The sequence below is a fragment of the Sus scrofa genome, chromosome X (genome assembly GCF_054392235.1).
Source record: "Sus scrofa isolate SSC_HxYL_T2T_F1_AM1 chromosome X, Sscrofa_HxYL_maternal_Yorkshire_Landrace_v2.0, whole genome shotgun sequence".
In the NCBI taxonomy this organism is placed as follows: Eukaryota; Metazoa; Chordata; class Mammalia; order Artiodactyla; family Suidae; genus Sus; species Sus scrofa.
The window spans coordinates 62,271,296-62,415,474 of NC_139401.1; the positions used below are offsets into that span (position 1 = coordinate 62,271,296).

The 144,179-nt window shown below is 36.9% G+C and overlaps 1 protein-coding gene and 1 pseudogene across 8 annotated transcripts; one reads left to right on the forward strand and one right to left on the reverse strand.

Annotated features, from left to right (window-relative positions):
* Positions 1-5,901: 5,901 nt before the first annotated feature.
* Positions 5,902-5,998, reverse strand: LOC146394631 (U6 spliceosomal RNA; annotated as a pseudogene).
* Positions 5,999-11,387: 5,389 nt separating this feature from the next.
* Positions 11,388-90,099, forward strand: HEPH (hephaestin). Of its 8 annotated transcripts, none has more exons than XM_005673694.4 (21): positions 11,388-11,593; positions 18,191-18,396; positions 20,089-20,333; positions 21,298-21,510; positions 22,566-22,748; positions 23,835-24,089; positions 26,672-26,840; positions 28,025-28,161; positions 29,444-29,575; positions 31,982-32,193; positions 33,138-33,288; positions 35,612-35,824; positions 57,914-58,127; positions 59,682-59,821; positions 61,141-61,272; positions 79,169-79,275; positions 80,376-80,601; positions 83,288-83,427; positions 84,257-84,419; positions 87,398-87,442; positions 89,178-90,099. In XM_005673694.4, exons 1-21 carry the CDS (start codon positions 11,570-11,572, stop codon positions 89,405-89,407), a joined length of 3,537 nt encoding a protein of 1,178 aa, XP_005673751.1. In that variant the 5' UTR covers positions 11,388-11,569; the 3' UTR covers positions 89,408-90,099. The 8 variants fall into 8 exon arrangements, with proteins under 8 accessions (XP_005673751.1, XP_013841678.1, XP_084862881.1 ...); XM_013986224.3 differs by having other exon boundaries at positions 89,181-90,099; XM_085006755.1 differs by having other exon boundaries at positions 23,835-23,912.
* Positions 90,100-144,179: the final 54,080 nt, after the last annotated feature.

The following is a 144,179-nucleotide window of genomic DNA, read 5'->3' on the forward strand; positions in this document are numbered from 1 at the left end:
AACATGATATTTCTGCTTTTTATGTCAAAGTGTGTTCTGTCAAAATAACCATTTTAGTCTATGTGTTCATTATCTCATTAGATTTTGATGGATTTATACTTTGTATAGTATAGCAACATTGTATAGTATACTATACATTTGTATATTATATGTGTATACTATATATATATGGTTATTACAGTACTGCCTATAATATTGATAAATGTGTTTATCCAATGAGCATACTATACATTTGTATACTATATGTATACTGTACATTATGTATAGTATACTATACAATGTATAGTATACCATACATTTATACTTTGCATAGTATAGTAACATTACTGTTCTTTTATTTATCCATCCCACTGATATTTATTATGTGCAGACCATTATGCCTGAATTAGGAGATCCCAGTAATGATCCCAGTAAACCTGATTTTAAATAATACTCACATTTTCCTTCACATTGGATTTGGCAATTAGACCACAATATGTCTGTAATGTCCATTGCATTTCCTTCCATCCCCAGGAGTAGGAAAGAAGAAAATGTAACCTGCCATGTGAGTCATGTGACTCAGTCCTGGTGAGTAAGGAGATGATAGATATCTTGCACTTATTCTAAGACAAAACTCCAACACTGAGTTACTAGAAAGTGATATGCGATGACAAAAAATGCTACTTGGTACCAACTAACTCTGCTCTAGAAATTTGGAGGAAGAAGCAACTCATGAAAACTAGAGTCAGAGAAGAATTTCTGGAACAGATAGGATTTCAACTTGCCTTTGAAGGATGGAAGGGATTCAGATTAGTGAAAGTTAGAGGAAGAATGTTTCAAGAGAGGTAGAAAGGGTGCGATCAAACATATTTATACTCCCACATTAGGCTCTGAGTATAAACTGACATTTTCTTTTAGAATCTATAGTTGATTTCACCTTATGCTCTTTTTATATCTAAGCATTGCCTCAGAAAGAAAAATTTCCTTATATATTTTTAAAATAAAACTTAAAAGAATCATAGAAGCAGAAATGATGGATTATTTTGGCTGAAACATAGCAGTAAAAGCTCTTAGTAAACTTTATGTAGATTTCATAAATAATACTAGCTAACATTTATTAAGAATCTTCCATGAGCTAGGAGTTATTCTATATACTTACTATGTATTTATTCACATAATACACAAAACAACCTTGTGAGTTATTACTATCTGCATCTTATAGATGAAAGAAATGAAGCAAAATAAGGTTTAATAAACTTGCTTAAATGTCACACTAAGGAAGTGGCACAGAGTTAAAGTGGAATTAAAAGATTCAGTTTCAGGTGGGTTATCTCCAGAGCCTTTACACTTAATCATGTCATAGGTTTGATGAGGAGTTAAAGGGAGAGATGGCTTTCTTTAGTCTTCTGAAAGGTAGAGACAAAATATTAGTCTCCAGGAGGACAGGAGGGCTTTGGGGAAGACTCTGTGGTAATAAGCAATTATTCATAATTCATGCCTGACACAGATAGTTTGGATTGTTAATGGGGAGAAATATATCCATATATCTATATCTATCTATCCATATTTTATATATATATATGTATATATATATATTAGTTTTTATGTTTAAAGTGATTTCTGACAACATTATTTTTATTAAATACAAAAGCAGTACAGATTAAGCTAATATCCCCTTGACTATCAACTTCAATCCTGGCACACACACATTGTCCTCTATATCCTAGATTATTGATATGATTTTATTAGTTTGTCTATTTGTGTGTTTTATGTAAATGATATATCTTCTACAAAGACATATGTAATTTATACAGTTGTACATATTGTTTTGTAACTTTGTAATTGTTTTGTTTTAATATTGTTTTATGTATAAATGCATACATGTTTTACCTAAATAAAATGCATAATATTTTATATTAGTATATTTTGAAAAAAGTGGTATCATTTTATACTGCACTTGTTCTAATCTGTCATAAATACAATCTATATTTGTAACATAGATATGATTGTTACTTTTTGTTGTCAATATTTTTGTAATAAGTCTGTTCTTCCCCTCATTATTTTATTACAAAAATATGGCAAACAAATAAACTTTGTAGAGAATACTCATGTACCTACAAACTAGATTCTACCTTTAACATTTTACTATGCTTGCTTGTTTTATTACATATACATGCATTCTTTTATCCATCCATCAATCCATCTTCATTGTTTGGCCTCATTTTAAACTTTTCCATAGAAACCCATATTCTTGTAATAACATAGTTTATTTATCCAAGTTTATCAGTATTATAGGCAGTGCTGCAATGAGCATCCTTGTCCATTTGTGTCCACTTTGGTGAACATCTAAGAGTGTATACATTATAAATATTAGTAGATACTAACAAATTACTCTTCATGGTGGATCCAACAGTGTATAGTTCTCATTAAAGTATGAAGGGGCTTGTTCCCTAACACATTTCACTTATTTTCATCAACTTTTGAAATGTTTTAAGATTGTTAACTAACCAATATATTTGGTTGGTGAAAAATGCTATCATTTGTTGCTTTGATTTTCAACTTGCATTTTCATGATTACTAGAGAGTTTGAACATTTTTCATGTGTTTATTTTCCATTGGGGTTTCATTTTTATTCATGTACTTTGCCTAATATACACATTCATACATATGTAAACACACGCATATATATATTTCTACATTCATTATCTGTTTTATATGTGGAGGATATTTTTACTGGTCTGTTGTTCATCTTTCTACTTGTCTTATGATGTTTTCATTGTACAGAACTATTCCACTTTACATTTCTATAGCACTTTGAACTTATTTGGTCTTCAGTGTTATTTTTGATGTTAATAAGCAAGGTGGTCATTCTCATTTTATAGATGAAGACTCTAAAATCTTAGGTAAATAAATCTTTTCAATATCACACAGCTAATATGTGGTAATAGCAAGACTCAGAATTAAATCTATTGACCTCTGTTTTAGTTTTTTATTGCTGCTGTAACAAATTAGCAGAAACCTGGATGATTGAAACAACAAACATTTATTATGTTAAAATTCTAATAGTTTTGAGGTCTAAAGTCTCACTGGGTTAAAATCAGGGTGTCGACAAGGGTCTCTTCCTTGAAAAGACTCTACAAGACAATGCATTTACTTGCCTTTTTCAAATTCTAGAGACATAAATTCCCTAGATCATTGTTCCCTTCCTCCATCTTCAAAGCCAGAAATAAAGGGTTTGAGTCCTTCTCATACTTAATTCACTTGATGTCTTCCTCTGCCTTTCTTTTGCACATTAAAAGACTTGTCATAGCCTTGGGCCTACCGGGATAATCACATTTAAAAGTCAGATGATCAGCAACCTTAATCCATCTGCAACCTAATGCCTCTTTGTAATGTAACATATTCATAGTTTCTGGGGTTTAGGATATGAATGTCTTTGAGGCAGGCATTATTTTTCTTTCCCCATCCCTTAATATGCTGCAACAGAGTAACAGCCAAAGGAGTAGAACAAATGGTTTGGAAAGTAGGGGTGAGAAGGGACAAATTTACCATAGACTTAGTCATATATTGAGCTTTGATTGTGTTCCCAATTCCTGGAAAAGCAGTTGGATCATGAGAATGTCTGCATTTTATGCCTGTGAATAGAGATTTAGGGTTTGAAACTACATGTAATTCACTTCCACAAATGGTGTAATTAATTTCCACAAAAGAGCCGCAAACTCACTCATAAAAACACAGAGGGCATATAAATAGTATTCATACAGCTACATATGCTTTCTGGGTGCTGGTGAACTCTAATCCAAAAGATCGAATCATGGAAATATAGGATGTGAGAATATAAGCGACCTTAAAGACCAGTTAAGACAAGGCTTTCCTTTTACAAGTGAGGTGACCAAAGACCAAAGAAGGAAAATAGCACACCCAAGGTAATACATAAGACTGTGGCATAGTGAGTATGGAATATAATTCTCACTACTAGGTCCAGTTTCACCAAACTAAGCTGTCATTTTTAGAGGCTGTGTAGGTGTTTTTGTGTCCCTTAAATCATATCAGGGAGATGACCATATCCTCCAGCCAGTGGTTTAACCAGCCACTAATTTTCTACCACAATTCTCTGGGAATAAAGAAAACATTGAAATGAGAACAAAGAAAATATAGGACTTGGGAGCCAGCACTGAATTGTAAGTGCCCAGGAAGAGAAATATTCTCCAAAAGACAGCTCTTTTTTCTGCTGTTAAAAAGAGGTGAGGTGGAATTGACCAGAATTTTTGTGTGAGAGTCCTGAATTCAATAGAAAAAGGAGCCAAAAAACATATAAGTTAGAAGAAGGCAGATGTTTGGCTATTTAATATAAAGAAAAGTAACCCAAAAGTTGAATGAGTTGTCTTGGGAGATCATGATCTCTCAGTTATTAGAGGCATCCAAACAAAGTTTGTATAGCTAATAAGGAGAGAATATTGTATTGGGACTTTCCAGATTTATATTGCTAAGAACTCTCTTTTAATCAAGGTCTACGTGACTGCTTAACACAGAATATAAAATAGGTAAATGCAGCTCTTTTAATAGCTCTGTGAAGCAACCTAATCTGGAAGTAAACACTCTTCATGCCTTCTCAGGCCTCCTCTTGCTCACTCTTCTAACCTGCAGTAACTCAAGAGGATTTTGGGATTAGGTGCTTATAGGAACAGAGCCCCAGCTGGTTACAATGAGTCAATAAGAATAGCACAGGGACTTGCAGTAACAGACACACAGGCCTTTTGGCAACAGATTTGTTGGGGCAAACAGTGAAACTATCAGGTACAACTAAACCAAACTTAAAACAAGAAAATTCCCACCCAATTCATTGTCCCAAGCACAACGTTTACAAATGCAGCTCTTTTCTATTAGGATTTTGCTGACCTTGCTCAAAGGCTGTCTTTTTGATTATTTGGTTCATGATTCATGCATTCATTCATCTAGCCAATGTTTATTGAGCACCAAGCCTATATCAAGTGTTATGCTAGACTTTGAGGCTACAATGGGAGCAAAAAAAAAAAAAAAAAAAAAAAAAAAAAAAAAAAAAAAAAAAAAAACACGTGATCCTGGAGTTCATAGTGCTTCAATTATGAGCTGTAAAGACAGGTAGTTAAAGAAATTTCAATAAACTTTAAATATACATTGTGCATTGGAAGCACATGGCAGGACCACCCAGCAGAGAAACATGAGAAGTCAGGGAAGACCACTTGGAGAAAAGGGATTCTAAACTGAGACACAAAAGATAAGTGGGGAAAAGAAAGGGGAAAAAATGCTTGAGCCAGATAGAAAAACACCTAAAGTTTGGAGCTAAGAGAAAGCATGGAGTACCTTGGAAAACTGACAAACTGGCAGAACTCTGGTGTAGGTAGAGTATAGAGGAGCATGAAGAAGGGCAAACAGTGGCTAGAAAGGTTAGGAGAAGCCAGATCACAAAGGGCCATATTAAAGAGTTTGACCTTTATCCCAGAGAAAGAAAATGAGAAGCCATGAATTTTCTCAAAAAAAGTTATAATTTTCTTTCTCATGCAAAGGAATACAAAGAAAGAAAAAAAATCAGTTTATATTCACTTTCTAGATAAACTTTAAAAATCAAATTCATGTATGAAATTTGAAAATTCAAATAGTCCCAAATAAAAAGTGAAAGTCACTCTCTAGGTCACTAACTAGGTCACTTTCCCTAATGGAAGTGTCAGTTAAAAATATTTTTGTGATGATTTCCAGAAGAAAAATTCTTCAACCTCCCTTATAAGTAAATACATAGAAGTATGTGTTTATGTGTGCGTGTGTGTGTGTGTGTGTGTGTGTGTGTGTATGGAGCAAACACAAAATGCTAATTCTTCTGTACCTTACATTTTACTTAGTGATATATCTTGGAAATGTTTCCCTATGTGCTTACACAGACACGACACATACAAGGAACATTTCACCAGTTTCAATATCATTCTGACCCAGGATCCATGCTAATCTCTGTATTACTCCAATTTCAATAAATAAGGCAAGCACTGCTGGAGGATTTTAAGTAAGGGTGAAATGCAGTCACATTTGTGTTTTGGAGAAAATAACTGGCTGTTATTTGAAGGGCAGATTGTGGGGAGAAAGAATGAAGACAAAAAGAACAATGAGGAAGCTATTGCTGTGATCCAATTAAGAGATGATCTTGTCTCAGATCAAAGCTATGGTAGGGGGGATGGAGAAAAGTAGTGGATTCAAAACACATTTAAAATATAAACATGACAAGATTTGTCAATGAAATGGATATAGACGGAAGGCAGGATTCTTAGATGACATTCATATTTCTAAGCTTGAGAAATAGGATGGGAGGGAAAAATTCAGTCACAGTCATAGGAAATGACTTCTTCCTTTTCTCAAATATTATAGCACTTTGTATAGGCTCCTCTTCTCTCACCATGTTTTTATACTAATTAAAGACTTTATTCCTGCATTGTCGTAGCATTCTTATTTGCTGCCAGCTCCTTGGTAGTGGGGTGGGGATAGACTAGAGTGAGGAAAGTGGAGGAAGTAAAGGAAAAGATACTAAAATTTACTGATAACTTACTATGAGACAGGTGCTGCACTAGGCCCTTTTACAGACATTCTTACATTTTATTTCCACAGACTGATTTCGCAGATGAAAAATTTAGGCCCAAAGAACTCGAAAGTCTTTCCCACAGTAATATACTTCAGGGAGAGGCATAACCAAGCTTCAAACTAGGGCTGTCTCTTCTCAGAACCTACAATCAGGAAGCCATATGATAAAACAGAGTAAAGTTGGAAGGAGAAGTTGATGACATTTATAGAGCTGTTCAAGGATGGCAGCCAGGAAACAAGACATGTTAAGTGAGCATAGAAGAGAAAGGCAGACAGGAAGACTCTGGGACAAAGAAAGTGTGAACATAGGTGTTGGGAGGACAGTCACGGAGACTCCAAATGAATGAAGTCCCAGGAGGCTGAAGGAAATATGCTTTTTTGCCTGAGGCCAAAGATTGGAAACCTGAAGAATAGGGCTGTCAAGAGCTGTCTAGATCAGTGTTCAAGTGCAAGTTAGCTAGCAGAAGGTAAGTTTCAGAGTTAGAGACCCATAGCCTTGAGCAGTAGTTCTTAAAGTGCATGTGGTTCTTAGATGAGCAACATAAGCATCACCTGGGAACTCATTAGAAATGAAAATTACTAGTGCTCACCCCAGATTTACTGAAACATGAACTCACTGTCTTAACAAACTCTCTGAGGTACTCTGTTACATACTCAAGTGTGAGATTCATTGCCTTGGAGGACTGAAGAAAGCGGCAAGTCAAATTCAAGAACCATAGCTCAATAACAAGACAGTGTCCCCTGAGAGACCACAGAAAATCCACAGATTACAGCATTGTAGATCAATCATTTTAAAGCATGATGGAGCCTGCTGGTCAGAGGTGGGAATGAAAAGGGGGCACTGTGTCTTCAGAGGTGTGGTCTCTATGGGATAACCTCTTCTTCTCTGCACCCTTACACATTTTTCCAGAGGGCTTCTTTTTAAGAACTGCTAAGGGCAAGCTCCTCAGAGTCCTGAGATAAAGCATGTAGACTGTCTATGACAGGTCACTGCCCATGACCTTTTATTTTCACTGGACACCATATTCTTCCCCCTAATTTTCACTGTGGGAATGATGGAAAGAAAAAGAACATTTATTGAAGGCCCTTAGATGTTGAGCACTGTGCCAAGGGTTCATGCAAATGTAGGCTTATTTAATGCTTACAGTGTTTCAGTCATGGAAGTGCTATTGTTCCACTTTTACAGATGAGGTCCCAGAGACTCAAAAATGTTAAGTGACTTACCCAAAGTCACACAGCTTAGAAGAAGCCAGCCAGGATAAAAACCCTGGTCTTTTTGACTCAAAACTCCACCCTTCTCACATTGAAGAGTGTTTCCCTATCATGAGATTCCCTGTGATCTTTTCATTTTTGTAGACTTCCAGGGCCATGCCATTTTGATTGTCTGTACACAGATAATCTGGAAATATTAACTGAGTAAACGAATAAATAAAGGGATGAATGAGTAACAGAATTTAAGATTTTTAAGGACTCTGAAGCACATTCCAGTCCTGTGCTTCTCAAACATGCTTTTAGTGCCATTGAAGGTCCTTGCTGATGCACCAGGATTAACCACATTCTCTGCATGGGCAGGCATACACATGAGTAGATCCCTGGGTATCCTCAGCTCTGCATTCATCTTCCATACATAGTTGGTGTTTGCTATTATATTCTGTTTGGGGAAATATTCTGTCACCAAAAATAATTTTGAAAAATGACAAATCAAGACCATGTTCTCTATTTTAGAGAACAGGGGATGGAACCAAGTGTCATAAAGGCAAAATGACTTGTCCAAGATCACTGTGTTTTCTGTAGTGGCACAACTAAAACTTAAAACTAGGATTCCTGAGACATTAAGTTTTACCATGAATTAATATAACATTTTATAAAAATGGGGAAAGAAGAATTTAGATTTATTTATTTTTATTAAAGTACATCGGATTTACAATGTTGTGCCTATTTCTGCTGTGCAGCACAGTGACCAAGTCATACATATATATATATACATTCTTTTTCTCATACTATCTTCCATCATGTTCTACCCCAAGAGACTGCATATAGTTCACTGTGCTGTACAGTAGGACATGATTGCTTATCCATTCTAAATGTAATAGTTTGCTAGATTTATCTTGGAATTTGGAGTTCCCATTGTGGCTCAGCCATTAACGAACCGAACAGCATCCATGAGGATGTGGGTTCAATCCCTGGCCTTGCTCAGTGGGTTAAGGATCCAGCATTGCCGTGAGCTGTGTTGTAGGTCGCAGACATGGCTTGGATCTTGCGTTTCTGTGGCTGTGGTGTAGGCTGGCAGCTACAGCTTTGATTGGACCCTTAGCCTGGTGCCATAGGTTCGGCCCTAAAAAGACAAAAAAAAAAGAGAAAAAATTGAAATGATTACTCATTTTTGTGCATTTACTATGTGTCAATCACTGTGTTAAATAGTAAACTTTTATTTCAGTCCTCATAACAGCCTTATGAAATAGGTACAATTATTATCTCCATTTTACAGAGGCAAAATCAAGTTTTAGAAGAATTAAATTACTTCTCCAAAGTCATAGTATCAAAAAGTGGTAGATCTGGGAAATCAGTCTAGGATGTTTGCTTCTAGTTTTCCACACCCTTAATAATGTTGTCACATTGTAAATATCTATATTGCAGGGGTTTTCAAACTACACTAGGTACTACAATGGCCTATTTTAATAGTTATGACAGAAAGAGGCTTATGTTCTGCACATAAAATATTTACTGACTGCATTTTTACTGAGGTAGTTTAGCAATTTCTGGGCTATAGGTATTAACTTAAACCCTTTTAAGGTGATCCCTGAGGAAAGGCACCAGAAATATGCCCAGGATTTGCAGAAAAAGTAGGCATTGTGTGCCCTCTCAGTGAATTGCTGAATGAATAATACAGGGTCAAAAACCTAGCTTATCTGGCCTCTTGTTGCCTTCACTATGTTGACTCAACTGTGTCTATATGACTGTTTATTGTTGTCTTTTGTGAGTCAGAACAGAGCCCTTATCCCTACTCCTCCCTGTCATAAATGCCTTTAAGCCTGGACTTGGATCCCAGCTTAATGGGTTTGGTCCCCACCTTCCTCTTCTAGTTTCAAGGTCCACATCTGTGCTAAGTAGGGGAAGAGGCAGATAGTTCCAGGGGCTTTTGTGGACTGATCTAACTCCCCTTGATCACTGATCATTCCTGAAGGAGCTGAAGAAATAGTGGCTCCACCCCTCTCCCTATTGGCACTTCTTAGTTTAGACTGGGATGTAGTCTGTGGAGGTAGTTCCTAAGTGGCTAGGTACCTTTAAGCACCTCCAGTAGTTTATGGTCCAGACTTTGCCCCACCAGCTTAATCTTTGAAAGTCCCCCTCCCTGGACACTGCTCCAGACACTTTAAGTCACAGAGAGAAAAAAGTATCAAGACTGCCTGGGGAACAGCATCTGGTCCTAGCCAAGATCGCCTCATCACAAAGTAAGGCTACTGGGTGTTGGAACTGCCATCATACCTGCCTCCTTCCTATAGCTGGTTCTGCTGGCCAGATGTAGTCCTTTCCAAAGAGGCATGGAGTTCTCCAGCTTTTCTCCATGAATTACTCTGCATCCATTCCTTTTTTATACTTTGCTTCTTTAAAAACTCTCTTCTACTCTTAATATCAAGAATGTGCCTTCTTCATGGAATCTTAGGTATATAAATTTATATAACTGAGATGGTCCACATCGAGTTTAAGTTGCTAATTGTGTAAATGGAATGACTAAGGCCCAAAAAAGGGAAGGGTCTGAACAAAGGCCTGCAACTGGAACCTAGGTCACTTCACTTAGACCAGTGATTTTTCACTACCTTCTCTTTGCAGGAACAAGGATAGCCTCTGGTTTTAAAGAAATCCAGACTTCAATTTCACCCAGAAGTGCTTTTTTTTTAGTTTACTTTTTTTAAAAAAATAATATTTCTGATTCTTTTAAGGCTTCTTAGTTTTTAGGTTTGTTGACCTATATTAATCCAGGCTATTTTCTGGCTATATCCGCTCTCCTCTATGGAAAATATGAGTATTGCAGCCCTGCGGCTTCACTCCAAGAACTGTTAAAAATGGCAGAAGCAGAGTCAATTTACTTTATGAAAGATCTAGTAGTGATCTGTGTACAGCAGGCTCACAGTAATTGTGAAGTTGCTTCCCTGATCACAAAAAAGCTCTGTTTCTCCTTTAAGTAGCACAGTGCGCTAGTGTGGTGGCTAAGAGTTTTGACAGATACAGTAAAATTCCTCCCTCTTTTACTTCCTAATTATGTGATCTTGAACAGTCACCTTTGCCCTCAGAGTCTGTTTTTCATTAGTTGTAAAATAAGAATTAGAGTATCCATTTCACAGGATAATTGTGAAAGTTAAATGAGAGAATGCATGTAAAGTGGTTAACATAGAGGCTGACATGTAGAAAGCTCTTGGTTTTATTACTAGTTTTATTTTCCTCTATTATCAAGCAACCATGGCCTCAGAATAATAGGAGGGATGATAACTGTGCTTCACAGCAGTAAGGGAAAAAGTTGGTGGGGATGGGGGCTCTTCTCACACTTTGTAACCCTTGCAAAGGGTCCTAGTTCTTAAATGGGGCTATTAAAATCCTCCTGTGAGTTTTGACTGGCCACACTGACAGTGCATTTCCTCCTCCTCTAAGCAAATACAACTGGCAAGCTGAGATAACAGAAATGCAGCCCACCCTCTTGTAATTCCTTCTGAGATCCTAACCAGGATTTGGAAAACACCCGGATATGGTTAAAGAACCGTCCCGGGTTTTGTACCAAACCAGGCAGGAACAAAACATTCCGGTAGCTTAGTTTCTAGAAAAGAGGGCTCTAAGAACTTCCCCCGCCTCCATTCACTCCTCCCCAGTAACACTAATCAAATTAGAGCCCCGGACATGAGAAAGGCCCTGTAACCCAGGATACTGACTAAGCAGGGCTTGCAGACTCACGCTGGGGTCTGCAGTTCAGCATCACTAGGCCGCTAATGTGGATATGGAAGAGTTTTCTCCAACAAAGGTAAGTTTTTTTTTCCCTCTCTTTCCAAACTGTACCTTGCCTACCTTTCTTTGGGAAAAAACCCAAAAAACAAAACCTTTCTTCACCTGGGTTTAGGGGAATCCTGGGCCACTGAGAGAGAAACTTAGTGACTGAGAAGTTGGAAAAAGCATGGCTGGGTGTGCAGGGAAATTGAAATGGACAATAGGCTCTCTTTGTTACTCTCACCAAAATGGCCAGGGCCACGTAGGTTTGGCTGTTTCAGAGACGATCCTGGAATTATAGAGAGTAGTTAATTTCCTTGTTGCAATAATATGCTCATTTTCTTTCTCACAGGTTGTGGGGTTTATTGAGGTGATGGATCCGAGGGCTACATAAATGGGAAACTCAAGCACTTAAAAACAACCACTTAGTTCCATACTTTGAGATTCAGATTGACAGAGTGTAAGGCAATGAATGATAGCTGAACTAAGCTATCAGCTTAAAATCTGAATTATTTCTCATACTTAGTGCTTAAATAGAAGAAATATTTTAGAAAATGTGGGTTCAAATTCTGGCTTTGCCATTAATTATCTGCTTGGCTTTGAGCAAAAACTTTCACCACTGTGGACTCAGTTTTCTACATGTCACATCAAGGGGTTGAAAAAATGTAGTTTCTAAAGGTTTTTATGGATGTGTGAATCTATAACACATTTAGTTTTCTACTGAACATCCATTGTACTTTAAACCCTTTGATAGGGGCTCATATATCCATTATTTTCTTGGAGCCTCAAAACGATCTTGCAAAATAAATATTATCTCTAATTTTGGCTGAGGAAACTGGGGATCAAATGGGTCAAAGTGACTTATTGAAAGTTCACACAGCTATTAGAGGCAAGAAATAGTATTTGAATCTAGGTATTCTAATTTCAAGTCAGTATACACTTTCTATGATACCACAAGTGGGGTGTAAGAAAATAAAGAAACCACCTTAATATGAATGTAAACATGTAGTGAAGTCATGTTGTCCAGGAACAGTATGGTGATGATATACTGGACACTATTGCCAGGCTAGAGGATCTTAGATTCTAGTACTAGCTTTCAGGACTTTAGGCGAGTTCCTTCTTCTTTGGGCTTAAGTTGCACCACTTCTGATATGCTAGGATACAGTGATAATTTAAAAATAATATAAATTTTACTTGTATTATCTGGAAACTTTTGAGGCTTTCAAAACTCTCTCCATTTTTTCCTCCCAGTAAAGAAAATCCCATACTCATACTCATTGAAGGTGAGAAAATTCCCATCCAGGACCTATTTTTAGTTATGAGGTGAAGAAAAAGCCACAAAATATTAAGAAAGTGGAAAACCAAAAGGTCAATATTGATGGAGAGTTCTATTAGGAAGGCTGCTAAGACTGGAGGCAAAACTCTTTAAGGATAGCTCAGCATTCCTATGCCCAGTTGAGTGATACTTTGTCTAGGATGAGCCTGTCCAGGCCAGTCTATCCCAACTCAGAGAGAAAGAGCATTGTTACATAAAGGAACAACTTGCAAATTCTAGGGAAAACACTGATGTAAGTTGTCATGGATTATACAGACCAGGCCCAGGTAATAGGGATGACAGGAAAGTAAGATTGAACAGTGTATGTTAACTAAACTATGTCTAATTCAAAGTATCCCAGAAATTCTCTTCCCTCTCTCTCTCTCTCTCTCTCTGTGTTTGTGTGTGCGTGTGTGTGTGCCTCTTTCTGTTTCTCTTTCTCTTCTCCTTTGAGCACCTCTTACTTCTGCTGTCTTTTTTTTTCTTTCCTCCAGGATTCTTGCTTACCTTAACTATTTTGCTTTTAAATTTTCCTTTTATTTTCCTCCTCAGTCTGGTCTTTATATAAGACCTCCTCCTGTGGGCTCAACTGAGAGAAAATATCCCTGCTCAAGTGAAAAGTTTACATAAGGCTTTCAAATCTTTCATCTCATGTGATCTTCATAGCAAACTAATAAGCAGCCCAAAGCAGAGATTATCTCCATTTAAGAGATGAGAAAACTGAGGCTCAAGATACTAGGTGACTTGCTCCATGTAATAAAAGTAATAAATGATAAATCCGTAACTAGAATCTATTTTTTCTAGAGTCTAAAATCTTTCACTTTTACCATGAAATATCCAAGTGATTCTGAAGGAATGTTATGGGTTTTCCTTTTCTTCTGCTTTTATAATGTGTGATAAAACCAAATTTAAAAACAACAATGATAGCAATGACAAGTGAAGCTTTGGGGATAAAAAAGGAAAATTAGTGATTAGAAAGAATGAAAATCTATTTATCAGATACTTACTAGGTTCATAATGCTATTTAACTTAAATGTAACTGAAAACAGTACTCAAGCCTGAGTTTATCAGACTTAAAAGTTCTGGTTGTTTTCATTATATCATTTTGCTTCCAAAGAAACTAATTTGTGCCATAGACATGCTCCTCTATGTGTTATTGTATACAGGAACTTATGAGTGTTATGGCTCCTCATAAAATGTTAAAGATTTGTAATTCCGGCGATTTTCATTTCTAAACCTATTTCATTCTCTGTAATAATCATAGCCATTAATTCTTTTTGACCTCTTACTTGTGCACTTGAGTACTTATTTGTGTTCTATGCACTTAAAGATCTTAATTCTCACAACTACTCTGAGATGTAGCAAATAGTATTATTTCCATTTCAAAGATGAAAACACTATGGCTGGAGAAGTGAAGCAATTAATCAATTCACTAAGCTAGGAAGAATAAAGCCAGGATTCATTTGAATAGTCTGATTCCAAAGCCTGTGTCCTTAATGCAAAATGGGAAAGAAAATCTTATCTCACAAGAGTTTGAGAAATAATATGGCATATATGAAAACCATACTGTAGAGAAGAAATTACCAGAAAAATGCTAAGTTGCATTTTTTCCCATGTTCTGTTGTTTAGTCTTTTTTTGTCATTAGTTACCACCTTTGAATGCTTGTTCATTTAATGCTGAAGTTCTGTACCAGTCTCTTCTGGGAATATTTCCAAGTACACCATGTGCTTCTTCAATTGTGAAACTCTTACCTGGAACAGTTTTCTCTCTAGGTGAGTTTATGGCACAACAGCCTTATTGGCACCTCTTTGAGAAGAAAGTTTTAAGGAGGTGCATGTTGCTGTCATAATTTCACTAAATCAAGGACACTTCCTCTCTGCTAAGGACATGGCTATTTGTGACCTTATGTGGTACTATATGTTGGTGATGTAAATGCATCTCTGTATCATCACTGAATGTGAAAACTAGAATGACTTTATGAAAACTCTTTAAAAATATTTTTTGTAGTTATTTGAGATATTCTCAAATATCCATGACCATCCAAAAGTAAGAACTATATATTTTAGCTCTATTATTTTATAGATGAGAAAACTGAGGATCACTAAGGTAAAGTAACTTGGCCTAAGGTCACTCTGAACCTGTGGCAAACTTGAACTAGAGTCATTTGATGGGAAAATGTATGTCTAATGTTGCTTTATGTCACATTAGCAGTAGCTGTTTATGTTACACTACGGGATTCCCATTACCATTATTGCCCATAGATGAACAAAATTTCAAGACATGAAATTTTATAGTCCTATCTGGGAAATAAAGAAAATTCAAGGGGTAGCTTATGAGAAAGGAAGATGACAACACAAAGTCCAATAACAATTGGATTATTGGCTGCTATAGAGAATAAAGAACAGTGATGAAGATTCTATAGGGGGCCTCCTGGAGCAGTTAGGATTTAAGTTAGCCCTGAGAGTCAAAACATAGAAAGTATGATATGTAGGAGAGTGTAGGATAAATCAACAAACTGCAACCAGGATGGAGAAAGAGGAAGGAAACCAGGAGTTACCATCTGTTTTGCTCTAAACACTAATTGTACTGGGGCCTTTTCATGTAGGTTTTCTAACTTATTTCTCCAAGGCTTATATTATTACACATAGTATATAGATAACAAAACAGGTTCAGAGTTGTTAATTATGACCCAAGGCTGCACAATTGGTCAGTGAGAATGTCAGATTTTAGACAGATGAATCCAAGAACAGGTCTTCCCTTATATCTAGGGCTTTATTCCAAAAGTCATATGAAGACTAGAGATTAACGCTTGGCCCACTACTCTGGGTCTGAGAATTTGTAGTGATACCTATAGTTCTATTTATCAATTAGGATAAATATTTGGGGATTTCCCATCCTCATGTGTATCTGTACATATCTTGGATTTTCTATTTTTGATTAATAATCCTTAATATCATGTGCTTAGTTTGAGGATTTAGAAAAAAACTGAGAATTATGTTTAGAATGTGGTAATCTGTCAATGAATCATAGCTACCATCATTATCATCATGAATGATATTGATTAGATGTATCTCTGTCTAGTTGAATACATGTGTCTGTTACTAGAAGTGATCATAACTACATGTGATTGCATGTTTCAGAATGTGTGGTGTTTTCTCAGATATGACTGTAGCTATAGGCATATATAAGCATAACTTGGGGATATTGTGGTTCCATACTATTAAAATAAAGTTAATATTGTAATAAGGAGAGTCACACATTTTTATGGGAGTGTCCCAGTGCATATAAACATTATGTTTACACCATACTAGAGTCTATTAAGTATGCAGTAACAACGTTCATACCTGAATTTTAAAACATTCTATTGCTAAAAAATGCTAAACATCATCTGACAATGCAGAATTGCCACAAACATTCAATTTGTAAAAAACAAAATGTCTGTGCAGTGCAACAAAGTGAAACACACAAAAAATATGTATATGTTCTCTGTGAGTGTGCGAGTATATTTTGTGGAAGGTAGTATAGCATGGTGATTAAGAACATGTATATCTGAAACTAATATAACATTTTAAGTCACTTATACTTTAATAAAAAAAAATAGAAGACCCATACTTCCTTGAGCTTATGACTTTACTGATTATTAACTGGGTGAAATTGGACAAATTACCTTATACTTCTGTTCTGCAGTTTCTCCTTCTACAATATGGAGATAATAATGGTATCTGCTTCATAGTCTCGTTATGTAGATTGAATGATTTAATCTATGGAAAACACTTAGAACAATGTCTGACATGTCATGTGCACATTATAAATATTGATTTTACTATAATTTTATTATTGTTTTTCTTTTTATGGCCTCACCTGCAACATATGGAAGTTCCCAGGCCAGGGATCAAATCAGAGCTGCACCTGGAGCCTATGCTACAGCCACAACCCGGGATCTGAGACACATCTGCAAACTATGCTGCAGCTTGCGCTGAGCTACGCTTGAAGCTACATGGATAAAGGCCAAGGATCAAACACACCTCCTCAGGGAGACAGCATTGGGTTTTAACTCACTGATCCACGACAGGAAATCCCTTTGTTATTACTTTCAAGTATAACAAAGTATATATGATTTACAATATTGTGATAGTTTCTGGTGTACAGTGATTCAGTTTTATATATATATATATATATATATATATATATATATTATTTTATATGTACTTTTTCAGATTTTTTCTGTTATTGGTTGTTATTATTGTTACTATTAGTATTATTATTATTTTGAAAGTGACTAAAGCTCTGTGTGACAGTGTGTTTTTATGTGTGGATGCTAGTGTGTGCATCTCTACTTTTAGATAACGAATCCATGTGTCTATGTATATGCAAGTGTGTGTATATTATGATGTCTGTGTATCTGGGATTGACTGTACCTGTATGGTATGACTGAATGCTCCATGTCAGTCCCAAGAAGTTCAGCTGCCTGGTTGAGGTACTGGAATGAGAGGCTAGAGGCTTAGTTCTAACTTTGATTCAATATTGGACACATTACATGGACTTTTGCATAATAGATAACAAGCAGAGAACATTTTTTTTTTCTGAGAAATGTGCTAATTTCATAGATCTGTGTATTTTCACAAAGTGAACACCCTCATGTAACCAGTAAGTAAATAAAGAAACAGGACATTATCTAGAAGCCTTCCTTTTCTTCCTTACCAGTCACTGATATTTACCTCAAGAGCAAACGTTATCCTGGCTTCTAACATCAAAGATTAGTTTTGTCTTATTTTGTACTTTAAATAAATAAAATCATATAATATGAACTCTCTTGTGTCTTGTTTCTTTCTGCAACATTGTATTTTTTTTTGAAAAATGTCTATGTTTTCATGTATAGTATTAGTTTCTTCCATACCATTGCTATATAGAATTCTATTGTATGCCTAAAATACAATATAATCACACATTATAGTGTTCATGGACATGTTGACTGCTTCCAGTTTGGGTCTATGAACATTCTAGTAAGTATTTTTTGATGAGTTATCATTGCTTTTAAACATAGTTCATAGAGGATGGAAATTGGCAATGATGAAAGCATAAACACAGGGAGAATTAGTGACTTGATCCAGGTACCAAGTTGAGTTAGTGGCTCAGTTAGGCTACTGATGCCTGTTTTCTAATTTGGGGGCCAAAATATATTTTTACACTGCTGAAGAAACTGGATCCAGATTTCTCTTCTGAAGGAATTGATCCATATTTGTCAGTACAAGTGAGTTTTTAACTTTTCCCTCCAAAGTCCAACATGCAAAGCTCTTTTGTTTTCTTTTCTATACCAGCAGCTATTCATTTGCCTGTTTCCAAGAATAATGTGGGCCATGGAGCCAGGGCATCTCCTCTGGGCTCTGCTGTTGGTGCAACCCTTATGGCCTGGACTGACTGATGGGGCCACTAGAGTCTACTACCTGGGCATCCAGGATGTGCAGTGGAACTATGCTCCTAAGGGAAGGAATGTCATCACGAACCAGCCTCTGGACAGTGACACGTAGGTTTAATATCCTGTCTAATTTCCTGGCATTAGAGCTAGAATTGGGGAGGGGCACCCTTGAGGACCTTTTCCCAGGTTGTGACTACAGCCAGCTCCTGATCTCTCTGAGCCATGAACACAGTAGTACATTTCCTGAGAATAAAACTAGTTGACTCAGGAGACAGCATCCCATATGGAGTCTGCTGTTCTACATTGAGGTGCCTCAGCATTTTTAGGGTCCTAAATGTCATTCCATACTACCTTGATTCTAAGGTGTTATCTACAATGCTTTTTAGTAATAGATGTTTAGCTTTTAAACAAGAAAGAAACATGATGTATATACAGTATTTGTAAGATGTGTGTAGTATATGTAGGCTGCCATAGTTCAATGGAACTATACTGATTTAAGATATGTGAAAAAATAAGGTCAGCCTTAGAATCAAGGAAAGAATAATAATAGCTATAATTTATGTAACACTTTGTGACAGGCACCATACTAGAAATCTATATACTTTGTCTTGTCTAATTCTTACAGAAATTCTAGGAGGTGAGTATGAATATTCTCATCTTATAGATGAGAAAACCGAGGCTCAGGGAGATCAAGTGACTTGCCCAAGTTCCACAGCTGTAAATGGAAGAGCTGAGATTTGAACCTGGATAATGCAAATGCAAAGCTCCTACTCTTCTCATCGTTCTGCCTTTCACAGATCCCACAGATTAACCTTTCTTGATCTAAGAGCTTTTCAGATGTTCCACAATTATCTTGAAAAAACCCAAATTGCGGTGGGGGGGTTGCTGAGTCTTGCTTGCTCAGAGCTCCCGACTGCTCTGTTGGTCAATAAACTCTGCTTGCAATCTCAAAACAAGCAAACAAACAAACAAACCAAAACAACCCAAATTAATATATTAAAAAATCTTTGGTAATCACGAATCACTTTGTCTCTCCAAAGCCTCAGAGTTTTTCAAGGTTGACTGTAACATGTCAGAACTCTCTGGGAAGAATTAGAGTAAGAAAAAATATATCTTTTTTTGACAAACCATATTTCTATTGATCTAGTGTTGGAATTACAGAATCTTTGTATTAAAATTATCTTTGAGGGATAAATTTGTTGTTCCCCATCCCCCAATATTTTGAAGTAATAATTAATATTTATTAAGCTTTTACTATTTTTAGGCACTCTTTAAACTCTATGCATTTTATATTAGCCACCAGTAAAACTGGTATCTTGATTATTTACATTTTACAGATGAGGTAATTATGCACAGAGAAGTTAAGTAATCTGCTCAAAGTCCCACAGATTTAGAAATGTCAATGTTGACATTTAATCAAAACTTCCTGGCTCCAGAATTTGTGGTCTTAACTACTATGCTGTAAGACTTCCCATATATAGCAGGACAACACTAAGTCAGGCCACACAGATAGGGACTTGATCACATAGAGTCAGTTGATGTTTGGTTGCCTCCCTATTACTATATATTAGAGTGTACTGAGTGAAATTGCCTTTTTTTTGTAGGTTAAAATGCTCAAATATCAACAAATTCATATGCTTTAACTTAATACTTCTCATCATCTAACAATTAGATTCTAACCTAAAGCTTTGATCAGTAAAATCCCATTTCCTCTTGTTCTTCCCCAAAGATGGACCCTTTTTTGTCAGCCTCCTCTGGAAAAAAGGCAAAATTATGACTCTCTCTTTCCTTCCTTCCCAGAGTAGCTTCCAGCTTCCTAAAGTCTGACAAGGACCGAATAGGGAGCAGCTACAAGAAGACCATCTACAAGGAATACAGGGATGGCTCATACATGGATGAAATAGCTCAGCCAGCGTGGTTGGGTTTCCTGGGGCCAGTGCTGAAGGCTGAGGTGGGAGACGTCATCCTTATCCACCTGAAAAATTTTGCCACTCGTCCCTACACTATCCATCCCCATGGCGTTTTCTATGAGAAGGACTCAGAAGGTAAATCCGCCCCCCCACATTTTTTCTCCTACCTGCACCAAATATTCCTTTTCTTTTCCTGCCCTCTGAGAGAGAGGATCTGGGAATGAAGACAGTTTTTTCTTCCTTATTTATCCGAAGTGGGAAGGACTCTTCAGAGAAATCATTATTATCGGTTCTGTTATCCACACTCTGTGTGACTGTGGGCAAGTCACTGCCCCTCTCTGGACCTCAGATTCTTCATTAAGAATGTAGAGATTTAATTTTTACTTTATTTCAAAGAATTACTTGAATGAAATTTCCATAAAGCATTTCACTGTGCTTTAGAAAGAGAGGAGTATGCTGTGAATGTAAGGGGACATCATTCTGGTGCCACATTTTTTTTCCTTAAGAGGGAGTTTGGTTTACTCATCTGTATCTCCCACTGTCTCAGGCCTGATGGCTTATAAATACTGACCCAACATTAAGTGAAGGGAATAGGGAGGCAAGTTAGAAGACCCTGACTTGGCCACTAATTCCCTGTGTGACCTTGGGCAAGTTATTTTTCCTCTTCTCTTGTCCATAAAATGGGAAGTAGACCAATTGATTATTAAGTTGCCTTTAGACTGAAATTCTGTGATTGTCTGCTTTTTGTTTTCCAAAGCGTGTGCTTAAAGGAAAGAAATTCTTCCTTCTTTCTTGCCTCCATATCATCAGTTTGCACTGCTGGGTTATACTATGCAACACTTTTCATGGCCATAGCTCCTTCCCCAAGGGTTGCTACCTCTCTACCCACTGTTGATGTGAGGTCTAGGATTCTTTAGAAAGATATTACCTGAATCTGTGCCCTCCTCAGGTTGTGAGGAATACTGTGCTGGACTTTAGAACTCTACCTTCCATAGACTGGAAATAGGTGTCCTATACATTAGCCCTCTCTTGGCTTCTATATCTGTCTGACTCCCTCTCACTCACCCTGGGATTGGGCATGTAATATTTAATTTTCTAGGTTCCTTATATCCAGATGGTTCCTCTGGTTGGCTAAAAGCTGATGATTCTGTTCCCCCGGGAGGCAGCCACATCTACAACTGGACCATTCCAGAAAGCCATGCACCCACTGATGCTGACCCAGCATGTCTCACTTGGATCTACCATTCTCATGTAGATGCTCCACGAGACATTGCTACTGGCCTCATTGGACCACTCATAACCTGTAAAAGAGGTATAGTCCCCAAGTGTGAGCTATGAAATGCAGTTTTGTATATCTAGAGGAAGCAGCGATATAGTTGAGTCACCTACATATTGAGCAGCAGCCTGGGGAGTGTTAATCTTGCAGCCTAGTTTATTATCAGTAATAAAACCTACCAAACTTCCTTTTCAATATGTTTTCTATTTCATTACTTTTTTTTTCTAAAATAACAAAAAATAAATTAAAGATTTTGCTACTTTCTTATTTTTTTATTTCACTTAAAAATATACTTAATAATGATGGAAGTCAATTTACATAAGAATAAGATATGTATTAAGAGTTTGATTGTGATGATCATTGTACAACTATAAATGTAATAAATTCATTGAGTAATAAAAAAGTACTACTTTAGCAACAACAACAACAACAATAAAAGAGTTTGGGTAGATAGGATTGAAAGTGTGAGGAGGAGTGTGGGCTTAGTTGTAAAGAGGGATGTTTAAGGTATAGTCAGGCCTGAAGATCTGGGTGTTACAGAAGTGTGTCAGATTAACGTCCTGGGTTAAAGACATAAGCAGGGATGATATAAGGGAATTATTCTAGAGCCTATATGCCTTATCTTCTCAACTGAACTGGTGCTTTTATCTGGGATATTTGGAAATAGGAATAAGCAGCAGAAGACTTTATCTACTTTTCTCTTGCTGACAAACTCTTAAGGCCCCTCTCTTTCATGCCTTTCTTATAAGTACCTCCTTGCAGGGAGGTCCTGCTGTGGCTCAGTGGGTTATGAACCCGACTAGTATCCATGAGGAAGTGGGTTCAATTCCTGGGCTAGTTCAGATGGTTAAAGGATCTGGTGTTGCCATAAGCTGTGGTGTAGGCCACAGATGTAGCTTGGATCCCACGTTGCTGTGGTTGCAGTGTAGGCTCACAGCTGCAACTCCGATTCGACCCCTAGCCTGGGAACTTCCATATGCTGCAGGTGTGGTCCTAAAAAGAAAAAAAAAAAAAAAAAAAAAAAAGTACCCTATAGCAGCTTACTGTCGTTAAATAAAGGTTCTTAAAGGCAACTTTCTTACTTGCCCTAGGAACCCTGAATGGGAATTCCCCTCCTCAGCGGCAGGACGTCGACAATGATTTCTTCCTGCTCTTTAACGTGGTAGATGAAAACCTTAGCTGGCATATTAATGAGAACATCGCCACTTACTGCTTGGACCCTGCCTCAGTGGACAAGGAAGATGAGGCCTTTCAGGAGAGCAATAGGATGCATGGTGAGCTGGGAGGAGGTGCCCACACCATGACAGTGAGCACTGATGGAGGGTCTCCACTGGGCCTAGCATTTGGTGGGTGCTTTCACATACCTGGTCCTTTTTAATCCTCCCAAGAACCAGGAGTAGTAGATAGTTTTCCTTGTTTCACTGATGAGGAAACTGAGGCTCCAGTATTACACAGATAATAAATAGCACAGCTAAAATTCCAACCTTGATCTGTCTGACTAGATAGGCTGTGCTCTTGCCATTAGATGCCCTATCTCCTAAAGTGGAAGAATCCAGGTTGTTGACTCCAAAGTCATATACTATGTGCTCAGTCACCTTGGTGAGGGTTGACCATTTATTTTAGTTAACATTTATTTGTACCAAAAGGATGCAAACTGGAAAACTTTGTTGGAATGAAAAAAAAATGATTTCCCATAAAGGAGTTGACCATGTTAATTAAAATTAAAACAAACTAAAAACACAAAAGCCTTGAAGCATGGATAGAAAACTAATTTCAGAAATGAAAACAAATTGATGTTACTTTTGCTTAATTATGGGAATGATTCACTTGATGACAGATATGGGCTCAAAACCAGAGAGTCCCAACAGGAAGTGAAAATTCCAAGGGAAGATGCAAAGGATGGCTTGGACAGCTCAAATTTCTCTTGGATTTAATACCAATTGCTTGTAATAAACATCATTATTCAGCTAACTTACAACTATCTGTGGAAATTATAGGAGGAAATTGGCTTAGGAGTAAAGAGTAGTGTGTAAAATAAAATCCAGTCCTTAGAAAGCTCCCTCATATTGCTGAGTTGGAATCCTGAGTCTACCACTTAATAGCTCTGAGACCTTGGGAAGAAAGTAATTTTCCTCTATGAGTCTTGATTTCCACTTTTTTTTTTTGCATATGATCAATGATATCTGCCTATTTCCCAGGGCTGTTTGTGAGATTTAAATGAGATAATGCATATGATCAACACAGTATGCTCTTTAAAAACTCATTTAAATGTTATCTATTATTATTGTCTCATGGTAAGGCTTCTCTCATTGGGCTATACTTTCCTAACTCTGATGTTTTCTTTGGGTTTTCTTTTGCAGCAATCAATGGCTTTGTCTTTGGAAACTTACCAGAGCTGAGCATGTGTGCACAGAAGCGTGTGGCCTGGCACTTGTTTGGTATGGGTAATGAGGTAGATGTCCACACAGCTTTCTTCCATGGACAGATGCTGACCATCCGAGGCCACCAAACTGATGTGGCTCGCATCTTTCCAGCCACCTTTGTGACTGCTGAGATGGTGCCTCAGGAACCTGGCTCCTGGTTAATTAGCTGTCAAGTGAATAGTCACTTGAAAGGTGTGTCAACATCTCTGATCCTTCAAGTATAGGAGACTGGTGGCAGTAATGGTTATTAGGAGGCTGAAATTCTGTCTTGGGGCCATAAGACTGGTCTTTTAGGTGAGACAGCTGAGTATTAAAATGAAATACTAGACTAGAATTCTTGAAATCCAGGTTCTTTCCTGGCCCAGCCATTAAATTGCAGGGTGATGGAATTCTCATTGTGGCTCAGCTGGTTAAGAACTGGGCATAGTGTCAAAGAGGATGTGATTTTGATCCCTGGCCTTGCTCAGTGGGTTAAGGATCCCATGTTGCCTTAAGCTGAGGTGTAGGTAGCAGATGCGACTCAGATCTGGTGTTACCATGGTTATGGCATAGGCCTGTGGCTGCAGCTGCAATTCAACCTATATATAGCCTGGAAACTTCCACATGGTGTGGGTGTGTCTGTAAAAAGAAAAAAAAATGCAGAGTGACCTGGGGCACAGTTTTCTGGGTTCCATCTTGTCCATTTCTAACATAAGATGGTATAGGAATGGATGAGAGGAATTTTAAGCTGCCTTCTTTTTCTTCTTCTTCTTCTTCGCTCACTATTCTAATGAATTAAGACCTAATAGTATTTGCTGCTGATTGAACAAGGAGTAAAGGAGAAATTAGCTAAAGAAGAGTAGGGCTTCTGCAGGAAATCACAGAGTATTGTGGGCCAGTAGTGACACTCTAGTTGGGAACCAACAGCAATAAGTGTAGAAAGTTTAGTTGTCAGGGGGAGAATTGTTGAAGTAATGGCCTTGTGTACTGAGGAGCATCAGAAGACAGGAAGAATATATGATACAATGGAAAGAACATTAGGTAGATGATGAGAAGGTTTGGGTTGTTGTCTCAGCTCTGTGAAAAACTAAAAAAATACTGTGTGACTTTGGAAAATCCTGTTCCCACTTCTAAGCTTCACTTGTCAGACATGGCAAATGGGGCATTTGTTTTAAATAGTTTCTAGTATACTCTTCAGCTCTCATTTCTAGAGTTATTTGATGTAAGATAAATTAGGTGTCAAGAAAGTAATATGTGAGTATGTGAAAGTCGATTTCAAAGGGTGACAAAATATAGACTGGTGGATAATAAGTCTGGAATGGTAGAACCCAGTAAGGGAAAGTTATTCATGTCCCATTGTCTAGGATTTGCCTTCTGTCCAAAAGTTGCCTATATAAAAGAGTATGAATGTTGATGGAGATTAGGGATGCAGTGTGATAGTGGAACAAGCATGCACCTTAGAGACAGACAAGCCTGGATTGAAAACCTGTTTCTTCCACTTTCTACCACTTGCCTTTGGTAAGTCATTTTTTGAGTCTATGTTTCCTCATCTGAAGATTTCAGTAATGATTCTTACCTTATAAATCTGTAATGAGATTTCAGAGATATACTAGGGTTTTGAATCTTAGAGACTAGGGGAATAATGGCGCAAGAGAAGAAAATGAGCACTCAAAGTTTCTGTTAAAAATAGGCTCTTAACTCTTAACTGTACCTCTGACTAGCTATGTAATCTTGGGAAAATTATTAACCTATCTATCTGATCCTTACTTTTCTTCATGTGCAAAAGAGTTCACTAAAATTCTGTATCACAGTTAGGAGGACTGAACGAGATGACATATGTAAATCACCTGTCACAATACACATTCAACAAAAATGGATATCCTTACTGCCTTCTTTTTCATACCTTGGATTTCTAATTTCCTTGGAATGTTGTGAGATTCAAATGAGATAATGTACCTAAATAACCAAATGAACATAATGCAGTATTATCCATTACCACTGTGCCTCAATGTAACATCTTCCAACATTTGGAAAGACTATTTAGACTCTGTATTTTTTTCTTCTTTTTTTATGACTGCACCTGCCACACATGGAAGTCCCCAGGCTATGGGATGGATTGGAGTTGCAGCTGCTGGCCTACACCACGGCCATAGCAATGCCAAATCCAAACCACATCTGCAACCTATGCTGCAGCTTGTGGCAACGCCAGATCCTTAACCCACTGGGCGAGGCCAGGGATTGAACCCACACCCTCATGAACACTATTTTGAGTGCTTAACCCACTAAGCCACAAAGGGAACTCCAAAATCTCTATTTCCTGACAGTCCCAAGTGTGAATATTCATCTCTTTGTAGAAGATGTTTCATTATTTTGGGAGCTTCCCACCTTAAAAATAACTAACTCTTCTTTTTAAAAAATTTGATGCTCCTATGGGCCTAGATTTGTATGTGGTAGATTTCTCTATTCTCCCCATTTAAAATCAGGGGTTAAAGCGCAGATCTAGGAAGTGACTTGGACTTGAACTGAGGTATTCTGACTTCAAGCTATGTGATGTTGCTACAATGTAAGTATTTTTCCACAACAATTAGGCCCTGTTAAATGAGTTAGTTGTGGTGAGCAGGTGGCCTTCTTTCTCCCAGCCAGATTCCTGAGGAGTGAGAGAACATAGCCCATTTGGAGGTAGAGGTAAAGGGCCTAATGGAAGTGACAGGGGAAACACTAAGATAAGGGTAAAGGTGAGTCATCTGGGAGTTGTATTGAGTGGAATGGAGCCAACTATGGTGTTCTTCCTCCAGGTGGCATGCAAGCACTCTACAAAGTCAAGTCTTGCTCCATGGCACCTCCCATGAACCTACTCACAGGCAAAGTCCGGCAGTATTTCATTGAAGCTCATGAAATTCAATGGGACTATGGTCCAATGGGGCATGATGGGAGTACAGGGAAGAATTTGAGGGAACCAGGCAGGTAAGAAGCAGTGGGCTCCCTCTCCCCATTTCTGGGCCCAACCACAGACACCTGTTACTCAGTCTCATAAATCTCTCCACTTTGGTGTCACAATCATTGTCTGTCTGGAATTACATGGCATGACTGTTAACCAATTATTGTGGCTCCCAGGAGAGCTTGCTCTAGCAGAGCTATACAGCTTTTTTATGGTTATGTCATAATCCCAGCAAAGGGTCCAAACAGAAAAGAAGGCCCAGGTGGGACCAGATCATTTAAAATGGCATTTCTCCCAACTATTTAATTTACTATTTATTTACCTCTTTGCTCCTTCCTTTCTCTACCACAGTCTGAAAGATAAATTTAAGCTGAAGTATAAAATGTACTCTGAGAAGTATAGGAAAAGGGGAAGCTACCTGCCTTGTAGCCATTCCATGCCTATTATTTTTGGGAAATTTCTGTTTTTCATGCCTCATCCATGACTCAGTTGTGGGCAAGAGAGCCAAAGGTTAGTGTCCTAATCAGTTGCTAGGCCTTAAGTTGTATTGACTCATCAGGCTATTAATTGTTCTAGGTCTTTCCAAAAAAGGCACTTGATAGATGACTAAGAGAGTTTATGGAGGAATATTCTAGGACACCTAATCATGTTCATTCTTTCAGTAGGAACTAAAGGAATGAATATGTAGAAAACTTAGGAAAACAGGCACTTGGATGTCAGCTTGGCTTCTAGAATCTGCAACCAGTCTTGCTAAGTTAGTGCTCTTTACTTTTTTAAAAAGATTTTTATTTTTTTCTATTATAGATTATTTAGAATGTTCTGTCAGGGCTTTAATTTTTGAATGAAGGATATTATTTATTAAAGGTAGGAAGGATCTTGAGTACCTGAGGATGATTAAGGACAAATCGGAACTTGCCCCAGTATCTGGAATTTATAAGCAAGAAGATTTTACCATACTATTGAGAACTACAATCATTAAAACTATCCACAGTAAAAGGAATTGTTTTCCCTGAAAATGAGTTCCTGATCTTGAAAAGGCTCAAGCAGAAGCTATATATCACTAATTATTGGTGTTGCCAGAGGAAATACCTGGATTATACCTGAAGTCCTCCCTAACCACAAAGATCAATAACTTTATGAGAAAAGGGGTGAGATGGGAATCTATTTGACACATGCTAAATAAGTTGAAATTTGCCTACTTATATTCCAGTGTTTCAGATAAATTCTTCCAGAAGAGCTCCAGCCGAATTGGGGGCACTTACTGGAAAGTTCGATACGAAGCCTTTCATGATGAGACATTCCAGGAAAAGGTGCAGCTGGAGGAAGATAAGCATCTTGGAATCCTGGGTGAGGAATCCTTAAAATATTAATTCAATTGACTAGAGCAGAGAACTAGGGAAGACTTAGAAACTGGAGCCTGGGGCAAGCTCAAAAGTACATTGTAGTCCAGCATTTTCCAAAGAGATGACTGTTTTGTGAAAAAGAGTTGTAAGTCTGAATACGTATACAAAATACTAAGTTAAACAGAGTCGAATAGTGTTATTTGATGCAGGGCCTCCCAGAGCCTTAGATTTATTTTTGATCATCAAGAAGATCTAATAAGGGAATAAAGTATATACATTTTTTACATTTACTTTACTCCTAAAAACTTTTTTCATTGAAAATTTTCTGATAGCAGTGTTGTACAGATTACACTTTAAAAATTATTCTTTAGGTATGTTTCTAAAGGACTATATGACAGTAAGATTGCTCTACTTGGCAATGTGGGTCTAGGAACAGACTGGTACAACATGTAGACATGCTTGCTATGGTGAGGGATGCAGAAAAAAGTTTAGGGCAGATAGAGTATTTTGCATATGTTAGACTTAATTTTTCTTTTGCATGGTTTTGCTTATCTTTTGTCTAGTGGTCTTGTACATTATTGTAAGTGGGGTATTAATTCCTAGTCTTTGAGCAGAGGTGGAACATTAGGTCTGTGGTTGAGGGAAAAACCAAGCCAGAAACTCTGAACTAGGGTTAGAGCCAGCATACATACTCAGGGTATTGTCTTGGTATTTCTAGTGATTCAAACTAGGTTACATGTGGTATATAATGCAGCAAAGAAAGTCTAGAAGTCATAGCTAGACTACTTAGTCCAGTGCCTGAACAGAGTTTATAATAATTTCATCTACTTAGATTTAGTTTAGGACTGAGGCATGCTCAGATATTTAGATGGCTACTACCAGGAAATGCTGCTGTGGGAACTCGGACAATAAAGGTGGGGGAAATAGGATTGTACTTGATTATGGAATGGGAGAAAACCCAGGCTTTAGGACCTCAGTCTATTCCTAATCAGTCATTTGAATTTAGGCAGATCAATTCTACCTATCTGAGCTGCAGTCTCCTTACCTATAAAATAAAGATATCCTCTGTCTTGCATACTTTAGAATGTTTGAGGATCAAAATAAGATAGTGGATTTAAAAATTTTTTTAATTGTAAATTGCTGTATGTTTTGAAAAGATGATTATTATCACAAAGAGAAAATTTATCTTTTTCATTTCACTTTTCTTTCCCTCTCTCTTCTTCTGTTTCCGACCTTCCTGGCCATGCCTGTTTTCATTTCTATTTTCTCTCCTTTCCACTTTCCAGGGCCTGTGATCCGTGCTGAGGTGGGTGACACAATCCAGGTGATTTTCTACAACCGTGCTTCACAGCCATTCAGCATACAGCCTCATGGGGTCTTTTATGAGAAAGACTCCGAGGGAACTGTGTACAATGATGGTGAGCATACAGGTTTCAAGTATTGTGGCTGCAGATAAGAGCAGGTAGCTCTAGAGAACAAATAAATAGGGGAGGGAAAGAGAGAGAAGAAGGTGGAATTAATTGCCATAGATGGATGGTGTTGAATGAATATATGATATTATAGAGAGACAAAGCTGGGATCAGTAAGAAACAGCTACTTTATAACATGTTTAAATATATTCTGATTATAAAATAACACACGTATTACAGAATTTTGATAAATGTGGAAAATTATAAAATAAACATTATTCATAGGTAAATTGCTATTACATTTTGATATAACTTCTAATATTTTTCTTTTTATGCAAATATATATATTTATAGATTTGTGCAAATCTATATATGTATACACTATATATATATTTTACAGTTTGGTATTGTGCTATTTTCACTTACCATTTTATTGTATCCTTTTTATATGTCATTATAATGTTACAAAAACATTTTAATGACAGTGTAATACTCTATCACATGAATTTGCCATAATTTATTTACTTTATACTCTATTGTTTGAATATGTAGGTTGCTTTCATTATTTTTTAATGTTGTAAATCACATTGCAATGAAGGAATATCTGGTTTGGATTACTAACTCTGGAGAGAATCTTATAAGTGGGATTACTGGGTAGTTAGTTTTTGTTTTCTCTGTGAATAATATTAACACATGCTAATCCCAAGCCAAAAAAAAAAATTCTGAAAGCATAAAGGGAAATTTGCAAACCATTCTAGAATAAAAGAACAGTCTACAATCCAACTGGTCTCTTCAAGAAATCAGTGCCATAGGGGAAAAAATTTAAAGAGACAACACCAAGGGCAATATGCAAACTTTGTTTGATTTTGGTTGTAAAAAAAGACATTTTGGAGATGATTGGAAAATTTTTGATATACACTGGATGTTAGATGATATTAGGGTATTTTCTTAGGTGTGGTAATGTTATCGTGGTATTATATGAGATGCTTACTAGTGTATTCAGAAGTAAAATGTCACGATGCTTACATTTTACTTCTAAATGATTTAGAAAAAAAGAGAAAAAAAACTGTGTGTGTAAATAGATATACATATACACAGATTTAGATAAATTAAAGATGGCAAAATGTTAATAGTCAACTCCAAGTGGTAGGGCAATTATTATATTATCCTTTAAAGTTTTCTGTATGTTTGAAAGTTTAAGGAGTTGGAACAATGAATAAATAAGAAAAAACTACCCTAAATTATACCACCATGTGATAAATTTACAACAAATATTCTTGTGTATGCTTCTTTGCACATTTTCATGATCATTTCATCAAAATATATGTTAAAAGATGTGGAATTGTGTCAGAAGGTACACACATGAAAAATTTTGGTACCTGTGTCCAAACTGCATTCTGGAAAAAATTGCAGTTACTTTAATTTGTAGTTCTACTAACAGTTACCAAGAGGGAGGCTATATTTTCTTGCAACCTTACCAGTGTAGGGTAGGCACTTTAATCTTTGTCAAAATGTCACTCTTGTAGATAAACAACAACAAAAACAAAACTCACTGTTGTTTTAATTTGTGTTAGGTTAAACATTCTTTTCAGTATTTATTTTGTATCTCACATTTTTGTGGACATAAACTTTTTAATGTTTTTGATCCATTCTGTCAACATTTTTTCCAAAGGGGCTATTTTCATATAGTCACCTTTTCATAGGTGAGTGACAGAAGCAGATGTCATTTGAACCACTTAACACCAGCACTGATCATTATAGTTTGTAAAATTTTATATTTTCATAGCCAAAAACTTATCTGTTTTTGTTTGTACTGATTTGATTACTAATAGGTTTGAAATTTTAAAATAAAATTTCTGTGCATTTCCTGACCGTAATCCATGTTCATTTAAAAAATTACAGTCTTAGTGTCACACACACACACACACACACACACACACACACACACACACACGCAACATATACATGTCTACCTACATACATATACAGAGGGAAAAGTCTTCAACAATTAAAACTGTTCAAAGGTGAAACAGGCTATGATGGCATGTAGCTAATCTTCCATTTCTGGATATTTTTAAACAGGGGTAGGAATACAAAAGGAGATGAATGTATATTTTTAACCGAGGAATATTCCAAATAAGTTTTAAAAGTCCTTTCAATCCTTAAGTCCTCTGAGTTTGGAAAACTGAAACCTAAAGCATTTTTAATTTCCCTAGTTCATATCACAAGTAGTGGCAGAGTCAGAAACCAAACTCTAGTCTCTTGATTACTACCTGAGATCCTTTTTCATATCTATATTCTATGTTGCTGCTGCTCCAAAATGCATTTGTAGATTATGGTCTTTACCACCCTGTTTGCAGATGATGATACTCAATCTAGCCAGTGTGAGCAATGAGATCCATGTTTTTCCTGCAGGTTCATCTCCCTCTGGCTTGGTGGCTAAGCCCTTTGAGAAAGTAACATATCGCTGGACAGTTCCTGCTCACGCCGGCCCCACTGCTCAGGATCCTGCCTGTCTTACCTGGATGTACTTCTCTGCTGCAGACCCCATAAGAGATACAAATTCTGGTCTGATGGGCCCCCTGCTGGTGTGCAAGGCTGGTGCCCTGGGTGCAGATGGCAAACAGGTATTGCCAAGGTTTCAGGCTAGAAAGTCTGCTGGGAGGAGAATAAGGCTGGGTTGATGAATAGGAGTTAAGCATTGGGTTCTAGAGGTGAGGGGATAAAAAAAATAACCAAGTTATTAAATCAGAAGTGAATGTTTGGTGACCTTATTCTATTTTGTATACTATTCTTTCATTCACACACATCTTCCTTAGTCTCTATTCCTTTCTATTTTATATTCTCCCAACATCTCATTTTTTTAAAATCAATGACCCCTAAACCTTGCTCCTAATTCCTAAATCTGCCTTACTATTTGTTTGTCTCTTTCATATCCAGCCCATCAATTTTAGCTGTTTAACTCTAGGCAATCTGAACCTCTCTTTGCCTCATTTTCCTTATCTAGAGTGAAGAGTTAAAAATGGAAGAAGGTATCTTGTGTTTCTGTGAAGATTAATTAAAACAATCCATATAAAATGCTTAGCACAGTGCTTGATACACAGTAAATGTTAGCAGTAATAATAACATTACTAATTACTAATAAAATAATGTTAATCACTAGCATAATTGTTTTTTCTTTTATTTTCTAATTCCTCCCCCAAGAGAGTCCATCCCTGATCTCCTAGCCACTTTTCTGCACTCCTGTCCCTAGCTGACTCCAGACTGTCTTCTATTACACTCTTCTCCATAATCTTCATCTTGTGCTTCTCCCCTGCCTCCTTTCATACATTCCTTCCCTCTAGTCTTATCACTTTATTCGAATGTACTTCCCCCACCTGCAATTTAAAGTTATCTGAAGAAAAACTCCCTAGAAACAACTGAAACTCTAGGCAGGAGATATGGCCTTGGCTCTGTGCTTGGAAAAGGAAATTAAAAATAATCAGGAATCACTAGGTTCTAGAGCTGCACAGTCCATAACTGCTGAAACTATTGTAATTCCTCCCTCTGTTCTCTTCCACTGGGACTACAGAAAGGAGTGGATAAAGAATTCTTTCTCCTTTTCACTGTGTTGGATGAGAACAAGAGCTGGTACAGCAATGCCAATCAAGCAGCTGCTATGTTGGATTCCCGACTGCTCTCAGAGGATTTCAAGGGTTTCCAAGACTCCAATCGGATGCATGGTATGGGGAGTGATTTTACCCTGAGCTACAACTGAGAGATTATGAACAATCTAACCTAAATTTAATCATGACCCACTCCTAAAAACACTGATCCCATTGCTGAGCTCTTCCCAAGAGACAAGCTGAATTGAGGGGTTAAACTTAAGGCAATAGATCTTACATTTAGCACTTTCTTATGCTGTATTCTGTGTTACCTGGTATAGGGGGGCACTGGAAAAAGATACTGTGAAATGAGGATTGCACATCAAGAATCTACTAGAGAATGAAGAGACTAAGCTCTGATGTTACCTTTCTAGTCTTATCTCCTTCTCCCTTATCACCTTCTACCCTTGCTTCTCAACCCCATACTCCAGCCAAACGTACTTTTCATGCTTTTGCAATGCTTTGTATTACTCTTTAAATTCTCCTTCTTACAACTTTTCTCTCTGCCTGTCGAAATTCTTCCCATTCTCTAAGGCCCTACTCCAAAACCACCTCCACTATGTAACAATTTCTTATCACTCAAGCCCAGGATGATGACACTCTCTTCTAAATGTCTATTTCTTTTTAAATCAGACTATTTCGATAGCTAGTTCCAAAGACTCCGCAATAGTGTTATCTGTTACATGGCTTTTGATTTCTGCTAAAGTATAGTCTCCTTAAAGGTGAGTATTGTTTGTTTTTTTATCAACGTATCCTTTATATGGTATAATACATAGCAAATATTTATTGAACTGGTAAATTACCAAACTAATGAGTAGGTGGATGGATGAGTATTCAGTGAGTGATTTAATGGGAAGACACAGTTTAAATTTGCAAGTAGCTCTCAGCATTTTCCAATGAGATCAGACTAACAATACCCATGAAACAATTATAGAACATCCAAGACAGACAATAATTAAGTGCTAAATTGTGTGGAACATCTTTTAAGTGGCATGGAGTTCAGAAGAAGAGGACATTGGTGAATAATCAATTAAAGGATTCCTGGAAGAAGAGACTACTTGAACTGAGCCTTGGAGGTTGAATAGGTTTGCAATCAAACATTATAAGCAGAGGAAGCAGAATCAGGAGGTTAGCTATGTTCCCATCATCCCAGGGAATTACCAAATCGAGTTACTCCTTAAATCTGGTTCCAGTCAGGACATTGAAAAGTAATCAGCTTCAAGCAGGCCTCCCTGTACTTTTGAGGGGAGTATGGAAAGTGGGAAGGGGTGAAGAATGAATGTGTTGTCTTTTGGCTCCATCTTTTGGTTCTCATTACCAGACAGTTACATAAACTGGAAAATGTATTACAGTCCTATGAACTAAGTTTATTCCAGTCTGAATTTATTGGGCACCTGGTAAGTATTTTTCACAACATGCCAGGTGCTTGGATAGTCACAGAGATACAGAAAAAAAATGGTGTGGTTCCTGTTAAGTCAATCTAATGTGGGAGATAAATTTGTAAGTAAATCATTGAACTCTGGTTGTATTTCAGAATTTGGGAGTGAGAAGAGTTTTAAGGAAGCCAGAAAGAGTGTAGTAACTCTGCTTCACAGTAGGTGATATTTGAGCTAGGACATGATAGATGTGTAGTAGTTTGCTTAAGGAGAGAGACCAAGGTTTTTTCCAGGCAGAGGGAACAGCATGTGAAAAGTCATGAATATTTTCTAAGTGGTTACCATGTTTAAAGCCTTAGGGAGGCAGGGGCTCAGAAGATAATGGTGTGTATTTGTGTGTGAGAGAGAACAGGGAGGTAGATTGCAGATAGGAGTGCCAGGGAGGAGGCTTTTGAAATAGTTCATGCCAGAGATGATGAGGGCCAGAACCAGGGCAGCGGGAGTGAAGATAAAGAGGAGGAGACAGATTGAAAGTTGAGGAGGGAACATTGGGGAACATCAACACTTTACAGAGTCATGGAGAATGAGAACAAATGGAGGAAAAACAATCAGAAAAGTTGTAAGAGAACCAGGGAAATACTATGCTACAGAAGCCAAGGGAGGAGAGTTTCGAGAAAGTGAGAATAGGAAAGATTGGTGTGTGTGTGTGTGTGTGTGTGTGTGTGTGTGTGTGTGTGTGAGTGAGTTGTGGTAGTGGAGAGTAGTTCAGTTTTGCCAGGATGTGGAGCATGGTGGAGGAGGGGAAGGAGATAAAGCAAGAAAGGCCAGTCAGGCCCTAATCCTAAAGAGGCAGATCTTCATAAGTAGACCTAAAGTGGCTTAGGGAAGAAGGAAGACGAGTTGAGAATGACTCAGAAATTTCAAGTTGTGGGAAACCTTAGTATAGAGCTAATGCCATGCTGCCAGCTAGTGCCTGAGTAGTCTGGTCTCATCTCCCCATCTTGTCTTGTGTTTTTGTTTTCCAGCCATTAACGGGTTTCTGTTCTCTAACCTGCCCAGGCTGGAAATGTGCAAGGGTGACACAGTGGCCTGGCACCTGGTTGGCCTGGGCACAGAGACTGATGTGCATGGGGTCACATTCCAGGGCAATACCGTGCAGCTTCAGGGCATGAGGAAGAGTGCAGTCATGCTCTTTCCTCACACCTTTGTCATGGCCATCATGCAGCCTGACAACCCTGGTAAGTGCTATAGAAGCTGGCCCTAGGCTGAGAAACATTGTTGGGTATGGGGCTTGGGGAAGTGGGGGAGTGGTGAAGAAATAAAAAGAATCAAGTTGAGGGTACTTGGGAATTTTTCAAAATACCTTTGTCGTCTTCTTCAATGTGTACTCATGTTTTGGTTATTTGGATGCTCTTCTCAGATGCAGCCAGAATAGACTGAAGAGCTGAGAAAGCTATTTTTCTGGAACAACAGGAGAGAGTAGGGATGCTGCTAAATATAAGGACATAAATAGGCAGAGGGTGGATTTGGCCACTTAGCCCATTGGCCACAGAGAGCGTCTATAAATTAAATCCTTGCATTGGAAATGAGGTCCATGAGATGTACCTTTAAGTGCTTCCAACTCTGATATTCTCCAAAGATTTTTGCAAACTTCTGCTGGAAGTGGGATAGTGTGTGATGTTATAGTTTCAGCCTAGGAATCAGAATACAGGAACTTCTAGTCCAGGCTCTTTCATTAGCTTGCTGTCTAAATTTTGTCTGATCACTTCTCCTCTCTGTAGCTAGATTTCTTCCTTCTTTTCTTTTCTATTAATTCTTCTCCCTCTCTTCCTTTCTTCTTTTTCTTCCTCCCTCTCTCCCTCCTTCCCACTCCCTCTTCCCTGTCTTTCTTTCATGACGAAATTTGACTGTGTTTCCTCAGGTTCCATTTATGTCTGAAATTTCATAATGTGGCAGCAGTTTTTCTTTGCTGTTCCTAGGGTGTATTCTTCTTCTAGGCAGTAGGTGGCAATAGTGTTATTATAAGTTCCATGCAGTTCCCACTAAATTTTTATTTTAGTTCTGTAAATTCCATCCATATTTGAGGCAAAAATTCCCTAAACAAAGCTAATTCTTTGATAACTTAAAAATTTTCAGCCTAGCACTGAGTCTGACAAATACTTGGCATAAAGTAGGCCTCTACAGACTTCTTGGGTCCTCATTTCTTCCAATCTACTTAGGATACTTCCTTGGTAAAGGAGAGTTGTATTAGCGAATTAGATACAATAACCATTAATGGGACTGAAAGAAACAACAGTAATCAGCGCTTGTTGTGAGTGCTGGGATGGGAAACTTCTGGGACAAAAAGACCCTTCTCTCTAGCCTTGGTCCCAAAGCCAAAACCTAGGTTTAATCTCCTTCATACAAAATTAGCTTGGCTCCCCAACCAGGCCTATATGCCATCTCCAAGGCTCACTCTTACTTGGATAAATGAATTTTTGTGCTATATTAAGGCCCAAGGAGAGTGACTGTAGATGGCTCAAAACATTCTGATTGGGAAGTGGCACTAAATGGCTTTATAAGAACACGGCTTAAAAGGTTACTTTTCATCAAGATTCCCAAGTTTTCTTACTAGTAAAAGCCCAAACTCTTCTTACTTTTGCATTTTCCAATCCTTTCTAACTCTCCTCTTTCTGAAGTGTTCTCAAGTCATAGAATGTTGGAACTGGAAGAGCCCCTTTGAGATAGTCTTAATTTATTTGTTTTACTAATGGGAGGAATAGGCAGAGACCTGGAGGTAGAAAATGATTTTCTCATGTTAGGAATATTGGATCTATTATTTTTTCCTTTTCTCACTTACCCCTTCTCCATCAACTCCTATTGATTCTTACTCCTGGGTAACCCCTTTATTTTTTTTTATAATTTATTTTTTTCCCCGTTGTACAGAATGGGGATCAAGTTACTCTTACATGCATACATTTTTTCCCACCCTTTGTTCTGTTGCAATATACGTATCTAGACATAGTTCTCAATGCTACTCAGCAGGATCTCCTTGTAAATCCATTCCAAGTTGTATCCAATAACCCCAAGCTCCCAATCCCTCCCACTCCCTTCCTCTCCAAGCCTATTCTCCAAATCTATGATTTTCTTTTCTGTGGAAATATTCTTTTGCGCTATATATTAGATTCTAGTTATAAGTGATATCATATGATATTTGTCTTTCTCTTTCTGACTAACTTCACTCAGAATGAGAGCCTCTAGTTCCATCCATGTTGCTCTAAATGGCATTATGTCATTCTTTTTTATGGCTGAGTAGTATTCCATTGTGTCTATATACCACATCTTCCTAATGCAATTGTCTGTTGATGGACATTTGGGTTGTTTCCATGTCCTGGCTATTGTGAATAGTTCTACAATGGACATGCGGGTGCATGTGTCTTTTTCAAGGAAACTTTTGACTGGATATATGCCCAAGAGTGGGATTGTGGGGTCATATGGAAGTTCTATGTGTAGATTTCTAAGGTATCTCCAAACTGTTCTCCATAGTGGCTGTACCAGTTTACATTCCCACCAGCAGTGCAGGAGGCTTCCCTTTTCTCCCCACCCCCTACAGCATTTGTTATTTGTGGACTTATTAAGGATGGCCATTCTGACTGGTGTGAGATGGTATCTCATGGTGGTAGTTTTGATTTGCATTTCTCTAATGATCAGTGATGTTGAGCATTTTTTCATGTGTTAGCTGGCCATCTGTATATCTTCCATGGAGAACAGTCTATTCAGGTCTTTTGCCCATTTTCCATTGATTGATTGGCTTTTTTGCTATTGAGTTGTATAAGTTGCTTGTATAATCTGGAGATTAAGCCCTTCTCCATTGCATCATTTAAAACTATTTTCTCCCATTCTGGAAGGTGCCTTTTTGTTTTCTTTTGGGTTTCCTTTGCTGTGCAAAAGCTTTTCAGTTTGATGAGTTCCCATGGGTTTATTTTTGCCCTTATTTCTGTTGCTTTAGGAGACTGACCTGAGAAAATATTTATGAGGTTGATGTCAGAGAGTGTTTTGCCTATATCCTCTGCCAGGAGTTTGATGTGTCTTGTCGTATATTTAAGTCTTTCAGCCATTTGGAGTTTATTTTCGTGCATGGTGTGAGGGTGGGTTCTAATTTCATTGCTTTGCATGCAGCTGTCCAGGTTTCCCAGCAATGCTTGCTGAATAGGCTTTCTTTTTGCCATTTTATGTTCTTGCCTCCCTTGTCAAAGATTAGTGGATCATAGGTGTCTGGGTTTATTTCTGGGTTCTCTATTCTGTTCCATTGGTCTGTCTGTCTGTTTTGATACCAGTACCACACTGTCTTGATGACCGTGGCTTTGTAGTATTTCTTCAAGTCTGGGAGTTATGCCCCCTGCTTGGTTTTTGTTTCTCAGGATTGCTTTGGCAATTCTGGGTCTTTTGTTGTTCCATATAAATGTTTGGATTGTTTGTTCTAGTTCTGTGAAAAATGTCATGGGTAATTTGATAGGGATTGCATTGAATCTGTAGATTGCTTTGGGTAGCATGGCCATTTTTACAATATTGATTTTCCCAATCCAGGAATATGGAATATCTTTCCATTTCTTTACATCTTCTTTAATTTCCTTGATTAAAGTTTTATAGTTTTCAGCATATAAGTCCTTTACCTCCTTAGTCAGATCTATTCCCAGGTATTTGATTTTTTGAGGAGCAATTTTAAAAGGTATTGTATTTCTGTATTCCTTTTCTAATTTCTCATTGCTGGTATACAGAAATGCCACTGACTTCTGAATGTTAATCTTATATCCTGCTGCTTTGCTGAATTTATTAATCAGTTCAAGTAGTTTTTGGGTTGAGTCCTTAGGGTTTTCTATGTATAGTATCATGTCGTCTGCATACAGTGACAGTTTTATCTCTTCTCTTCCCATATGGATGCCTTTTATTTCTTTTGTTTGTCTAATTGCTGTGACTAGGACTTCCAAAACTATTTTGAAGAGCAGTGGTGAGAGTGGGCATCCCTGTCTTGTTCCAGATTTGAGTGAGAAGGCTATTAGTTTTTCTCCATTGAGTATTATATTTGCTGTGGGTTTATCATAAATGGTTTTGATCATGTTCAGGAATGTTCCCTCTATACTCACTTTGGTGAGCATTTTGATCATGAATGGATGTTGGACTTTGTCAAATACTTTTTCTGCATCTATTGAGATGATCATATGATTTTTGACTTTTCTTTTGTTAATGTGCTGTATGATGCTGATTGATGTGCGTATGTTGAACCATCCTTGTGAACCTGGGATGAACCCTACCTGGTCATGGTGTATGATCTTTTTGATACGTTGTTGGATTCGGTTGGATAAATTTTGTTGCAATATTTTGTGTCTATATTCATCAAAGATATTGGCCGATAGTTTTATTTTTTGGTGGTATCTTTGTCTGGTTTTGGAATGAGGCTGATGGTGGCATCATAGAATATCTTTGGGAGTATTCCTTCTTTTCAACCTTTTGAAAATGTTTAAGGAGTATGGGCACTAGATTTTCTTTATATATTTGGTAGAATTTGCCTGTGAAGCTGTCTGGTCCTGGACTCTTATTTGTAGGGAGTGTTTTTACGACATTTTCAATTTCATTCCTAGTGATCAGTCTTTTCAGTTGGTCTCTTTCTTGATTCAGTTTTGGCAGGCTGTAAGATTCTAGAATGTTGTACATTTCTTCCAGATCATCAAATTTGTTGGCATATAGTTGTTCATAGTATTCTCTTATGTTTTTTTTTTTTATTTCTGCAGTATCCGTTGTGATTTCTCCTTTTTCATTTATAATTTTGTTTGAGTTCTTTCTCTCCTCTTTTTAGTGAGTCTGGCCAGGGGTTTGTCAATTTTGTTTACCCTTTCAAAGAACCAGCTTTAGTTTTATTAATTTTCTCTATTTTTTTTTGAATCTCTATTTTATTGATTTCTTCTTTGATCTTTATAATTTCCTTCCTTCTGCTGACTTTAGGGCTTTCTGTTTCTTCCTTTCCTTTTTTTTTTTTTTTTTTTGTCTTTTTGCCTTTTCTAAGGCCACTTCCACGGCATATGGAGCTTCCCAGGCTAGGGGTCATATTGGAGCTGGAGCCACCGGCCTAACAACAGAACCATATCAACGCGGGATCTGAGTCGCATCTGCGACCTACACCAAAGCTCATGGCAATGCCGGATCCTTATCCCACTGAGGGGGGATAAAACCGGCAACCTCATGGTTGCTAGTTGGATTCATTAACCACTGTGCCACAATGGGAACTCCTGTTCATCTTTTTCTAATTCATTTAGGTGGAGGGTTAAGTTGTCAATTTGAGATCTTTCTTCTTTTTTGAGGAAGGCCTGTATCACTCTGAATTTCCCTCTGAGTACAGCTTTTGAGGCATCCCATAGATTTTCAGATGTTGTATGTTCATTATCTTTTGTCTTGAGGTATTTTTTGATTTCCTCATTGACCCATTAGTTTTTTAATAGCATGTTGTTTAGTCTCCATGTAGTAGGTTTCTTCTCATTTATTTTCCTGTGGTTATTTCTAGTTCCATGCCATTGTGGTCAGAGAAGATACTGGAAATAATTTCTATGCTCCTAAATTTGTTGAGGTTAGCTTTGTACCCCAGTATGTGACCAATTCTTGAGAATATTCCATGCGCACTTGAGAAGAATGTGTATTCTGAGTTTTTTGGATGTAGTGTCCTGAAGAGATCAATTAAGTCTAACTTTTCTATTGTTTCCTTTAGGATCTCTGTTGCTTTATTGGTTTTCTGTCTAGAGGATCTGTCCATTGATGTGAGTGGGGTATTGAAGTCTTCTACTATGATTGTATTCTCATCAATATCTCCCTTTATGTCTGTTAATATTTGTTGTATGTACCTGGGTGCTCCTGTATTTGGGGCATATATGTTGACAATAGTAACATCCTCTATTTGGATGGATCCCGTAATCATTAAGTAGTGTCCTTCTTTGTCTTTCTTTATGTCTTTTGTTTTAAAGTCTATTTTGTCTGATATGAGCATTGCGACTCCTGCTTTTCTGTCATGTCTATTGGCATGAAATATTTTTCCCTACCCTTTCACTTTCAATCTATATGTATCTTTTGTTCTAAGATGAGTTTCTTGTAGGCAGCATACTGGAGGTTTTTGCCTTTTTATCCACTCAGCCACTCTGTGTGTTTTTTTTTTTAATAATGTTTTTATTTTCCCACTGTACAGCAAGGGGGTCAGGTTATCCTTACATGTATACATTACAATTACATTTCTTCCCCCAGCCTTTCTTCTGTTGCAACATGAGTATCTACACAAAGTTCCCAATGCTATTCAGCAGGATGTCCTTGTAAATCTATTCTAAGTTGTGTCTGATAAGCCCAAGCTCCCCATCCCTCCCACTCCCTCCCCCTCCCATCAGGCAACCACAAGTCTCTTCTCCAAGTCCATGATTTTCTCTTCTGAGGAGATGTTCATTTGTGCTGGATATTAGATTCCAGTTATAAGTGATATCATATGGTATTTGTCTTTGTCTTTCTGGCTCATTTCACTCAGTATGAGATTCTCTAGTTCCATCCATGTTGCTGCAAATGGCATTATGTCATTCCTTTTTATGGCTGAGTAGTATTCCATCGTGTATATATACCACTTCTTCCGAATCCAATCATCTGTTGATGGGCATTTGGGTTGTTTCCATGTCCTGGCTATTGTGAATAGTGCTGCAATGAACATGCGGGTGCATGTGTCTCTTTTAAGTAGAGTTTTGTCCAGATAGATGCCCAAGAGTGGGATTGTGGAGTCATATGGAAGTTCTATGTATGGGTTTCTAAGGTATCTCCAAACTGTTCTCCATAGTGGCTGTACCAGTTTACATTCCCACCAACAGTGCAGGAGGGTTCCCTTTTCTCCACAGCCCCTCCAGCACTTGTTATTTGTGGACTTATGAATGATGGCCATTCTGACTGGTGTGAGGTGGTATCTCATGGTAGTTTTGATTTGCATTTCTCTTATAGTCAGCGATGTTGAGCATTTTTTCATGTGTTTGCTGGCCATCTGTATATCTTCCTTGGAGAAATGTCTATTCAGGTCTTTTGCCCACTTTTCCATTGGTTGAGTGGCTTTTTTTGCTGTTGGGTTGTATAAGTTGCTTATATATTCTAGCGATTAAGCCCTTCTCCGTTGCATCATTTGAAACTGTTTTCTCCCATTCTGTAAGTTGTCTTTTTGTTTTCTTTTGGGTTTCCTTTGCTGTGCAAAAGCTTTTCAGTTTGATGAGTTCCCATGGGTTTATTTTTGCCCTTATTTCTGTTGCTTTGGGAGACTGACCTGAGAAAATATTCATGATGTTGATTTCAGAGAGTGTTTTGCCTATGTTTTCTTCTAGGAGTTTGATGGTGTCCTGTCGTATATTTAAGTCTTTCAGCCATTTGGAGTTTATTTTTGTGCATGGTGTGAGGGTGTGTTCTAGTTTCATTGCTTTGCATGCAGCTGTCCAGGTTTCCCAGCAATGCTTGCTGAATAGGCTTTCTTTTTGCCATTTTATGTTCTTGCCTCCCTTGTCAAAGATTAATTGATCATAGGTGTCAGGGTTAATTTCCGGATTCTCTATTCTGTTCCATTGGTCTGTCTGTCTGTTTTGATACCAGTACCACACTGTTGTGATGACTGTGGCTTTGTAGTATTTCTTGAAGTCTGGGAGTTATGCCCCCTGCTTGGTTTTTGTTTCTCAGAATTGCTTTGGCGATTCTGGGTCTTTTGTTGTTCCATATAAATGTTTGGATTGTTTGTTCTAGTTCTGTGAAAAATGTCCTGGGTCATTTGATAGGGATTGCATTGAATCTGTAGTTTGCTTTGGGTAGTATGGCCATTTTTACAATATTGATTTTCCCAATCCAGGAATATGGAATATCTTTCCATTTCTTCATATCTTCTTTGATTTCTTTGATTATAGTTTTATAGTTCTCGGCATATAGGTCCTTTACCTCCTTGGTCAGGTGTATTCCCAGTTATTTGATTTTGTGAGGTGCAATTTTAAAAGGTATCATATTTTTGTATTTCTTTTCTAATATTTCATTGTTAAGTATACAGAAATGTGACTTATTTCTGAATGTTAATCTTATATCCTGCTAGTTTGCTGAAATTGTCGATTAGTTCAAGTAGTTTTTGGGTTGAGTCCTTAGGGTTTTCTCTATATTGTATCATGTCGTCTGCATACAGTGACAGTTTTACCACTTTTCTTCCTATTTGGATGCCTTTTATTTCTTTTGTTTGTCTGATTTCTGTGGCTAGGACTTCCAGTACTCTACTGAATAACAGTGGTGAGAGTGGGCATCCCTGTCTTGTTCCAGATTTTAGTGGAAAGGCTTTCAACTTTTCTCCCTTGGGTATTATATTTGCTTTGTGTTTGTCGTAAATGACTTCTCTTATGTTAGGATATGTTCCCTCTATACCCACTTTGGTAAGAGTTTTGATCATGAATGGATGTTGGACTTTGCCAAATGTTTTGTCTGCATCTATTGAGATCATGCTGTTTTTGACTTTTCTTTTCTGAATGTGGTGTATGATGTTGATTGATTTGCACATGTTGGACCATCCTTGTGGACCTGGGTTGAATCCCACTTGGTCGTGGTGTACAATCTTTTTGATATGTTGTTGGATTCGTTTGTCTAAAATTTTGTTGTGAATTTTTGCTTCTACATTCATCAAAGATATTGGCCTATAATTTTCTATTTTCATGGTATCTTTGTCTGGTTTTGGAACTATGGTGAAGATGGCATCATAGAATATCTTTGGAAGTGTTCCTTCTTCTTCAAACTTTTGGAAAATTTTAATGAAGATGGTTATAAGTTCCTCTATGTATGTTTGGTAGAAATCACCTGTGAAGCCATCTGGTTCTGGACTCTTATTTGTAGGGAGTGTTTTTATGACATATTCAATTTCATTTCTAGTGATTGGTCTGTTCACTTGATCTATTTCTTCCTGATTCTTTTTTAGAAAGCTCTAAGACTCTATAAAGTTGTCCATTTATTCTAGGTTGTCAAATTTGTTGGCATATAATTGTTCATAGTATTCTCTCATTTTTTTTTTTTTTTTGTATTTCTGTAGTATCTGTTGTGACTTCTCCTGTTTCATTTCTTCTTTTGTTTATTTGGTTTTTTTCTCTCCTCTTCTTGGTGAGTCTAGCCTGAGGTTTTTCAATTTTGTTTACCTTTTCAAATTACCCATCTCTTGGTTTTATTGATTTTTTCTATTGTTTTTTAAATCTCTATTTTATTGATTTCCCCTATGATCCTTATGATTTCCTTCCTTCTGCTGACTTTAGGTTTTGTTTGTTCTTTTTTCTAATTCATTTAGTTGGTGGGTTAAGTTTTTAGTTTGATTTTTTTTTTATTCTTTTTGGAGGAAGGCCTGTATGGCTACGAATTTCCTACTGAGCACTGCTTTTGTGGAATCTGATAAATTTTGAATGGTTGTGTCTTCATTATCATTTATCTCAAGGTATTTTTTAATTTCCTTCTTGATTTCCTCATTTATCCATTGGTTTTTTTGTAGCATGTTGTTTAGTCTCCATGTAGTATGTTTATTCTCGTTTCTTTTCCTGTGGTTGATTTCTAGTTTCATGTCATTGTGGTCAGAGAAGATATTTGAAATCATTTCTATACTCTTAATTTTGTTGAGGTTAGCTTTGTACCCCAGTATGTGACCAATTCTTGAGAATGTTCCATGTGCACTTGAGAAAAATGTATATTTTGATTTTTTTGGTTGTAATGTCCTGAAAATGTGGATTAATTCTAAATTTTCTATTGTGCCATTTTGAATCTCTTTTGCCTTATTGATATTCTGTCTAGAGGATCTGTCCATTGATGTGAGTGGGGTATTAAAGTCTCTTACTATGATTGTATTCCCATCAATTTCTCCCTTTATGTCTGTTAATATTTGTTGGCAGTATCTGGGTGCTCCTGTGTTTGGGGCATATATATTGATGATGGTAATATCCTCTTCTTGAATGGATCCTTTAACCATTAAATAGGGTCCTTCTTCATCTTTCTCTATGGCCTTCATTTTAATGTCTATTTTGTCTGATATGAGTATTTCAACTTCTGCTTTCCTGTCTTGTCCATTGGCATGAAATATCTTTTCCCATCCCCTCACTTTCAATATTTGTCCTTTGCCCTAAGGTGAGTCTCTTGTAGACAGCAGATGGAAGGTTTTTTCCAATCTTCCCCTGTGTGCCATTTGATTGAAGCATTCAGTCTATTGACATTTAAGGTAATTATTGATAAATGTATATTTACTGCCATTTTAAACCTTGTTTTCCAGTTGATTCTATGATTCTCCTTTCTCCCTTTCCTTTTTTTGGTTGGATGCTTTCCAGTTATTTTATGCGTGTGCTTTTCTCTTTATTTTTTGTGAAAGTAATAATTTTTTTCAATTTGTGTTAGCCCTGTTTATTTAAGTATGTTATTCCCTTCCTGTATTGGCTTGCTTTAGCTCAAACACAATATTAAAAAAGAAAAGAGTCTAGATTTTCTTACTTTCCTTCCACACATTCTATGATTTTGAAGTCCTTTTTTAACATCTTAATGTTTGTCATTTTGCTATTCTTCTGTTTATCATTTTTACAGTAGTCCTCCCCCCCCCACACTTTTAGATCTGTATCCTGGCTTATTTAAGTGATTGCTTTCCAATTGTGATTTCCTCCATCTTATTTATTACTTCTTTTATTATTTATATAAGCCCTTTTGGCATTTCTTTTAGAATGGGTTTAGTATTGCTACACTCTTCTAGCTTTTCTTTTGTTGGAGAAATTCTTTCTTTCCCCTTATATTTTAAATTATATTCTTTTGTATTTCCCCAATACATTATTTTTTCTACTGTATAGCATGGTGACCCAGTTATACATATATATGTATACATTCTTTTTTTTCTCATTATCATTCTCCATCATAAGTGACAGATATAATTCCCAGTGCTACTCTGCAGGATCCCATTGCTAATCCATTCCAAAAGCAAGAGTCTGCATCTATTAACCCCAAGTTACCAATCCATCACAATACCTCCCCCTCCCCCTTGGCAACAAGTCTATTCTCCAAGTCCATTATTTCCTTTTCTGTGGAAAGGTTCATTTGTGCCATATATTAGATCCCAGATATAAGTGATATCATATAGTATTTGTCTTTCTCTTTCTGAATTACTTCACTCAGTGAGTCTCTAGTTCCATCCATGTTGTTGCAAATGGCAATATTTTGTTCTTTTTTATTGCTGAGTAGTATTCCATTGTGTATATATACCACGTCTTCCTAATCCAATTCTCTGTTAAGGGATATTTGTGTTGCTTCCATGTCTTGGATTTTGTGAATTGTGCTGCAAAAAATACAACTTACAGAATGGGAGAAACTTGTTTCAAATGGTGCAACTGACAAGGGCTTCATCTCTAAACTATACAATCAAGTTATGCAGCTCTACATCAAAAATGCCAACAACCCAATTGAAAGATGGGCAAAAGACCTGAATAGACATTTCTCCAAGGAAGATATACATATGGATAAGAAGCACATGAAGAACATCCCTAATTATTAGAGAAAAGCAAATCAAAACTACCATGAAATACCACCTCACACCAGTCAGAGTGGCCATCATTAATAAGTCCACAAATAACAAATGCTGGAGGGGCTGTGGAAAAAAGGGAACCCTCCTGCACTTTTGGTGGGAATGTAAGCTGGTACAACCATTATGGAGAACAGTATGGAGATACCTTAGAAATCTATACATAGAACTACCATATGACCCAGCAATCCCACTCTTGGGCATATATCCAGACAAAACTCCTTAAATTATATTCTTGCTGGGTGGAGTATTCCAGGCTGCCAATTTTTTCCCTTTCAGAACTTTACCTATATCTTGCCACTGTCTTGTGGCCTATAGTGTTTCTATAATCAGCTGAAAGCCTTATCGGGATTCCCTTACAATTAACACCTTGCTTTTCTCGTGCTGCCTTTAGAATCCTCTCTTTAACTTTTGTCACTTTTATAATAATATATCGGTGTGGGCCTGTTTGGATTCAATTTTTTTGGGTCCCTCTGTGCTTCCTGTGTCTTGATATCAGTCTCCTTTAGATTTGTAAAGTTTTCAGACATAATTTATTTAAATATATTTTAATTCCCCTTTTCTTCTCATTCTGGAATTCCTATTATGCAGATTGGCCTGCTTTATACTATCTCATAGATCTCTTATATTGCTTTTATATTTTTTATTTGGTTTTCTTTCTGCTGTACTGATTCTGTTATTTCATTTCATTATGGAATGATTTCATTATTCTGTCTTCCAAGTCATTAATTCATTCCTCTGCATTATTTATTATGCTTTTTTAGTGCCTTTAGCTCAGTTTTCATCGCTGTAAATGAATTTTCTAATTTTTCTGTGTTCCTCCTTATATTTTCTAGTTCCTTTCTAATGTGATCTGCATTACTGTTCATGTCCACTCTTAATTCCTTGATATTCAGCCATAATTCCTTCAGCGTTTTTTCATTATATCCTTTTTGAACTCAGTGTCTTTGAGACTGCTGAGGTCTGTTTCATTGTTTGTTGCTTCAGTTGAATTCTCCTTTAAAAAAAAAACCTGGAAATGGTTCCTGAGCTTTTTCATCTTGCTTATGATTTTCTTTTTCTGTGAGTTTAGGGAAGCCAAACTGTAGTCCTAGAGGGCTACTTCTATGCAAGAGCTCCCTTTTGTATTTTGTGGGTGGTTACTATTTTTATTTATTTTTTTGGCATGGGAGTTTGGATATTTGCTCTCTATTCCCTTGGTGTGAGCAGACTTTTCCCCAGAGTGCTGAGTGTGTTTCCAGTGAGAAGAAGGCAATGGGTAGGGCTAGTAGTCAGTGCCTGGTTGCTGGACTCTTAAGAGCAACAAGGACCTGCATGAAGGTGGCAAAGGCTACTCCTAGTTTCAGGGCCTTGCAAAGTGGTAATGAGCCTCAGGCATATTTTTTAATTGCTCAGAGAATTTGACAGTGGCAGCAGTGGGGTTTTTGTGTTCCCAGGGGAGTCAGAGCAACAACAGGAAATATTTGATTGCAATGCCTTCCTCTGAGGTGATTGGGTCCACAAATGTTCACTTTTCAGAGACCCCTTGTGGTGGCAGGCCATGCCTACCTCTAGAGTCAGAGATAACTGTGGTGGTTTGCCCCCGCCACCTGTTGACCATGCAATAAGCACCTCATCCCACTTATCCCACACGAGAGGTGCTGCAGAGGTTGCTCCTAGTTGTAGGTTCCTGGGAACGGACAGTGATCTAGCATCTGGACACTGCCCAGAGCGTTTGGCAGTGGCAGCAGGGCAGGTGTATTCCTAGGGGAGTGAGAGCAACAATGGGTGGTGTTTGGTTGCAGTGCCCTGTTTCATTTTTGCCAACCCCTGAGGTGACTGGGGCCACAGGTATAGCCCTCTCACAGGCCCCCATTGGAGGCAGGACACACCTCCCTTTGGCCTCTAAGATGACTGCAGAGGTCTGTCTGTGCTGCTTGTAGATCACACAAGAGGCAGCACATCCCACTTAGCCCCCTCACTGCCCTTAGCCCACACACGAGGTGCCTTGCTACCTGTGCCCTGCACAAGAAGGGCACAGTCTCTTTTAGCCTGAGCTAGTGGCTTCTTGCCACCCATAGCCTGGCCAGAGGCACTGTGCCCTCTAAGGGCCTGCATGTACACAGGGACATTCCTGTGGCTGTCCACCCCTCCTCCTCTTACCTTCCCCAGCCATGGCATCTAGCTTCTCCTTTAGGCCAGACTTCCTTCTGGGTTCTCTCTGCCATGGCATTCCATTCCCTAGCCCATAGCACACCCCCACCCATGACAAACCACTCCTTAGCCCCTCAGGCTACCCCAACACAGCCTAACATAATCCTTTCCAAGGAACCAACTCTCAGAGCCTTAGTCTGAGCACCAGGCCCCAGTCAGAGCATTTAAGGCTGTGGTGTCCAGGGAAGTGGTATAGATGATCTTTGCGGCCTTCACTCTACTTTGCCTTCCTCTGTCCAGCTGCTGTGCTTTCTCAGTGAATTTGAGGTCCCTCCATCTCAGCTAATCTCCCAGTTGCTTATGTGGCTTCCAAGGATTTGCGTTCCTTTTCTCTTTCATAGTTCCTATTCCTTTTCTCTCCCTCTTTTTTTTTTCTTTTGTCCTACTCAGTTGTGTCAAGACATTCTTCCCTTTTTGGAGTTTTAAGTTCTTCTGCCAGCATTCAGCAGATGTTCTGTGTGAATCATTTTACATGTAGATTTTTTGGATATGTTTGGGGGGAAAGTGAGCATGACATCTTACTCTTCTGCCATCTTGATCCTTCCCCAGTATTGTTATTTTGGCTATGTTGATTCTTCCAATCCAAGAGCATGGTATATCTTTCCATCTACTTGTGTCATCTTTGATTTGTTTCATCAGTCCTATAGTTTTGAGACTATAGGTCTTTTTGTCTCTTTAGGTAATTTTATTCCTATGTATGTTTTTTTTTTCTGATTTGGTGGTAAAAGGTATGATTTCCCTAATTTCTCTTTCTGACTTTTCATTATTAGTATATAGAAACGCAATCAACTTCTATGTATTGATTTTGTATCATGCAAATTTAACAAATTCACTGATGAGCTCTAACAGTTTTCTTGCTCTGTCTTTAGGATTTTCTAAATATTGTATCATGTCATACGTATAGAGTGATAGTTCTACTTCTTTTTGCAATTTGGATTCCTTTTATTTCTTTTTCTTCCCTAATTGCCATGGCTAGGAATTGAAAAACTATGTTGAATAAAATTGGTGAAAGTGGACATCCTCGATTTGTTTCTGATATTAGTAGAAATGCTTTCAGTTTTTCACCAATGAGAAAGATATTCCATGCTCCTGGGTTGGGAAAATTAATATTGTAAAAATAGTCATACCACCCAAAGCAATCTACAGATTCAATGCAATCCCTATCAAATTACCCATGACATTTTTCGCAGAACTAGAACAAACAATCCAAACATTTATATGGACCCACAAGAGACCCAGAATTGCCAAAGCAATCCTGAGAAACAAAAACCAAGCAGGAGGCATAACTCTCCCAGACTTTAGGTAATATTACAAAGTCATTAAGACAGTGCAGTACTGGTACCGAGACTGACATACAGACCAATGGAACAGAATTGAGATCCCAGAAATAAATCCAGACACTTATAGTCAGTTAATCTTTTATAAAGAAAGCAAGAACATGAAGTTTTTTCAGCATGTATTGCTGGGAAAGCTGGACAGCTGCATGTAACTCAAAGAAACTAGAAGACACCCTCACACCATGCATGAAAATAAACTCCAAATGGCTGAAAGACTTAAATGTAAGACAAGACACCATCAAACTCCAGGAAGACAACATAGACAAAACATTCTCTGACATCGACCTTACAAATGGCTTCTCAGGTCAGTCTCCCAAAGCAACAGAAATAAAAGCAAAATAAACCAATGGGACCTAATAAAAGTGCTCAGCTTTTGCATAGCAAAGGAAACCAAAAAGAAAACAAAAAGACACCTTCCAGAATGGGAGAAAATCATTTCAAATTATCAACTGACAAGGGCTTAATCTCTAAAATATGCAAACAATGTATACAATTCAATAGCAAAAAAGCCAACAACCCAATGGATAAATGGGCAAAAGACCTGAATAGACATTTCTCCAAGGAAGATATACAGATGGCCAAGAAGCACATGAAAAAATGCTCAACATCCCTGATTATTAGAGAAAATCAAATCAAAACTATATCTTGAAATACCACCTCACACCAGTCAGAATGGCCGTCATGAATAAGTCCACAAATAACAAATGCTGGAGGGGGTATGGAGAAAAGGGAACCCTCCTGCACTGTTGGTGGGAATGCAAGCTGGTACAACGACTATGGAGAACAGTACGGAAGTACCTTAGAAAACTATGCATAGAACTACCATATGACCCAGCAATCCCACTCTTTGGCATATATCCGGACAAAACTTTCCTTAAAAAAGAAAATGCTTGAAATAATTTCATTTAAAAAAAATTTACCAGGGCTTGATTTGTGGCCCAAAATGTGATCTATCCTGGAGAATGTTCCATGTGCTCTTGAGAAGAATATTGTGCTGCATTAGGGTGAAAAGTTCTATAGATATCAGTCAAGTCTATTTAGTCTAGTGCATCATTTGAGGCCTATGTTTCCTTATTGATTTTCTGTCTGGATGATACATCCATTGCTGTAAGTGGGGTGTTAAAGTCACTTACTAGAATTGTGTTACTGTTGATTTCTCCTTTTATGGCTGTTAGTAGTTGCCTCATAAATTGTGGTGGTCCTATGTTGGGTGCATATATATTTACAATTGTTATATCTTTGTCTTGGATTGATCTTTAATCATTATGTAAAGTCCTTCTTTGTCTTTCGTTTTTTATTTATTTTTTATTGTTATTTCCCCCAACACATTTTTTTCCCATGGTACAGCATGGGGATCCAGATTACACATACATTATACATTCTTTTTTCTCCTATTAAAATTCTGCATTGTAAGTATCTAGACAGAGTTGTCAGTGCTACACAGCAGGATCTCATTGTTAATCCATTCCAAGAGCAATAGTTTGCACCCATTAACCTCAAGCTCCCAATTCATCCCACTCCCTCCCTCTCCCCCTGGGCAACCATGAGTCTATTCTCCAAGTCCATGAGTTTATTTTCTGTGGAAAGGTTCATTTGTGCCCTATATTAGATACCAGATATGAGTGATATAATATGGTATTTGTCTTTCTTGTTCAGACATATTTCACTCGGTATGAGAGTCCCTAGTTTAATCCATGTTGCTGCAAATGGCATTATGTCATTCCTTTTTATGGCTGAGTAGTATTCCATTGTGTATATATACCACTTCTTCCTAATCCACTTATCTGTAGATGGACATTTGGGTTGTTTCCATGTCTTGGCTATTGTGAATAGAGCTGCAATGAACATGCTGGTGCATGTGTCTTTTCAAGGAAAGTTTTGCCCGGATATATGCCCAAGAGTGGGATTGCTGGGTCATATGGTAGTTCTATGCATAGTTTTCTAAGGTACCTCCATACTGTTCTCCATAGTGGTTATACCAGCTTACATTCCCTCCCCAACAGTGCAGGAGGGTTCCCTTTTCTCCATACCCCCTCCAGCATTTGTTATTTGTGGACTTATTCATGACGGCCATTCTGACTGGTGTGAGGTGGTATTCCATGATATAGTTTTGATTTGATTTTCTCTAATAATCAGGGATGTTGAGCATTTTTTCATGTGCTTCTTGGCCATCTGTATATCTTCCTTGGAGAAATGTCTATTCAGGTCTTTTGCCCATTTATCCATTGGGTTGTTGGCTTTTTTGCTGTTGAGTTGTATGAGTTGTCTCTTGTGACTTTCTTTATTTTAAAATTGAGTTTGCCTGTATTTCTACTGCTTTTCTGTATTTTCCATTTGCATATAATACTTCCATTCTCTCACTTTGAGTCTGTATGAGTCCTTAAATAAGTGGGTCTCTGTAAACAGCATGTATATGGGTCTTCTTTTTTGTATCCATTCAGCCAGTCAATGTCTTTTAGTTGGATAATTTACTCCATTTATATTCAATGCAATTATGGTTAAGTATGTACTTATTGTCATTTACTTAATTTTTTTAATTGCTTTTTTGGTTCTTATTTCTTCCCTTCCTATTTTTGTCGTCTTCTCTTGCGATTTGCCGACCATATTTAGTGTTATGTTTGGCTTGTTTTTCTTCTTTATGTGTATGACCATTATAGTTTTTTATTTGATAATCCACTTATATTTTAATATATCCATCAATAAGTTTTCAGAATTGTTTCTGGTTTTTGTCTCTTAACTTCAAATGCATTTTCAATGTTCTGTGTTTGTCCTCTCCTCTTCTCATGCTTGCTAGTTTGGCTATCATATTTGTCAATGGGTAATTTTCTACTTTCATGGCATCTTTGCTTTTACCAGTGAGCTTTTCATTTGTAATATTCTTTTTTTCTAAGAATGGCTTTTCCTTTTCTGCTTAGAGAAGTTCCTTAGTAGTTGATGTAGAATTGGTTTGGTGGTGCTGAATTCTCTTAGCTTTTGCTTGTCTGCAAAGCTTTTGAGTTCTCCATCCAAACTGAATGAGAGCTTTGCTGCATAGAGTAGTCTTGTTTCTATGTTCTTCGTCTTCATCACCTCAAATATATCTTGCCACCATCTTCCAGCTTGTAGAGATTCTGCTGAAAGATCAGTTGTTATCCTAATGGGGGTTTCCTTATATGTGATTTGTTTCTTTTCCCTTGTGGCTTTTAATATTTTTTCTTTGTCTTTAATTTTTATCTGTTTGATTAGTATGTGTTTTGCTATGTTTTTCCTTGGGTTTATTTTATATGGAATTTTCTGTGCTTCCTCAACTTGACATTATTTCCTTTCCCATATTGTGGATATTTTTGGCTATAATCCCTTCAAATATTTTTCTCTGGCTCTTTCTCCCTCTCTTCTCTTGCACTCCTATGATGTGAATGTTGGTATGTTTAATGTTGTCCCAGAGGTCTCTTACGCTCTCCTCTGTTCTTTTTTTTTTTTATTTTCCCACTGTACAGCAAGGGGGTCAGGTTATCCTTAGATGTATACATTGCAGTTACAATTTTTCCCCCACCCTTTCTTCTGTTGTGACATGAGTATCTAGACATAGTTCTCAATGCTATTCAGCAGGATCTCCTTGTAAATCTATTCTAGGTTGTGTTTGTCCTCTGTTCTTTTGATTCATTTTTCTTTATTCTTTTCTGTGGCAGTGGTTTCCATCACTCTGTGTTCCACCTCACTTATTTGCTCTTTTGCTTCATTAACTTGTTATTATTTCCTTCTAGAGTATTTTTCATATCAGTTATTGTGCTATTCATCTTGCTCTTTAAGTCCTCTACCTCTTTTTTTAACATTTACTTTAAGTTCTCAATCTTCCTCTCCATTCTTTTTCCAAGATCTTGGTTCTTCTATACTATCATCACTTTGAATCCTTTTTCAAGTAAATTGCCTATCTCCTCATAATTTAGTGGTTTTTGTCTTGTTCCCTTGTCTGAAAGCTATTTCTTTGTCCTCTCATAATGTCTGTTTTTCCGTTTATCATCCTTTTGACAATAGGAATGGCAGCAGCAGGTGCCCAGTCCTGGAGTTTTCACGTGGGTAGTAGCAGTTCATGTGTACCCAGTGCATGTGTTTAGAGCAGCAGTATCAGACTCCTTCTCTTGGATCTGAGTGGCTTCTAGGTATGGGGTCTGTGAGGCAGGTGACAGTGATTCACAGTTCGCAGAATTGCTTTTGCAGCACACGGTGGAGCAGGGTCTCCTCACCTGCTACCAGGTAGCTTTCAGGACTATTTCCTGTAGCTTTCAAAGTCAGTAGTTGCTTCTGTTGCCCCTCCCTTTGCCAGAAAAGCTCTAATAACTGCTCTCTGTAGCTGTAGCTGTTGGCACTGCCATTCTGCCATCATTCCCCTTGCTTGGCCACTCCAGGGAATCTTTCTCTAAAGCTTCAAATATGGGGTCTTCTCCCTGATTTTTTCTAACAGACTCTCTCCGTCGCTGCAGGACATGTACTTCTGCCAGTCCCTCCCCCCACTTGGCTAATGGTAGTGGTACTCTCTGTAGCTGCTGTGGATTGAAATGTTGATTAATGGGCTTCCTATGGCTCCCTTGGTATGGAATTAGTGCCACTGATGTGGGCCTTTGAAGGGCCGATGGCAGGGGCCCTGTGCTTTGTGCCTTTCTCCAGCCAGGCAACCCACAGCTTTAGCATGAAGTGTGCACATTCAGCCCTCTCTTGGTTCTTTTTGGTGCAGATCTGGTGCCACTAGTGCAAGCTCCTGCAGGAACTTGTTCTTTTCTTGGTCAGGCTATGTACAGTTCCCATGGGGAATGGACACTGGTGGTCCTGTCTTGGCTCTTTTGGAACTGGTTCCACCAGTGTGAGCCCCTGTAGAGCCACTGAGTGGAGCTGCAGCACTTACCACTCTAACAGGGAATAGACACCACCACCAGTGGCTCTTCTGGCACAGGTAAAGTGTTACTAGCATGGAGACCACTGGTAGGAGTTGGGAGCTTTTGTTATTTCCCTAGGCAGTTACTCTACCTGCTCCAAGGGCACTGCAGCCCTATATGTGGGGTTGATTCCCTGCTGCTGCTAGGCAGCCACTGCTGCCAGATGGCTCCCTGAGCTGAAACAGGCAGTGTCCTGAAGCTTGAAAAAGCACATGAGAAGGGAACAAGACTGTGGTTGTGGATCCCACCCCTTCCTTCCAGCTCCCCCAAACAGTAGCATCTAGCCTCTAAGCCTGACTGGATTACCTCTGCTTAGACACTCTCAGTTGTGGTTGCCCTATACTCTACTCCCTCCAGGCTGTTTCCATGTGGCCAACCCTGTTTTTTTTTTTCTCCCATATAGCCAGCCCCCCAGCTCCCTCTTTGAGTCCGATCTCTAAAGCCACAGTTTTAGTTCCCAACACTTGCTTGCACCTGCATGTGGTTTCCTGTAGCACTGACTGAGGAGGACTGTTTCTGTTTTAACTTCTTCATGCCCATTGTCTAGAGTTCCTCTTCTGTTTGGGCTGATCTCATCATTGGTGGGGGAACTTCCCAGGGTGCATGAGGTTTTCTTCTTTCCAGCTCCTTCCTAGGGGTTCAAGCACCACCTCGCTTCCTTTTACATCTTTTTCTTCTTTCTTCTTTCTTTTGTCCTGTTTTCATGAAGTTTTTCTTGTTCTATCATAATCCTGAGGTCTTTTGTCAGCTTTTAGCAAATTTTCTGTGCAAATATGTCCATATATAGATGTATTTTCAGTGTATTTGTGGAAGTAGTTGAGCCTCATGTCCTACTACTCCACCATCTTCCCTCCATCCTCCCAAAAGGACCATTTTTAAAGAGAAGACCACTTAGGTCTTAGCCATGTCATTTAGATATGAATTGTGTTAAGAGTGGAGAGGCCAAGAACGTAGAGGCCAATCTCAGCTAGAATAATAAGGGAGGGCTTTCTGTAAAAGATGAAACATGAATTGGGTTTTAGAGAATGAATGAATTCTTATAGGTATTTATGGGGAAGGGGGTAAGCAGTGTACTACAGAAAAGTAATAACAACATGAGTGAAAATTCCAATACAGGAATGAGATGTGTGGGAGAGGCAATCAGGGTCAGATTTAATTGGAACACCGTTTAATTTGGGACAGAGTGGGAAGCGTGGTTACTAGTTTGGAGCTGCTCAGAGAGGCCTTTGAAAGCCAAGAAGAAGAATTTGTAGTGTTGATATAGGGAGTGAGCAATAAAGGAAGGCATACTAAGAAAAATGTCCTAAGTAATTTATCTTCACCTTCAGTTTATGAGCCTTTGTATCCTTGACATAGAAACCTGGATCTTCAGATCAGATCCAAGGAGCTCTACAACTCAGACATTTAAGAATGATATCCAAACGTTCCAGAGTCCCTGTCATGGCTCAGTGGAAATGAATGACTAGTATCCATGAAGATGCAAATTTGGTCCTTGGCTTTGCTCAGTGGGTTGCTGTGGCTGGGGTGTAGGCCAGTGGCTACATCTCTGATTAGACCCCTAGTCTGGGAACCTCTATATGCTGTGGGTGTGGCCTTAAAAAATACAAAAAAGACTGATATCCAGGCATTTCATTGTAAAAGTTAGGGAAGGTCATTCCAAATGTCTCTGATGTGAGCATTCTTCTGATGAAGAAGTTCATATTTCTACATATGCCCACTTTTGTTTTTTTGGGACTTGGTATAAAAGGGAGAAAATTGGTCAGTGTCTTCCTTCAAATAATAATTATTACAGCTTTATGTACTTATAGTTTCACTTATTGAACATTTACTATATGCTATGCCAAGCAATATGTACAAATTATTGTATTTAATTGTAAAACAATCCTATTCAGTAAGTAAAATGACCTCCATTTTACCATGAGGAAACTGAAACATACAGAGGACTAAAACTTTCCTGAAGGTTATATAGCTAATAAGTGTCAGATAGGGTGATTGAACATCCCAGTTTGTTCAGAACTGAGGAGTTTCCAGAGATATGGGACTTTTATCACTAAAACTAGGAAAGCCCTTGGTAAAAAGGGAGGAGTTGGTCATCCTAGAATAAGTTTATTTTTAGACCTAAGCAGTGTAGCTTTGGCACCAGAGCTCTTAACCTCTGTACTCATTGCTCTCAATAAACTTATAATAATCTTTTACTAATGCATAGAAGAACCTTCTCTGAAACTACCCACTATGCATTATGTATAGAGAACACTACACAGGTGATTCTGATTCAGGTTTTGCTCTCTGTTCCAAACTCAGGGACATTTGAGATTTACTGCCAGGCAGGCAGCCATAGAGAAGCAGGGATGAGGGCAATCTATAATGTCTCCCAGTGTCCTGGCCGCCAAGCCAACCCTCGTCAACATTACCAAGCTGCAAGGATCTACTACATCATGGCAGAAGAGATGGAGTGGGACTATTGCCCTGACAGGAGCTGGGAACTAGAATGGCACAACCAGTCTGAGATGGACAGGTAAGTCCTCAGAAAAGAAGAAATCACATTTTCAGAGATTCTGGATCATTTTACAGATAAGGAGGATGTGGAAATTCTGATATGAGAAGGCACTTATCTAAAGTTACCTAATAAGATACAAGTGAGTCTTGAGCAGGGACTAGACCACAGGTAAGCTGAAACTCAGTGCTTCTTTTATGTTGCTATACAGAGCTAAGTAAAAGATCTTTCCCATATCCTCATGCTCTCAATCTTTTCCTCCTTTCCTCTGGTTATCCAGAAGCATCTATATTGGGACTTAAATTTTATAGAGGATTTCCTCAAGGGACCGAATACCCCAAGATCAGCTGTGCCTTGACATAATGTCATTAAGATAGAGGTTAAGCTGTATAGAAGAAAAAGCTCCAAATAGAGTGGTTTAAATAAGTCTCAAATTTATTTCTTGCTTATATAATAGTACAAATATGAGCAGTTGAAGGCCAATGGGTTTATAGTCACCCACAATACTTGCTTTAATCTCTTGAATTAAGATGTCTATTTCAGTTGTAATCATTCCCAGCTATCAAGAAAGGGGAAATAAATTCAAGGCAAGAAGCATTGTATATAAGGTAATGATCTGGAAGTTGTATACATTACTTTCTCTCATACCCTGATATCCTAAACATATTCACATGGCCCTATCTAGCTTCAAGAAAATCTGGGAAGTGTTACCTCTGGTTGGGAAGTCATGTGCTCAGCTAAAGTCTAGCTAAAAATGAAGGAGGTGAGAATGGAAACTAAGGTACAACTTAGTAATTTTCACTGTGTTTATTTTTTATGTTCTCACTACCCTTTGCCAATTCTTTATGTTGGTTGTTGAAGGTTGAAGCTTTCTTGCTAAGTTGTTCTTCAACCTAGAAAATGAGTTTCTTTCTCTGGCCCTTCATTTACTCATCTTTAAAGTGATGTGTTATAGTTGTAAGAACTTGACTAGTCTTTAATCCAAGCCCTACATCCCTTTCTGGCTGATGTTATCAATGAAGACAAGCCCTATAACCTCTGCATCACTGATTTCCACCTCTAGGATATACCTACCTCAGCAGTCTACTGAGAATATGAAATGATAAAATGAATAATAAAGCTCTTTGTAAACAGGAAAAATCCCATAAGGAGAAATATGTAAGATTTAATTCTATTCCTACCTCTCCCCACAGCTTACCCACCAGCAGGAGAAGCAGTTAATACTCTCAACCACATTGCACCTTATCCTTTTGTCAGACTAACTCTATCTAAGACATCATTAAGGCTAGAGCTAGTGTTCAGGGCCTCTGATTCTTATCCTCATGTTATTACCATATAATCTTACTATAAATTCCTAGCCGAATAATGGAAAACAAGGGGACACAAATAAATATCAAAATTTTCCAGTTTTAAGTCCAGTTATGCAGCCAAAGTGATGTCTATTCTGACATTAGAAGGAATAGGTCCCTTCCTTCTTTTATCTGTTATATGAAGTTGAGTCTGACTTAGCTTCCCTATATCTGAAAGTGAGGAGTTGAGGGTCAGGTGCTGATATCACTCTTTGGATTCCTCTAGTTATGGTCACATATTCCTGAGTAAAAAAGATGGACTCCTGGGCTCCAGATACAAGAAAGCTGTATTCAGGGAATACACTGATGCTACATTCAGAATCCCAAGGCCAAGGACTGGACCAGAGGAACACTTGGGAATCTTAGGTAAGAGAAATCCTAGTCTAGAAATCTGTGCTTCTCATATGAAGGCTATTTCATATAAGGAAGGCCTGCACATTTTCCATTATCAGTTTTGCCTTGTAACATGCTGGAACTATGGTCATATTTTATAAATCAGCCATGAAAAAAAGCAATGAAAAGGAGGTAATTCATGAATTCCACTACAACCTGAACCAGGTATTTCCAGTATTCTATGCCTAGGGATTTGTAAGTGTGATGGATTTTTTATTTTAAAAAAATATTTTATTTTATTGCTTTTTAGGGCTGTACCTGGAGCATATGGAAGCTCCCAGGCTAGGGGTCAAATCAGAGCTTAAGCTTCTGGCCTATGCCACGGCCACAGAAATGCAGGATCTGAGTCATGTCTGTTACCTAAACCACTGCTCACAAGCCAGTTCCTTAACCCACAGAGTGAGGCCAGGTATCAAACCTACATCTTCATGGATACTAGTCAGGTTCATAACCCAAAAATCCACAATGGGAACTCCCTGGATTTTTTAAAATGCTAAAAACAAGGTAACTTAAGAATATTAAAAAGTAGAAAAAAATGGTACAGGGAACCAGTATTACCCTTCCATGATTTCAATTTTTGCTGTAGTTTCTTCACTCTTATAGGGGCCAATGAGTTTCTTTATTGTTGTCTCATACAGAAGGGGCCCACTGGCCCTTGAAGGGAACTCAGCAATTCCTTACTCTGTGCCAAACTGTCACTCCCTACCAACGATGATTCCATAGAGACCTGATTATTTAGAACCTTAGTGTATTTATTATACAAAGAGAGTTGGAGTGGAAGAAGTGGAGAAAATTGGAGGCAAAATTGCTGTTGAACTACCCTCATTTTGTGGGTATAGGTATATGTTTAGGCCTTTTGAACTAAAAAGAAAAAAAATTGTCTTTTTGTCTTTTTAAGGCCACACCTGCGACATATGGAGGTTCCCAGGATAGGAGTCCAATAGGAGCTATAATCACCTACCTTCACTACAGCCACAGCAACAGGGGATCAGAGCCACATCTGCAACCTACACCACAGCTCACAGCAATGCCAGATCCTTAACCCACTGAATGAGGCCAGGTATCGAACCCACATCCTTATGGACACTAGTCAGAATCATTAACAGCTGGGCCATGATGGGAACACCTGAATTTAAAAATTGAGTCAGTCTTGACTTTCAGTCTTTGGATCCCTTCTTGGGGAAAGCTCCTAATTCTAGGGAGCTCCTATATATATACCTTTCTTTAATTCCTTTAATGTACCTGTCCCACTATTCCACTAATTAGAATTTTTCTTCCTTTGCATGTATTAGGTCCACTTCTCAGAGGAGAGGTCGGTGATATTCTAACTGTGGTGTTCAAGAATAATGCCAGCCGCCCCTACTCTGTTCATGCCCATGGAGTGCTAGAATCTAGAACTGGCTGGCCACTGGCTGCTGAGCCTGGTGAGTGGGAACATTTAGTGAAGGAAATAGGTAGTGAGACATCTCTGTTTCAGTCCTCTCAGTTTGTTCCTTTATTTTTTTAAATATTCTCTTATGTATGGTACAAATGAACCTTTCCACAGAAAAGAAACTCATATACTTAGAGAATAGACTTGTAGGGCGAGGGCAAGGGAGTGAGATGGGGTGGGAATCTGGGGTTGATAGATGCAAAATATTGCATTTGGAATGGATAAGCAATGAGATCCTGCTGTTACCACTAGGAATTATATATAGTCACTTGTGATTGAGCATGATGGAGAATAATATGTGGAAAATATGTATATGTGTGAGAGAGAGAGAGAGAGAGAGAGAGAGAGAGAGAGAGAGACTTGGTCACTTCGCTGCACACTAGAAAATTGACAGAACACTGTAAGCCAGCTATAATGGAAAAGATAAAAATCATTATAAAATTTTTTAAAAATATTCTCTTAGAGAACAGAAATGGGAATATTAACCATAACTAAGCCACAGCCTAAATTTGTCTATGAAATGCTCTTTTTTTTTTCAATTTCAAACAGGCTACTGACCCTATTATGTCTTTTATTTCCTGAAAGATGTACCCAGCACTTGCTGCATATGGAGCCTTATACTGTCCTGAACCCTGAATACGGATTAAGCTTCTAACCCTCTGTAGATATGAACTTAATCTTGGCCATTGTTTTCTTAAACCCAGCCATATATAAATTTCTTATCATCTTAGTACCAACAAATCTTAACCCCAGTTACACACTAAACTTCTAATACTAAAGGTAGGGCTACTAAAATCCTGACCACATTCTCCTATGATTATTCATTCATTGAATAAACAATTACAAGGTGCCTACTATGTGCAGGAACAATGTTAGAAGTTATGGAAATAGTGAGAAATAAAATTTCTTCCTACCTTTAAAATACTTGAGCTGTTATGACATAGAGATAAGTAAACTGGTAATTATAACACAATGTTTTCAGTGTAAAACAGGGATTTTTAAAATGTGCTATGGAGGTGTAGATTAGGGTATCTAATCTAATGTTTGGGTGATCAAGGTTGGTTTCCCAGAGTAGGTGATGGTTGTTGTTGAAACTCAGCCTCTGTCCACCAGTGCAGAATAGAAATGCAGAAACAGAGTTTTGGGTGAAAAAGAAAAAAAATAGCTTTTATTGCTTTGCCAGGCAAAGGAGGCCATAACAGTTTAATTCCTTAAAGACTGTGTCCTCCTTTGGGGAAGAATTGCAGGGAATTTTATAGTCTAAAAGGAGAAAAACAGGCTTTCAGATAAGAATCAGGATTGAGGCAAATGTACATTCTTCTTTCTTTGGGGGAATATCTGTCATCAAAGCTGGCATCATGAGCTCTCAGCATGATCCTAGTGGTTGTCTTCTGGGTTATTGCCTAGAACAACAGTAGCTGTGAAAAGGGCATATTGATCAGAGATTAGAACAACAAGGAAAGTTCCTAAAAAACATCATGCTAATAATCTTTAACTCACAGTCAATTGTGCTCAGGGTGCCTAATTTTTAGCTTACAGGTGAATGTGTCTAGGGTGCAATCAAACAAGGGAGAAGCACAAAAAATCTGTTCAATTTTAAAGTATTCATTTCTAAAAGAAGCATAAGGAGTATAAATTTTCTCCTAGCTATGTAAGATGCTTACATCATTATGTGTATCCCTTGACAGGGACCAGCATCCTGCTCCAAGGCTGCACAATTGTTCCTTGACTGTTCCTCCCTTGTCTTTCCATCTCCTCCATTCCACAATCACCAACTGTCTGAATCTTCTCCTTGGAACTCTGGGAAGGCCATGGGGGCTGAATTAGGCCCATTTCCTAAAGATAAGAAATGTGGGACACAGAAAGGTGTTTTGTGCACAGAAGTCTGACAGGGCCCTAATCAGTTACCATATCTTAGCTGAGCTCTAAATCAGTAGTTCTCACACTTTAGAATGCATTAGAATAACATGGAAATCTAGTTAAACCATAGATTGCTAGGATCACCCCCAGAGCCTCTGATTCAGTAGGTCTGGAATGGGTTCCAAGAATTTTCTTATTCAAACAAGTTGATGATGTTTCTGGATCAGGAACTACACTTTGAAGAACTACTAATATAAAGGATGAGCTGTATGTATGTGGGTAAAGTGATAGTGTGGAAGAAAATTAGGGGAAAATAAATTCCAAATCTGGGGAATGCAATATGTAAAGACCCAGTAGTAAGCAATGAAATTTGAAGTTGAGGAAAGGGGATAGGTTCTAAAAAAATAAAGTAGAATCAACAGGATTTGATATTGAAGTAAGAAGGATTCTTGTACAACAACCACATATTTTAGGAAAATCCTAGAATGGCTCCAAGATTTTTGTCCTGGACAACCAGGTAAATAGATTTTGTATTGGACAACTGGGTGAATAGTGATGTCATTCACCAATATAGGGGACATGGGAATAAACTGATTTGGTATAGGGAAAATTTAATGATTGTGAGTTCATTTTTGAATTTCTTGAATTTGAGATGCCCATAATACAACCAAATAGAGCTATTTAATAGACATAAAGGTATAGAACTCAAAAGAAAGGTATTATTTTAGAGATTATATATTAATGGCATCAACATTTATGTAGCAACTGAAGGCAAAAGAACAAACACAGTTGTCTTGGAAGAGTACAGTCAATGAGACAGTAGGAATCCTAGAATAAGACCCTGAGGAAAACCATTTTGAAGGGAGGTACTAATTGAAAAGTAAGCATGAGAAGAAGTAAGATGTTAGGATGAAAACCAGGATAAATATGGCATCAAAAATGTTAGAAAGAAGATAATTTGAATGATGAAGATGTCAACAGTTTCAGGTTCCTCAGAGAGGTTAAATAAGATAAGAATATAAAATTTCCCATTAGATATAGCAATAAGGGAGTGGCTGGTGCTTTTGATAAACTGATGGGAAAGTAAGGCAGATTATAATGGACTAAGGAGTAATTAGGAGATGTGTGGGTGAAAATAGTGAATATGGTTTAATACTTAAGCAGAGAAATTTCAGGTGATGAGACAGTCTGAGGTTTGACCAAGGGCTAAAGTAAAGTGGAAGTGAAAGATACTGGAGATGAGGAGAACAAGGGACTAAGAGGCTAGAGTGTTACATGTATTATCCATACAGAATTTAAAAGTCACCGAGCAGTGGAGATTGGGGTATGTAGGAAGATGGTGATATAGGTATTAAGATCATCGATAAATGACTAAAAAGGAGAAAAGGGATACATTGGATGCAGGGAACTCACTTTAGAAGGTTATTGTAGTAATCTGCACAAGTGATGACAATGACAAAAGTGGTAGGAAATGATGATTGAGATAATTAAATGGGTTTGAGAGATGTTAATGTATAATCAATAAAATATAATGATTATACAGATGTTAAGGATAAGAGAGAGTAAATGATAACAAGCTTACTTTTGGATTAAGCACTTGGATGGTCATACCATTCACAAAGGAGATTTAAAAAGCATGAAGTAGTGGGGTGTTTTGTTTGTGTAGCTTTGGGATTAAAAAAAATAACAGAGTATAGTTGAGTGCAATGTTGTACCAATTCTGCTGTACAGCAAAGTGACCCAGTTACACATACACATACATTTCCTTTCTTATATTACCTTCCATCATGTCTATTCCAAGAGACTAGACATAATTTCACATACTATAGAGTAGGACCACATTGCTTATCCATTCTAAATGTAATTGTTTGCATCTGCTAACCACAAAATCCCAGTCCATCCTGCTCCCACCTCCCCCCACCTTGGCAACCACAAGTGTGTTCTCTACATCTGTGAGTCTCTTTCTATTCTGTAGATAGGTTTATTTGTGCCCTGTATTAGATTTCAGATGTAAGTTATATCATATTGTGTTTGTCTATCTCTTTATGACTTACTTAGTATGAGAATCTCTAGTTGCATCCATGTTTCTATAAATAACATTATTTCATTCTTTTTTATGTTCAAGTAGTATTCCATTGTATATATGTACCACATATATGGGCATTTAGGTTTCTTCATGTCTTGGCTACTACAAATAGTAGTAGCTGTTATGAACATGCAGGTGTACGTATCCTTTTGAGTTGTAATTTTGTCCAGATATATGCCCAGGAGTGGGCTTGCTGGATCATATGGTAATTTTATTTATAGTTTTCTAAGGAATTTACATACTATTTTCCATTTTAGTTGTATCATCTTACATTCCTACCAACAGAGGGAATGTCAGAGGATGTTTTGCCTTTCTTCTAGGAATTTTATGGCATCGTGTATTATGTTTAAGTCTTTAAACCATTTTGAGTTTATTTTTGTGCATGATGCCATTGTTGCCATCGCCAACAAGAGGATAACTTTTCCCACATCTCCAGGATTTGTTATGTGTAGGCTTATTAATAATGACCATTCTGACTAGTGTGAGGTGGTACCTCATTGTAGTTTTGATTTGCTTTTCTTTAAAATTTAGTGATGTTGAGCATCTTTTCATGTGCCTACTGGCCATACATATGTCTTCTTTGGACAAATGTGTATTTAGGTATTCTCCCCTTTTTTTTGGATTTTTGTTGTTGTTGTTGAGTAGTATGCATTGTTTGTACATTTTGAAGATTAAGCCATTTTGTTTCCTTTATATGCAACTATTTTCTCCCATTCTATAGGTAGTCTTTTTTTTAATGGTTTCCTTTGCTCTGAAAAACTTATAAGTTTTATTAGGTACCATTCATTTGTTTGTTTTAAATTTCCATTGCCTTGGGAGACTAACCTAAGAAAATATTTGTACAGTTTATGTCAGAGGATGTTTTGCCTTTCTTCTAGGAATTTTATGGCATCATGTATTATGTTTAAGTCTTTAAACCATTTTGAGTTTATTTTTGTGCATGGTGCCATTGCATGTTCTAGTTTCATTGATTTTTATGCAGATATCCAGTTTTCCCAGGACCACTTATAGTTTCTAGTTCCTTTTTAAAGTAATATGTTTTACTGTAGATATCTGATCTTAATTTCAACAGTTCTTTCATTACATCCTTTTTGAACTCAGTGCCTGTTAGACTACAGAGGTCTCTTTTAATGTTTTTTCCCTCAGGAGAATTTTCCTGTTCTTTTAACTGGAAATGGTTCCTGTGCTTCTTCATTTTGCTTATATTTTGCCTTGTTCTGTGAATTTAGGGAAAACAATTATTTACTGTAGTCTTGAATGGCTATTAATATGTGGGAGAATCCCTGAGTAGCTTGTGAGGTCTTAGTATTTTGGGGGTCATGCAGGCTGCTTTTGGCTTGTATGCTTGCTGTATCATTCCTCAGTGTGTGCAGGCCATTATCCTCTTGATAGGGGGCATGAAGGTGTATGACGTGACTGTGCTTCTAGGCAAGTGGGGACAATGAAAATCTCACACAGGCAGCACCTGGCTGCCAAGCCCTTGACAGTGGAAAACCTCATGGAGAGGTGAGGACACAGGCTAGCTCCTGGTTTCAGGACAATCAGCAGTTGCAGTGAACCTCAGGGAGGTGGGGACTGTGCCCAGAGCCCTTGGCAGTGGCAACAATGAGGCATGTGCATTTACAGGAAAGTGAGGAAAATGTACAATGCTTGGTTGCAGGGCCCACCATGGCACCAGAGGTTACTGAGGTGATGATGGGTTGCCCCATCTCTGGAATTCAACACTGCTGCAGTGGTTTGCACCCACCCCATAGCTTGTGCAATAGGCACCCCACCACCTGAGATCCTGAGCATGCACAAATAAGTTCCTATGGCATTCCCACCCCTCCTCTTTACTCCCCAACAATGGTGCCTTGCATCTTTGGCAAGCCCAGGCCTACTTTAATGTTCCTTTGGCTATGGTTCACTGCTCCCTAGCCCCTTCAGGCTGCTTCTACACAGCCAAACCTTGTCCTCTGCCTGGAACTGACCTCTATAAACCAAGACTCAGTGCCCGGGTCCTGCCCGAGTGACTCAGGCTCTGGTGCACCAGGCAGTGGTATAAATAGTATGTGTGACTCTCTCTCTGCTTTTCCTTCCTTAGAATGGCTGATGCACTTTTCTTTGAGGCTTTTAGGCTCTTCTTCCATCCAGGCTGAACTCTTTGTCAGTTAGATATCTTTCCATCATGTGAATTCCTTTCCTGTTTCACAGCTCCCTCTCAGGAGTGCTGATCTTGTCCTGATTCTTTTTTTTAAAAAAAACTCTCTCTCTCTTTGCCTTTTCATTCACTCAGTTATGTGGAGGATTCTTGCCCTTTGGGGAGACTTATTTATTCTGCCTGCATTCAGTAGTTGTTCTGTGTGAATCATTCTGTATGTAGATTTTTTGGGGGAATATGTTTGTGGGAGAAGGTGAGAGCCATATCCTACAACCCTGCCATCTTGACCCCAGGATTTTTTATATATAGTACCAAGTCATCTGCAAACCATGACAATTTCACTTCTTCCTTTCCAATTTGGACTGCTTTTGTTTATTTTTCTCCTCTGATTAATGTGGCTAAGACTTCCATTCATGTTGAATAAAAGTAATGAGTGAGCATCTTTGTCTTGTTCCTGATCTTAGAAGAAATAATTTCAGTTTTTTACCATTGAACATAATATTTTCTGTGGGTTTGTCACATATGGCCTTTATTATGTTGAGATATGGTACCTGCAGATCCACATTGTGGCCAGTTTTTATCATAAATAGATGCAGAATTTTGACCAAAGTATTTCTGGAATTATTTAGATGATAATATGCTTGTTATACTTCACTTTGAACATATGATATGTTACATGTATTTATTTATTTATTTTATACTCAAATGAATTTGTCACATCTATGGTTGTGTAATGATCATCAAAATCCAATTTCACAAGATTTCCATCCCACAACCCAAGCACATCCCCCCATCCCCCAAACTGTCTCCTCTGGAGACTATAAGTTTTTCAATGTCTGAGTCAGCATCTGTTCTGCAAAGAAGTTCAGTCTATCCTTTTGTCAGATTCCACATGTCAGTGAGAACATTTGATGTGGGTGTCTCATTGTATGGCTGACTTCACTTAGCATGGTAATTTCTAAGTCCATCCATGTTACTAAAAATGCTGGTATTTCGTGCCTTTTAATGGCTGAGTCATATTCCATTGTGTATATGTACCACCTCTTCTTGATCCACTCCTCTGATAGACATTTAGGCTGTTTCCATGTCTTGGATATTGAAAAGAGTGCTGCAGTGAACATCGGAGTACATATGTCTTTGCGAGTCATGGTTTTCTGTGGATAGATGCCCAGCAGTGGGATTGATGGATCAAATGGTAGTTCTATGTTTTAGTTTTCTGAGGAATCTCCATACTGCTTTCCAAAGTGACTGCACCAATTTACAATCCCACCAACAGTGTACTAGGGTTCCTTTTCCTCCACACCCTCTCCAGCACTTCTTGTTTGTAGACTTTTGGATGATGGCCATTCTGGCTGGTGTAAGGTGGTACCTCAGAGTGGTTTTGATTGGCATTTCTCTAATCATGAGTGATGTTGAACATCTTTTCATGTGTCTTTTGGCCATCTTTATGTCTTCTTTGGAGAACTGTCTGTTTAGATCTTCTGCCCATTTTTGGATTGGGTTGCTTGTTTTTTTGGTATGGAGCTACAGAAGGTATTTATAAATTTTGGAGATTAATCCTTGTCAGTTGATTCATTTGCAAAGATTTTCTCCCGTTCTGTGGGTTGTCTTTTCATTCTGTTTAAGGTTTCCTTTGTTGTGCAGAAACCTTCAAATTTCATTAGGTTCCATTTGTTTACTTTTGCTTTTACCATCATTACTCTAAGAGGTGGATCTGAGAAGACGTTGCTGTCATTTATGTCAGAGAGTGTTTGGCCTATGTTTTCCTCTAAGAGTTTGATAGTGTCTGGTCTTACACCTAGGTCTTTAATCCACTTTGAGTTTATTTTTGTGTATGGTGTTAGGGAGTGTTCTAATTTAACTCTTTTCCATGTGGCTGTCCAGTTTTCCCAGCACCACTTATTGAACAAGCTGTCCTTTCTCCATTGTATATTCTTGCCTCCTTTGTCATAAATTAGTTGGCTATAGGCATGTGCATTGAATTCTGGGCTTTCTATCCTGTTTCACTCATCTATAGTTCTGTCTTTGTGCCAGTACCATACAGTTTTGATGATTGTTGCTTTGTGGTATAGTCTGAAGTCTGGGAGCCTGATGCCTCCAGCTCCATTTTTCTTTTTAAGGATGTCTTTGGCTATTCTGGGTCTTTAGTGCTTCCAAACAAACTTTAAAAGATTTTTCTGTGAAAAGTGTCCTTGGTAATTTGATAGGGATTGCACTGAATCTGTAGATTGCCTTAGGTAGTATAGTCATTTTGATAATATTAACTCTTCCAATCCAAGAGCATGGTATGTCTTTCCATCTATTTGTGTCATCTTTGATGTCTTTCATCAGTGTCTTATAGTTTTCAGAGTACAGGTCTTTTGTCTCTTTAGGTAGGTTTACTCCTAGGTATTTTATTCTTTTGGATGTGATGGTAAACGGCATAGATGGGACTGGCAAGACCACACCATGATGGAGGCAGACTTCCCATGGCCGGGTAGGGCTTGCCACAGTGCTTCTGATCAATGGAGCTTGTCCAGGGGGTGGAGGTTCTGGGCAACTGCTCCATGGGATTACAGCACCTCCCAAGGGCGGGTGGTGCTAGCTGGGCCACTGGGAGGCAATGGAGCACTTCCCCAGGACAGATGGGACTGGCAGGACCGCACCTTGATGGAAGCAGTTTTCCCGTGGCTGGGCAGAGCTTGCCCTGGTGTTTCTGGGCCACAGAGCTCTTTAGGGGTTGGGTGTTGCTGGGTGCTGCTCCACAGGAGTGTGGCCCCTTCAGAGGCTGGCAGGCCAGGCCTGGGTAAGCCCCAGAGGTGGTTGGCTTCTTGCGAGTGGTGAGGTCAGCCTTCCAGGATGGCAGGAAGCCTCAGGTCTGGCACACATGGGGATTAGGGGGAGGGGAGATGCACTGGGAAGCACTGCTCTCTGCTAGCTGGTGGCAAGTGCACTCGCTGGGGTGCAAGGAGTATTCTCTGGCAGCCCACCCCTTCTCCTCTCCTCTCCCCAACACTGGCACCTTGTCTCTCCTGTGGGTCGAGATCTTCTCCCAGGTTCCCTCTGTTGTGGCTTTCCACTCTGCAGCCCTTAGCATATTGCTCCTTCCACCCATGATGCACTGCTTCCTAGTCCCTCAGGCTGTCTCCACACTGCCAAACCCAGCCCACTCCCGGGGACTAACCTCCAGAACCTAGGTCTTGGTGCACACCCCCAACCCAAGCATCTCAGTTTGTGGTGACTGTGCCAGTAGTTCAGATGATCTGTTTGGCTCTCACTTTGCTTTTCAGATCTCAGACCTACTGCTGCCCTCTTCTCAGCATCTGGAGATCCCTCTGACTTGGTTGATCTTTCTGTTGATTAGGTGACTTTCCAGGGTGTGGGTTCCCTTTCTCCTTCACAGTTCCCTTTCGGGAGTGCCAGTTGGGGTCCTGATTCCCCTTCTCTATCTCTCCTCTTTTCTCTTGTTTTACCCAGTAATGTCACGAGATTCTTGCTATTATTGGAGGTTTAAGTTCTTCTGCCAGCATTTAGTTGCTTTTCTGTGTGAGTCGTTTAACATGTATATGTGTTTTTTGCTGTTGTTGTGTTTGTGGGAGAGGGCAAGCCTTCCCCCCTACTCTTCCACCATCTTGCTTCCCTCTCTAACAGTTTTCTGGTAGAGTCTTTAGGATTCTCTAGATATGGTATAATGTCATCTGCAAATAATGACAGTTTGACTTCTTCCTTTCCGATTTGGATTCATTTTATCTCTTTTACTTCTCTGATTGCTGTGGCTAGGACTTCCAAAACTATGTTGAGCAATAGTGGTGAGAGCAGACATCCTTGTCTTGCTCCTGATCTCAGCGGGAATTCTTTCAGCTTTTCACCATTGAGAATGTTTGCTGTGGGTTTGTCACATATGGCCTTTATCATGTTGAGCTAGGTTCCCGTTATGCCCACTTTCTGAAGGGTTTTTTTTTTTTTTATCAGAAATGGGTGTTGGATTTTGTCAAAGGCTTTTTCCACGTCTATTGAGAGGATCATAGGGTTTTTAGTCTTCAGTTTGTTAATGTGGTGTATCACACTGAAGTATGTGTGGATATTGAAGAACCTTTGCCTCCCTGGGATAAATCCCACTTGATCATAATGTGCAATCCTTTTGATGTATTGTTGGATGCGGTTTGCTAGTATGTTGTTGAGGATTTTTGCATCAATGTTCGTCAGTGAAATTGCCTGTATTTTCTTTTTTTGTGGTGTCTTTGTCTGGTTTTGGTGTGAGGGTGATGGTGGCCTCACAGAATGAGTTTGGGAGTATCCCTTCCTCTGCAGTTTTTTTGAAAAAGATTCAGAAGGAGAGGTGTTAGCTCTTCTCTAAATGTTTGATAGAATTTGCCTGTGAAGCCATCTGGTCCTGGACTTTTGTTTGTTGGAAGATTGTAAATCACAGTTTTAATCTCAGTTCTTGTGATTGGTCCATTTATCTTTTCTATTTCATCTTGGTTTAGTCTTGGAAGATTGTACTTTTCTAAGAATGTGTCCATTTCTTCTAGGTTTTCCGTTTTATTGGCGTATAGTTTCATATAGTAGTCTCTCATGAGACTTTGTGTTTCTGTGATGTCCGTTGTTACTTCTCCTTTTTCATTTCTAATTTTATTGATTTGAGTCCTCTTTCTTTTTGTCTTGATAAGTCTAGCTAAGGATTTATCATTTTTGTTGCTCTTTTCAAAGAACCAGCTTTTCGTTTCATGGATTTTTCTATGGTTTTCTTTGTTTCTATTTCATTGATTTCTGCTCTGATCTTTATGATTTCCTTCCTTCTACTAACTTTAGGTCTTGTCTGTTCTTCACTCTCTTGCTGCTTTAGATGTAATGTTAGCTTGTTTATTTGAGCTTTTTCTTGTTTCCTGAGGTGGGCTTGTATTGCTCTAAACTTTCCTCTTAGAACGGCTTTTGTTGCATCCCATAGGTTTTGGAGTTTCGTACCTTCATTGTCATTTGCTGCTATGTATTTTTTAATTTCCCCTTTGGTTTCTTCAGTGATCCATTGGTTGTTTAGTACCATGTTGTTTCGTCTCCACGTGTTTGTGTTTTTTGAAGTTTTTCTCTTGTTGTCGATTTCCAGTTGTATAACGTTGTAGTCGGAAAAGATGCTTGATATGATTTCAATTTTCTTAAAGTTACCAAGGCTTGATATGTAGCCCAGGATGTGATCAATCTTAGAGGATGTTCTATGTGCACTTGAGAAGAATGTCTTTTCTGTATTCTATTGCTTTTGGATGGAATGTCCTATAAATATCTCTTAAGTCCATCTGGTTTAATGCATCATTCAGGGCCTGTGTTTCCTTATTGATTTTCTGTCTGGATGATCTGTCCATTGTTGTAAGTGGGGTATTAAAGTCCCCCACTATGATTGTGTTATTGTTGATTTGTCCTTTTAAAGTTGTTAGCAGTTACCTTATACTTCATGGTGAACCTATGTTGGGTCCCTAGATATTTAAAATTTTTATATCATCTTGGATTGTTCCTTTGATCATTATGTAGTGTCCTTCCTTGTCTCTTAAAATATTCTTTATTTTAAAGTCTATTTTGTCTGATATGAGTATTGTTATTCCAGGTTTATTCTGATTTCCATTTGCATGGAATATTGTTTTCCATCCTCTCACTTTTAATTTGTATGTGTCCCTAGAAGTGAAGCGGGTCTCTTGAAGACAGCATACATATGGGTCTTGTTTTTGTATCTATTCAGCCAGTCTTTGTCTTTTGGTAGGGGCATTTAGTCCATTAACATTTAAGGTAATTATTGATATGTATGTTCTTATTGCCATTTTATTAATTTTTTTGGATTTGTTTGTGTTGCTCTTTTTTCTCCCCTTCTCTTGTTTCTCTTCTTGTGGTTTGATTGCTATTTGTAGTGTTGTATTTGAGTTGATTTTTCTTATTTGTGTGTTTATCAATTGTAGATTTTTGGTTTGCAGTTGCCCTGAAGCATTTATATAGCAGTCTATATATATATATATATATATATATATATATATATATATATATATATACAGGATTGTTTTAAGTTGTTGGTCTCAACTGCAAGTACGTCTCCAGCGTCCTGCATTTGTATCCTCCTCTTCTCACGATTTCTGGTTTCACCAGCATAACTGTGCATGGATCATTTCATATTATTACTGTATATATGCCTTTACTGTTGAGCCTTGTCATTTGTGGTATTTTGGTTTTCGTTTTTAGGGTTTGTTTTTTTTTTTTTTTTTTTTGCTTTTTAGGGCTGCACTAGTGGCATATGTAGGTTCCCATGCTAATGGTCCAATCGGAGCTGTAGCTGCCAGCCTACACCACAGCCATAGCAACTCGGGATCTGAGCCATGTCTGCCACCTACACATGTCTCACAGCAACACCGGATCCTTAACCCACTGAGAAAGGCCAGGTATCAAACCTGCAACCTCATGGTTCCTAGTCAGATTAGTTTCTGCTGCACCATGAGGGGAACTCCCATTTGTGGTATTTTTGTTTATGGTTGTGGCCTTTTCTTTCCTGCCTAGAGAAGTTCCTTTAGTATTTGTTGTAAAGCTGGTTTAGTGTTGCTGAATTCTCTTAGCTTTTGCTTATCAGTGAAGGTTTTGATTTCTCCTTCAAATCTGAATGACAGCCTAGCTGGGTAAATTAACCTGGGTTGGAGATTTTTTCCTTTCATCACGTTAAGTATATCATGCCACTCCCTTCTGGCCTGCAGAGTTTCTCCTGAAAAAAATCTGCCAATAACCTTATCTGGGTTCCCTTGTATGTTGTTTCTTTTCCCTAGTTGCCTTCAATATTTTCTCTTTGTCTTTAATTTTTGTCAGTTTGATTAATATGTGCCTTGGGGTGTTCCTCCTGGTGTTTATTTCATATGATACTCATTGTGCTTACTGGATTTGAGTGAGTGCTTCCATTCCCATGTTAGGGAAGTTTTTGGCTATTATCTCTTGGAATGTTTTTTCTGTCCCTTTCTCTCTCTCTTCTCCTTCTGGCATCCCTATAATACAGGTGATGGTGCATTTAACTTTGTCCCAGAGTTCTCTGAAACTCTCTTCATTTGTTTTCAATCTTTTTTCTCTTTTCTGTTCCTCATCCATGATTTCCACTAGTCTGTCCTCCACCTCACTTATTCGTTCTTTGTCCTCTTGTATTCTCCTGTTGGCTGCTTCTAATAAATTTTTTATTTCAGTTATTGCATTTTGCATTACTTCTGGCTTAAGTTTTATATCTTGTATTTCTTTGCTCAGTGTTTCCTGTAAATTATCCATCTTTGCCTCCAGTTTATTTTCAATGTCTTGCATCATCTTCAGCATCAACAGTCTAAAATCTTTTTCCTGGAGGCTGAGAATCTCCTGGTCACTTAGCTGTTGCTCTGGGTGTTTTTCTTTTTTTTTATCTTTTTTTTTTTTTTTTTTTGTCTTTTGTCTTTTTGTCTGTTGTTGTTGTTGTTGCTGTTGTTGCTATTTCTTGGGCCACTCCCGCAGCATATGGAGGTTCCCAGGCTAGGGGTTGAATCAGAGCTGTAGCCGCCCGCCTACGCCAGAGCCACAGCAACGCGGGATCCGAGCCGCATCTGCGACCTACACCACAGCTCATGGCAACGCCGGATCGTTAACCCACTGAGCAAGGGCAGGGACCGAACCTGCAACCTCATGGTTCCTAGTCAGATTCGTTAACTACTGCGCCACGACGGGAACTCCTCTGGGTGTTTTTCTTTCTCCCTTATCTGAGTTATGGTTCTATGTCTTTTCCTTTTTTTTTTAGGTTTTTGGTGTGGTGATCTTTTTGCAGGCAATAGAGTTGTAGCCTCTCTTCTGGTGTCTTCCCCCCTTTTGGCTGAAGTTGGTATGGGGGCTTTGCTGTAGGCTTCCTGATGGGAGGGACTGGTGCCTGCCCACTGGTAGGTGGGGCTGATTCCTATCCCTCTGGTGGGTGGGACTTTGCCTCTGACTGAGATTAGAGCTGGCTGTGCACCTTGGGGGTTTTTAGGCAGCCGGTTACTGATGGGTGAGGCTGTGATCCCACCTGGATTTTTGTTTGGCCTGGAGCTTCTCAGCACTGATGGGTGGGGCCAGATTTTCCCAAAATGGCCACCTCTAGAGAAACGTATGCTGATGAATATTCCCAAGAGCTTTGCCCCCGATGCCTTTCCACCACAACAAGCCACATCCACCCCCCCCCATTTTCCCAGGAGATCCACCAAGAACTGTAGTCATGTCTGAGTCAGATTCCTATGGAGCCTTTGCTTGGGCTTGGGATGCAGTGCATGTGAAAGTCTGTGTGTGCCTTTGAAAATTTGGGTCTCCATTCCCCCAGTCCTGTGGAGCTCATGTGCACCAGCCCCACTGGCCTTCAATGCTAGATGCTTCAGGGGCTCTTGCTCCCAGTGCCAGATCCCCAGGCATGGGGGTTTTATGTGTGGCCCAGAACTCTCACGCCTGTAGGTAAGTCTCTATGAACCAGTTACTTTTAGGCATGTGGGTCTTCCCACCCAGTAGGCATGGTGTTGCCTATATCATGTAATCGCCCCTTTTACCTCTTGATGTGATCTCCTCTTTGTCTTCTAGAGTAGGATATCTTTTTGAAATTTTTCAATCCTTTTGGTTGAAGGTTGCTCAGAATTTGGTTGTAATTTTGTTGTTTTTATGACAGAAGTTGAGCTCCAGTCCTTCTATTCTGCCATAGTAATCCCGTCTCCAAAACATCCTTTTAAATTATTTTTAGGCAATTTGTAGAGCTCCATTGTGTTTGGGTTGGTTACTAGAAAATTGTCTTCCTTTGATGGGTCATGTTTCCTTGGCTATCCACACTCATATTTCTTGTAGCTTTTCACTGATATCTCCACTTTTGAGGGATCTCTCAACTCTTCCAAATTGTATGTTCTGGCCGCCATGAGGAAAGATCTTCACCTACAGTTAGGTACAAGGGTGTTAGCTGGGTGGGGCATGACTACTTTGGTTCTGTGTGTACAGTATTGGCTCTGGTTCTGGGTAGGGCACGGTGGTATAGTATACATAGAGCTGTATCAACTGAGATTGGTTTCAGTGAATACTGCAGTGATCCTCAATGGACAAGTCTGCAGGTATCCATGGTGGTGACAAAGGCTATTGGAGTTCTCAGTGATGAAGGCTACCTGGGTCCTCTTGTTCACTTTTTCGCCCCATAAGGCAGTTATGACTGAGAACATTCCTCTTTCCACCATGCCCAACATGTGAGTTCACATGCAATGGTTTCTGATATGCACAGAAGTATCTGTGGGGTGACCCCATTCACTTCACAGAAGTATCTCAGAATTTTGTGGTTCAGACCCATTCACTGCTGCAGTGGTTCTGATGTCTCCAGGGAGGAGCATTTCCTGTTTGGGCAGAGGGGTCAAGTGGCAGCTATTCTTGTGGGAGTGGAGCAGCAGTGGCTGCTTCTGAGTAGAGGAGCCAGAACAGAATTGGCTCCTTTTGGAAGGCTGAGTGGCATAAACTCCTTGTGTAGTGGTGTCAGTGCAACAGCGGCTCCTTCTTGGGGGAACACAGGGTGACGTCTCCTTTTGGAGGAGGGGGGCATCATAAACTTCTTGAGGAGTTGTGATGTTGTGTCTCATTTTTGGGGTAGCTAAGTGTCACTGTATCTTTGGCTGCGAGTTGAAGCAGTTCCTACTTGTGGTAAGTGGGGAACAGATGTGACTCTGAGGGAGGGAAGAGTGACAGTGGCCTCTTCTGGAAAATGCAGTTTTGATGGTTCAGGGAGGGCACAGGAGGGCAGTAGTTACTTATAGGTGGGAGGGCAAGGAGTGTCAGTGGCTCCATCTCAGAAGGATGCAGTAGTGTCCTTATAGGGAATTGGAGTGGCGGCAATTCCATCTTTGGTGTTACACGTCAACAGTGAGTCCTTGTGGAGCTGGAGGAAGAGCAACTGTGGTTCCTTGGAGGAAGGACAGATTTGTCATAGCTCCTTGGATAGGGGGAAGGGTCATGGCTCCTTCTTGGGGGGAAGGGAAATGGAGGTTTCCTCTTTTCCTCTTGGGAGTTGAGGTGATGGCATATCCTTCTTGAGCTGCAGAGAAGTTATAGAGTCTTCTTGGCTTGGGGCAGAATAGTGGTGATTCCTTCTTATAGAGGTTGAAGAGAGGCATGGACTCCAGTCAGCATCAAGAAAGAATTCATGATGGTAAAGGCCACTGGCAATCTCCCACTGTTCTTTTCCTCCATGAGGGTCCTATCTTGATGCCTAGCTATACCAGAATAGAGTGATTAAGGTAAGATAATTCCTATATTTATTTGGCCATCTTCAGTTATTTTGCTTTGCTGTGTTGATACACATTCTTCTTTGTATTCTGGAGGTCTCTCAGAACTACTTAATGGATATAAAATTTTTTATTCCCTGTTTTGGTTGTTATTGTGGGGGGAAATGCATATTTGGACTTCCTTAGTCTGCCATCTTGCTAACATCAGTCCTATATAAGCTGATTCATATAAAATACTCAGAATGGGAAAACTATACAAATGTAAAAATAGATTAGTGGTTTCCCAGGGTTTTGGTTTGAGGGTGGAGTAGAGAATGATGGCTAAGAAATGCATGGATCTTTTTATGGTAATGATTTCTTTAAAATTATTGTGTTGATGATTACAAAATTCTGCAAATATAATGAAAACCACTGAATTGTTCACATTACATCTGAGAATTGTAGAGTTTGCTAATTACATTTCAATATCAGTAAAGTTGTTATGAAATTAATATGGCATCACTTGGAAGATGGATTTGAGGGGGCAAGACTTAGAGAAGCATGTTGGGAAGTTTTGTAATATCGAGTATTCAAAAATCAGGGTCTAAACAAGGGCAGAAATATTGGGAATTGAAAGAAAGAGACTGTGGTCATAAAATGTATTGTAGAAGTACAATCGGTAAGATTTTCCATACGATTGGATGTTGAGAGCATGAGGGTAGGGAGAAAAAGAACACTAAAGTTTATCAAATCTGAGTAACTAGGAGGGTTTCAATGTCATCACTAAACACTGGAAGCACAGATTGATTAACAGCATTCTTTTTTCAAAGGAGACAGGTGAGTTTAAAACAATTTTAATTTTTGATGTGTTGTCAGGACAATCTTCAAAAGATGTTCAGTATCTTTAAATTACAATGTTATATTAGCTTCAGTTATATAGCATAGTGATTCAGTATTTTGCAGATTAGTCTCCATTATGTGATATTATAAAATAATTGTTATACTTCCCTGTGCTATACACTTAAATTTGTTGCTTATCTATTATATGTAGTACTTTGTTTCTGTTAATACCACAAATAAATAAATTAAATAAATAAATAAATAAAATTAAATGATGTTCAGTATGTAATTGAAACTTTTGGATTGGAGCTTAATGACAGGGAATGTCTAGCTAAATATTTAAGCATCGTCAATACCCATAGATCATAACTGACATCAGAAAAGCAGCTGAAATCTTCCAGGAGAGAGTATGAAAAATGAGAAGAGGACTAGAGAGGAGTTATTGAAGAAACTACTCCATAGAGAAGTCAGCATCAGGAAAAAGAGACCAAAATAGAGCCAAAGAAAGAAGGACATTATAAGCAGAGAGAAGAGTAGCAGAGTTGCCTTACTAGAGGACTGGACCTGAATCTTTAAAGATAGGGACAGTAGAAGAGAGGCTGTAGGTGTCCCAGAAAGGAGAAGAATAAAGGCACAAAAATAAAATTAAGAGTATTATGGGAATAATGCAGAAATATTTTAAACATTGTGAGACTCACCCACAACGGCCTGGAGATATTTCTGATCTGGTCCAATTGGAGACTCCTATTCCATTTTCTAGGTGAGGTTCTCACTTACCAATGGAATATCCCAGAGCGATCTGGCCCAGGGCCCAATGATTCTTCTTGTGTTTCCTGGATCTATTATTCTGCAGTGGATCCCATTAAGGTAAAGGCAATATTGATTTTCTGGATGTGAGCCTCAGAAATGGGAAGACTGCCTAGGAAAAGAAGCTATTAAACAGATTCAGTAAGAAGCCTAGACTTGAAGCCCAGGATTTGGGGGAAATTCCTCAAATGCTGGGCTTATTTTAATATATAGAAGGAGAGATGAATGGAATAGGTAGCACCATATATTCATTTTGAGGATTTTCTTCCTTGTTTCTTCTTCTTGGTTCATATAAAACAATATGTTATGATTTAAGAAACCTAGAATTAGTTGTCAAGAAATTGGGGTTCTAGCTGAAATTTGGTTTTGTCTTTCCTTTGGAATGAATTTATACAAGTCATTTTGTCTGTTTTATCATCTGGAAAGTGAGTTTATCTATGTAGCTACCCATACACAACCAGCTGTCAACAATCTTTTCTTGAGACCCTCCTACATTTTAGACACTTTAACTGGTGCTATGGATGATACAAAGGTAAGATACAGTTCCCATCTTCAAAGAATATGATATAATTTTTAGAGATAGATGAATATAAAATAATATTGAGATTAAAGATATTAAATATAAGTGTATATATATATAATATATTTTAAATATAGCATAGTATTAGTAGCTCCTTAAAACTATATGATAGAAAGTACTATGGGGCTCCATGAGAAAGTGATTACTTCTGCTTGGAGGAGAGGATGAATGAGAGGGAGACTAGAGAAGGTAACATAATGGTAAGTACCTGTACCATGAGCCTTGATATCTGAATAGCATTATGACATAAGATAAGGGCTATGATAGAGGGGCAGTCATTACAGGAAGAGGAAACAACCTGAGAAATGTACTGGGTTGTGAAACTGCTTCATGGGTTTGGAGATAAATGAATAGTCCAGCTGAACTAAATCTTAGATGAGATAGCATGTCTTACCTGTGCCCCAAGATATTTCTGAGGATGAATTTAATAAATACAGTTGAGATGCTTATAAATGCAAGATATTATGATGAACTGCTGAGGTCTCAGTGAGCTTGAATGTCAATATAGCTCACTGTAGAGCACTACCACTCAGGAACAAATCCATCTCTTTCACTCTCTCCTCCTGCCTCCTATCCCCAGGACATGTATAGTGGCCTGGTAGGACCCTTGACCATCTGCCGAAAGGGCATCCTGAAGCCCCATGGAGGACGACGTGACATGGACCAAGAATTTGCCTTGTTATTTTTGATTTTTGATGAGAACCAGTCTTGGTATCTGGAGGAGAATGTGGAAACTTATGGGCCCCAGGAGCCAGGCCGTGTTAACCCACAGGATGAGACTTTCTTGGAGAGCAATAAAATGCATGGTCTGTAGAAAAGAACCTATCCTTATTCCAAAGAAGTCCCTACTGGTTGCATAGGGGTATTTGATAGGCCCATCACTATCTAAGGGGTCATAATTCCTGAAAGGATAGGAATATGAAATGGGGACAAATTAGAAGAACTGTCTCCTACTGCATTTTATATTTTATACATAAAAGAGATAATGCGATCCAAATTAGATCAGGTGCCCAAAAGCAGGAAGCTGACTCTGTGAAGTTGTTGTGGGGACATTAGCATATTTTGACATATTAGAGAAGGCAAGATGGTTATTTATGACTGTCAATGTACCTGGTACCCTGGCTGATTGAGGCCCCTCCACTTAAAAATTCTTAGTTTAGTTTTTCAATATTGTCTTCTTTCCTTACCACTCTAGATCTGAGATATGCTTCCTCAATAAATTCTAATGTAGGCAGATGAAAGGAAGATTGCCTTTTAGTCTTGTTTTAAAACAAAGGTTTAATTTAGAGATGACTGGATGGGTGAAAGAGCCTCAGAGTACAGCATACTGGATTCATACCATATACAAATAAGAGCTTTTTGATGCTCAAATAGATTTTGGAGAGAAATTGTGCATTGGAGCCTTCCTTTGATCTATAGACTTGTCTATCTTTAAAAAAATATAAAACCCAGGATACAATCTCAAATAAGATGTAGAATTTAAGTGCAGAATAATGTATGAGGTTATTTCTCACTATCCCTTATAGTCCAATATTTCTTTGATTTAAGGGATAATTGCAGCTTTGATAGTTCCTCTACTGGAACTCAAAAGTAGTATCTCATTGTCACTCAGATTCTAGCTATTTCCTCTTCATGGTGATTTGAGTAATTCATATTGGAATAGATGAGTCACAAATTTTACAATGTGAATTTTTTATCTCCTTTCACATCGTAGAAATAAATTTCCCAAGACTAAAAGTGAATGAGGAAACAGATCTTGCTAGTGCAGGGGTTTGGCTAATGCTCATTTCCATCTATTAGTTTATATGTTTATTCATCAAAATTCTTCATGTATCTATCTACTTATCTATGAAGTATTTGTTTGAACACTCTCCGATTGCCAGCACTGGAAATAAAAATATAAATAATGTTTGGGTCTGAGGGCAAATAAATAATATCCATCCCCTCCATTCCATATTCCTAAACTAGTTGAGGAAGAGAAAAAGATGCTTAAAATCAAATGTGAACTTACCAAGAAGGCTAATTGACAAACTGAATTTAGCATTGCAATGAAATGGGCTTGCTTATGGGCTCCTACAATGGATAGATTTTCCATCTTGTCATTGACATAGAGGGAAATCAATAACCCTCCTCCTTTGCAGGGGCAAAATCTTCCCCACAATTGAATAATAATCCAAGAGAGAAGATTTAGAGGTGTTGAATTGAACATAGTTAGTTCCTTTTCTCAAATACAAAATTTGGATGGAGTGAAAACAGAGACAGGCTATAAATATTCCATCCATTATTTCCCCTTGTGGAATGTAGAGTGGACATTGTTTCCCCTCTTTGAGAACATGAAAAGTGGGGGGAATGTATCATGGCATAGTCTTGTCAGTGTTAATTAAAATGGCAATGAGTGGTTAGTTGTCTTTAAAGCATAGAATGTGGCCTGGGAAGAGGCAGATGATGAGTCTCATGCATTAATATCATTATTAATTCCAAAAGTGTGACAAGTATTTTTTTAACATTTATTGTGGAGTTCCCATCATGACTCAGTGGTTAACAAACCTGACTAGCATTCCTGGGGATGTGGGTTCAATCCCTGCCCTCACTCAGTGGGTTAAGGATCCAGCGTTGCTGCAAGCTGTGGTGTAGTTCGCAGACACAGTTTGGATCCTGCATTGCTGTGGCTGTGGTGTAGGCTTGCGGCTACAGCTCCAATTGGACTGCTAGACTGTGAACCACCATATGCCATGGGTGCAGCCCTAAAAAGAAAAAAATATTGTAAGCTCAGGTGTCTTTTGGGTATTCTGAAGAATACAAGGAAATTATAGTACTATAGTTTATAATTCATTTATTGCTTATTATAAACCTAGTTGGGGATATGAAATTCTGAAAATTAAAAAATAGGTAAATATAGAAGGCAGTTTATAGTGAGTTCCAAAGGGTGGTACAGACAGGACTGGAGCAGTTCAGATATGGGAGAGGATGCAGGGAATTGAGAGGTACTGAAAGGAGGTAGATCAGGGAAATATTAGAACAGATAGTTATGACTTTGAAAATATGAATAAAAGGAAGAAGAATTTCTGAGAGGAACAATCAGAAACATGAATAAGTACACAAAGAATATGAATATGGAGTCATATGGGAGGATGGTGAAAAATCACTCTAATTAAACGTGTAGGATAGTGGTAGATGGGTCTGGGAAGGTATTTGGGAGATATATTTTGAAGAAAATTGTTGGCTGAGCTTAGGAGTCACAGTCTTGATTGATCTTTTGGTCAGAATGGAGCTATTAAAGTATTTTAAGCAGCAGAATGAGAATGATATGGTCATATTAGTTAGAAAGATCACGCTTATAACATCAGTGTGGAAGATAGACTTGAGGGAGTTGAATAGAGAGGAGAGAAGTTAGGAAGCTTTCTATCATCAGAGATGATAGGGATTAGCTCTATGGAAGTGACAATGGGAAGTCAAAGTGAGAGATATAAAATAATATTTCTTCTTTTACAGCCATTAATGGAAAGCTCTATGCCAACCTCAGGGGCCTTACCATGCACCAAGGAGATCGGGTGGCCTGGTACATGCTGGCCATGGGCCAAGATATTGACCTACACACTGTCCATTTCCATGCAGAAAGCTTTCTCTATCGGGTGAGCTGGAAAGAGGGCAGAGTCCCTCAGTGGTGACTAGATGAGTTCTTCGATATCCATTAAGGAAGAAGAGAATAACAAGGAAGAAAATAATGATCAGTTAAAATATAGGTCTTGTGTGAAGCATATTGAGCAGGGGATTCTAGACTGGCTTTGTATCCCAGGGTCAGTCATTTCCCTGTAGGCTTTAGATTACCCCTTTGATATAGAAGAAATAAGTGGCTCATTTATGAGATAAGGAGATTGAAGGAATAAATGTAATTGGGTTTCAATCGAGGTCTTGAGATCCAGTGAACAGACATCCTAAGAGCAAAAATTTCATAGTGTCTCACAATATCTGTAAAGTTCTTAATCCATTTCTGAACTTCAATTCAGGAGCTATATAGAACAACATGTAGGTCTTGATGAAGATTTAGACTTAGAAAAATGAGTCAGAGTAGTAAGCATTAATGTAGACTAAAGGACATAGACGGTCTGATAAAGGCAGTGGCATGGAGGAGAAACCAAATTAGTTTTGCTCCTAAAGGAAATTTTGGATCCTTTCCAGGGGCCAAGGTTTTTAATCCTGCTAAATAGTATGGATGAAAGGTGGAACAGCTTTTACTTTGGGACACAAGAAAAAAGTAGGAGGGGAGAATCTCCTCTATTGAGTCAGTTTGTGTAGGTGGGTTCACAGAGATGAATAAGTTGGAATCTTCAAGCTCGTCTGGTCTATGAATCTTGGAGTTCCATGTTCCTGATGTGGATATCCAAGTCTTCAAGTTCATATAAGCTCCAGATAATTTCTATACCCTATAATTTTTCCACTCACCCCCAATCTCTCTTGCAGAGTGGAGAGAGCTACCGGGCAGATGTGGTGGATCTGTTCCCAGGGACATTTGAGGTTGTGGAGATGGTGGCCAGCAACCCTGGGACATGGCTGCTGCACTGCCATGTTACTGACCATGTACATGCTGGCATGGAGACCCTGTTTACAGTCTTGTCCCAAAGAGGTAAGACCTAACTATTCAAGACAGGCTATCTTCCAGCACTGTATTTAGCCTATAAGAACCAGATAATACCAAGAAGCCTCTTGCACCTATCCTTCTGATCCCAAGAAGAACCAGGACTTAATGACTGGCCCCTAGATATTATCCCAACAAATATTTCCCAGTTCTTATTCCTCTGCTCCTGTCACCTCCTAATTTCTTTGACACCTATTAAGCTCACATGGATTGATTGATGCTTAGTGTAGATTTGCTTCATTTGAATACATTTAAGTTGTATATAATTTTATTATTTTAGAGTTTATTAAAAGCAATATTTCAAGGAATATTGCTAATGAATTCTTTCTTTAAAAAAGGAGAAATATAATTCTAACAGTCACCACTTAATTGGTTTCTTTAGTGAGGATCGTGAAAGGCAGTTCTTTCTGTCTTTAAACAACAGTGTCTAAGTCTGGATAGAGATATTGGCATTTAATTACAGGCTCTCACAGACAGCTTTTCCCTTATATTTGCTATATGGAGAAGGATAGCCGAGGCAGTTTCTTTACCAATCAATGTTTTTCACCAAGAATATAGAAGTATAGGCTGTATTGTATTGTGTGTCTTTGAGCCATTAAAGTATTGTGTCTCACTTCTTAAGTCTCTTGACCTAAATCCAGGAATCCAAGGAGGTTTTTTTTTTCTTTTTTATTCTGTGCTTTTTTAAAAAACATAAATCACAGTGTTTTGAAAATTTGTGGTATTAAGGAATGTATTCTGAGACGCCCAGCCATTGGCACTCTATCAGCAGGAATAGAAAGTGGGAAAATATCTTTGGGTATTCAAACAGGAGTAACAAATAAGCGTAGAAAATATGACTCTGCTATTTACCCCCCAAGAGGGAGACAAATGATTGAATATTATGATTTACTATATTTTCGAAAAGCTTTGTCCTCTAGTAACCCATATTGCTGAAATGTGTCTTCCTGTTACTACTCTAGTGCTATCCTCTACCTATCAGACAGGCACACATAATTCTTTGTTGTCAATTCTTAAAACCAAAAGTCAAGTGGTGATTGATGTGTGTCAAGTGGTTACTGATGCTATAGATCCAAAGCAATGGGTTGTCTCCATGTGTAATATGGGTCATCTCAAATATGGAACATCTGATAGATAAGAGACTGCATCAATACATATCATCGAGAAACTTATATGAATAAGGATAGCTCATATCTCTCTATAACAATGAGCCAGATCTTAAATATTATCTATTTGTTTATCCTCTATGTGATCTAACTTGATATTGTTCCAGCCACATATGAGCCAACAGGCCAATCAGAGGGAAGTTGAAGACAGATAAGGAATAAAAGACAAATTGTTGGAAAAAGTTCATGATGAAGAAGCAGGGGTTGAAAGCCAGAAGCTACAACAAGAGATTAGAGGTCATTTTTTTTCAACTAAAAGAACAGAGAAAACATAAAGGGATCAATGTTTAGATTTGGGTGAAAATATTGAGAAAAAGGTAAAATATTTCTGTCAGATTGTGCTTCATCTGTTATGGAGGAGAAAGAGTCATCTACTGAAAGTGAAAGATAAATGAATAAGGGGCTTGAGGAGAGTCTGAAAAGTTTTGAAATAGCTGCTCTGGGAGATGGGAAAGTTACACTGAGTGATGGAAAATAAATTAATTATTACCAAGCAGCATTGAGGACTTAAAGTTGGAAACAAAGAATATTGATATTTACAATTGTGTGATATTTCTCAACAAGCATTCACATGCCAGAAGAAAATATTTAAAAAGTATAGTTATTGGGGTTTCATCAAATGATTATATCATTCCTGGTAAGTTAGTATCTGAAGTGATAGACATTTGAGTCTAGTCTGACCAGGAATGGAAGAAAACACAGTTGAAGCTGGTGAGTTGGGAAAAAGTGGAAGAGTTCAGGAACTAAAGGTCATTGTGATAGGCAAATAACAGGTGAAATGGTATAAATAGCATAAAAACAAATGTTAGAAGGCTTTTGTGAGATTTTAGTTTTCTTATATAGAGAAATTCTGAGTAATGAGTCTAATGTGACCATAGGAGTGTTTGATAAGAGTTGAAGTATATATGAAATTCTTTGGAGTGGGAGTTCCCATTGTGGCTCAGTGGAAATGAATCTGACTAGCATCTATGAGGATGCAGGTTCAATCCCTGGCCTCACTCAGTGAGTTAGGAACTGGAATTGCTGTGGCTGTGGTGTAGGCTGGCAGCTGCAGCTCCAATTTGACCCCTAGCCCGAGAACCTCCATATGCCTTGGGTGTGGCCCTAAAAAAAATAAAAATTTTAAAAAGCAATTTGTTGGAGTTAAGAGGTCCAATATCTGTGAGACTTGAGTGTTTGACAGGTCAACACCCACACATCCATGATGGGAACTGAGGAAGAGAGAGACTGAGCCACCTATGAAAGACTTCCATGAATGAAGAGAACTGCTGGGTAATAGGGACAAGTGGTTTTGGTTTTTGTAGCTAAATAACATGATCCTCAAAAGAGATACATCATTGCAAAAAATGGGGGATAATAAATAATCGTAAAACAATATTGAAGGATGTAAAAGAAGCATAGTCCTCAGAGAAGAGCTCAGCCTCATTAAAGCAATAAGAGGAAGAAGTACTCTAAGAAGAGATTGAGTATGTATGGATGTAGGTTTGAAAAAAAGCAGGGGCTTCCTGAAGGAAGGCTGGAAAAGGGTTACAAAGAGAGCAATAAGGAGGATAGAGAAAATGCCAATCAATGTGCAAATATTGCCAGAGGGGTGACATATTTTGGACTACAAACCTATGTTCTTGCTCATATTTTGTGTTACAGCTCAAACATTGATCCAAAGATAGTAATTCCAATCACCTTTATTTTGCTTACTATACCACAGAGAGTTTCCTCCAACCAATACTAACCTTCCACAACAAGCCTGTGGAGAAGTAGTTAGAAAAAGAAAACTAACCTCTTTTTATTTTTTCCCTCCAGAACACATAAGCACTACTACCATCATCAGTGAAGAGACTGGAAAAGGTAGGGTGAATGATACAGAGTCTCAGTAGTTATATCTGTTGTGCATTTGGGGAAAGGTGCAGTGCCTCTAGAGGATGGGTTTCACTGGACTGAAAGGTGGACCACAGTACTATCACACAGCATTCTGAGATTTATTTAAGACTTCAGAAGCCAGGAATCTAAGGTTAAGCTTCGAGTTGAACTTCCCTCAGCAAGTTTATTTTTTCTGCTCATCATGCCCAACCTTCTAAATTGAGGAAAATAGCTTCATCCCCAGTTGAATCCTGCTATCTTTTCCTCCCACCTAATGTGTGAGAGGGAAGAAAATTCAAGGTCTTGCTGAGTTGTGCATAAAGGAGCTGTAGCACAGACATGAATTCCCCATATGGACAGTGAAAAACTAAGACAAATACCATTCACTCTGCACCAGCTAATTTTATTCTTTCATCTGTGGAATACTAAATAGTTGACTCTTTGGAACAAGCCATTTCTGCATTTCAAGAAAATAGAAATTCTTGTCCTATTCAGGTAAGTTCAAATAGTGCTTTCACTCTCCACCCCATTTGTATATGGGTGGAGAAAGACTCAGAAAATTATAAGAGGCTAGAATGGATGTTAGAGATCATCAGTTTAGTCTGGAGGCTTTTCAGTTCTTTTTGGAAAAAGCCTAATGATCTGCCTAAGTATCTTATAAAGTGTCAAGCAGGGAACTAGGGAATGTATGGATGGGTTGGGGAATGGTAAGGTGAGGCTGGGAGAGTGGACTGCTATACATATATGTGTAAGAATTTGTATGTATACACACAGATATATTTATGAGTATATACATATTTTGTGCATAGAGTTGTATATAACATTTGTACATATTAGTAGGTACATACATATATACATCCTCATAAGCTGATTTTAGTCTGAGCTTTACTCCATAGGTTAATTGGAGATCATCAAAAGTTTGTATGTCAGGAACTAAGAAAATCAGATATTTCACCTAGAAAGATCAATGTGACATCAGTGTTATCATGACCCAAAGATAAGAGAGACCAGACATCACATTGACGGGCTCTTGTTATGGTCCAATGGTCAATGTGAGTATTGATAAGATAGATGATTAAGTCAAACTGCTTCTCAGGAGTTTCTACATGCTTTTCCTCATTTTACCCTCTGGAACTATAAAAACCAAATCCATTAATTTTTTTCTCCATCACAGGCCTTTATGTATTTAAAGAAGTAGGTCAAAGCCATTCTAACTCTGAGTCTTAGCTTTTTCCCTGGGGGGATTGGAGCCTCACTGCTTCCTAAGGATTTTCTCAGCAAAGATATTTTGTTTCACTGATTCTCTGTACCCTCTGAATTTGTCATCACTGGCTGATCATTCAAGAGATAAGGACTGTTCCTCTCTTCTCTTTGGATATGCTTATTTCTGCTCTTCTATGAGGTGACTATAAAAGATGCCTTTTTTTAGGGCCGCACCCATGGCATATGGAATTTTCCAGGCTGGGGTCAAATCAGAGCTACAGCTGCTGGCCTACACCATAGCCACTGCAATACAGGATCTGAGCCACTCCTGAGACTTATACCACAGCTCACGGCAATGCCGGCGGATCCCTGACCCACTGAGCGAGGCCAGGGATGGACCCCACATCCTCATGGATACTAGTTGGATTCTTTTCTAATGTGCCAAAATGGGAACTCCCAAAGATGCTTTTTAGAGTATTCTCCATCCCAGGGTTCCCATTTTCCTCTTGTTCCATTTCAGCAGCAATCCCCAGAGATGTTGGAGAAGGCAAAGTGAGGATGCTGGGCATGCAGATTCCTGTAAAGGACATTGAGGTGCTGACTTCTGTCTTGATTGCCATTGGTGTCATTCTCCTGCTCATTGCTTTTGCTCTTGGTGGTGTGGTGTGGTACCAGCATCGGCAGAGAAAACTACGGCGCAACAGGAGGTCTATCCTGGATGACAGCTTCAAGCTTCTCTCTCTAAAGTAAATGGATCCTGGAAATACACATCTGGAATGTACTCCCAGCAGGCCATGGACAAGCAGCTGACCTCACTGTCAAAGGGGTATGGGTAGAGAGGCAGAAGAAGGGATAAAACTCATCTAAGTATTTTTTCATTTATTTATTTACATGGAAATAATATGCTTTCTTTTTCTTTAGTTTCTTTGCTCCACTTGGGCACCTGGGACTGTGAGTCCCCTGGTATCCTATATCACAAATTTCAACAGCTATATTACTCACCCACTGACACTTGGAAGGTCTGGAAATTTCTAAAAACTGATTCTTCTCACAAGGTAGATACCAAGGATAAGCCTCATTGATTAGGTTTCTACTGCTTTCAGGGACCTAGGCAAGTTCATTCTGAACTGAAGCTAAGTTAACTGTGATAATAAATCCACATCTAAACTAAGGACTAAGATATAGGCATGATGAGAAAAGAGTGGGGTAAAATTTGAAGATCCAAATTGTATTTTTATTCTTCTTGGCAGTAGACTATTGGAGAGAAGTTTGTGGATGGAATATTATTGCCATTAGCAACTACAACCTCTGGAGACAAAAGCTCCTCAGGAAACCAAATATTCCAAGTTCCTGGCACAGTTGCAGTCAAGGGAATGTTGAGTGTCCTGTCCATGTTCTAGTCAGAAAATTCTATATATTAAAGTGCTTGTTAGAAAAGTGAACATTGTGATTTTAATTGTCTCTGTGGCCTCTGGGAGGTTGTGACTGTGACTGAAAGAGCACTCAATGAGGCTGGTGGGGGTGGCTAGAATTGGGCTTAAAATGTGTCTGCTTATCCTTTGTGGACTCTGAAGTTTTACATTTTTAAAATGGAAAAACTTTATCAGAGGAAGCATCAAAATCAGAGTGGCAAGTAGCATCTTTTAGTCCATAAGTGTCAAAAGTATTCTCAATCCTATGAAAAGTTGCCAGAGGGAAAAGGACCGAGATTGGACTCTAACTTTTCCACCGCACACACAGATATAATGGGATCTTCTGGAAGTGGGGGGTATGAGAGGTTAACTTGCAATTTGGGGGGCATCTTTATAGGACAGAGTCTTTCCCTCTGGCAATTTAAAGGAATATTCTTTTGTCATTAAAAATTCAAACCTCTCTAAAACCTTGGTTAGAGAGCACAGGAGATAGAGTAGAGGTGGGATAAAATGGCCCACTCTCACTACAGTAGCCATAATACCATTTTGCATGGCAAGTGGAGAAGAGAAGCATCAGGGATAGAGAAGATAATAACTGAAATGCTTTACACTTTGAATCTAACACCTGATTGCATTTGACTTACCTTAGTTCTATCAGGATGCTACTTTGTTTTATGTTTTAGTAAACAAATGATCAGAAAGAGTAAGTGAATTTGCCCCAAGCCATTCAGCTACAAATTGAGCAAGGATTCAAGTTTTCATTTATTTGACTTTAAATATCTGTTTCATCCTTTTATATCATGAAAAATCCACTAATCTCAATCATTTGTACTCATATTGAATCTAATTTTCCAGTTCCTGTCTCTCTAGCAAATCTCTCTGCCTAATTAGCAACCACTTATAGATTAAGTATAGAAACCCAGAAGGCTAATTATCTGTTGCTAAATAATGTTGAAGGTTGGAGGGTAAAACACAGACCAGAGCCTATAATTTATCTTGGTTTACTGTGGTCAGTGTCTTTGTGGAGAGGTTTACTGGAAATCTCAGAAACAGCAGGGGATTGGAGGTGGGAAAAGATTTGGATTTCTAGTGATAAAATCAAATCTGAGTCTTTAATCCATTGTATAATCAATGCACTTAACAGCAGAACTCTGTTGGTATATTGTTAATGTGAAGGTTATGTGCACTCTGGGAACTCCAGGCAATTGTCACATGCATCTAGAAGGTTGTTAGCTTGGTCGAAGTCAGGACTCTGAGATAAGAAGTAGGTTGGATGAGGGTACGTTTCCTCTGTGTGTAATCTCCAGAACAAGAACAAGAACAAGAAAAGTTTTCCTACTTTTACCACTATCATTCAACATAGTCCTACAGATCTTAAGAATTACTAGGCAATGAAAATAAATGCAAGATTTCCCCATTTTAAAGGAAGATATAAAATTGTCCCTTTTTTCAGATGTCACGATCTTATATATAAAAATGCCATAAAGACTTTACCAAAAAAAACTAGAATTAAAATATATTTAGTACAGTTACAGAATACAAAATCAACATTGAAAAATCAGTTGTATACCTATACACAAACAATAAGCTATGTGAAAAAAAAGAAAATGATTCCATTTATAATAGCATCAAAAACAAAAACCATAGGAATATTTTTCTTTTTTCCTTTTATCTTTTAAAAATTTTTAAATTTTTATATTTAAAATGTTATACTCCATTTACAATTATTACAAAATATTGCCTGTATTCTTTGTTGTACAATATATCCTTGTAGCCTATCATATACCCAATAGTTTATAACTCCCACCCCTACCACATTTATGTTGCTCCTCCCCCACTGTCCCCACTGGTAACCACTAGTTATTCTCTGTACCTGTGAGTCTGCCTTTTTAAAATTTTTGGTTATATTCAATAGTTTATTATAAAGTTTTTGATTCCACATGTTAGTGATATCATACAGTATTTGTTTTTCTCTGTCTGACATATTTCACTTTGCATAATGCCCATCAAATCCATCCATGTTCCTGCAAATGGCAAATTTTCAGTTTTGTGTGACTGAGTAGTATAATACATCTTCTTTATAAATTTATCTTTGATGAACACAAGCTGTTTCCATATCTTGGCAATTGTAAATAGTGATGAACATGGGTTGCTTCCATATCTTGGCAATTAGAAATTATGCTGAATAAACACTGGAGAGCATATATCTTTTTGAATTAGTGACTTTTTTTGGATATATACCCAGGAGTGAAATTGGGGGATCAACTACTTTTAGTTTTATTGAGAAACATCTATACTGATTTCCACAGTGGCTGCACCAATTTACATTCCCACCAACAAAATACGAGAGGTCCCATTTTCTCCACATCCTCACCAACATTTGTTATTTGAGTTCTTTTTGATTATAGCAATTCTCATGGTTGTAAGGTGATATCCCTTTGTGGTTTTGGTTTGCATTTGCCTGATGATTAGAAATGTTGAGCAGCTTTTCACATACCTGTTGGCAATCTGCATTTCCTCTTTGAAAAGACGTATATGCAGTTCTTCAGCCCATTTTAAATCAAGTTGTATGATCTTTTTGTTGTTGTTGTTGCTGTGTTTATGAGCTGTTTATATGTGTTGGATATTAATCCCTTAGTGGTCATCTCATTTGCAAAGATTTTCTCCTATTCAGTAGGTCGTCTTTTATGTTTCATGTTATCCTTTGCTATGCAAACACTTATAAATTTAATTTGGGTTCATTTGTTTATTTTTGCTTTTGTTAACTTTAGAGAAGTAGCCAAAAATATTGCTGGAATTTGTGTAAAAAATGTCTACCTATGGCTTCCTCTAGGATCTTTCTAGAATCCGGTCTTACGGTTTATAGCCTTAGACTGTTTTGAGCTTATTTTTTTATATAGTGTTAGATAATGATTTAATTTCATTCCTTTGCAAGTAATTGTCCTGTTTTCCTAGCACCACTTTTTTATATCCAAATTTTATTTAGATAATTTAATATCCATGTATTTATCTTTTAAAACTTATTTTTTAAATTATTTATATATTTCATTAAAGTATACTTGATTAAAAATGTTATGCCATTTCTGCTATACAGCAAAGTGACTGAATCATTCATATATACATATATATATATTGTGTGTGTGTGTATATATATACACACACAATATATATATATATGTATTCTTTTAAAAAATATTTTTCCATCATGGTCTATCCCAGGACATTGTGCTATACAATGGGACCTTATTATTTATCCATTCAAAATGTAATAGTTTGATGGAAACAACCTAAATATCCATTGACAAATGATAGGTTAAGAAGATGTGGTATATATACACAACGGAATACTACTCAGCAACAAAAAATAACAAAATAATGCCATTTGTAGAAATCTGGATGGAACTAGAGACTCTCATACTAAGTCTGGAAGAGAAAGACAAATACCATATGATATCACTTATGTCCAGAATCTAGTATATGGTGCAAATGAAACTTTCCACAGAAAAGAAAATCATGAACTTAGAAAATAGACTTGTGGTTGCCAGGGGGGAGGGGGAGGGGGAGGGAGTGTGGTGATTTGGGAACTTGGAGTTAATAGATGCATATTATTGCCTTTGGAATGGATAAGAAATGAGGTCCTGCTGTGTAGCACTGGGAACTATGTCTAGGCACTTATGATGGAGAATGATAATGTGAGAAAAAAGAATGTATACATGTATGTGTAACTGGGTCACCATGCTATACAGTAGAAAATTGACAGAACACTGTAAACCAGCTATAATAAAAAATGAAAAACATTATATTAAAAAAAAGTAATAGTTTGCATCTACTAACCTTAAACTCTCAGTCTATCCCACTACTCCTGCCCTTGGCATCCACAAGTCTGTTCTCTACATCCGTGAGTCTGTTTCTATTTTGTAGATAGGTTTGTTTGTGCCATATTTTATTTCATTTTCTTTTCTTTCTTTCTTTCTTTTTTTTTTTTTCTTTTTTTTTGAGCTGCACCTATGGTCTATGGAAGTTCTCATGCTAGGGGTCAAATTGGAGCTGCAGCTCCCAGCCTATGCAACAGCCACAGCCATGCTGGATCCAAGCCACCTCTGCCGCCTACATCACAGCTCAGGGCAATGCCAGATTCTTAACCCACTGAGCAAGACCAGGGTTCAAACCATAATCTCCATGGATACAGTTGAGTTCTGAACCTGCTGAACCATGATGGAAAGTCCTGTGTCATATTTTAGATTCCACATATGTGATATCATGTGGTATTTGTCTTTCTCTTTTGACTGACTTCACTTAGTATGAGGAACTCTAGTTGCAACTATGTTGCTACAGATAGCATTATTTCATTATTTTTTATGGCGGGGTAGTATTCCATTGTATATATGTGCAACACCTTCTGAATCCATTCCTCTCTTGAAGGATATTTAGGTTGTTTCCTTGTCTTGGCTATTGTGAATAGTGCTGCTATGAACATAGCAGTGCATTTACCTTTTTGAATTAGAGTTTTGTCCAGGTATATGCCCAGGAGTGGGGTTTCTGGATGATATGGTAGTTCTATATTTCATTTTCTGAGGTACCTCCATAGAGTTTTTCACAGTAGGTTTACCAATTTACATTCCACTGACAATATAGGAGGGTTCTATTTTCTCCATACCCTCTTCCACATTTGTTATTTGTAGACATTATTATTATTACTATTATTGTTTTTTAAGGCTACACCTGGGGCATATGGAGGTTCCCAGGCTAGGGGTCTAATTGGAGCTACAGCTGCTGGCCTATGCCACAGCCACAGCAACATAGGATCTGAGCTGCATCTGCACCACAGCTCATGGCAATGCCACATCCTTAACCCACTGAGTAAGGCCAGGGATCAAACCCATAACCTCATGACTCCTAGTCAGATTCGTTTCTGCTGTGCCATGACAGTAACTCCTGTAGACTTATTATTAATGGCCATTCTGAACAGTGTGAGGTTGTACCACATTGCAGTTTTGACTGACATTTCTCTAATAATTAGTGACATTGAGAATGTTTTCATTGCCTGCTGGCCATCCGTATGTCTTCTTTGGAGAAACTTCTGTTTAGGCCTTCTGCCAATTTTGTCGTTGAGTTGTTTGCCTTTCTTTGGAGATTAAGCCCTTGTGTGTTGCATTATTTGCAACTATTTTGTCCCATTCTATAGGTTATCTTTTCATTTGGTTTATAGTTTTCACTGCTGTGTGAAAGCTTGTAAGTTCAATTAGGTCCTATTTGTCTATTTTTGTTTTATTTCTCTTGCCCTGGGATACTGAGTTGAGAATGTTTGTACATTTCAGGTCAGAGAATGATTTGACTATGTTCTCTTCAAGGAGTTTTATGATGTCATGTTTTATGCTTAAGTCCTTAAGCCATTTTGAGTTTATTTTTATGTAGGGAGTATAAATGTGTTCTAGCTTCATGGATTTACATGCAGCTATCCAGTTTTCCTGACACCACTTGCTGAAGATGGCCTTTTCCCTAGTTTATAGTCTTGTCATCTTTGTTGAAGATTAATTACCCTTAGGTGTCTGGGTTTATTTCTAAGCTCTCTATTATGCTTCATTAATGCTTAAGTGTGTTTTCTATCAATGCCGCTCTTATTTTGATTACTGTAGATTTGTAATATTGCCTGGTATCTGGGAGAGTTATGCCTCCTGCTTGTTATTTTTGTTTTTCCCTAGGATTGATTTTTTATTCTGGGTCACTTATATTTCCAAATTATTTGTTCTAATTCTGTGAAAAATGTCATTGGTAATTTGATTGGGATCACATTAAAGCTGATGGCTTTGGGTAGTGTGGCCATTTTAAAAACGTTGATTCTTCCAATTCAGAAGCATGGGGTATCTTTCCATTTCTTTGAATCTTCTTTAATTTCCTTGATTAATGTTTTATAGTTCTCAGTGCATAAATCTTTCAACACCTTGGTCAGGTTTATTCCTAGGTATTCTATTTTTTGGTGCTATTTTTAAAAGGTATTGTTTTTCATATTCTTTTTCTAATATTTCAATGTTATTATAGATAAATGTAACCAATTTTTGGATGTTAATTTTGTATCCTGCTACTTTGCTGAATTTGTTTATCAGATCAAGTAGTTTTTGTGTAGAGTCCTTAGGACTTTCTGTATATTGTGCCATGTCATCTGCATAGAGTGACAATTTTATCACTTTTCCACTTTGGATACCTTTTATTTATTTTGTTTGATCTGATTGCTGTCAGACATCAGATTGGCTAGGATGTTCAATACTATGTTGAATAAAAGCAGTGAGAGTAGACATCCTGGTCATTTTCCAGATTTTAGCACAAGGCTTTCAGCTTTTCTCTATTGAATATTGTAATGACTGTGCGTTTGTCATAAATGACTGTTTTTAATGTTGACATAAGTTACCCAATACCCTCTTTGGTAAGAGTTTTTATCATGAATGGATTTTGAATTTTGTCAAATGCTTCCTCTGCATCTATTGAGATGATAATGTGTTTTTTGACATTTTTTTGTTAATGTGTGTTATCTTGACTGATTTGCACATATTGGGGCATCCTCATGAAGTTGAGATGAATCCCACTTGGTCATGTACATGATCTTTTTTTATGTGTTGTTTGATTCATTTTTCTATTTTTTTTTGGATTTGCATCTACATTCATCCAAGGTATTGGCCAATAATTTTATTTTTTGTAGTATCTTAGTCTGCTTTTGGTATTAGGGTGATGGACTTCATAGAATGTCTTTAGGAGTGATGGCTTCATAGAATGTCTTTAGGGGTGTTCATTCTTCTTCATTCATTTGGAAGAGTTTAAAAGGTATTGGTATAAATTCTTTTATGTTTGGTATAATTCACCTGTGAAGCAATAAGGTTCTGGACTGTTTTGTATGGAAATTTTTAAATTACATATTCAATTTCATTTATAGTGATGGGTCTGTTCAAATTTGCTAGTTTTTGATTCAGTTTTGGTCAATTGTAACTAAAGAGTTGTTAATTTATTCTAGGTTGTCCAAATTGTTGCCAAATAATTTTTCATAATATTCTCTTTTATTTTATTTATTTATTTTTTTTGTATTTTCATAGTATAACTTGAAATTTCTTGTTTTTCTTCTCTTATTTTGTTCATTTGGGTCCACTCTCTTTTCTTCTTTGTCAGCCTGGCCAGAGGTTTGTCAATTTTTTTTTTTTTTACCCTTTCAAAGAGCCAGCTTTTGGTTTTATTGTTTTTTTTTCTAATTTTTAAATCTCTGTTTTACTGATTTCCTCTCTGATCTTTATGATTTCCTTCCTTCTTTTGACTTTAGGTTTTATTTATTCTTCTTTTTCTTTTTTTGTTTTTTTTGTTTATTTGTTTGTTGTTTATATATATATATATATATATATATATATATATATATATATTTTATTTTGTTAATTCCAATCATACACAGATTGTTACAGAAAAAAGAAAAAGAGTTGAAGCTTCCAAGATCTCTTACAAGGATCCAGTGATTTTGATTTTTTTTATTTTCCCACGGTACAGCAAGGGGATCAAGTTACCCTTACATGTATACATTACATTTTTTTCCCCACCCTTTGTTCTGTTGCAACATGAGTATCTAGACATAGTTCTCAGTGCTACTCAGCAGGATCTCCTTGTAAATCTATTCTAAGTTGTGTCTAATAACCCCAAGCTCTCGATCCCTCCCACTCCCTCCCCCTCCCATCAGGCAGCCACAAGTCTGTTTTGAGGACAACCATCCCCAATAGAGGAGGACCGTTCTTCGGTCAAGGGTATATGAGTAGTTGTGCTCCCCTGCTAGAACCTGCAAACAAGCTCTCAAGGTCCACTTATTCTTCTTTTTCTAGTTCTTTTAGGTGGTGATAAGGTAGGTTGTTTATTTGAAATGTTTCTTGTTTTTTTGAGGAAGGCCTGAATCACTATGAACATCCCTCTAAGAACTACTTTAGAGCACCCAATAGAATTTTTTAATTTTATTGTTATTAGAGTATAATTTTAGAGTATTATGTCAATTTCTGCTCTACAGCATAGTGACCATAGATTTTCATTTTGTTTGTATTTTCATTATTGTTTGTCTCAAAGTATTTTTTAATTTCCTTTTTGATTTCCTCATTGACCCCCCCCCCTTTTTTTTGCCCTTTTTAGGGCTGCACCTGAGGCATATGGAATTTCCCAGTCTAGGGGTCAAATTAGAGCTGCAGCTGCTGGCATACACCACAGCCACATAAAAGCCAGTCCAAGCCACGTCTGCAACCTATACCATAGGTCATGGCAACTCACTGGGCGAGGCCAAGGGTCAAACCCACATCCTCATTGATCCTAGTCAGGCTTGTTTCTGCTAAGCCACAATGGGAACTCCAACCCATTGTGTTTTTTTGTTTTGTTTTGTTTTGTTTTTCCCCACTGTACAGCAAGGGGGTCAGGTTATCCTTACATGTATACATTACAATTACATTTTTTCCCCCACCCTTTCTTCTGTTGCAACATGAGTATCTAGACATAGTTCTCAATGCTATTCAGCAGGATTTTAATAGTATGTTGTTTAGTCTCCAGTAGTCAGTTTTTTTCATTTCTTTACCTGTGGTTGATTTCTAATTTCATGCCATTGTAGTCAGAGAAGATGCTCGAGATAATTTCTATATTCTTATGTTTGTTGAGGGTAGTTTTGTTATGTGGTCAATCCTAGGGAATGTTCCATGTTCACTTCAAAAAAATATATTCTCTCTTTTGGGGAATGTAATGTCTTGAAAATATCAATTAAGACTAAGAGTTCTATTGTATCCTTTAGGATCTCTGTTGCATTTTTGATCTTCTGTCTAGAAGATCTAGGAGTTTTGTGGGGTATTAAAATCTTCTGCTATCAATGTATTTCCATCCTTTTCTCCTGTTATTTCTGTTAGTAATTCTTTATGTATTTGGGTGCTCCTATATTAGGTGCATATATGTTGACAGGTGTAATATCCTTTTCTTAAATTGATCATTTTATCATTAAGTTGTGTCTTTCTTTTTCTTTATTGCTTTGTTTTAAAATCCATTTTGTCTGATATGAGTTTTGGGACTCCCACTCTCTTGTCATTTACATTTGCATGATATATCTTTTCCCATTACCTCACTTTTGGTCTATGTGTGGTCTTGGCCCTAAAGTGGGTTTCTCTTAGGCAGCATATTGTATGCTCTTATTTTCTTATCCAGTCTGTCACTTTATGCATTTTTCTTGGAAAATACACTCCATTGACCTTTAAGGTAATTGTTGATAGATATGTTTATTGCCATTTTAAACCTTGTTTTCCAGTTGATTATATATTTTCTATTGTTTCTTTCTGTGGTTTTATGATTTCCTTTTATTTTAGGTTTGTTATCCTCTTATTTTTGGTTTTTGTGAATCTATTATTTGTTTTTTGATTTGTAGATGCCCTGGTAATTAAGTATGTTAACCCCTTCTTATATTTGATCACTTTAGACTGACAGTCATATAGGCTCAAACACATTCTTATAAAGAAGGAATCTAGATTTTCTTACTTTCTTTCCCCACATTTTATGATTTTGATGTTATTTTTTACATTTTATATTTAACCTTTTGCTGTGTCTTCTGTTTGTCCTCACTTTCACATTTTTTTTTTCTTTTTGATCTGTATACTGGTATATTTAAGTGATTACTTTCCAATTATGATTTCTTCCATCCTATATCTTCTTACTTCTTTCCTATTTAGAGGAGACCTTTCAATATTTCTTTTAGGTTAGGTTTAGTATTGCTATATTCTTTTAATTTTTGCTTATATAGACATTATTTATTTTTATTTTAAATTATATTCTTGCTGTTTAGAGAATTCCAAGTTGCAAAAATTTTCCTTTTAGAACTTTTAATATATCTTTCCACTCTCCTGGCCTGTAGCATTTCTTTTTTTTCTTTTTTTTTTTTTTTTTTTTTTTTTTTTTGTTATTTCTTGGGCCGCTCCCATGGCATATGGAGGTTCCCAGGCTAGGGGTTGAATCGGAGTTGCAGCCACCACCCTACACCAGAGCCACAGCAACGCTGGATCTGAGCCGCGTCTGCAACCTACACCACAGCTCATGGCAACGCCAGATCATTAACCCACTGAGCAAGGGCAGGGACCGAACCCGCAACCTCATGGTTCCTAGTCGGATTTGTTAACCACTGCGCCACGACGGGAACTCCTAGCCTTTAGCATTTCTGAAGAGAGGTCAACTTGTTGCCTTATGATGGCCTTTTAATTAACTCTTAGTTTATGTCTTGCTGCCTTAAGAATCCTTTAACTTTTGCCATTTTTATTATAATATGTTTTTGTATAGTTCTCTTTGGGTTTAACTTTTGGGGTCTCTCTGTGCTTCCTATATCTGGATATCTGTTTCCTTCTTTATATTTGGAAAGTTTCCAGGCAAAATTTCTTCAAATACATTTTCAATCCTTTTCTATTCTTCTCCTGGAATCCCTATTAGAATAGCATGCTTATTTTATAAGATAGATCTCTTTATTACTTTCTTTTTTTAAATTTAGCTTTCTGCCTGCTGTCCTGATTGGGTCATTTCTATTATTATATCTTTCAAGCCACTTATTTATTCCTGTGCATTATTTGTTCTGTTGTTCAATGACTTTATCTCAGCTTTTGTCTCAACAAATGAATTTTCTAATTTTTCTTGGCTTCTCCTCATATTTTCTCATTCTTTTATAAAGTAATCTGCATTATCATCAATAGCAGTTCTTCATTCCTTCAGTATTTTCATTATTTTGTTTTTGAACTCAGTGTCTGTTAGATTTAATTTGTTGTTCCTTCAGGGAAATTCTACTGTTTTTTTAACTATGGATGGTTCCTGTACTTCTTAATTTTTCTTATATCTTTCTTATACTGTGAGTTTAGGGAAATCAATCATCTACTCTAGTCTTTGAGGGATAATTGTATGTGTGGGCATCCATGGATATCTTGTGGGGATTTACCATTTTTTTTTTGGGCATCAGGGAAGCTTTTGGTTTGGGTGCTTGCTATCCCTTTACTCAGTGTGTATAGGTTATTATCCCCTTGATGGGGCCATGCAGTTGTACAGCCTGTGTGTGCTTCAAGGACAATGTGTGGTGCCTTCAGGGGGTGACTCATGGGGGCAGCAGACTGCACCTCATTGCAGGGCCCTCAGAAGTGTTAGTGACTCCCAGGCTGGTGGCAGTGGCACCCAGGTCCCTTGGCAGTGGCAATGGCAGGGTGTGTGAACTCTATGAGAGTTAAGGGCAATGGATGACTCTGTTGCAAGGTCCTCAATGGCAGCAACCCCTGAGGCCCAGCACCACTTCTTGAAGAGAATGTCTTTTCTCTATTATATATTCTTGCTTCCTTTGTTATAGATTAGCTGAGCATAAATGCCTGGGTTTTAGTTAAGAATGTGTTTAACAAATGAGGTGAAAGATATATACATTGTCAATATTAAAAAATTGAAGAAAAATAAATGGTAATATTTCTGTTCATGGATCAGAAAAATTAATATTGCTTAAATTTCCATACAACCCAAAGCATTCTACAGGTTCAATGAATTCTCTAACAAAATTTCAAATGCCATTTTTGACAGGAGGGCATTTTGCTAAAAGTAGTAAGACAGAGAAAAACAAATACCATATATTTTCACTTATATGTACAGGGGGTCTCACTGTATTATTTTCTTCAAATGCATATTAATCCACCTTATCCCAATAAAATTTTAACTTTAATGAAATACCATGCAGAATAGCAGATGTGTGATGTTCAAACTGTCCAGAAGCCCTGGCTGAAAGTGCCTCTCTTTTCCTATGCAATTAAACTAAACATCTTTAGAAAACACTGGTTAGGCGCACACTTGTTGGAGGGGAGGGGTTTGTCAGCATTCACTGCAACACTCCTTGTTTCTGACTGATAGAATGACAGCTAAACTCTCAAAGTTTTATTTTATGTCCCTTCAAGAGCTCTTTTGGAGACATAGGAAAATATTTATGAGGGAATCAATCAAGCCCAATCTGTGCCTTGGCAAGGTTTATTAAGAGTTCTGAGAGGTGCTTGGTCTACTAATGAGAGAAAATATGATTGAATGTCACGATCTAATAGAATTGCACATAAGTTTCTGTCCAGAAGGATAGTTCCTAACAAGTTCTAGTGTGTGTTTGGAAATAGTAGGTCTCTTCCATGACAAAACTGAAATAGAACTCTAATTAAGGAAGCAGTGTCATGTGGGTCCCTTGCAAAGTCGTTTGTTTGACTGCTCTTAAAAAGAATATCAGCCATTATTTATATAATGTACATATTTATGATTTCTAATGTACACAACTTGTATGAGTCCACTGTTGCATTGCTTCTAGACAGGAAAACTGGAAGTCTAGCTATGTTTTGTCCTTTTTTTTAGAGGTGCAAATTTAAGGATTGAATATCATATGCTTTGTGGTGTCCATCATGCACATTCTCAGAAAAAGTCAGCATCTACAGAAGAGGAGTGTGTTTGGGAAGTAGTTCCTATTTTAAGCAGAAAATGAACCCCTAAATTTAAGTGAGAAAGCAAGGGCTGGAGTCCCAAGTATAGGGATTAGGGACAAGGACTCAATGAAACTATACAAAGATAGAAGGCCACATGGTATTGGCACCCTGGTCTGTCCAATGAGGAGCTGGTGGCCTGTGGTTCTCCTCCTCTGATCTCCTTAGATTCATAGGCATTTTACTCTCAACTCACATGTCTTCTCTTGCCAGTGGATCTGAGCCCTTTACTCAGTTTTGTCTCACTTGCTAACTCAGACAATGCCATATAAAATGCTGAAATCTTGCCCTACATAATTTGGGGCCCTCTACTTTCTGCCAAATTGCATACTGAAAATAATTCTGTCAATGATTTCATATTCAATCCAGAGTGAAAGGACCTGAAATATTGAATCCTATAGGAAGTGGTAAGTAATTGGGCCCATTTATTTATTTTACTAGTAAATGTTACACAGGTATTACACAGGTATTACTTGAGTAACTATGTGAAGAATTACACTGAAGTGCTTAAATAACTAAATAATAAATTATATGCATTACTTGGTAATCACATGCATAGATGGGCTAAATTTCTTTAACTGCTACTTGTATGGCTTGTTACTCATAAGCAGTTCAATAAACAGGTAAAATTAAACATATTATCACTACCCAGGGAGAATCACTATTAATATTTTGTCATTTCATTTATTTTAATAAATGCTGCTAATTTGGCATTTCCATTTGGATATTTTAATCTGAATATCTTATGGACATCTCAGATAACTCAAATATAAAAAATCAAAACTGAAATCCTGAAATTCACTCTTGGCAAGCATTATCTTTTTTTCTAGTCTTTGCCATCACAGGAAATGACAAATCCTACTTTTCAGCTACTCGGGCCAAAAACCTTGGGATCATCTTTAACTCCTCATTTTATCTCTCATACACTACATTTAACTAATCAACAAATTCTTTAGGCTCTACCTTTAAATTTATATACAGAATCTGACTTTCTAAACATATTTGCTGTTATTACCCTTGTCAAGCCATCAGAACTACTTTCCTGAATTGTTGAAATAGTATCTGGATGGTTTCCCTGATTCCAAATCTTTAATCTATCCTCAACACAACAGCCAAAATAATTATTTATAAACATATGTCATAACAGGAAAGCCTTTTGATTCAAAACCCTCCAAATGCCACTCAACTCAGGTTAAAAACTTAAGCCTTTACTATTATATGCAAGGCTCTTCATTATCATTCAGCTCCTTTCTGACTTCAATATTACTCACCTTTATAGTCACTCTTTTCCAGCCACATAGGAATTCCATACAGTGCCTTCAACATGACAGGCACATCTCCCTCAGGAATTGAACTTTCTAGATCCTTTATACAGAATGATCTTTTTTTCTGATAGCTTCATAGTTTGCTTCCTTGCCTCCTCCAAGTCTTCACTCAAATACTGCTTTCTAAGAGGCCTTAACCTATTGCCCTATAGTAAATCTCTACTTCCTTGACACTGTCCATCCAATTCTGTGTTTTATTATTTTACTGAGCATGTATTCAAGAATGTCCCTATTGAGGATATTTATGTTATTTTCAGTTTGTTCATTACATAAACAATATTGAAATAGACACCCTTATAGCAAATCTTAAGCTCACATTTCAAGATTTCAAAAGAATAAGAATTGGGCTCATTAAAGAATGGATGAATAGAATAGAATAGAATAGAATAGAATAGAATAGAATAGAAAGCCCCAAAATAAACATGCATATCTATGGTCAATTAATCTTCAACAGAGGAAAGAGTACACAATGGAGAAAAGACTGTCTCTTCAACAAGTGGTGTTGGGAAAGCTGGACAGTTGAATGTATTCAATGAAGTTAGGACACACCCTCATGCCATACATAAAAATGAACTCAAAGTGCCTTAAAGACTTAAATATGAGACATGAAAGCATAAAACTCCTAAAAGAGAAAATAGGCAAAATATTCTTGTACATAAATCACATCAATGTTTTCTTAGGTTTCCCCAAAGAAATGTTTCTCCAAAGAAACAGAAATAAAATCTAAGATAAACAAATGGGACATAATCAAACTAACAAGCATTACAGAAAAAGAAACCATAAACAAAATGAAAAGGGATGCTGAATGCTTGGTAGTTATGAGAGGGCAAGGAAGCTCTGCATCTCATCCTGTAGCCTGGTCTCAGCATCTATTATCACAAACTACTTCCCAGTGCACACACATGCTTGATCACTGCAAAACCCTGCAACTAGGAGCAGCCGGTGCAGCACCTCCTGCATGGGCTAAGTGGGATGGTGTGCCAGGGGCAAACCACCATAGTTATCTCTGACCTCAGTTGTGGGCATGGCCCACCACAACTAGGGTCCATGAACAGGCACCACTTGCAGGCACAATCACCTCAGGGGGCACCACAGAGGAGAGCATTGTGTCTGAACACCACCTGTTTTGCTCTCAATCCCCAGGGAACTCACAAACCCTGACACTGCCATTGCCAAATGCTCTGGGCAGTGCTTAAATATGCCTGAGGTGAATTACCACTTCCTAGGCCCTGCAAGAAGGAGTAGCCTGCAACACTTTTGTGCAGGACCTTGCTACTGTCAAGAGCCCAGCAACCAGGCACTGAATACTAGCCCCAGCCATTGCCTCCTTCTACATGGAAATACACTTAGCACTCTGGGGATATCAGACTGCTCACCCCAAAGAAAGAGAAAGCAAATATCCAAACTCCCAGGTCAAAAATAAATAGTAACTGACCAACAAACTACAAAGGGACCCTCTTGCATAAAAACAGCTTTCACAGAAAAAAATAAGAAAATAAGCAAAATGAAGAAGCACAGGAACCATTCCCAGTTAAAAGAATAGGAAAATTCACCTGAAACAGCAAACAATGAAATACACCTCTGCAGTCTAATAGGCACTGAGTTCCAAAGGGAGACAGTGAAAAACAAGGAATTAATGGTGAATATGAAGGAATTAAGAGCAGGTACAAACAGTAATGCACATTTCTTTAGAAAGGAAGTAGAAAATATAAGGAGAAATCAAGAAAATTCATTTGCCAAGATGCAGACTGAGCTAAAGGCATTAAAGAGCAGAATGAATAATACAGAGGAACAAATTAATGACTTTGAAGACAGAATAATGGAAATCACCCAAACAGGACAGCAGACAGAAAACCAAATGAAAAAAACATGAAAACAATATAAGAAATCTGTGGGATAATATAAAGTGGACCAATATAAGCATAATAGGATTTCCAAAAGGAGAAGAAAAAGGAAAGGAGATTGAATATACACATGAAGAAATTATGTCTAAAAACTTTCCAAATCTAAAGAAAACAGATATCAAGTTACAGGAAGCACAAATGCCATAAATAAATTGAACCCAAACAGGCCCACACCACAACATAATATAATAAAAATGGAAAATGTTAAAGATAAAGAGAGGGTTCCAAAGGCATCAAGAGAAACACAGAGTTAATTATAAGGGAACACACATAAGGCTATCAGCTGATTTCTCTACAGAAACACTACAGCTCAGAAGACAGTGACAAGATATATCCAAAGTACTAAAAGGGAAAAACATGAGGCCTAGAATATTCTAGCTATCAAGAATATCATTTAAAATAGAAGGAGAAGTAAAGAATTTTTCCAGAAAGCAAAAGCTAAGAGACTACAGCAATAATAAACCCATTCTAAAAGAAAAACTGAAAGTGTTTCTCTAAAGAAAAAATAAGTAAGAAGAAACGGCAGAGAAAATCACAATTGGAAAGCGGTCACTTAAAAAAACCATTATGCAGATCTAAAAGGGAAAAAAAAACTTATTGTAAAATTGACAATAAACATAAGGAACAAAAAAAAGGACATACATGAAGATGTTAGAAAAGGATTTCAAAGTCATAGAATGTGGGGAAATAAAGCAAGAAAATCTAGACGTCTTTTTTAAATAATGTGTTTGAGCCTATATGAATATCGTGCTAAAGCAAGCATATATAAGAAAGGGTTATCATACTTAAAAACAGGGCAATCACAAATGAAAAACAAACATTAAATTCACAAAAAAATAAAAAGTACACGAGCATAAAATAAAGGGAAACAATCCAACCAAAAAAAGAAAGGAAGAAAGGAGAAACATAGAATCAACTGGAGAACAAAATTTAAATTGGCAATAAAGACATATTTATCAATAATTACTTCCAATGTCAATGTACTGAATTCTCCAATCAAAAGACAGAGTGGCATATGGGGTAAAAAAGCAACATCCTACAATATGCTATCTACAAGAGACCCAACTTAGGGCAAAGGACACATATAAATTGAAAGTGAGGGGATGGGAAAAGTTATTTCATGCCAAAGGAAAAGACAGGAAAGCAGTAGTTGCAAAACTAATATAAGACAAAATAGACTTTAAAAAGAAGGCCATAAAGAAATACAAAGAAAGATAGTATTTAATGATAAAAAGAAACATTCAAGAAGATATCACAATCATCAAAATATATTACCCTAATATAGGAGCACCCAGATACATACAACATGTACTAACAGATATAAAAGGATAAATTGAATGGAAGACAATAATAGTAGAAGATTTTAACACCCCACTCACATCAATGGACAGATCCTCTAGACAGAATATCAATAAGGCAACAGAGATCCTAAATGGCAATATAGAAAAGTTAGACTTAATTGAATTTTCAGGCTGTTACCTCCAAAAAAATCAGAATATACATTCTTATAAGTGCACATGGAACACTCTCAAGTATTGAACACATATAGGGGCAAAAAACTAACCTCAACAAATTTAAGAGAAAAGAAGCTATTTCAAGTATCTTCCCTGACCACAACGGCATGAAACTAGAAATCAAACACTGAAAAAGAAATGAGAATAAACACTCTACATGGAGGTGAAACAATAGCCTACTAATAAACCAATGGGTCAATGATTAAATCAAAAAGGAAATTTAAAAAAATACAGTGAGACAAATGATAATGAAGACCAAACAACTCAAAATCTATGGGATACCACAAAAGCAGCTCTTAGAGGGAAATTCATAGCAATACAGGCCCTCCTCAAAAGAAGAGAAAAATCTCAACAATTTAACCCACTACCTAAATGAATTAGAAAAAGAAGAAGAACAACGAAAAAAACCCTAGAGTCAGCACAAGGAAGGAAATCATAAAGATCAGAGAGGAAATCAATAAAATAGAGATTCAAAAAATAATAGAAAAAAATCAATGAAAACCAGAGCTGGTTCTTTGAAAAGGTAAGCAAAATTGACAAACCTCTGGCCAGACTCACAAAGAAGAGGAGAGAAAAATCCCAAATAAGAAAAATAAAAAAGAAAAAGGAGAAATCTCAATGGATACTCCAGAAATAAAAAAAAAATAATAAGAACAATTATATGTCAACAAATTTGACAACCTAGAAGAAATGGATAACTTTCTAGAGAATTATAGTATGCCAAAGCTGAATCAAAAAGAAATAGATCAACTGAACACACTGATCACTAGAAGTGAAATTGAATATGCAATAAAAACACTCCTTAAAAACAAAAGTCCAGGACCAGAGGGCTTCACAGGTGAATTCTTCCAAACATAACAAGGGGAATACATAACCATCCTCCATAAACTTTTCCAAAAGGTTGAAGAAGAAAGAACACTCCCAAAGATATTCTATGAAACCACAATCACCCTAACACCAAAACCAGACAATGATACTACCGAAAAGAAAATTATAGGCAAATAACTTTGATGAATATAGATGCAAAAATTCTAAACCAAATTTTAGCAAACAATCTAACAACAAATAAAAAAGATCATACATCATGACCAAGTGGGATTCATCCCATGTTCACAAGGATTGGTCAACATACCCAAATCAATCAATGTCATACAGCACATTAAGATGAAAAGTCAAAAAAACACATGATCATTTCAATAGACGCAAAAAAAGCATTTGACAAAGTCCAACATTCATTGATGATCAAAACTCTTACCAAAGTGGGTATATAGGGAATACACATTAACATAATAGAAACCATTTATGAGAAACCCACAGCAAGTATAATACCCAATGTAGAAAAGCTGAAAGCCTTCCCGGTAAAATCTGGAACAAGACAAGCATGCCCACTTTCACCACTTTTGCTCAACATAATTTTGAAAATCCTAGCCACAGCAATGAGAAAAACAAAAAAAATAAATGGTATCCAAAGTGAAAGAGAAGAGGTAAGATTGTTACTCTATGCAATAACATGATACTATATATAGAAAACCCTAAGGACTCCACAGAAACACTACTTGAATGGATCACCGAAGTCAGCAAAATAGCAGGATACAAGATTAACATTCATAAATCAGTTGCACTTCTACATACTAACAATGAAATATTAGAAAAGGAATACAAAAATACCTTTTAGAATTTCACCCCAAAAAGTAAGTAACTAGGAATAAACCAGACCAAGAAGGTGAAAGAATTATATGCCAAGAAGTATAACATATTAATCAGGGAAATTAAAGAGGATTCAAAGAAATGGAAAGATATTCCATATGCCAGGTTTTGAAAAATTAGTATCATGAAAATTGCCATACTCCCCAAAGCAATCTACAGATTCAATGCAATCCCTATCAAATTACTCATGACATTTTTCTCCAGAACTGCAACAAACAATTCAAAAACTTATATGGAACCATAAAAGACCCAGAATTGCTAAAACAATATTGAGGAACAAAAACCAAGCAGGAGGCATAACTCTCCCAGACTTCAGGTAATATTACAAAGCCAGAGTAATCAAGACAGTGTGGTACTAGCACCAAAACAAACATATGGACCAATGGAACTTAAAGATTCAGAAATAAAAGCATATAATTATGGCCAATTAATCTTTGACAAATGTGGCAAAAATATAAACTGGGAAAAAGTCCTTTCAGCATGTGGTGCTGGGAAAACTGGACAGTCACACATAAATCAGTGAAACTGGAACACACCCTCACACCATGCACAAAAATAAACTTAAAATGGCCTAAAGACTTAAACATAAGACAAGACACCATCAAACTCCTGGAAGAGTTTGCAAAACATTCTGTGACATCAACCTTACAAATGTTTTCTCAGATCAGTCTCCCAAGGCAACAGAAATATAAACAAAACTAAACCAATGGGACCTAATCAAACTGACAAACTTTCGCACAGCAATGGAAAACCTTAAAAAACCACACACACACAAAAAAATCTTTGAAATGGGAGAAAATAGTTTCAAATGATGCAACTGATAAGGGCTTAATTGCTAATATATACAAACAACTTATACAACTCCACAGCAAAAAAGCCCAACAACCTGATTGAAAAGTGGGCAAAAGAACTTAATAGACATTTCTCCAAAGAAGATATATGTATGGCCAACAAGCACATGAAAAAAAATGGTCATCTCTAAATATTAGAGAAGTGAAAATCAAACCTACTCTGAGGTACCACCTCACACCAGTCAGAATGGCCATCATCAATAAATCCACAAATAACAAATCCTGGAGAGGGTGTGGAGAAAAGGGAACCCTCCAACACTGTTGATGGGAATGTAAGTTGTTACAACCACTATGGAAGCAGTATGGAGGTACCTCAGAAAACTATAGAACTACCATAGGACCCAGAAATCCCACTATTGGGCGTATAGCTGAACAAATACTTCCTTTAAAAAGACACATGCACCCATATGTCCATTTCAGTACTGTTCACAATAGCTAAGACATAGAAACAACCTAAATGTCCATTAACAAATGAATGGATTAAGAATATATGGTATATTTACACAGTGGAATACCACTCAGCCATAGAAAAGAACAAAACAATGCCATTTTCAGCAACATGGATGGAACTAGAGACACTCATACTAAGTGAAGAAGGTCAGGAAGAGAAGAACAAATACAATATGATATCACATATCTTGAAACTAATATATGGCACAAATGAAACTTTCCACAGAAAAGAATCTCATGGACTTGGGAGAAGAGAGTTGTGGTTTCCAAGGGTGAGGGCAGGGAGTGCAATGGACTGGGAATTTGTGGTCAATAGATGCAAACTCTTGCATTTGGAATGGACAAACAATGAGATCCTGCTGTATAGCACTGGGGAACTATTTCTAGTCACTTGTGATGGAGCATGATGGAGTATAAAGTGAGAAAAAAAGGTCATATATATATATGACTGGGTCACTTTGCTGTACAGTAGAAAGTTGACACAACATTGTAAACCAACTATAATGGAAAAAATAAAAACCATTAAAAAAAATCCTGAGAAGTGGGCACATAGGAAACCTATCCCAACATTATAAAAGTCATATAATGAGATACCCATACCTAATATCATTCTCATTGGTGAAAAACTGAAAACATTTCCACTAAGATTAGGAACAAGACAAGGATATCTATTTTCACCAATGTTATTCAATGTAGTTTTGGAAGTCCTAGCCATGGCAATCATGGAAGAAAAAGAAATAAAAGGAATCCAAATTGGAAAAGTAAAACCCACACTGTTTGCAGATTATATGACACTATAGCTAGAAAATCCTTAAGCCACTACTAGAAAAATATTACAGCTCATCAGTGAATTCAGTAAAGTTTCAGAATACAAAATCAATATACAGTAATTGAGTGTATTTCTATATACTAACAATGTAAAATCAGAAAGAGAAAATAAGGAAATCAAAAAAGAATAAAATGTCTAGGAATCAACTTACCTAAAGAGACAAAAACCTGGACCCTGAAAACTATAAAGCAGTGATAAAAGAAATATAAGATGACACAAGCAGATGGAAAGATATACCATATTCTTGAATTGGATGAATAAAAATTGTCAAAGTGACTATACTACCCAAGGCAATCTACAGATTCAACACAATCCCTATCAAATTACCACAACATTCTTCAAAGAACTAGAACAAAATATTTTAAAATTTGTTTGGAAACACAAGCTTTTGGTCCTGAATGGCCAAAGAAATATTGGGGGAAAAAATGGAACTGAAGGAACAAGGCTTTCTGACTTCCTATACCACAAAACTACAGTCATCAAAACAGTATGGTACTGGCACAATACAGAAATATAGATCAATAGAACAGAATAGAAAGCCCAAAAATAAACCGTTGCACCTATGGTCAACTAATCTATGATAAAGAGTTAAGAATATACCATGGAGCAAAAAGAGTTATAGTTATATGTAAAAAAAAATGAAGTTAAAACATTATTTAACACCATACAAAAAAGTAATTTCAAAATGGATTACAGATCTAAATGTAAGGCCAGATACTGTAAAACACCTAGAGGAAAACATAGGCAGAACACTATTTGACACAAATCACAGCAATATCTTATTTTATCTAATTCCTAGAATAATGAAAATAAAAATAAACCAATGGGACCTAATTGAAAACAAAAGTTTTTGGGTTGTGATGATAATTATACAACAATAAATGTAATAAAATTCATTAAAATGTTTTTGCATGGTAAAGGAAACCATTAAAAAATGGAAAGACAACCCACAGAGTGGGAGATAATCTTCACAAATGATACAAGTGACAAAGGTTTAATCTCCAAAATATGCAAACAACTCATAAAACTCAACAAGAAAAAAACATACTATCCAATCAAAAAATGGGCCATATTTCTAAATAAACATTTCTCCAAAGAAGACAGATAGATGGCCAAAAGTTATATGAAAATATGCTCAATATTACTAATTAATAGAGAAATGTAAATCAAAACTTAAAATGAAGTACCACTTCACACTGGTCAGAAAGGGCATCATTAACAAATCTACAAATAAAAAAAATACTGGAGAGCTGACAAGCATTCCAAATTTAGACTACCAAATACTTAAGGCCATCCAGAAAAGTTTTGCCAATTGCTTATCCTACTGAGTAGATCCCATATCTACAGCAGCCCAATAGGGAATCTCTGGGTGAGAGAGCTCCAAAGGGCAGCAGCAGTAATGTTGATTAGGGTTGTACAAAGCAGGCAGGTTCTAAATGGCTAAAAACTCCTCATTTACTGTGCTTAAAACAATTGAATGCATAAAAATTTGTTTGGTGGAGGGCTTTGGAGTTAATGTGTAATAGCTGCTGTAAAGATGTAAACAACTGAGGAGCCAATATACAGAGCTTATTTTGTCTCACTTTGGAAAAAATGCAAATCATAACAGTGAGTAAAAGAAAAGGGCCCTTACCATCAACTTAAAAAAGTATATAAACATAAATACATATGTATAAAAAACTGTATATTGAAAAATTACATAATATATTCTAAATGGATGAATTCCTAGAAACATACAAAGAGGACTCAGGAATAAATGAGAAATGTGAATAGACCTATAATAAGTACAGAAATCATATCAGTAATCATAAAACACCTAACAGCAACAAAATATCCCAGGAACATATTCCTTTCCCCATTGGTAACTATAGTTTGTTTTCTATGAGTCTGTTTGTATACAGATTTATTTGTACTATTTTTTAGATATCACATAAAAGTGATATCATATAATATTTGTCTTTTTCTGACATACTTAGTATGATATTCTTTAGGTCCATCTATGTTGCTACAAATGGCAACATTTCAGTCTTTTTATTGCTGAGTAATATTCCATTGTATATTACATCACAACTTTTACATCATCTGTTGATGGGCACTTGAGTTGTTTCCTTGTCTTGGAAATAGAGCTAATATGAACACGGCAGTGCATTTATCTTTTTGAATTAGAATTTCTGTGTATACACCAAAGAGTAGGAAGTGAGATTGCTGGATCATATGTTGGTTCTATTTTTAGTTTTTAAAGAAACCTATGTATGGTTTGCCACAGTGTCTGTACCAATTTATATCCCCCTCAATAATATACAGATATCACCTTTCACCATACCCTTTCATTTGTAGACTTTTTCATGATAAACCTTCTGAAGAATGTGAGAAAATACCTCATTGTGGGGCTTTTTTGGGGGGAATCACATCTGTGGTGTGCAGAAGTTTTGGGGCCAGGGATTGAAAATAAGCCCACAGCAGTGACAATGTCAAATTCTTAATTACTAGGCCATGAGGGAACTCCCTCTTTGTGGTTTTGATTCTCTTTTCTCTAATAATTAGAGAATTAGTATCTCATAGATACAGAGAAATATCTAATGGTTAGCAGAGGGGAGATATGTGGGGGAGGGGTGAAATTGGGGAAAGGATTAAGAGATAAAAACTATATATATAATATATATAATAGATGAAATATTGGATATAATATTCAGCATAGGAAATATAACAAATCAAAATATTAATCAAAATATTTTAAAATCTGGAGCTCCCATTGTGGCTTAGTGGTTAACGAATCTGACTAGGAACCCTGAGGTTGCAGGTTTGATCCCTGGCCTTGCTCAGTGGGTTAAGGACCTGGCATTGCCATGAGATGTGGTGTAGGTCACAGATGTGACTCAGATGTCTCATTGCTGGACATCTGAGTGGCCAGTGGATACAGCTCCAATTGGATGCCTAGCCTGGGAACATCCATATGCCATGGGTGTGGCACTGAAAAGACAAAAGACCAAAAAAATAATTTAAAAATCTATAAAAATATCAAATTACTCTGAGGTACATCTGAAATTAATATGACATTGTTAATCAAATGTACTTCAAGAAAAATAATAAAAGGAAAGGAATAAAATGAAAAAAAATTAGAATAGATAATTGCTGTCTTTTTCTTTTAGGGCCTCACTACGGCAACTTGGAAATTCCCAGGCTAGGGGTTGAGTTGGAGCTGCAGCTGTTTATCTACATCACACCCACAGCAATGCCAGATCGCAGCCATGTATGCAACCTACATCACAGCTTGTGGCAATGCTGAATCCCTAACCCACTGAGAAAGGTCAGGGATTGAACCTGCATCTTCATAGATTCTAGTTGGTTTGTTTACCACTGAGCCACAATGGGAACTCTGATACTTGGTCTACTTTATATAATTCTTTACTTCCTTACATTTACTGATGTGTTGCATATCTTATCTGTGAAATTGCCACCTAGCATTACTTGCTTTCAGCCTCAAGAATTATTTTTCTAATTATATCATGTAAATAAGTTTCACCAGGAACATTTTTTTTAATATTTTATTTATTGGGTGAAATTTTTATCCTTCAATTCTGAAAAATAGCTTTGCAGTGTAAGATTATTGATTGAGAGCATTCTCTTTTCTTCAGTACATTAAATATATTATCCACTGCCTTATGACAACTCAGATCTTAAACTTATTTAGCTTCCCTTATATTTGACCTCATTATTTTTCTCTTGCTGCCTTTAAAGTCTTGTCTTTGTTTTTTTATAATTTTGAATAAAATGGTTCTGGATGTAGATCTCCTTACTTTTATCTTACTTTGAGTTTATGCAGATTCTTGTGGTCTTTACCACATGTGGAAATTTTTCATTCATTATTCTACCATACATATCTTCTGCTCCATTCTCACTTTCCTCATAATTTTATGCTTCATTTATATTTATATTGGCACATTTAATTGTGTTTTATATTTATCTGAGTCTATTTTTACTATTTAAAAAATGTTTAGATTAAATCATTTCTATTAATCTCTGTTCAAAATGATTTATTCTTTTTTAATTTTTATTTTATGCTGAAGCATAGTTGATTTACATTGTGTTAGCTTCAGGTATACAGCAAAGTAATTTAGTTATGCATATGCATATATCCACATAGGTCATTACAGTATATTTAGTGGAGTACACTGTGCTATGAAGTAGGTCTTTGTTGATTATTTTATTTATAGTAATGTGTATGTTTTAATCTCAAATACACAATTTATTCCCTTCATGTTTCCCCTTTGGTAAGCATATGTTTGTTTTCCATGTCTGCAAGTCTATATTTTGTAAATAATTTCATTTATGTAATTATTTTAGATTCCACCTTTAAGTGATATCCTATGATGCTTGCCTTTCTCTGTCTGACTTACTTCTCTTACTATGATAATCTCTAGATCCATCCATGTTGCTGAAAATGTATTATTTCATTTTTATGGCTAAATGCTACTGTCCTGTTGAACACATGAATACAAGCCCCTTTGGCCACTTGAGCCAGACCATCTAAGGAATCTATGAATGTTTCTTTAGGCACCAGACACAAAAGCCAGAATGAAAGCTCTGGACTCACACTTCTTTCTTAACAACACCAATGACTTGAGATGTTGTGGCAGGAAAGCACAAAGACATTACCATTGGCCTCCCCAGTTTTTGCAGAGGAATATAGTCAGCCTCTAGAAGTGTGTTTAATTAGATGCCTAATGTTCAGACCAAAATTATGAATATAACCTAATAGCCTCCTTTACAGATCCTAGTGACCAAAAGTGAGGCAAAGGAAGAATTCAAAATGGTGCCCATTGGCCTCTATCCCCAGAGAACAGATAAATATTACCCTAGGTGTGTGCCAAACCAGAAGCTGCTCTTTATTTTTTTCAAGTATTTTTTAAGTTTTATAGAAGTATATTTGCTTTACAAAATTATGATAATGTCTGCTACACAAAGTGATTCAGTTATACATACACACATAGATTCTATTTCAGATTCTTTTCCCATAAAGATAATCACAGAATATTGGGTAGAGTTCCCTGTGCTATACAGGAGGTCCCCTTTGGCTAGTTATTCCATAGACCTCAGTGTGCACATGCTAATATTAAACCATCAGTCCATCTCTCCCCCACACACCTATCCCCTTTTGTAACTATAAGTTTATTTTCAAAGTCTGTTTCTGTTCAGCAATTAAGTTCTTTTGTGTCCTTTTAAAGATTCCACACATAAGTGATATCATATTTACTTTCTCTAACATTTCACTTAGTGTAATGTCTAGGTCCATCCATGTTGTTGCAAATGATGTTATTATACTTGTTTTATGACTAATATTCCATTGTATATATCTACCACATCTTCTTTATCCAGTCCTTAGTCAATGGGCATTTAGGTTGCTTCTATGTCTTGGCTGTTGTGAATAGTGCTGCAATGAACATTGGGGTTCATTCATCTTTTCAAATTATGTTTTTTTTTTCCCAGTATATATGCCAGGAGCGGGATTGCTGGATGATATGCTAGTTCTATTTTTAGTTATTTGAGGAACCTCTGTACTGTTTTCCACAATGATTGTACCAATTTACATTCCCATGATGGAGCATGATAATGGGAGAAAAAAGAATATATATATGTATGTGTAACTAGGTCATTATGCTGGACAGTGGGGAAAAAATCGTATTGGAGAAATAACAATAATAAAAAAGTTAAAATAAAGGACATTAAGCTTGTAAAAAATGTAGGAGTGTTCCTTTTCTCTGCAAACTCTCTAGAATTTCATCTTTTTTTGGTAGACTTGATGTAGATGGCCTTTATGACTGGTGCAAGGTGACACCTCACTGTAGTTTTGATTTGCATTTCTCTAGTATCAGTGATGCTAAGCATCTTTTCATGATTTTTGGACATCTGTATGTCTTTTTTGGAGAAATGTCTATTTAGATTTTCTGCCTATTGCTGATTGTGTTGTTTGTTTTAATATTGAGCTGTATGTATTGATTGTATATTTTGGTGATTGTCAGTTGCTTCATTTGTAAATATTTTCTCCCACTCTGTGGGTTGTCTTTTCTTTTGCTTTATGGTTTCCTTTGTTGTGCAAAAACATTTAAATTTAATTAGGGTCAAATATTTATTTTTCTTTTTATTAATCTTTCAGGTAGATTGCTGGGGTTTATGTTAAAAAGTGTTCTGGCTATGTTTTTTCTAAGAGTTTTATAGTATCTGGTGGTATATTTAGGTCTTTAATACATTTTAAGTTTATTTTTGTGTATGGTGTTAGAGTAGTCTAATTTCATTCTTTTACATGTAGCTTGTTGGTGAGACTTTTTTCTCCATTGTATAGTCTCACCTCTGTTGGATTAGATTAATGATAGGTGCATTTCTAGGCTATCTATTCTGTTCGACCAATCTATATGTCTGTTTCTGTGCCAATATGATGCTGCTTTGATTACTAGAGATTTGTACTAGAATTTTAAACCATGGAGTCTGATATCCCCAGCTTTGCTCTTTTTTTCTCATGAATTCTTTGGCAATTTGATGTCTTTTGTAATTCCACATAAATTTTGGAATTATTTATTCTAGTTATGTGAAAAATGTCATGAGTATCTTGATAGATTTGCATTAAATCTGTATATTGCTTTGGGTAATATGGACCTTTCAATAATATTAGTTCTTCCAATTGAAGAACACAAGATATATTTCCACTTCTTTGTATCATTTTCAAATTCTGTAATCAATGTTTTATAGTTTTCAGTATATAGTTTATCCACATCCTCAAGTATATTTATTTCTGGGTCTTTTGTTATTTTCATGCAATCATAAATGAGATTGTTAATTTCTCTGATAGTTCATTATTAATTTCTCTGATAGTTCATTATTAATCACTAGAGAAACAATAGATTTCTGGTATATTAATCTTGTATTCTGTTACTGTGCTGAAATCATCTATTCACCCTAATAGATTTTAGGTATCTCTAAACCTAGGTATCTCTAGGTTTCTCTACATTGAGTAGTATGTCATCTTCAAATAGTGATAGTTTTAAATCTTCCCTTCCAATATAGATGCCATTTAATTATTTTCCCTTTTTGATTGCTATGACTAGTATTTCCAATAAAATGTCAAAAAAAGTGAGCATCCTTGTCTTCCTGATTTTAGAGGGAAAAAATCATCTTTTTACCATCGAATATGATGTTAACTATGGGTTTTTCATAAATAGACTTTCTAATGTTGAGATATATTCCTCAATAATAGATAATTTGATATGAGTTTTTATCATGAATGGATGTTAAGTTTCGTCAAGGGCCATTTCTGTGTCTACTAAGATGATCATCTTTTTTTTTATCCTTCCTTTGGTTAAAGAGGTGTGTGGCATTGATTTATTTGTGATTGTTGAATCATCTCTGTGTTCCTAGCATAAATCCCACTTTCTCATGGTGTGTGATCCTTTCTATATATTGTTAAATTTGATTTGTTAATATTTTGTTGAGAATTTTTGCATCAATATATACCAGATATTGGCCAGTAAGTTTCTTTATAGTAGTATTTTTGTTGGGTTTTGGTATCAGCATAATGGTGTCCTCAAATAATGTGTTTTGGAGTGCTCTCTCATCTTCAAATTTTTGTAATAGTTTGAGGAACGTATATATTACATTTTCTCTATGTTTGGTAGAATTCCTCAGTGAAGCCATCTACAACTGGATGTGTATTTGCTGGGGGTTATTATTATTATTATTATTATTATTATTATTACAAATTCAAGGTCACTGCTAGTTATTACTATATTCATATTTTCTCATACTCTTATGGCAGGTTGCATATTTGTAGAAACTTGCTCATTTCCTGAAGGTTATCCCATTGGTGTATAGCTACTCATAGTATCCTCATAACTTTTTTGTACCTCTATGATATTGGTTGCTGTTTCTCCTCTTTCATTTTCATTTTGTTTATTTGGATCTTCTCTCTTTTCTTCTTAAAGATACAGGCTAAGGATTTATCATTTTTGTTTTTCTAATTAAAAAAAAAGCTCTAGCTGTCATTGATGTACTTTTTTAAATTCTCTATTTTATCTCTGATTTTATTTCCTTTCTTCTGCTTTTTTTTTTTTTTTTTTTTTGATCACTGATTTTTTTTTCCCTATTTCCTTTAGATGGAAGGTTAGATTGTTTGAGGTTTTTCTTGTTTCTTAAAGTAAACCCATATTACTATTAACTTCTCTCTTAGAACTGCTTTTGCTGCATCACATATATTCTGGAAAGTTCTTGTCTCTAAGTATTTCCTGATTTCCACTTAGATTTCTTCATTGACCAATTGATTTTTGAGGGTAATTGATTTCTATTTTCATACCACAGTGGTTGGAAGAATGCTTGATATAATTATTCTTTTCATATGTTTTTGAAATTTGTTATCCTGGTGAACATTCCATGTGCACTTGAAAAGAATGTGTGTTCTACTTTTTAGGGATGGAATAACTTGTATGTATCTATAAATTCTACAGGTCTAGTGAGAGTAGAGTTGGAGCAAGAAGGGTTGACATGCATACACTGACTGTGATGATCTATCTGGATGTCATCAGAGATCCAGGCTACTTCTGATGCACCACAGATGTAAGCACAAGAAATGGCTGTCCCCTCCTTACTCAGACACTGATTTAGGTTTGAGTCACATAAGTATCACATGGATTAAAGCTTTTTTGTCTTTGTGGAATTACAAGGTCAGTCAAGGTGGGGGCTGGAGCATTCACTTGACTCATGTTCCTGTGTTCTATGACAGCTGCAAGAAATGAATCAGTCATCCATAGATTATCAGTCCACACTCTCAATGATGCTTCACGAACAAGAAAATATTCACATGCTCCTCACAAATACAGTCCATGCTTCCCACTGCCTTCTCATTAGGCTCAGCTGCCTCAAACCAGCCAAAGCAGTTCACTGTCCCTTTGTTGGATCCCAGACAGAAGTGCCCAATATATATCTCAAACTGCTCACTTCCCAGGGAGGATATCTACCTGTGTAATCTATTTTCCTGAGACCCCATCCAGGGGCACAATTCCTAACGTGATAGCTTCTATTCCTCTTCTACCTAATCTGTATGAATCTATATTACGGCTGCAACTTGTATACTTTCTCACAGTGTCCAGTTCAATTTCAGTGTACTTTAATATTTTTGTGGGACTAGGTGTTCTCTTAGTCCACCATCTTGATCTGAATCAAATATCTCATGGTTTTGATCACTAGAACCCAGAAATAAACCCAGAAACCTATGGTCAATTAATCTTTGACAAAGGAGTCAAGAATATAAAGTGGGGAAAAGACAGCCTTTTCAGCAATTGTTGCTGGGAAACCTGAACAGCTGTGTGCAAATCAATGAAACTAGAACACACCCTCACACAATGCATGAAAATAAACTCAAAATGTCTGAAAGACTTAAACGTAAGACAAGACACCATCACTCCTTGAAGAGAACATAGGCAAAACATTCTCTGACATCAACCTTATAAATGTTTTCTCAGGTCAGTCTCCTAAAGCAACAGAAATAAGAGCAAAAATAAATCCATGGGACCTCATCAAACTGAAAAGCTTTTGCACAGCAAAGGAAACCAAAAAGAAAACAAAAAGACACCTTCCAGAATGTGAGAAAATAGTTTCAAATGATGCAACTGACAAGGGCCTAATCTCTAAAATATACAAACTTATACAACCAACAGCAAAAAAGCCAACAACCCAATTGAAGATGGGCAAAAACCTGAATAGACATTTCTCCAAGGAAGATATACAGATGACCAACAAGCACTTGAAACAATGCTCAATATCCCTGATTATTAGAGAAATGTAAATCAAAACTACTATGAGGTACCACCTCACACCAGCCTGAATGGCCATCATTAACAAGTCCACAAATAACAAATGCTGGACGGGGTGTGGAGAAAAGGGAACCCTGCTGCATTGCTGGTGGGAATGTAAACTGGTACAGCCACTATGGAGAACAGTATGGAGGTAGCTTAGAAAATTATACCTAGAACTACCATATGACCCAGCAATCCCACTCCTGGGCATATATCCAGACAAAACTCTACTTAAAAAAAAAAAATACATGCACCTGCATGTTCATTGCAGCTCTATTCACAATAGTGAAGACATGGAATCAACCCAAATGTCCACTGACAGATGATTGGATCAGGAAGATGTTCTATATATACAAAATGGAATACTACTCAGCCATAAAGAAGAACAAAATAATGCCATTTTCAGCAACATGGATGGAACTAGAGACTCTCATCCTGAGCGAAGTAAGTCAGAAAGAGAAAGACAAATACCACATAATATCAGTTATATCTGGAATCTAATATAGGAAACAAATGAACCTTTCCACAGAAAATAAAATCATGGACTCGGAGAATAGACTTCTGGTTGCCAAGGGGGAAGGGGAGGAATGGGAGGGGTAAATAGATGCAGAATGTTGCCTTTTGGATGTATTAGCAATGGGATCCTGCTGTGTAGCACTGGGAACTCTGTCTAACCAATTATGATGGAACACATAATGTGAGAAAAAAGAATTATACATGTATGTGTAACTGGGTCACCATGCTGTGCAGTATAAAAAAAATGTATATATAAAAGAAATCAGAATGAGTGATGCTAACAGCTTTTTTAGTCTTGCTCAAGTTGTTTTTTTCTATTTGGATTCTTTTGTTATTCCAAGTGAATTTTAGGACTTTTTCTATTTCTGTAAAGAAAAGCAATTGGGATTTTGATAAGGATCATATTGGATCTTTAGATTTGAGTATTATAAACTCTTAACAAATATCATTTTAAAAAGTTTTCCAAAATAAAAATTAAAAATCAATCAATAAAAAAACAAAAAAAAGAATGTAAATTGGAAAAGAAGAAGTAAAACTCTCACTGTTTGCATGACATGATATTATACATAGGAAATGCAAAATATGCCATCAGAAACCTATTAGAGCTCATCAATAAATTCAGTAAGTTGCAGTATTTAAAATTAATACACAGAAATATCTTTCATTTCTGTACACTAACAACAAAAGTTCAATAAGAGGAGTTAAGACAACAATTCCATTTACTATGGCATCAAAAAGAATAAATTACTTAGGAATAAACCTATAAATGAGGCAAAACACCTATAATTTGAACAGATGCTGATGAAAAAAATAAAAAATGACAAAGGATGACAGAAAGATATACCATGCTCTTGAATTAGAAGAATAGATATTGTCAAAATGACTATACTACCCAAAGTGATATACAAATTCAATGCAACCCCTATCAAATTACCAAAGGCATTTTTCATAGAAGTAGAACAAAAGTTTTAAAATTTGTATGGAAACGCATAAGACCCCAAATAGCTAAAGCAATCCTGAGAAACACATAAGACCCCAAATAGCTAAAGAAATCCTGGAGGAATCATGCTACCTGACTTCAGACTATACTACAAAACTATAGTAATCAAAACAATATGGCACTGGCACAAAACCAGAAATATGGATCCATAGAAAAAAATACAAAGCCCAAAAATAAACCCATGCCCCTATGGGTGATTAATCTGCTACAATGGAGGCAAGAATATACAATAGATAAAGATTTTTTCCTCAATAAGCAGTGCTGGGAAAACTGGACAGCTGCATGCAAAAGAATGAAATTAGAACATTCTTTTGTGTATTTAATACTATACACAAAAATAAACTTAAAATAGATTAATGACCTAAATATGAGACAAGCTACTGTAAGTCTTACAAGATAACATAGCACATTCTTCATCATAAGTTGCAGAATATCTTTCTATTTCTTCCTCCTAGAGTAATGAAAATAAAAACAAAAATAAACAAATTGGACCTAATTAGACTTAGAAGATTTTACACAGCAAAGAAAACCATAAACAAAAGGAAAAGACAACCCACAGAATGGGAGAAAATATTTGCAAGTAAAGTGACTGAGAAGGGACTAAGCTCCAAAAAATACAAACAACTCCTGCAGCTCGATGTCAAAGAACAAACAACCCAATCAAAAAAAAAAAAAAATGGATGGAAGATCTAAATATACATTTCTCCAGAGAAGACATACAGATAGTTAAAAAGCACATGAAAAGATGCATAACACTGCTCATTATCAGAGAAATGCAAATCAAAACTAGTATGAGGTATCATCTCACATAGATCAGAATGGCCCTCATCAAAATGTCTACAAACAATAAATGCCAGAGAGGGTGCAGAGAATAGGGAACCCTCCTACACTGTTGGTGGGAATGTAAATTGGTACAACCACTATGGAGAACAATATGGAGTTTTCTTGGAAATCTAAAAATAGAATTACCATATTATCCAGCAATCTCACTCCTAGGCATATATCCAGAGAAAACAATAATTTGAAAATATTCATACACCCTGATATCCATTGCAGCAGAATTTACAATAGCCAAGACATGGAAGCAACCTAATGTCCATTGTAAGAGGAATGGATAAAGAAGATGTGGAACATATATACAATGGAATAATAATCCACCATTAAAAAATAATGAAATAATGCCATTTTTAGCAAGATGAATGGACCCAGAGATTGTCATACTAAGGGAGGTAAGACAGAGAAAAACAAATATCATATGGTATCACTTATATGTGTAATCTAAAAAAATGATATAAATAAACTTGTTTATAAAGTAGAAACAGACACACTAACTTTGAAATCAAACTTGTGGTTACCAAAGTTGAAAAGTGTGAGATGGAATGGATTGGGAGTTTGGGACTGGCACCTACACACTGTGGTATATGTAATGACTGGACAATGGGGACAAGTGTGTAGCACAGGGACTCTACTCAATACATATTCTGTGATAACCTATATAGAAAAAAAAATCTCGAAAATAATGGATATGTGTATATGTATAATTGAACCACTGTTGTACAGCACAGAAATTAACTTTGTTAAGTCAATGATACTTCAATAAAATTTCAAAAAATAAAAAATAAAAATTCTTCCAATCCCAGCTTTCCATTTTATGGTATATCTCAAAAACATTTCTTTATATTATTTTTAGTATACAATTTTTTCACTAATTTAGTTTATTCCTAAATGTATTTTTCTATTTGTTACAATTATAAAAGAGATGATTTTAATTTCCTTTTTAGAAAATTTTTTTTTGTATAGAAACACCACCAATTTTGGTTGTTGATTTTTTACTCTGCAACCTAAAACCAACTGTTAATTTCATTGATTTTTTTTTCTATTTTTTGCCTTTTCTAAGGCTACTCCCACAGCATATGGAGATTCCCAGGCTAGGGGTCTAATCTGAGCTGTAGCCACTGGCCTACGCCACAGCCACAGCAAGGCAGGATCTGAGCTGCATCTGCGACCTACACCACAGTTCATGGCCTATGCCACAGCTCACAGCAACGCCGGATCCTTAACTCACTGGGAGCAAGGCCAGGGTTCAAACCTACAACCTCATGGTTCCTTGTCGGATTTGTTAACTACTGTGCCACGATGGGAACTCCTCTATTGTTTTTTTAAATTACTTGATTAATTTCTTTTCTGTTCTTATTTTTTTTTCCTTCTAGCTTTGATCTTAGTTTGCTCCTTTTCTAGTTATTTGAAGAGTAAAGTTAGGTTGTTTAAGATCTTCTTTTTTAATGTAGGTGTTTATTCTTGTCAGTATATTGTTTATTTTCCATAGAATTATGAGTTTTCCCTTTTTATTATTGATTTGATTTGATTGTATTGTGATTAGCAAAGATACTTGAAATTATATTGATCTCCTGAATTTGTAAAAACTTGTCTTATTCCCTAGAATGTGATATATTCTGGTGTCACAAGACATGTTTCTACAATATTTTCTTAGCTTCTTGGCTAAAAACTCCATCTTGTCCTGCTTTACTTTATCCCATCTTCCTGCTTGAAAAACAGTTGCAGTGCTGGTGAATGACTTAAGCTTTAGAACAAAGACCTAAAGGCATAAGTTATTCATAGGATCAGCTGCATGAGGACATAATTCATTGGTCTAGGCACAGGGGACCTGTGCAGATTGGCATGCCATTTGCACAGCATGATAAGTCCTCTTAAGAACAAAAGAAAGAGGAGCCTCATGGCTCCAAGGGGTTTATGAGGGGTCATTAGCAGGATATGCATTAGCAAGGAGAACCAAGGTGCAAAACTAGGCACACCAGGTTCCTGCAGAAGCACAATGGTGATTCTCTAGATGCTATGCACAGATAGCTGACTCCAAGCTTCCTCAAATGTTAATGACTGTTAAATGCCTAAAGGTCAGAATAAAAGCTTAACCAGAAGCCAGCTATGTGACTTTTAAAATAACTTAAAAATACCAATATCCTGCACCTACAACCCCCTTCTCACTTGACTTAATCCTCAAGAGCACAATAAAAGCATTGTGGTTTCTTGAGGCTGCGCTCTTGGTCCCTGAGACCTTGAGTCCCCAGGTTTCCACCTTTAATTAAGATAAATATCTCTGTGTCTTGTTTTATGTTAACTTTTTTCCTTAAGTTTCACAAAATCTGGTCTTCAGCCCCACCCTGCTGAGCTGGTCTTGGCATTCTGGATAATGTTGTCTGTGCACTTTATAAACATGTTTATTTTACTCTCTTGGGGAGAAAGTCTATATATGTATGTTAAGTGAATTTTGTCTATATTGTTGCTCAGTTCTGTTTCCTTTTAATTTTCTATCTGGATTATGTATCCATTATGGAGAGAGATATTGAAATCTCTTACAATCATTGTATTGCTTTCAAGTTATCCTTTTAGCTCTGTCATTGTGTCAATGTTTATATATTTAGATAATTTGATGTTGAAAAAAATATATATATTCATACTTTTTATAGCTTGCCGAATAGATCCATATAGCATTATGAATGACCTTCTTTGTCTCTTATGACAGTTTTCACCTTAAAGAACTTAAAATTCTATTTTTTTCTGATATAAATATAGCTACATCTCCTCTCTTTTAGTTATCATTTAGATAGAATATTTACCCCCTACCCTTAATTTTCAGGCTACATTTGTTCTTAAAGTTAATGTGAATCTCTTGTATACAAAATAAGTCATGTAGGTTTTTGCTTTTGTTGTTGTTGTTGTTAATCTATTCAGTCACTCTATGTTTTTTTATTGGGGATTTTATTCCAGTTACTACTGAAGTAATTAATGAGAGTAAGTAAATGTTATTTCCTTTTGTTAATTGTTTTCTCTGTTTTGTTTTTCTCTTGCTCCTCTCATCATTTATTGTGTTTCTTTGTGGTTTGATAATTTTGTACTCAAATGCTTTGATTCTTTTGTCTTCATCTTTTCTGTTTCTACTGTATACTTTTTCTGTGATTACCATGAGGTTGTCAAATATTTTACAGTTATAGAAGGCTGTTTCAGTTTGATAACAGCATAATTTCAAGTGTGTACAGAACCTACACACTATAATTTCCCCAGGCATATTTTACATAATTTATGTCGGATTATCCATCTTTTTATATTGCATTTATACTAACAAACATCTTTGGTTATATGTATGTCATTGTGAGTGTTATCTTCTAACTTATAGTATTAAAAGTAATCTATGTGTTCCATTACATTAATATAATATTATGTTTGTCTTTAATTTGCCTTTATTTACTTTCATGTTTTTAAATTTATTTTTATCAAGATAATGTTAGATTACAGCATTAAATATATTTCATTTGTACAACATTATATTATTACATCTGTATTCCCTGCAGGGTTCTAAGCACAAAATATTTGGTTTCAATCTTGGAATTGGTCCCCTCTAAAAATTTTGCTCTCCTCCCTGCTCTGTCCCCACTCTTAACCACTACTTTGTTCTCTAAAACTACATATTTGTTTTTGCTTGGTTTGGTTTGTTCATTTAATTTGGGTTTTTGGCTTGTCATTTCGTATATGAGTAAATTCATACAGTGTATGTCTTTCTCCATCTAACTTATTTCACTTAGCATAATACCCTCAAGATAAATTCACATTGTCACAAATGACAAGATTTCATCTTTTCCATGGCTGGCTGGCATTCTAGTGTGTGCGTATCTTCTTTATCCATTCACCTATTGATGGGCACTTAGATTAACTCCATATCTTGGCTATTGTAAATAATACTGCAACATACATAGGGATAAACATACATTTTTGAAATAATGTTTTTATTTTCTTTGGATAAATACTTAGGAACGACATAGCTGGATGGTTATTTCTAGTCTTAATTCTATGAGTAATCTCCATACTGTTTTTCCACAGTGGATGTGCAAATTTATATACACACCAACAGTGCTTGAAGGTTTCCTTTTCTCCACAGCCTTACCAAGTCTTTCTATTCCACATGTTTAATAACAGTGATGATTTTATCAGGTGTGAGATGATATCTCATCATGGTTTTGATTTGTATTTCTTAATATTTAGTGATTTCGAGCAGATTTTCATGTGCTTATTGGCCATCTCTATGTCTTTTTTGGAAAAATGTCTATTCAGATCATCTACCCATTTTTCAGTTGGGTATTTTAGGTTTGTTCATTTGTTTTTTTCAGTTTTGAAATGTATGAGTTTTGTGTATAATTTGGATATTAATCCATCATTGGATATAACATTTAAAAATATCTTCCCCTAATCAGTAGGCAGCTTTTTCAATTTGTTGATGGCTTTCTTTTTCTTTGCAAAACACTTTGGTTTGATAAAGGCTCATTTGTTTTTGTTTTTTTGCTTTTATCGCCCTTGTCTGGGAACACATATCTAGAAAGATACTGCTAAGATCAATATCAAAGAGTGTTCTGCCTTGTAGAAGACATATGTTTTCAGGTGTTATATTCAATTCTTTAAAATATTTTGAGTTTATTTTGTGTGTGTGGGAAGTGACATAATGGTCAAGTTTAATTTTGTGCATGTGATTATCCAGTTTTCTCAGCATCATTCATTGAAAAGATTTTACTTTCTCCATGGTACATTCTTTGCTCCTTTTTGTAGACAAATAATTGCCCATATGTGCATGTGTTTTGTTTCTTTCAGTTCTGTACCATTGATCTATGTATCTGTTTTTTTCCTGTTTTTGTTTTTTGCCAATACCATAGGGTTTTAATTTCTATGGTTTTATTTATTTTATTTATTTATTTATTTATTTTGTCTTTTGTCATTTTAGGGCTGCATCTGTGGCATATGGGGGTTCCCAGGCTAGGGGTCTAATCTGAGCTGTAGCCGCTGACCTACGCCAGAGACACAGCAACGTGGGATCTGAGCCGTGTCTGCAACCTACACCACAGCTCATAGCAATGCTGGATCAAGGCCAGGGATTGAACCTACAACCTCATGGTTCTTAGTTGGGATTTGTTAACCACCGACCCATGATGGGAACTCCAATTTCTATGGTTTTATAATAGAGTTTGATATCAGGGAGTGTGATTCTTCAAGCTCTTCTCTTCTCAGAATTCCCTTGTCTTTTGCAGATCACAAGAATTTTAGCGTTTTTTTTCTATTTCTTTGAAAAATATCTTGGGATTTTAGTGGAGATTTCATTAAATCTGTAAATTATTTTAGGTAATATGTGTATTTCAATAATGTTAATTATTCCAATCCATAGACATGATGTATTTTCCATATTTTGTGTTGTTTTCAGTATCCTTCAACAATGTCTTGTAGTATTTAATGTACGGGTTTTTTGTTTTTTTGTTTTTAACCTCCTTGGTTAAATGTATTCCTAAATATTTTATTCTTTTTTTGATTGCTAATGGCATTGGTTTCTTAATTTTTTTCTTCTAGTTCATTTTTAGCATACATAAAGCCAAAGGACTTTTGTATGCTCATTTTATGCCCTGAAATCTAGGTGTTTTCATTTATTATTTCTAACAGCTTTTAAGTGAAGTCTTTAAAATTTTGTATATATAAAATCATGTCATCTGAATATAGTGACAGTTTTACATATTTATTTAATTTATTTTGCTTACCAACTTGTTCTGGCTAGGACTTCCACTATTATATTAAATAAAAGTAGATTTTAAAGAAAATGCTTTCAGTTTTTCACTATTGAGTATGATGTTATCTGTGAGTTTGTCATATGTGGCCTTTATTATGTTGAGGTAGTTTCCTTCCATATCTACTTTATTGAGAAGTTTTTTTTTATCATAAATGTGAGTTGTATCTTATCAATTCTATTTCTGAATTCACTGAGATAAGCATGTTGTTAAACTTAATTTTGTTAATGTGGTTTATCACATTTATTTATTTTCAAATGTTGAACTATTCTTGGATCTCTGAAATAAATCCCATTTGAACATCGGTGTATTTAATGTATTTAATGTATTTAATATATTGTATTTGTTTAGCCAATATTTGTTGAGGATTTTTGCATCTATATTCATCAGAAAGGTTGGCCTACAATGTTTGTGTGTGTGTATGTGTGTTGGTTATGTCTAGTTTTGGTATGAGTGTGATTTTTGCTCCATAAAATGTGGAATGTTTACTCTCCTCTTTATTTCTTCACAAGAGTTTGAGAAGGATAGGTATCAGGTATTATTTGATTTTTTGGTAGAATTCACCTGTGAATACATCTGGTCCTGGACTTTAGTTTGTTGGAAAGTTTTTGATTATTCCTTTTTTCAATCTCCTTACCAGTGATCAGTCCATTCAGATTTTCTACTTCTTCATGATTCAGTCTTGGAAATTTCAGGAATAGAATATTTCCATCTTTTTTTTTTATTTCCAAGTTATAGTTTTTACAAAATTTCCTTTTTTATGTTGTGATTTGGTTACCAAGATGATGTAGCTCTAGTTAATGTTACTGTCCCCCCTTTGGGTTTTATGCTGTACTTAATTGTTTAACAACCAATTTTGATATGGTGTTGCAATTTTCTGATTCTGTATGTCTATTTATCACCTTTCTTAAAGGCTTATGTACTTTTGCATTTTCATTTCATTTAGGAGAAATTCTTCCAACATTTCTTTAAGGCAGGTCTAATGGTGTTGAATTCTCTCAACTTGTGTTTGTCTGGGAAAGCCTTTATTTATTCTTCATATATGGCAGATAAATTTGTTGTATAAAGTATTCTCAGCTGACAATTTTTATCTTTTAATATTTTGAGTGTATTATTCCACTATCCTGGACTACAGAGTTTATGATGTGAAATCTGATGATAGCTGAAGGGGGTTCCTTTGGAGGTTGCTCTCCTTTTTTCTTGGGCTGCTTTTAAAATTCTTACTTGATCATTGAAATTTGATACTGTAAATATAATGTGTCTTGGAGGAAATGTTTTTGCATTCAGGTAATTAGATGTTCTCCTTCTTAGACGTCTATGTACATTTTCTTCCCCAGGTTTGGGAAGTTTTCAGCTATTATTTCTTTAAATAAACTCTTTACTCCATTTAACCTCTTTTCTCCTTCTGAAATACCCTTTGTTCTTATATGCCTTTTCCTAATAAAGTCATAAAATTCTCATAGAATTTCTTCAATTTTTGGAAATATTAGTTGTCTCTCTTTTTTTTTTTTTTTTTTTTTGGTCTTTTCTAGGGCCACACTCATGGAATATGGAGGTCCCCAGGCTAGGGGTCTAATTGGAGCTGTAGTCGCCAGCCTATACCACAGCCACAGCAATGTGGGATCCGAGCTGCATCTGTGACCTACACCACATCTCATGGCAACACCAGATTGTTAACCCACTGAGCAAGGCCAGGGATCGAACCCCCAACCTCATGGTTCCTGGTCGGATTCGTTAAGCACTGTGCCACAACAGGAACTCCTGTCTCTCTTTTTCTAACTGAATCATTTCTAGATTTCTATCTTTGATTTTGCCAATCACTTTTCCATATAATCTGCTCTATTACTAATGCTTTCTACTGCATTCTTTATCTTATTTATTGAGTTCTTTAGTTACAGAATTTCTGTTTGCTTCTTTTTTAGAGTTTGGTAAAGTATTCCTCCTATTCACTAATTTTATTCCTGAGCTCATTGAACTTCCTTTCTGAGTTTTCTTGTATCTCACTGAGTTTTTTCATGACACTCATGAATTCTTTATCATTTAGGTTGTGATTTTTTGTGACTTTGGTTTCTGGAGAATTGTCTTTTTGTGTATGGCACAGTGTAACTATAGTTCTTCATGGTTGTTCCTCTGCCAAAACATTTGAAGTAAAAAATGGCTTTCTTGTTTAAGTAAAATTTTTGTTTTTTTTTTTTTACATTCATTCTAATAATTTGATAGATTAGTAATTAGAGTCTTTTTTTTTTTCATTAGTTGGTGCTATAGCACAAGTTTTTGGTTTCTCTTACCTGACCTGCACCTGGAAATATGAGAATTGACACTTTCCTCCTTCTACCACCTCTGCCAAAGGTGTAGCTGGTTCTTTGAGGCTATTGGTGTCACTGCTGTTGTTGGCTTCATTACTGGGACACTAGGATGGTGGGTGCCTTTACTGCATTTGGGGTCACTTTTGTCAAAGGCACCACCACAACAATAGGGAAAATGTGCGGTGGTGGGAGCTGGAGTTATGGGCATTTCTGTGGCATCTGAGATTGTCAAATAAGTGGGTGCTCTCACTGAAGATAGAGTGTCAGATTTACAGGTGCTGCTATAACTGGAGGAACCAGGGTTAGGGCCCCACCACTGTTGTTGCTTGGCTCCCTGTGACCCAAGACATTGCTGCAGCTGGGGCGAAGTCATATGCACAACCTCCTCTGCTGCTATCTAGATCTCTGGGGCTGTGGGTTCAGCCATCACAGCCATGCGGATGGAGTTGTGGATGCCACTCTGCTATTTTCTAGATTCTGCATCCTCTTTTTGTTCCAATCCACCTGCCTTCAAGATATACTAATGTGTAGTGATCTCCAACATTATTTTGTGTTGGGCAGAGGAAAATTTGTTGAGTTAAGGATATTTTATTAGTTTTAGATGGAAGTGAAGAGAAAAAATGTCTCCCAGAACCATAATGCTGACATCACTTAAACCTGATTTATTTAAATATATGTAACTATTAATGTAACTGAAGAAACTTGTGCCTAATGAAAGAAAGAAAGAAAGAAAGAAAGAAAGAAAGAAAGAAAGAAAGAAAGAGAGGGAGAATAAAAGAGGAAAAGTAACAGCCAAACTCTAAAAGTTACCAGGAGTCCACTTGCTATGTGTTGAATTCAGTCCTCCAAGCAGTTCTTGTCAGGCTGGATGAAGAAGTGAGAGAATAAATATGTAACACACTTTCTATTATTGCCACTTAATTTCTCCCTTTTTGCCCTCTCTTGCCACTCTACTCCCTTTTCCTTTTATCTGTATCTTTCATCAAATATCCCTTTAACTCTTCCTGGTTTACTGACTCTAATTCCATGTCCCCCCTCCATGTTTCTCTATATGTTTGTCTTTCAGTCTCTCTCTGTCTTTGAGTGTCTCTGTGTCAATATGTCACTATTTTTATCATACCAACATAGGCCCATTTCTTTCTGTACCTCTCTTATGTGTTTCCAAATCTGTATGCATATGCCTGTGTTTAGCTTTCTCTTTGTGTACTTTTATATGTGGATCAGTGTTTCTTCCAGTGACGATGTGCTCATCTTTATTTCTCCTCCTTCTCTGCCTTTCTTTTCCTTCTCATTCCTCTTCTTCCATTTCTCTATCTATATTTCTCTGCCTGCCCTTTTGCATTATGTCTCCTTATCTCTGTGTTTCCTTTTGCATTTCTTCATGTGTTTTTCTAAAATACTCTGTAACCTCAAGCTACCTTCGTGTAACTTTGTTCTCTTTTTTTCCTCTTCTTTCCTTTCATTGCCTTACTTTTCTCTGCTTTCATATCTATTATCAACTTTTCCTTTCTTTTATTTGACATTTTCATTGTTTCATTTCTTTTTCTACTTATCTATTTCCTTTTCTGTGAATGACTCTGTCTATTTCATGCCTCTGCCATCATCATATTTGTTATCTCAGTTGAAACAGTTCTTGTTCTTTCTCATCCTCCTTTTACATATTATATATACTTCCCTAATTTTCTTGTTTTTTTGTTTTTTTTCTGCTTTTCTATATCAGTTTGCCTCTTTCATTCCTTCTCCTCTTCTATTTATTTTCTACTATTTTCCTCTTCCTCATTTTTAGATTTTTCCTCTAGTTTTTTTGCATCTATTTAGATACTTTCTTTCTAGATATCCTGATTCTTGCCACCTTTTTTTTTGATCTTTTTGTCTTTTTTTAGGGCCACACCCATGACATACGAAGGTTCCCAGGCTAGGGTTCAACTTGGAACTACAGCTGCTGGCCTACACCACAGCCACAGCAATGCCAGATCTGAGCCATGTCTGTTACCTACTCCACAGCTCATGGCAATGTGGGATCCTTAACCCACCGAACAAGGCCAGGGACTGAACCCACTTCCTCATGGATCTTAGTCGGGTTTGATAACCACTGAGCCACAACAGGAACTACTGTTTTATATCTTTATCTCCTTTTTTTCTCCTGTCCTGCTATAAAACTTTTGGGTTTGGTTACTAGCATCCTTCTACTCCTGCCTTGCAGGCCCTCTTTGTTTTTCTACTGGGTCCATGAGCATGTTATGTAAGAGATGCTTGTTTTATTCCTCCTTTGCAACATCTACATAATTGTTATTTACTTTATTTAGCCTATGTTGATATAATGCAAAGTTCCATGCCATTAGGCCCTTTCCTAAACAACAGTGGTTCCACCATGAGGTTGTGGGTTAGATCCCTGGCCTTGTTCAATGGGTTAAGGATCTGGCATTGCCATGAGCTGTGGTGTAGGTTGCAGACACAGCTTGGATCCCACGTTGCTGTGGCTGTGGTGTCAGACGGTGGCTACAGTTCTGATTAAACCCCTAGCCTGGGAACCTCCACATGCTACAAGTGTGGCCGTAGAAAATACAGAAAGACAAAAAAAAAAAAAAAAAAGACATGGTACATATACACACTAGAATATTACTTTTCCATTAAAAGGAACAAAATAATGGCATTTGCAGCAACGTGATTGGACCTAGAAATTATCATGCTAAGTGAAGTGAGTCAGACAATGAGACACCAACATCAAATGCTGTCACTTATATGTGGAATCTAAAAAAAGGACACAATTAACTTCTTTGCAGAACAGATATGGACTCACAAAGTTGGAAAAACTTACAGTTTCCAAATGAGAAGGGTTGGGAGGTGGGGGGATACGCTGGGGGTTTGGGATGGAAATGCTATAAAATTGGAATGTGATGATCATTGTACAACCATAAATGTAATAAAATCCATTGAGTAATTTAAAAACAACAGTAACAACAACAACAACAAAAAACAGTGGTTCCATTTGAATCCACCAGGTTGGAGGTGCTCTAAACATAGCCAATAATAAGAATGCCCAGTGGAAAGCAGTAGCTACCATTCAAACTATTCCACTGGCATTACTTGAAATTTATTAAGATTACTTGCAACAGCAGCACAGTTCCTGAAGTCCAAGAGAATGCCAAAGAAGAATCTCTTCTCTCCACACATAAATACAACTTTTTTCACATGTCCCTAGATAAAACTATTTAAATGTTCACACACTTAAACACACTTTATTATCTCCAATTAGCACATACAACATTGTAAGCCAGCTATTCTAGAATAAAATTAAATAGAAAAATAAAGACAAAGTCACATTTATTCCAGTAGGAGTGAGGTCACATAATAAATTTTATAGGCTATAGACTCAATAAAAGAACTATTTCCTAAATTAAAAACATAGAGTACAAATTAGGTATAGTAGAAACTGTGCAGGATACATAGTAATACCTTAAAAAGACAAAAGAGAATTATACTACTTTAGTAGTGCCTATATCTGAGGGATGGAATTAAGAGTGATTTTTTTTTTGTTTATATTCTACAGTTTTTGTATTTGTGTCATTCATCATATGGTTTATAACCAAAGGTGGGTGAATGCCTTATAAATGAATTCATAAAAAAGAAAATGTCTCTCAACAAAAGCAACTACACTAAAATTGAGATATGTGTGAACTCTGCAGACAGATGTTGACCATAGAAGTGTATTCTGAACTTCTCCAGGTAGGTAGTAGTAGAAAAGTCTGAGACTAGTGTTAAAAAAGTGGAGCCTGTCCACTAAATTATCTTTGAAAAGAGATGGACATTGATTCAAGGTTCTTCTTTCTAATACTTCCTTTTTTGTTAAAAAAAATACTTGGGAAACCACTTACTATGTGCAAGTTGACACTCATGTTTTGCAAGAAGAAAGGGAGTTTAAGGTTAAAAAAACCAAACTAGGGGATAACTTCTTTCAGTTTATCCAGTACCATCATGGCTATGGCTAAAGGTAGGAAGAGTCTGAATAATGTCTTTAATTGCTTTTTTATATGCCATATACAGTACCAGGTACAGCATTACATATTAAATCAGGTAATCTTAACAACCACCCTATGTGTTAAGTATAATTACTATTTTAATTTTACAAATGAGGTCTCTGAAGTTCATAGAGTAGAAGTGACTTGCTCAGTCATAGAGCTAGTAAGTAGCAGAACTAGGATCATAAGTTTCTTTCTGTTCCAACTACTGGAGGTCTTGGATGTGTAGTTCCAGAGAACAAAACTCTAGTGTGGGTCATGACGATGTCACTGGCATTTTCTGAAGCTTCAAGAAATATCCCTCGTGCCCATCAAACTCCATGTAAAAGGATTCTTATAATCATACCAAATAGAATTTGTGATTTTCAACAGAGGGTCACAACATAGAATTGTAGGAGATATAAAACAGGAATAGCTTCAAGGAATAGCACCATCCTATACAGATTGAGTAGCCCTGAGAGAGTAAAATACTCATTCAAATTACAGCATAAGTTGGGGACTCTGATGGTTCTGCCTTACAAATGATTGATCTTTCCTGAGAGCCTTCATGTTAAGAACTGTGTGTTATTCCCTCTTTTGGAAATATCTTGCCTATTTGGTAACCCATATAGTGTTGATATTCTCAAAAAAAATCCTTACAAATAGTCATATTATGAAAAATGAGTTTTGGAGGTCCCTTCATGGCTCAACAGTTAACCAACCCTACTAGGGTTCCATGAGGATGCAGGTCTAATCTCTGGCCTTGCTCAGTGGGTTAAGTATCTGGAATTGCCATGAGTTGTTGTTCACAGATGAGGCTCAGATCCCATGTTGCTGTGGTTGTGCCATAGGCCAGCAGCTGCAGTTCCAATTCAACCCCTAGCCAGGGGACTTCCATATGCTGTGGGTGTGGCACTAAAAAGTAAAAAAAAAAAGTTTATGCTTGTTATCTATTTTTGCTACTGAACAAAATTTCATGCTTTCCTTGATTTCATTTTTGAGACTCTTGAAATTTATTATGATTTTTCAAGTGTGAATTATCTAAATAAATATATGCCCCCACTTTTTAGAATGTTTCTCTTAAAATAACAGTAAACTTCTGGAACACTAGTTCAAACTGGTATACAAATATATTCACTGCAGTGAAGCAGAATAACAGAGCTGAACTCTTAAGGAAAATAAAGAAAAAAAACTCTTACTACCTCCTTTATCTTACATGTGAGATCACTGAGAAACAATAGAGAGCCTTACTAGCCTCATGTCACATAAGGAATTGGTAGCAGAAATGGTACTTATGCAATGAGTGTACAATGATATTGGCACCTAAATAAGTGAGTTAAAGTGAATATTAAACAAATACAAATTCTCCAAATTTCTTCTGACCCAGAATTCTGCTGTTATTCAATCATGGCCTTAAATTCCACTATAAAGGGAAAAATATTCAGCAATGCCCAGGGATAAGCTCAGCAAGCTGGAGTTGAGTAACTGGAAAGAGGTTAGGGAGAGGAAGCACTGACTGCTGAAACAACTGTAACATAAATTTCCAGAACCAAACATGTGCCCCAAATATATATATTAATCACTGTTGTGAAAGCTGAAATAAACACCTGGTTTCCTCACATTTTACATATATATTGATATTATCCAAGCTGGTGGAGATTCTGAGATCAGGAACATGTCTCCTAATTTTATCTATTGTCCCATGCCTCTGTATTTAATACCAATTGTATCTGACACTTTCCTAATTTTCTTAAGAGCCAAAAAACATTTTGCAACCTTAAAAGGCAGAGAAGACATTGATCCTGGTTTTGTCCAACTCAAAAAACAGTTCTCACTGAAATTAATGTGCTAGATAATTAAATTGATGGTTCCACATATGTTCACATTTGGTCTTTATCATGATCCTTAGTGCTATATAGTAGTAATCCAATTTTATAAATGAGGAAACTGAGATAGAGCTGCACCTCAGGCAAGGAAGCATTTTTCCTATTGTTTGAATCAAGCTCATTCTTGGCCCAAGTCATTTTGCCTGTATTCCCTAGAGTTTGTCTCTTTTTTTCCTGATTCCCCCTGTCTCTGAGACTATTTTGGTAACCTATCCTTGTGTTTGGCACTGATAGTAGTATCTATTAGTTCATCTGTAACCAGTTCAAGTTCAGAAGATATAACCAAGTCTCCATTTTCCCAGCAGTGGCTGAAATATTCCTCTTAGTTGGCTCTTCATATCTTCTTTTTAACTTTTTTCTTATTATTCAAATGCCACTTTTCCTTGATATGAAAAGAAGAAAAGGGGCTCTAGCTTATAGGACTTAAATTAATCAAGAGTCTTTTGGTGTAAGTGATGGAAATTAAATTTAAGTTAATGAACGGTAGGGGTGTAGATTATATATTGTCTCATGTAACTAATATGTTCAGAAAGTTTGAATTCAGGGACTCAAGTAATGTCATCAGGATTCTAGATGTCACACCCTTTCTATCAGCAGGCTCTGTTTGACCTTATTTTTGTATGTATTCTCATTCATTCTCTATTACATGGTGGCAATGCTGGCCCTCATTGCCTTACAGCTACAATAGAAGTCACTGATTTAACCAAAAGGATATAATTAACAAATATAGAGCATTCCACTAATTAAAAGAAGAATATACATTTTTCAAGAGCAAACACAACACTCACAAATATAAACTACACTCAGAGACATAAAACAAATTCAAAAAATTTCTTAAATATTGAATTTATGCATACTATGGTAGCAAGCTGGAATATGATAAGAGAAAGACAAAAAGAAAATATTCAAATAAATGTATATTAAATAACACACTCTAAATAACACATGGGTCAAGGAGGAAGTATCAAAGGAATTTTTTTTGGTCATTATTAGAGCTGTACCCATGACATATGGAGGTTCTCAGGCTAGGGGTCCAATCAGAGATGTAGCTGCCAGCCTAAGCCAGAGCTACAGCAACACAGGATTCAAGCCACATCTGCAGCCTCCACCATAGCTTACAGCATTACCAAATCCTTAACTCACTGAGTGAGGCCAGCGATCAAACCCTCATCCTCATGGATACTAGTAGTGTTCATTAAACTCTGGGCCATGCTGGGAACTCCAAAGGAAATTTTAAAAAATGGAACTGAATGAAAATGAAAATGCAACATATCAAAATTTGTTTAACACAAATAAAGCAGTGCTTAGAAAGAAATTTGCATCACTAAATGCTTACATTAAAAAAGAGAATGGTCTCACATCAATAATTTGAGATCCTACCTTAAGAAACTGCAAGAAAGGACAAAATACTAAAAGTAAATGTTGACTGTTCTCAACTCTTAAAAATAAAGCAAATATGTGAAATAATGGATAAGTTAATTAATATGACTTGGACAATCATTTCACAATGTGTATGTGTATTAAAACATCACATTCTACATATAAATATATACACTATTTGTTGATGATAATTCAACAAAGATGACTTCTTTAATTGCTAAAGTTAGTGGAAGGAAGAATATAGATAAGAACAGAAATCATTGAAATTAAATAGAGAAAAACAAAAATCTGATGAAGCAAAACACATATTCTTCAAAAAGAAAACAATGAAATTAATATGACTAGCAAAATTGAGAGAAATGAAAAGAGAACACATAAAAAACCAAATATCAGGAAAGAAACAGGTGATATCACTGAAAATTCTGCAGCCATTAAAAGACTAATTGATGACTCTTTGGTGAAAGAGAATACTAAAAACAACTCTACATAAACTTGACAACTTAGATCAAATGGGTCAAATCCTAAAAAAATCCCCACAACTCACCAAATATGAAATATACAAATCAAGTAGATTTATTACTATCAAAGAAATTGATTTCATAATTTATAAATCCCCAACAAGGAGTTCCCTTCATGACTCAACATTTAAGAACCTGACTAGGATCCATGAGGATGTGGATTCAATCCCTGGCCTCACTCAGTGGGTTAAGGATCTGGCATTGCCATGAGCTATGGTGCAGGTTGCAGACGCGGCTCGGATCACGCGTTGCTGTGGCTCTGGTGTAGGCTGGTGGCTATGGCTCCGATTAGACCCCTGGCCTGGGAAACGCCATATGTCACGGGAGCGGCCCAAGAAATAGCAAAAAAAGAGAAAAAAAAAAAAAAAAGAAAAGCTCAGAAAACTTGAAATATAAGGAAATTTCCTCAACTTAATAAAGAGCCTTCATCAAAAATCCTGGATCAGAAAAGATGTAAATTCTTTTCTCTATGTTTGGTAGAATTTGCCTGTGAAGTCATTTGGTCCTGAAATATTTTTTTGTGGGGAATATCTTTACTACACATTCAGTTTCATTTCTAGTGATTGTTCTGTTCAAATTATTTATTTCTTGATTCAGTTTTTGTGAGCTGTGTGTTTCTAGAAATTTGTCCAATTCTTCTGGGTTATAGTTTCATGCTATTGTGATCAAAGAAGATGGCTTGAATTAATATCTATACTCTTAAATTTGTTGAGGTTAGTTTTGTGCCCCAATATGTGAATGGTCCACTTGAAAATAATATGTATTCTGGGAGTTCCCGTCGTGGCGCAGTGGTTAACGAATCCGACTAGGAACCATGAGGTTGCGGGTTCAGTCCCTGCCCTTGCTCAGTGGGTTAACGATCCGGCGTTGCCGTGAGCTGTGGTGTAGGTTGCAGACGTGGCTCGGATCCCGCGTTGCTGTGGCTCTGGCGTAGGCCAGTGGCTACAGCTCCGATTAGACCCCTAGCCTGGGAACCTCCATATGCCACGGGAGTGGCCCAAGAAATAGCAACAATAACAACAACAACAACCAAAAAGACAAAAGACAAAAGACAAAAAAAAAAAAAAAAAAGAAAATAATATGTATTCTAAGTTTTGTGTGTGTGTGTGTGTGTGTGTGTGTAAGGAGGAATGTAATGTTCTGAAAATACCAATTAAGTCTAACTGTTCTATTGCATTATTTTTTCTTTATTTATTTTTCATTACTCAATGAATTTACTATATTTATAGTTTTACCATAATCATCACAATCCAATTTAACAGGATTTCCATCCCACAACCCAAGCACATCCCCTCATAGTGGTTTTGATTGGCATTTCTCTAATCATGAGTGATGTTGAACATCTTTTCATGTATTTTTTGGCCATCCATATGTTTTCTTTGGAGAACTGTCTGTTTAGATCTTCTGCCCATTTTTTGATGGGGTTGTTTGTTTTTTTGATATTGAGCTGTAGGAGGTGTTTATAAATTTTGGAGATTAATCGATTGTCGGTTGATTCATTTGCAAATACTTTCTCCCATTCTGTGGGTTGTCTTTTCATTTTGTTTATTGCATTATTTAGAACCTCTGTTGCCTTACTAATTTTCTGTCTAGAAGATCTGTCCATTGATATGAGTGGAGTCTTAAAATTTTTCTACTATTATTGTATTCCCACCAATTTCTCTTTTATATGTGTTAGTATTTGCTTTCTAAAAAATTGAAAAAGGAAGATTACCAAAGACATTCTATGAAGCCACAATCACCCTAATGCCAAAACTCAACAAAGGTACTACCAAAGAAGAAAATTATAGGGCAATATATTTGATTAATAGAGATGCAAAAATTCTCAACAAAATTTTAACCAATCAAATCCAACAAAATGTAAAAAAGTAATGTAAAAAACATCAAAAAGTGGGATTCATCAAATTTCATAGGAATAGTGGAACATACACAAATCAGTCAATATAATACACCACAGTAACAAGAATATAGTCAAAAACATAATGATCATATCAATAGATGGAGAAAAACATTTGAAAAAATCCAATATCCATTCATGGTAAAAACTCTTACAAAAGTGAGTAGAGAGGGAATATATCTCAACATTAATAAAAGCCAGTTATGACAAACACACAGCCAATGTAATACTCAATTGAGAAAAGCTGAAAGCCTTTTTACTACTCTGAAACAAGACAAGGATGCCCACTCTCACCAGTTTTATTCAATTTTATTATATTGGAAGTCCTAGCCACAGCAATTAGGCAAACAAAAGAAAGAAAATATATCCAGATTGTAAGAGAAGAGGTGAAACTGGCACTTTATGCCAATGGCATGAAACTATATATAGAAAACTCTAAGGACTCCACACAAAAAGTATTGCAATAGATCAATGAATTCAGTAAAATAGCAGGATATAAGATTAACATTCATAATTGGTTGCATTTCTGTATAACAATGAAACTTTAGAAGAGGAATATAAACAAACACAACATTTCTTAAAATTGCACTCCCAGAGTTCCTATTGTGGCTCAGGGGAAAAAATCTGACTAGCATTAGTGAGGATGCAGGTTCAATCCCTGGCCTTGCTCAGTGGGTTAAGGTTCTGGCATTGCCGTGGGCTGTAGTGTAGGTCACAGATGCAGCTTGGATCCCAGGTTGCTGTGGCTGTGGTGTAGGCCAGCAGCTATAGCTTTGATTCGACCCCCAGCCTGGGAACCTACATATGCCATCAGTGTGGCCCTAAATGGAAAAAATATAAATAAATAAAAAATTAAAAAAAATAAAATAAAATTGCCCTCTCCCAAATACCTAGGAATAAAGCTAACCAAGGAGGTGAAAGACTTACATGCTGAGAAGTATAAAACATTAATCAAGGAAATTAAATAGGATTAATAGAAATGGAAATATATCCCATGCTCCTGAACTGGAAGAGTTAATATTGTTAAAATGGCCATAATATCCAAAGCAATGTACAAATTTATTGTGATCCAAATAAAATTACTAATGACATATTTCAAAGAACTAGAATAAATAATCCAAAAATTTATATTGAACCATAAAAGTCCCAGAATTCCCAAAGCAATCCTGAGGGGGGAAAAGCAGGATGTATAACACTCTGAGACTTCAGATAATACTACAAAGCTACAAGACAGTGTGGTAATAGTACAAAAACAGTCATACACATCAGTAGAACAGAATAGAGGGCCCCAATAGAAACCCAAACACCATGGGTCAATTAATCTTTGACAAAGGAGGTAAAAATATAAAATGGAAACAAACACTCTCTTCAACACGTGGTGATGGGAAAACTGGAATGCTGCATGTGAGAAACTAGAACATACCCTCACACCATGCACAAATAAAATGGCTTAAAGACTTAAACATAGGAGAAAACACCATAACACTCTTAGAAGAGATCATAGGCAGGATATTCTCTGATGTAAATTGTAAAAATATTTTCTCAGTTCAGCCTCCCAAGGCAATAGAAATAAAAACAAAAATAGCAAATGGGACCTAACAAAACTTACCATACTTTGCAAAGTAAAAGACACCATGAAAAAAATGAAAAGACAACCTACTGAATGGGAGAAAATAGTTCCAAATAATGCAACTGACAAAAGGCTTAATATCCAGAATATAAAAACAACTCATACAACTCAAAAACAAATAAACAATGCAGTCACAGATGTGAATAAGTGACAATGCCTGCTTGCCAGCCCAGGTCCTGAAGTCAGCATAGCCACAGAAATAAGAAGAAAGAGACAAAGAAATAGAGCGGGGATCAGGGGGCTACTGCCTTCAAGAGGCAATAGCAACCCTCTGAGCCAACTCATGGTTTTTATTTACTATTTTCTACTTCCTTTTACGTACAGAGGATACATCGATATTTTACTTCAAACAGATTGGAAGCAACATATGCTAGGACAGTCATTCCTAAGCACAGAAAGTAATCATAAATGTTTTAGCCCTCCCAGGCCTGTAATTTGTTGTTTACTTCAAACCATCTATGGCTTCTCCCAAAAATCCCCCAAGGATCCAGTCCTGAGAATGTCAGAGCTGATGGTTTTCCATCAGCAACATCAATACTTCAGCAATCTTGTTATCAAGATGCCATTCTTTGATACCCCTATGTTCAGTGCAGCACTATTCACAATAGCCAAGACATGGAAACAACCCAATTGTCCATCAGAATATGAATGGATTAAGATGTGGTACATATACACAATAGAATACTACTCAGCCATAAAAAGGATGAAATATTGCCATTCGCAGCAACATAGATGCAACTACAAATTCTCATACTGAGTGAAGTCAGTCAGACAGAGAAAGACAAATAAAAATTATATCACATGTGGAATCATAAATGAACCTATCTACAAATCATAAACAAACTCACAGACATAGAGAACTGACTTGTGGTTGACAAGGGGGAGGAGGTAGGGATTGGGATGGACAGGGAGTTTGGGGTTAGTATGTGCAAACTATTACATTTAAATAGACAAGCAGTAAGGTCCTGCTGTATAGCACAGGAAACTATATCCAGCCTCTTGGGATAGACTGTGATGGAAGACAATAAAAGAAAGGGAATATATATATATATATATATATATATATATATATATATATATATATGTGTGTGTGTGTGTGTGTGTGTGTTTGCGTGTGTGTGTGTGTGTGTGTGTGTGTCTATGACTGAGTCACTTAGCTGCTCATAAGAAATTGGAATGACACTGTAAATCAACTATACTTATTTTTAAAAACTTAAAAAGAAACCCTGTACCTATCATTATGCTGAATGTTAAAATATTGAATGTTTTCCCCAGTAATATTGGAAACAAGGCAAGGATATCCACTATCATCAGTTTTATCCAATGCAGTACTGAAAATTCTACCCACTTTAATATGGAAAAAAATAAGAAACATATAGATTGGAAAGAAAGAAATAAAGCTATTGTTATTTACAGATGATATGATTGTCCACACAGAAAGTC

What these genes read in the sequence shown, in the direction of transcription:
- HEPH (XM_005673694.4), top strand. Translation starts at nt 11,570, where the DNA reads ATGGAAGAGTTTTCTCCAACAAAG. An exon ending in CTGCAGTGGATCCCATTAAG is followed by an intron (nt 79,276 to 80,375) that starts GTAAAGGCAATA and finishes TCCTATCCCCAG; the next exon opens with GACATGTATAGTGGCCTGGT. An exon ending in TACAGTCTTGTCCCAAAGAG is followed by an intron (nt 84,420 to 87,397) that starts GTAAGACCTAAC and finishes TTTTCCCTCCAG; the next exon opens with AACACATAAGCACTACTACC.